Here is a 144,179-nt window from a genome sequence, read left to right as displayed (position 1 = left end):
GCTCCTCTTGGCTTTCTTAGCTGGTGGAAGCGCACAATCCTCTCTCAAGTCCATCGTAGAATGTACTAATACATTTGCGCTAAATCCCTCCTTTATCCGGACGCTGTTGGTATTCTTCTTCATGTCGCAACCGTCTTCCGGTTTTTCCGGTCTGACTTCCTGTGATAACGGTCTAATCTACACTGCTGCCACCTGTCGTCACGGAGGAGAATTGCACCCATTTTGTAAAAAATAAAATAATAATAATAAGCACAAAATACGTACCAATCCGTACGCCGTAAACGGCCCGTGCAGAGCTCGAAAAAACAGGAGAATCCCGGTCAAACCGTACACATTGACAGCTATGCACCGCAGTAAACACAGCCGTTCTGTGTTATCGACCTGGGCAGCGTCGCCGCTCCATCCCGCCGCTACGGTCCCCCTTGTTGATGCAGTCCTTGCCGTCCTGGCTCAGGGCAGGTTCGACGAACATCCTCTGTCAAAGATGACGTCGTAGTCAAGAGTGTTTAAAACATGTTATAATCAAAGCACGTTCAACAGTGTAGCATTAAGCTAACGGCCGCCCTCGGCCCGGACGTGTCTATTCGAAACCCAAACAACTCGTACTTCCGCATTCGAGTTTTGCGCTCTGATTGGCCACTGACCTACGCTATTACGCCCCCCTTATCTACGCCGCGGAGCTAGTCTCTGTTTCACCTAACACTATTGCTCCGTGATCATAGTTTCCTAGCCTAGCCTAGGTAGGCCACAACTAGCACGCAAGCTAACGTTTCCTAGCCCAATGATCACAACAGGCTAGCGCCGCAGCTAACAGCTGACTGGCTAACAGTAGGCCACCACTAGCACGTAAGCTAAGCAGCTATCACCTGAACTTGTACACAATGATATAACAATCACTCAGACAGGCCGCCGTTCTGAAACCCTCCTCACTTTTTAAGAGAAAAGAGAAACAAGATGTTAACACAGTTTTACAACAGTGATTTTACCAACACCCGACGGAGCCAGCACAATACCCAACTGGCCTGTAGCTGACTTGAACACAGATCTTCCGCTAACGAACATCCATGCCCATATTTCCTCGTGAGGGAATACTCTCATTTGTATATGAAAGAAGGGGCCTCACGGTGACAGAGAAACATCCACTCGTCCAGAAAACACAGGGATCACCAGTGTTATTGGTCGTGGCCCACTAGTTAACTATAATGGGCTTCAGACCAAGGTCTTCCATCGCCTAAGAGGCTGAACAAAGGACCCTAGTCTGGTGCCGGTTTTCATAAACATTGTCAACTAGCCCCCATAGCACTAACAGACAAGTGGAGCTCGCCAGCAAAAACATTACTCACCAAACCTGGAACCCACCGCTTCTCACAACAGCGGCGCGTCCTACAGTCCAGCTGTGCCTTTACCGCAACCAGCACACAGCAAGGACTGCAGTTGGAAGGCATGTAGCGGAGCGAACTCCCAATACGAAAACCGGTGGAGGATTTTTAGAATGATCATCATCTTCCAGACACTCCAGTACGAAGACAATATCGCCGTATTTTCTCGAATATAGTGAGAGAGAAAATAAAGATATGATGTCAACGTAACTCTTGTTTTCCAACTCTTCTCCTACTATCACATCACGTCAAGTGGGGATCTACCGAGGCACTTCCTTGTGGTGAAAGCGAGAAAGGAGGAGAGCAGGTGACCACACACCTGCTTATGTAGGTGAGCTGATAGGGGTGTGGTCAGACAAATATTGGGATTAAAGGTACATTGTGGTCTTTATTCAGTGCGCATGCACGTGTGCGAGGACAGTGCATGAGTGATGCCGAGCGGATCCACTAATGATACAGAACCACATAAGCTAAAACAAAAGGAATTTCCAACATCAAATTAACTTAACCATGGCGACAACGAAAGACCATGTGCACTCAACTGTTGTGTTTTAGATCACAATTTTGTCATAATTTTACATAAGATGGCTGGTCCCTACAGATTCACTAGAGGTCTGAGTTTCTTGGGCTGCTGAGCTCTCGAGACACAGAACACGTTTGTAAGTTTTATGTCTGAATATCATGTCCTCCTCACAACAGAACTATAGGATTCCGGTTAAACATGAGAAAAAGGCCCCTTTAACACAAATAATATAGTTTCTAGTCTATAGCTAAATCATATCATAGACTCATAAATCATAAACTCACTCTCATCCTCAAAAGACAGATAGACACGTTGCAAAGCAGTGAATTCACCTCTTGGTATAGAGGTCTGTGCTGTCTCCTGCGGCGTGGGAGACCCGGGTTCGAAATTCCCCCAGGGCATCGAAGTTTAAGGTGACCCGGATGCCTTGGGTGGAGTGGAGTACATTTTAAGGAGGGTGAGTGTAAAGCCCAACGCACACGGCGGGCGATTTTTGCCAGGCGACCGATTTGCAAATAGCAAATAACATGACTTCTACTGGTGTATCATTTGTACACCATTAATTTATCAATACGTTCATTGATCAATAACCTACGTATTATTACAATGTTACTTATGTTAATTATTATTAACAGGAACAATTTAAATAAATAACGTTAGTTGGAGAACTTAAGGTTTAGTGGCCGCTTGTCATTAACTAATAAATTGACAATGCGCCACGATGCACCTACTAGATGTGTTTATACTTGGGTAACAAAAGAAGTTGTGGATGTTGACAGAGTTTAATGTCCAGGCTGCAGCTGATGTAGTTTGTAAGGTTTATGTCCAAAGAAAATTATGGTTGAGAACAGAACAGTTAGCGTCTTCCGTAAAAAAACATTCTCTCTCAGCAGGTGCATAACAATACTTGTCCAATCGGTGGTAGTGAACGTATTGTAGCGATCAGTCATGCAGTAATGTTAGCAATAATGAGGAGAGGTTGTATTCGTATATGGTGGTTTAATTCCAGCTCAATATGGGTTTTACAGGTTAATACTTCCCTCGTAATGCACAACACAGCTACCTGCTAATACGCTTGCTTCACGACAACCTAACGTCTGGTCCGTCCTCCCATATCTCCCGGGGGGAAACAACACCCCCAGCTAAATAGAGCCACACATATAGCGTATTATACCTGAACGGTCGGGTCTGGTATGGGGTGCTAAGCAATTGTCGTTGAGCGACAGACGATCGCATCGCCAGGCGACGTCGCTCGCCCGCCGCCTGCGGTCGGCTTAACGGATGGCACCGGATGGCGGTGCTATGGGTTAAACTCACTCTTATCCTCAAAAGACAGATAGACACGTTGCAAAGCAGTGAATTCACCTCTTGGTATAGCGGCCTGTGCACTGCTGTTGCCCGCAGCGTGGGAGACCGGGGTTCGAAACTCCCTCAGCCTCAGGGCATCGAAGTTTAAGGTGACGATGTCACAACCGTTACAGGGTGACCAGATTTTGATTTCCAAAAAAGAGGACATGCTGCCCCCAGCCTCGAGATACTTAATGATACTCAAAGTTTACTCAAAGATGCATTATTGTTTTAATATATTTAAAGTATTTAAATATTTAATGCCTCCTCTGTATGGATATAAAATTATTATTTAGATTATTTTACTGTATATAACACAATAATATCTCTCTATAACCAAAGACACACCAAACCAAAGTTACTCAACAATCAACATGCTGTATTGTGCCTATTATCTCTGACAAATCTCAATGGCACAAGAATAACTTAAAAATCAACCTGTAACAAAATAATAGCTCTCTTTTCAAGTCTTACTGGACAAAAATAAATAACAAAATATATGAAATAATAGAAAAATCTGAAAATAGAAAATCCAGCTTTAACAAATAATCTCTTTGTATATTGTCAACATCTGTATCATCTTCTCAATGTCTGGGAACAATGCAAAGAAAGCATCCTTCTGTATTCAATGTCAACTAAATCACAGTACTCCTTCAGGCTCTTATTGCGCACAGTGTAAATGTGGAAGTACTGGTAGATTTTGAACATGATATTCTCAAGGTCAACATCTATTGTGTCTGACCCATGATGAACACAATTATTCAATATGTGTGCTGGGCAACACACACCGATCAGAGTGTTGTTCTGCAGCAACCTCTTCAAATTTGCAAACACATTCCCCCTTCATCACGTCGGATTCCTCCAAAGTGTGTGTTGCAATTGTCGCGACTTGCCAGTAAATGCAATGCATTTATCAGACAAATGGTTTTTTGCCAATGTTTCAATGAGATATTGTGCAATGGTTTCTGCTGTCTCATTTGGTGTGTCTTTAACCTTGATTAATTTTGTTTTCATGCCACCCCTCTTCCAGTCAAAGTACTGGATTTACGATTGGGAATATTTTCACTGCTCCGTGGTAGAAACACCACAGTACTGGATTTGAGTGCTTCATGTGCGACATCAATCGAGTGGGACGCTATTGACAATGGCTTTGGTTTTAGTGCACGCACTACTGAACTTTTTGGCAGTGTCAGAGACTGAGACTGGAAATGCCTTTTTTAGCAAGGCACTTGTGGAATCCATAGATCAGTAGCTGTTGTGATGTTTCACAGTATGAAATGCAAACGCAACGCACCCTCCGCTGCATTTACAGCATCCTCTGTTTTCCCGGGTTTAACAAAGAAGTCTGTCAACTTTGCAGACAAACTCTCACCTTGCACAGCTTTTCTATGTTTGTCTGTGTCCATGTGTGCTGGACAGTGGACACACACGTATGTGCAAGCTTTGCACACGGACACGGTGCACTCCACCTCCCATTTGTTCCGACCGGGTCGGTACATTTGGAATTTCTTCTGCAGTTCATCTGTAAAAGCACATTTGCGCTTTGGCATTGTGAATGTGAGCTGCGCTCCGCTATGTCCCCTTCGCGTCTATTCTTTTACCAACGGATTTCCAGTTCCGCGTTCTGCGATCTGATTGGCCACTGACGTTTCTGGTGCGATCTGATTGGCCACTGACGTTTCTGGTTATGTGACATGTGCGCCCAATCGCATGACGCGCCCATTTCCGCCTCGAACAGCAGCAAACTACCTAATGTCTAGTTTATCACTGGTTAAGCTTAGGCGACTCTTTCGAAGTTGGTTAAGGTTAGAGTTTGGAATCAGGGCTGGTGTTCTATCGCCCTGCTCTAAGACAAACTCTATAACCAACTTCGAAAGAGTGCCTAAGCTTAACCGGTGGCAGAACTTGCCGTCACACGATTGGCGCGACCAGAAACGTCAGAGGCCAATCAGAGCGCAGAACGTGAACACGGAACTGGAAATCCGTTGGTAAAAGTATTCAGGCGTCCCCTTCCTGTTTGTGTGAGCGTAGTCGTAGAGCCGCCCACAAAGCTTCTCAGGGATTACGTCACACACGCAACAGAGTACCGTAGTATTCTGTGCAATGCGCCAGTCAATTTAAGTACATGCAAATGGCCCGTGAAACCCGGACATTTTCATGAATTTATAACGGCCCGGACGTGTCTATTCGAAGCCCAAACAACTCGTACTTCCGCATTCGAGTTTTGCGCTCTGATTGGCCACTGACCTACGCTATTACGCCCCCCTTATCTACGCCGCGGAGCTAGTCTCTGTTTCACCTAACACTATTGCTCCGTGATCATAGCCATTCATCTCTAAAGCTAACCACTATTTGTAATAGCCATTCATCTCTAAAGCTAACCACTATTTGTAAAAATGCCCGATTTAAAATGGTTCTCTCCTCTTTGTATACCTTTGTCCTCACAAGTATTCTGCCAGGGACACGACAATAGTAGTAGTTATAAGGTGTTTGAGCTTGTAACGTTAACGTTAGTTAGCTCATAGCTATCGTGGTAGCCCGTTTCGTGACTGATGCACAGAGTGGGGCTGCGTCTATTCTAATCCCAACCGGTTCATGTTTATCAACATCGAATCCCAACCGGTTCATGCGTTGACTAGGGATGCTCGATATTGGCTTTTTTACCGATACCGATATTCCGATATTGTCCAACTCTTAATTTCGATACCGATACCGATATCAACCGATACCGATATATGCAGGGTTTCCCCCCAAAAAAACTGAATAATTTCAGGTAATTAATAATTTCACTGGATGCATTCAAAAGGCTTTCTAAATGTAAGCATTATCTGTGCAAAATATGATAATTAAAAAAGTAAAAATTAACATTACATATCTCTTGTTGTTGAATTAAACCAACATGCATACTTTTGACAATAAATAAAATAAGAATTGGTTCTTACTTGCTTGCCTGGGTAAATAAAGGTTAAATAAATGTAAAAAAAAAAAAGAAAAAAAAAAAGGGGGTTTTTTTTACCGATACCGATATTTTCCGATATCACATTTTACTGCCGATATCGGCCGATAATATCGGTCGGCCGATAATATCGGACATCCCTATTATCAACATGCCGTGACGTGTAGCTTGCTAGCCGGCATGAATGGCCGATTTAAAATGGTTTAAAACGACAATGAGAATGCTGGCTACCAAGCTAAGATAAGCTGGCTACCAAGCTAACGGGCTACCACGATAGCTATGAGCTAACTAACGTTAACGTTACAAGCTCAAACACCTTATAACTACTACTATTGTCGTGTCCATAAGTTCCCTGGCAGAATACTTGTGAGGACAAAGGTATACAAAGAGGAGAGAACCATTTTAAATCGGGCATTGTTAGGAGTTTCGAGAATGCTGGCTACCAAGCTAAGCTACGTTAGCTAACTTAGCTACTAACGTTATATACACAATATGTACAACGACACAATGATTTACATTATTACAAATATGGTAACGTGGTTGTGGCTTTTACAAATAGTGGTTAGCTTTAGAGATGAATGGCTATGACAAATAGTGGTTAGCTTTAGAGATGAATGGCTATGATCACGGAGCAATAGTGTTAGGTGAAACAGAGACTAGCTCTGCGGCGTAGATAAGGGGGGCGTAATAGCGTAGGTCAGTGGCCAATCAGAGCGCAAAACTCAAACGCGGAAGTACGAGTTGTTTGGGCTTCGAATAGACGCGACCCGGACAGGGCGTGAAAAGAGGACATGTCCGGGCAAAAGAGGACGTTTGGTCACCCTACCGTTACACATACAGTATATCAACATTGGATCCAAATACATTTAAGATTTTATTACTCCGAGTTGAAGAAACACACTCCTCAGTGTCAGTTTTAGTATTTAATTGACAAGGATGACGACACCCTGAAACAGACAATACAGCGAAATAAGCTGACAAGGTTTTACATACATGCATGTTGTCACTAACATAACGCATATATATAAAGATATATAAATATATATATTGTTGACAGAGTCACCTGGGGAGCAAAATAACTGGTCATGACAACGAGGTCCTCTTTAAGCCTTAAGGTCCCCCTATAGGGGACTTTATCATTCTTTATCATAAATCGATCAATAGAGACCGTATTAGATCCCCAATTATCATATCATGGGGTATCATTGGAAAGCCACACTCATTGGCTACAACCCTGTGCAAAGATTTTCGAGATCGCCAAATGATTGACGGAGCTATAGCCCCGGGAGTCGGGGGTGGTAATGTGTACTTTTGCATACTTTGGGGCACGCCTCACATATCGGCATGTAACTCGAGAACCGCTGAACGGATTCTGTCACCTGAAAGGGCAATCGACAGGCAACAAATAGGGCTTTAATTCTATCTATATATTGTATTAAAAGAAATGCACACCCGAGCCACTAGAGGTCAGCAAAGAATCGTCCACATGTGGGCCCTTGGATGTTAAGAGGTCAATGTTTTTTTTTTCTTTTTATCTTTTTCCCCCTCCTTTTTCCTCCGATTTTCTCCCTTCCCAATGTTAGTCGTTATGCCAATTCCCAATCCCCTTCCTGGTCGCTGCGCACTTACCCCCCACAGTTGGTCTGGGAGAGTGGAGGCTATCACGTGCTTCCTCCGACACACGTCTAGCCAATCAACCGCTTCTTTTCACCTGGCAGCGCTGTAACATGCGTTACTTTATGAAGAAGATGTCAATGTGTTGATAAGTGAAGTGTGGGCCCAATATGTTAGGATGTGCAAATGTCAGCATATTTGGGTCACTTGACCTTTAAGATTCCAGGTATGGGTGTGGTTAGGGGCGGTCCTAACCATCAGGGGGCCATCTTGGATTGGAATCATGGCCTCATGGAGTTTTGTTTGCTACTGCTATTGTGAGAGGAAGGAGGGATTTTGCCAGGCCTCCAAAAAACATTCTTCAGTAACCAAGGACAGGTCAGCTGCAGTGGTGCTTCCCAGTGGATTACTATTTTTGCCTTTCCTTTTTCTAAGATGTGGATCAACCCAGGACTTATCACCTTTTGGACACTCAAAGGTTTGAGTGTTGCTGGACAATACTAGCTCTACCATGCAGGCTACATGGTCGGGTAGACATGGTAACATTATAACATGGTTGCATTAGACATGGTAACATTATAACATGGTTGCATTAGACATGGTAACATTAACATGGTTGCATTAGACATGGTAACATTATAACATGGTTGCACTAGACATGGTAACATTAACATGGTTACATTAGACATGGTAACATAATAACATGGTTGCATTAGACATGGTAACATTATAACATGGTTGCATTAGACATGGTAACATTAACATGGTTGCATTAGACATGGTAACATTATAACATGGTTGCACTAGACATGGTAACATTAACATGGTTACATTAGACATGGTAACATAATAACATGGTTGCATTAGACATGGTAACATTAACATGGTTACATTAGACATGGTAACATTATAACATGGTTGCATTAGACATGGTAACATTAACATGGTTACATTAGACATGGTAACATTATAACATGGTTGCATTAGACATGGTAACATTAACATGGTTACATTAGACATGGTAACATTATAACATGGTTGCATTAGACATGGTAACATTAACATGGTTACATTAGACATGGTAACATACGGTACATTAGACATGGTAAACATTTATGTTGGGGCTAATGGACTGTAAAGCTGACGGGACCGTTCTTATTGGTTTGAGATGATTTTTGTTGTACCATACGTTGCTATGGGGTGCCCCATTTATTTTGATCTTCTTTTTGGTTAATACAACACTTTGAATTTAACACTGTTCCAGTACTCTCATTATTTATAGCTGAACAGGTTGTTTATTATTATCAAGCTTGTTACAGAAATGGCAACCACGAAGGGACCTTAAAAAAAAACAGTAACAGTGTAAAATATTCTCTATGTTGTTGTTAGGAGCTTTTGTTTTGTTTTGTTAGTTTGGGGTTGCTATACCATGGCTACACCTATGCATTCTCCTACTCCAGGGAGTATTGTCGACGAAGAGGTTGCCTCAGACCGAGAAGAGGTTGCCTCAGACCAGGGAGAGGGAGAACTTGCTGAAGCTCTCATGGACTTCACGGCTGGCCCTTTTGTGACAAGGAGAGAGCCTGTACAGGAGCTAGCTGAGTCTCTTAATGACTTATATGTGAATGATGACTGCTCTGGGGGTAGTGAGGGACAGCAACCTGAGGTCACTGTTATCCATTCTGGCGCATTATCTACCTCTGGGATGGGGGAAGCCGAAGTAGCTACTGACATTACACAGTTTCAGTCACGTTTGAGTGCTGTGGAAAGAGAGATCCAGGCTTTCCATATAAATACAACTAGACAAGATGACATGCTCAGGTATTACATTGACCGTAAATGTCAACGACTACAACAGACTTTTCAGAGCGATATTAATAACCTCCAACAGTCAATGGTGGAGTGTTTGAAAAGACGAGACAAACAGCTTAATACCCAACCACAAAACCCCATCAGGAGGACTAGCACTCCTGTACGGGATGATACACCGTCTGTTCACTTTTCTGTTTTCAACCCTAGGAGCGAGCCTGCTGAGTTCAGAGGGAGCTCGAGGAGAGAAATGGGAGCACCTGTTCACAGCTACAAACTGCCGGTGAAAGTCGAGTTTCCTTGCTTTGGTGGTCCAGAGGACGACACTGATCCGCTGTCATTTTAATTACTGAATAGAGAGCCTATTAGGATGCTAGATCCTAATGTGAACCAGGTTAACTGTGTCCTGGCTGTAGCATTGTAGAACCAGGTTAACTGTGTCCTGGCTGTAGTAGAACCAGGTTAACTGTGTCCTGGCTGTTGTAGAACCAGGTTAACTGTGTCCTGGCTGTAGTAGAACCAGGTTAACTGTGTCCTGGCTGTTAGTAGAAACACTATGCTTATGGCAGATCAATCAGCATGGATTGTCTGTAAACTTTAATACATGGCAGTTTGGTTTGTTAGAACAGACTGTAATCGTATGCTTATGGCAGATCAATCAGCATGGATTGTCTGTAAACTTTAATACATGGCAGTTTGGTTTGTTAGAACAGACTGTAATCTTCACTTGCTTATGGCAGATCAATCAGCATGGATTGTCTGTAATCTTTCACTTGCTTATGGCAGATCAATCAGCATGGATTGTCTGTAAACTTTATGCATTGTTGTCAATTGCCATATCTTGCTATGCTCGCTCATGCCTGTATTTTTTATGTCCGTTCTATTTTATAATTTTTATTTTATTTTATTTTATTTTTATTTTACTATTTTTAAACTGAATCATTTTAAACTATTTTTACTATTTGTGTTACTGAAAACTGTAAGCGGAGAGCCTATTGGGATGCTAGATCCTAATGTGAAACACTGTGATTCTACCTGTCTATCTTTTTATGCTCGCTTATGCCTGTATTTTTTACTGTTGTGAAGCACTTTGAACTGCAACCTCTGTATGAAAAGTGCTATACAAATAAAGTTATTATTATACATAGAGAAGTGTGAGGAGTTCCTGGCCCTTCATCAGCTGACCCATGAAGGTATTTTGGCAACCCTAAATACTATGCTAAAGGACACCGCCAAAGATTGGTGGCGGGTGGAAAGGTCAAGGGTCAAGACATGGGCACAGTTTAAGTCATCATTTCTAAGGTCATTCCTCTCAGAAGACTATGAGGCGGAAGGAGAGAAAAGGCTTCGGGATCGGATTCAAGGCCAAAAGGAGAGTATTAGAGACTTTGCATTCCAATATAGGGCGTTGTGTATGCGTTGGAGGCCAGGTTACAGTGAAAAGGAGATAGTCAATCTCATTTTGCGCAACTGCAATCCCAAGTTAGCTAGTAGTGTTAGAGGAACCGCCCACACAGTTGATGAGCTGGTGAGAATCGGGACTCTCATTGAAGCTGACTGGGCTAGTCAGTCTTCCTATTGGGATAAAGTCAATGCTAATGCAAGTAGAGACAGAGAGTGGGGAAAGAAACCCAAACCCAGTAAGGATTCCCCCCAGCCAAAGGAGAGCTACAGGGGACTAGGACCAGGGCATGTGAGCACACTCATGCATGACTCCCCTAGTGGCTCCAGCATTCAAGGACTCCAGAGTAAGATTGTAGTTCCAATATTGGTTCGTGGAGTGAGGTGCAATGCATTGCTGGACACAGGGGCTACATACACCCTGCTGCAAGAGTCTCTCTGGACACACATAAAGAAACCTCAGGAATCCTTGACATCAAGTCCAGAGCAATCATTCCTCCTGGCAGACGGAAAAGTTCATCCTGCTTGGGGGCGGGCTAAACTTTGTTTTGAGTTGCATGAGGACTTATGGCTGATGGATGCCTACGTTATGAGCAAAGAACACTTGGCCTTCCCAGTTGTGTTAGGCCTTGACTTCCTGTTTAAGACGGGAATCCAACTTGACTTTAAGTCGGGGACATATGGGATTAGGCATGGAGGGAAACTCCAGTTCCATCGCTTTCTTCAAGAGGAGGTAGGATGGGAGGGTCACTGGGATGAAAAGAGGAAGCCCTTGGTGGGGCTGTACTTAGCAGCAACCCCTGTAGCCCAGCAAGAAGTCAATCTCCAAGTACTTGTCAGCAAGGCTGACGTGGATCAGTCCACCAAGGAAGCCCTACATCACCTTCTACTCCAGTGGCCAAAGGTCTGTTCAGAGCAGCTTGGGCAAACAGAGGTGGTGACACACACCATCCAAACGACAGATGAGCAGCCAGTTCGAAAAAAGGCATATCGGGTCTCACCGAAGAAAAAGGCTGTGGTGGATAGGGAAGTGAAGTCCATGCTGGAAAAAGGCATTATCCAACCTTCCAAGTCTCCTTGGGCTGCGCCTATGGTAATCGTTAAGAAAAAGGATGGAGGCGATCGCCCCTGTGTGGACTATAGGGGTCTCAACTCCAAGACCCCTCTTGATGCCTACCCTATGCCAAACATTCATGAACTCTTGGAATCCCTGAATGGTGCAAAGGTGTTCAGCACCTTAGACCTCAAAAGTGGCTACTGGCAGGTGAGGATGGATCCAGCCAGTAGGCAGAAAACTGCCTTTGTGACCCGGACTCTTTGAATTTAGAGTCATGCCTTTTGGCTTGAAGAATGCTGCTGCTACGTTTCAGCGCTTAATGTAAAGTGGTGCTAGCCGATCTTAAGGGAGTCACGTGCTTTGTTTACATAGATGACATTGTAGTCTATTCAAAATCTAAAGCACAGCACCTTCAGGATCTGGCTGATGTTTTTCTCCGCCTGCAGAAGGCAAACCTCATCTTGAACCTCAAGAAGTGCAACTTAATGCAACACCGCTTGCAGTTCCTTGGACACATTGTGACTACCGAGGGAATTGTCACCGACAACCAAAAGGTTGAGGCAGTCCAGGCCTTTCCTACTCCCAGGACACTACCGGACGTCGCACGTTTTCTGGGAATGGTGGGCTGGTACCATAGGTTCATTCCTAGGTTTGCAGAACGGTCTGCAGCCCTTAATGCCCTGAAAAAGAAAGATGTAAAATGGCAATGGACACCAGAGTGCCAAGGCGCATTCGAGGACCTCAAGGCAGCACTCCAGTCAGCTCCTATCTTGCAACAGCCAGACTACAGCCTGCCATTCACACTGCAGACCGATGCTAGTGGGATTGGCTTGGGAGCCGTACTGACCCAGCAGAGAGACGGACAGGACCATGTTCTTGCTTTTGCCTCAAGATTGTTGAAGCCAGCTGAAATCAACTATTCTGTCGCAGAGCGAGAATGTCTTGCTGTTGTATGGGCCGTGGAGAAGTGGCCGGCCTTGATCGAGGGTCAACGGTTTGAAGTAATTACCGACCACGCTGCCCTTGTTTGGGCTTTCAACAACCCCAAACCCACATCAAGGCTCATCAGGTGGACCATTCGGCTTCAGGATTTTGATTTCCAGGTGGTATACCGGAAGGGAAAATTGAACGTGGTACCTGATGCTTTGTCACAGGCATTCACAACCCCAGACTCCATCGCTGCGGCCTGTGTGACCAAGCAGAACAAAAGTGATTATTCGGGATGCGATCTACCAACGGATTGGGCAGAGATTGCTGACGCCCAAGCTGCTGACGCAGAGTCCCAAGCATTGATGGAGGAGATAGGAAAAGGAAATCCTAAAGCAAGTCGGATAGTCTATGTTCTTGAAAATGGAATCCTGTTCAGACAAATACCTGGTCAAACTCTAGGCCACAAGTTACAGCTTTTCGTGCCTAGATCACTAAGGGAGTCCTTTCTGAAGTATTATCATGACAACCCGCTTAGTGGTCACATGGGAAGGCTGAAGACACTGTTGCGACTGCTGGAGGTAGCCTACTGGCCTCAAGTCAGGAATGATGTGTGGGCCTATACAAAGAACTGTCTCATATGCCAGCAGTACAAACCTGGGTGTCAGAAACCGGCGGGTTTCCTTCAGTCCACCACGGTCAGCGAACCAGGGGAGATGTTGGGGATTGACTTGATGGGTCCTTTCCCCAGAAGTAAGAAGGGGAATCAGTATCTTCTGGTTATAGTAGACTACTGTTCTAAGTGGGTGGAACACTTCCCTTTACGAGACTCCAAAACACCAAAGATAATACATATCCTCAGACAGGAGATCTTCCTTCGTTGGGGAACCCCAAAGTACCTCTTATCTGACAGGGGTCCACAGTTCACCAGCCATCTCTTAAAAGAACTCTGTCGCCAGTGGGGTGTAGTAAAAAAACTGACCACAAGCTACCACCCCCAAACTAACTTGACCGAGAGAGTCAACAGAAACCTGAAGACCATGGTGGCCTCTTACGTCAAAGATCAGCATCAGGATTGGGATCTGTGGTTGGGCGAGTTCCGCTTTGCCATCAACACCGCCTACCATGAGAGTACTAGGTTCACTCCCGCAGAGATTGCGCTGGGAAGAAAATTGAAAGGACCTCTGGAGCGACTTCTATATCAGCCTCCCAAGCCGGACCAAAAGGCCTACTCCATGTTAGAAAGGCAACAGCAAATCCTGCAACAAGTTCAGCAAAATGTGTCTCAGGCCCAGGAGCATCAAGCTCGAAGCTACAATAGAAGGAGGTCTCCTGTCACATACCAAGTAGGAGAGAAGGTATGGGTTAAACTGCACCCACAGTCTGATGCCAAGGTCATGTTTATGGCAAAACTTGCTCCAAAGTGGAGAGGGCCAACCACAGTTCTCAGACATTTAGGGTCAGTGAACTACAGAGTAGCCATGGATAGCAGTCCCACCACCCATGAAACCTTGCATGTTGAGAACATGAAGATGTTTTATGGCGGTGGTACTACGCTTGGTGGGGGGGATGTGTAACATGCGTTACTTTATGAAGAAGATGTCAATGTGTTGATAAGTGAAGTGTGGGCCCAATATGTTAGGATGTGCAAATGTCAGCATATTTGGGTCACTTGACCTTTAAGATTCCAGGTATGGGTGTGGTTAGGGGCGGTCCTAACCATCAGGGGGCCATCTTGGATTGGAATCATGGCCTCATGGAGTTTTGTTTGCTACTGCTATTGTGAGAGGAAGGAGGGATTTTGCCAGGCCTCCAAAAAACATTCTTCAGTAACCAAGGACAGGTCAGCTGCAGTGGTGCTTCCCAGTGGATTACTATTTTTGCCTTTCCTTTTTCTAAGATGTGGATCAACCCAGGACTTATCACCTTTTGGACACTCAAAGGTTTGAGTGTTGCTGGACAATACTAGCTCTACCATGCAGGCTGCATGGTCGGGTAGACATGGTAACATTATAACATGGTTGCATTAGACATGGTAACATTATAACATGGTTGCAATAGACATGGTAACATTAACATGGTTGCATTAGAAATGGTAACATTATAACATGGTTGCACTAGACATGGTAACATTAACATGGTTACATTAGACATGGTAACATAATAACATGGTTGCATTAGACATGGTAACATTATAACATGGTTGCATTAGACATGGTAACATTAACATGGTTGCATTAGACATGGTAACATTATAACATGGTTGCACTAGACATGGTAACATTAACATGGTTACATTAGACATGGTAACATAATAACATGGTTGCATTAGACATGGTAACATTAACATGGTTACATTAGACATGGTAACATTATAACATGGTTGCATTAGACATGGTAACATTAACATGGTTACATTAGACATGGTAACATTATAACATGGTTGCATTAGACATGGTAACATTAACATGGTTACATTAGACATGGTAACATTATAACATGGTTGCATTAGACATGGTAACATTAACATGGTTACATTAGACATGGTAACATACGGTACATTAGACATGGTAAACATTTATGTTGGGGCTAATGGACTGTAAAGCTGACGGGACCGTTCTTATTGGTTTGAGATGATTTTTGTTGTACCATACGTAGGGGAACTATGTGAGAATGCTGTTCATCGACTACAGCTCAGCATTCAATACCATAGTCCCCTCCAAACTCATAGCCAAGCTCAGGGACCTGGGCTTGAACTATGACCTGTGCCAGTGGGTCCTGGACTTCCTGACGGGCAGACCCCAGGTGGTAAGAGCCGGCAACTGCACCTCCTCATCCATCACGCTCAACATAGGGGCCCCCCAGGGCTGTGTTCTGAGCCCCCTCCTCTACTCCCTGTACACACATGACTGCGTAGCACAGCGGAACAACAACACCATCATCAAATTTGCTGATGACACAGTAGTGGTGGGCCTGATCTCTGCCAACGACGAAAGGGCCTACCTGGAAGAGGTAGAGAACCTGTCACAGTGGTGTCAGGAGAACTGCCTCTCCCTGAACGTCAGCAAAACAAAAGAGATGATTGTGGACTTCAGGAGGTCGGGGGTCAAGGACTACAGCCCCCTCAGCATCGACGGGGCACCAGTTGAGAGAGTGAACAGTTTCAAGTACCTCGGAGCCCACATATCCGAGGACTTGACATGGACCACACACATTGACAGTGTTGTGAAGAAGGCACGACAACGCCTCTACTTCCTCAGGCGCCTAAGGAAGTTCCAAGTCAGTCAGAAGATCCTTAGGAACTTCTACTCATGTACAATAGAGAGCATCCTGACCGGCAACATCACCTCCTGGTTTGGGAATAGCACTGCAAAAGACCGTAGCAGACTACAAAGAGTGACACGTTCAGCCGAACGCACAATTAGAGGGGGGCTTCCCACCCTCCAGAACATTTACAACAAGCGGTGCAAGGGGAAGGCTAAGAGAATTATTAAGGACTCGAGCCACCCGAACAACTGCCTCTTTGAACTGCTGCCGTCAGGCAAGCGATACCGGAGTCTTATGGCGAGCACAGAAAGACTCAGAAGGAGCTTCTATCCCCAGGCCATCAGGCTGCTAAACGAACAATAATCGCTAAACGAACAATAATCACTATGCAACAACCATCAAATGCACACAGCACACACACCCACACGCACACACTCACTCAAACAAACAACACACTGCAGCACCCACTCTCCACACTTTAGATCACACAAACACACTTACACTTTATATTTATTGATAAAGGATTTGCACTACAACTCGTACACCTACTGTGAATTGTACCTAAACTGCACCTCGTCCATTTATGCCTTGCACTATATAGTATTGTATATTAGTACACTGCACAGTATTGTATATTGTATGGTAACTACGTCTACGAACATTGTACATATGTCTAAACTGAACACTGTGACCTCTTTTTTTACTTCTAATTTTTACTATTTTTACTATGTTTTTATTTCATACTTATCTTGTCATGCACAGTCTCTGGAGCGCAACAGTAAGAAGCATTTTGTACAAAAGTATTCTGTACTTCTGTATGACAACTATTAAAGAAACTTGAAACTTGAAAACTTGCTATGGGGTGCCCCATTTATTTTGATCTTCTTTTTGGTTAATACAACACTTTGAATTTAACACTGTTCCAGTACTCTCATTCTTTATAGCTGAACAGGTTGTTTATTATTATCAAGCTTGTTACAGCGCGGACTCTCACTGAGAGGGTGTAACGTGTGGAAGGATCACACTACCCCCCTTAGATCCTATCCGCGCTGAGCAGGCGCCCCGACCGAACTGTAGGAGTCGCTGTTTACAACGACCCGGACCCACCCCTCCAGCTTTCCCACCCTCTAATACTGCCAATTGTATTAGTGTGAACGGCCAGCCAAGCTGCTGACAACGCCGGGAGCTGGATTCGAACAGGCGAATCCAGCGTCTCCGGCGTTGGTGATGAACGCAATCTCCGCTACGCCACCTGACCGCCCAAGAGGTCAATGTTTAAAAAAAAAAATAATTGTAGCCAAGAGTAAAGACCATAACCCTATCAAAAACAGTAGTCAAAGTGTATATTTTCATTTTTACCGATGTTTTATATGTTTTATCGGAAATACAAATTTATCGGAAAATGCTAATTATCGTAGAAACCGCAAGAAATGACTAAATCCAGATTCAACCCTGCCATTGGAAAGAGGAGCATTTTCCCTATCCATAGATGTATGATTTGGCCATAATAAGTTCAAGGTCAAGTTCAAGGTCAAATATGAATTTATAATTAAAGTCGATTATCATTAATTACTGTATCTACAAATCCTTCTGTTTAATCATCTTCGCGCGGTTCATTTGCTTCGATTTTTTGTACACATGATCTCAATAAGGTGGTGAATGAACTCAGTGAGCATTTTCTAAAAAATGTATAAATTTTTGATCATCATCAAAATCATAAATCATAATTAATCATAATTAATTTATTCATTACAATTTACTCAGCCTAGTAACAGACACAATATTTCTGACACTGGAAATACATACCCCCAGGTCCCTAGATGTTCCTAGATACCAAGAACATGCAATTTGACCTTGCAGAAGTGGAGCAATCTTTCATTTAAGGTCGCTTTCACATATAGTTTTGGTGGACTCGGTGCGGTTCTGGGGGTGAAGTTGCAACATTGTTGCATTCTTCATTTGGTTCGCCTGCGTTCACACAGATATCTGTCATGCGGACCGAGACCTTCTGAACAATGTCACGCGGTCGAAAAGGGCGCTTGTCTATTGGACAGTGGAAATGTGTGTGTGGCTGCGATCCCGTGTGTGCGCGCTCGCGCGTGTGTGTGTCTGTGTGTGGAGGACTGCGAGCCCTCCAGATCAGCGGAGCCGAGTTTTGACATGGCATTGATCCATTGTTCTATTGAAGCACATTACCACCATCCTCTCGCTAAACAACTTGTAGACCACAGTGTTTTTATGAGTGCCCACAAGTAGCTGTTTTATTAATAATATAATAAGCCGCGCGCCTCGGTAATAATAATAAACCGCGTTTTTTCTTCCTTCTTCCCAAGATGCACAGATAGATAGATAGATAGATAGATAGATAGATAGATAGATAGATAGATAGATAGATAGATAGATAGATAGATAGATAGATAGATAGATAGATAGATAGATAGATAGATAGATAGATAGATAGATAGATAGATAGAGAGATTAGATGCAGTGTGCTTGTTTTGCAGTGAGTGCTGCGAGCAGTGGTAATAATAATCACTTCCTATATTTGGTTCGCATTTGGTTCGATGAAGCCGAACCGAGACCTACGTTTTCAGGCGGACTAGAGTTCGCCTGCTTGGTCCGCGGACCGAGTTCGACACGCATTCACACACCGGACTATCGAATTCTGGTCCGAAAGTCCGGACCAAACAGCCCCTGTGTGAAAGCGACCTTAGGCATGTACCTTTAGGCGAAAACGGTCTAAAGATTAACAGGTTAACTGGCGTGGTTTATTTCATATGTACATTTCCACCATGAGACCTGCTCTCCGTGAGAGCTAGAGTGAGAGAGACAGAGGGGGGACATTCCCTTATACCTGCTACCTGACGTCAGCTGCTATAGCTGCGTCTCCTTATGCCTATAGCGCCCTCTTGTGGAACAGTTAAAGTGCAGTTATATTCAATCATATTATTACTTACATTTAACATATATATAAGGATATATAAAGTAAATACACACTAACTAACAATAATGTAAACAATCTCACATGAATGAGTTGAACGAACGTTAAAACTAAAATGGCCGCTCGGCAATGCTGAATAGGAGCACGGCATATCCAGTCAGATAATAGTGAGACGCTGCCCTCTAGTGGCCGGCGATACACTCTTCATGAGTGCATTCATAAAGTAGGCAGGGCTAGTGAATCAGGAGATGAAGCCAAGAATCCAAACAAGAAAAAAACAAATCAATGAGCAGTTATCAAATCAAATCAAATCAAATTTATTTATAGGGCCCAACAACACACGTTAATGTCCCCATGGGCCGTACAGGTCTTCTTTAAACAAGTCAAGAAGAAAACATAACAATAAGTCAAGAACAGAACAAGAACACCATAAGGTCCAAACATTTTTAGATGAATGCAAATAAATGAAAGAATGCAAGCACTCCCAGACATACCCCACGCGAAGGTAAGGAAAAACTCACTAAAACCTAACAATAGGGAAAAAAGCTCCACAGGCAGTGTGGAGGAGAGAAACCTTAGAAGGGCCATTCAAGGGGGGATCTCCCTTCTTAGATGTTGGTGATAGTAGTGTTGCAGACGGACAGTTATCAGGGAATAGTTAAGTACATGTAGTTCAATTAGAAGTTTAACTTTTTGCAGTCGTTGGGTGGTGGTTTACCACCAGTAGTTTGTTCAGTATTTGACTACTTTGGGTCATGTAGTTAAAGCAGTTATTTGTAAACTAAAGCCACGTTTGCACCGCAGAACTAGGGACTTGTTCAGGAACTAGGCACTTGTTCAGGAACTCAGTGCACTGCACTGCTGGGACCATGGTCTAAACAGAAATTCTGGGAGATCATTGTATTCCCCAAAAGACTCTGCTCTGAGGGTAGGACTTTTACAAAGTCGAGTAACATTGGGGGGGGGGGGCATTTCAACCAACACTTCCAAAAATCTGCAGTACAAAACATTTGTCTTTTTTAATTGAGCTAAGCATTAAACCCTCCCCCCAAATGTCATCTGCTTTCAACCAGGAAATGGAAACATGTAATGCTAAACTGATAAAGTATATCTAGTGATCTATGCACAGAAGCGATTGGTATTTTCAACACATTTTTGTTACAATTAGATTGTATGAACTAAGCAGGTGAATTGTTTGCAGCTCAAGTATTGCACCGTTAAAGATTGTTATTAGTCGGCGATTCGGACTTGCCTCGTTTGGAAATAGTCATGTCATCTGGTAGCCCCTTTCGTGACTGTGATGCACGCCAACAAGGTTTGGCTGAGTGAATCCACAGTCCCTTGCTCCCCCATAGGAAACCACCCTATTTTAACTCTGAAGAACTGGTCCGACGCGAAACGTTTGTTATACAAGTATCGCAGAGAAATTTCAAAGGTACTCACAGTTGCACGAGGGTCTTGGACAGAGAAACGCAATGGTTTGAAAACTCTGCGTTGCTAATAAACATTTTAAATAATTTAAATAACACCTCCACTTTAATAACAAAATGCCACACTGTACAACTGTACACAGGGGTGTAGCTCCAGATTCTGGGCCCCATGAAAGAATGTATTTGTAGGCCCCCAGTGAATGCGAGCGCGCGTAATTTTTTTTTGCCATTTTTGTATTGATGAAAACGCATAATGTGGTTTTTACCTATACATTCGGATCAGCAGTTCAGCACCTGCACTGTTGGTGGGTGAGCCTAGTAAAGGATATCGCATTGCGTTCATCTTCAATGAATGGACCAATGCAATAGTCTACCAAAGCCCCCCCTCTCTCTATATATATCTCACACACACACACACACACACACACACACACACACACACACACACACACACACACACACACACACACACACACACACACACACACACACACACACACACACACACACACACACACACACACACACTTCAGAAACAAACATAGTATCAATGAGAGCATCAATAATACACCTGAGTGAGGGGAGCTCCAGTAGCTCACCGCGTACCTCGAGCGCTATTTCGGCGCCGGGGACAACCGTGCTCGTCACGGATCTGGGGTTTAGCGAGTTCGAATCCCGGACTGCAGCCGTGCCTTTCCCAGAGTGTCTTCCCCCCCATCTGTACCCATTCAGTCTGTTTCTGTCGGTCATTCTTGACCAGAGTAAATGCGATAAACGCAAAAAAGAGCCAGCGGAATGGCCAAAGTTTAAAAAAAAAAAAAAATAATACACCTGAGTGATGTCTAGTAAAAAAAAAAAAAAAAAAAAAAAGTGCTGGGCCCTTGGAATCATTCTAAGCTACCCCCCCCCCCCCAGCTACGCCCCTGACTGTACAAGCAAAACTGTACATTGGAATATTGACAAAACCATACTAGGTAATTTACTGTACATTGGGGGTTGGGTTAGGACATTTACAGGGGCCAGTTTCGAATTGCAGTCTCCTGTAGGTGTTCTTTGAGAGTTGTTTTGAAAGTGGGTGATTCACATTCCTTTACAGCTTTGGGTAGGGCGTTCCACATTGATGTGGCATAATTGCGAAACGTGTTTAGTCCCTTGTTTGAGCCAAATCTGGGTTTAACATGATTTGTGGAGCTCCCTCTGGTGTTGTGATCGTGGTATTCACTGACCTTTGGGAAGTATTTTGACATGTACATGGGTACCTTGGTCGTGTAGACCAGGCCCATTGCAAGTTGCTGTACTCTGTCGTCTACTCTAAGCCATCCTAGGTTGTCAAAGTGGGCAGGGGTGAGGTGGGTTCTAGGAGTAAGGTCAAGCAGTAGTCTGACCAGTTTGTTTTGAGATGTTTGTAATTTTGTTTTTAGCGCCTTTGAGGTGCTTTGGTACCATGAGGTCGTAGTACCAAGCATAGTCGTAGTACCCTTGAATGAGTGCTCCTGCCAGAGTCTTCAGGGTATTCTTGTTTACCAGAGAGGAGATCCGGTACAAGAATCGAGTTCGTTGGTTGACTTTTTTTATTACATTGGATGCCATTTTGTCACAGGAAAGATTAGCCTCTAGGATGGAACCCAGGTAGGTAATTTCATCTTTCCTTGTGACAATATTGTCACCCACTGTAACTGAGAAGCTGTCGGTCTTGCTGAGTTTGTTATTTGAACCGAAGAGAATGGACTCTGTTTTGCCCATGTGTAATGATAGTTTGTTATCAGCGAGCCATATGCAGATTCTGCCTAGTTCCGAGCTGAGGGTTTTTTCAACCTGTAACTTGTTCTTGTCAGAGACCAGCAGGGCTGAGTCGTCCGCAAACATGAAACACACACATGCACTGTACATGTGAACAGTAACACACATATCCATGTGAAACGGTTGTACATACATATGTGAAACACACACATGGGCTATATAGTATACATCACATGTGTGTGTGTTTCACATGCTTTTGTGTGAGTGTTTACATGTATATCCCTTGTGGCTCCCTAGGATTTTGACAAAAATGGGCCTTGGATCAAAGCCATATAATTTTAACTGTTTACTATTTAAAAAAAAATTCCCCATGATTAACATTAATAGCCTAATCTCAAGATATCTGTAACAAATTACAAATATTTCCGAATTTTAACCACTTAAATTCGTGTTCGTTTGATACCACGTCCGTTTTTAATGAAAAAAAACGGAGAAACAGTCATATTCATCATATTTCTATACAATTTTGATACCACATTACAGCGTGTGTAAACTCGACAAAATCCCTGTGAATAAGAATCTGCCATTATAAAAAAGAAAGGTTGACTAATTCGGTCAGAGATAGCAAAGACGCTAAATGTTAGTAAGCGCTGATTATTACTATTATATTCTGCTGGCGAGCATTACACAATCTCCCGGTATAATTCTGAACACAGATCGCTGTCGGCGAAGCACCAGAGTACTTCCGCGAATGGAGCCCTAGTGACAGTTCCGCATCGAAGCGGGGGGCCGGCCTGGGGGTCTCGTATGTCAGCCTGTGACACGCGATAGGGGAGAGGACGCGGAAGAGAGGTGGAAATGTGGTTGTTTTGTGTTGAGCGCTGTCTCGCACCGCCCCCCCCCCCCCCCCCCCCACCGGAGCAGTATGGTGCTCTTCAGCCACATTCCCCAGCATAATCACCGCAGCCTGCCTGTTTAGTGGCCGGCAAAGTGAGCTGTAGAGCAATTGCGCCACCGTGTGTTCTACATCATGAACAGCATCATAAATAATTAGATTGACCACTGACAGTGTGTAGAGAGATTGCATTTGATAATTATATCTAGAATTGAACAAATGAGTGCAGATTAAAAAATGCCTTTTAACATGGGAGTGGAGCTGATGAAAACGGACACCAGGCACAACGTTGTTACCCTATACTAATAACTTTTGTTTTAGAGCGTTTCAAATCATAATCTTTTGACATAATGAAAATATATGTAAAATGAAGATACGGACCCAATTTCATGAAATAATAATAAACACAGACACCGCTGTGCTCACACACACACACACAAAAAAGTCAAGAAAGTAGAAAACGGTACCAGGGAGTGACAAGGGATATATGCAAGACAATAGTCAGAGACACCAGCAGCTAAGCCTCTTAACCAGTGTTGCGTTCCTCACATCAACACTGGTTGCACGCACGCTAATGACGCCACGTGCACCCATGCGGGCTCCCGTGCGCGCATGCACATAAATGTTACCTCGCACACATGTATAATAATAAACTTTATTTGTATAGCACCTTTCATACAGAAACTGCAGCTCAAAGTGCTTCACAACAGAAAAAAGACAGGTATAAAATGAGCACATAAAGTGCAGACATATAAAATCACAGTTTTTTACATTAGGATCTAACATCCCAACAGGCCACCTAGTTTATGGTTTGATTCAGTTTTAAATAGACAATATTAAAAAGAAAAAGAGTAAGATAAAATAGACAGAGTAAAATAGTGCAATAGTGCAGTGCAATACAATTGTTGAATAGAATAAAAAATATATATATATATTTACAGTGCAATAAAATATGTAGCCTTCAATATATAAAGACATTATATTGTCAACAGATATGGTGGAGAAAACAAACAATGTTTTAAATGTAATTGTAGTTACATTGTTAATTTAGTTTGTATTTAATTTTCTAGTTTAAGTTAATTCAATTAAAGAAATAGTTTTACACACACAAACTTAGAATAATCAGACAACTTATGTTTACGTGAACTTATTTTGAGAAGGGAAAAACAATTACACAACATCACTTACATTTTTTCAAGTTTCTTTAATAGTTGTCATAGTAAAATACAGAATACTTTTCCATGAAATGCTTTTTTCTGTATGAGCTCCTGAGAGTGTGCTAGATAAAAAGTATAAAATAAAAAAAGTCAAGAGTACATAAACAAAAAGTGTTCAGTCAATCAATATACATATACAATACAGAGTACAAAATAATTGTAACAGCGAGGTACAATGCAGCAATGGGATCAGGTACAATTTAGGGTAAGGTGCAATGAGGTATGAATTGCATCAAGCATACCCCCACCAATTGGTACAAGGGCCTGTATTTTGGTTTTGCTGTCTTCGTTCTCTTGTTCTCAGCTGAGTGATGGGCTCTCAGCCAAGTTGTCACGTATGTTGTTGGATCCCAGAACCTTCGAGGTGGCCCGTTTATTTGAATGAACATCAAAGATGCTACCAGTGAAACCATTAACCGTGAGCGGGTTGGGGTGATAATTTGATTCATGGCACTGAATCCCCTTTCACATTCTGCAGTGCTACATGGAATGACCTTTGTACAATTCAATAAAGGCCTAAGCTCATCAGGTATCATTTCTCCATTGCTCTCAATGAAGTCGCTGAATCCATCAATAGTACTACTAATGGAAAGCTTGAATCGTTTGCACAGATGCCTTATTTCCACCTCTCCAAATCCTAGTGGCATTTCTTTTGGCCAGCTTTTACATTCAAGGACTTGGAGTTGTGCAAGCAATTGAACATACTGTGCTTCATACTCTTTCTGTGCAACTAATGTTGACTCCTTAAAAGATGCAGTGGTGAACAACCGATTGGTTAGATTATCACTCAGACTTCTGAGAAACTGTTTCCGGTTGATGGAAACCATTTTTGGTCTGTCTGTCAGATTAACTGTGCCAAATGTACCTTCTTTTACTGCAGTTTCAGCTTCAAGGACTTTGTTGCCTTGTTTTTCTCCCATTGCATCAATGAATTTAATGCAATGCCTCATACGTTTGTCTGCAGAGGTTAGTGTCATGTTGCGGTTTTGCAGAGCTTCTGAAAGAATGCTTAACTCACTTAGGGTGTCATACAGCAGTGCTAAATCTAGCAAAAACTGATATGAAGTCATTTTCCTGAATAGACCTTCATATGTTTTCCTATCAGAGCTCTGTCGTCTCTCTTCTGTCATTGCCATGCTGAAGTGAGCACAAAGTGAGTCAAAACCATCCCACACAGCAGACACTGTGCGGAAAGAACTGGATACCCATCTTGTGTCGAGCACACGGCCAACTTTTCTCACTTGTTTTTCCAGGCTGGCTGCACACACTTTCAGTTGCTCTTGGTTTTGTGCTGATCTACTGTACACGGTATACAATTTATCCATAAACATCTGGAAATGGTTCATAGCTGTGATATCATTAACCGTGTCACCTACAGCAAGTTCCAGCCAGTGATTTAAGCAATGCCAGGTCAATATGTTAGGATACAGTTCAGACAGTTTTGTAGCTATACCAGCTTTGCGTCCAGGGCTTGACATTAACACCGGCCACTGGCCAAATGCTGGTAGAATTCGGCTGTGGCCGGTAACTCCGTCATTCTACCGGCCACAGTGGCCGGTGACTTTTTTTCTATGAAAAAAAAACATTGTAGTCTACAAAAGGCATCGGCAATAATTAAGTCAATCCAAGTGATACTACATAATACTACAACTCCCACAACAATTCGGAAAAGTGCATTACCGGCCAGATCCTGGTAGTGTTGCTGTCTCGAGAATGGAGTACTCCTTGTTTTCAGACCGGATGTACATTTTTTTCATTCAGGCCTACTTTGTCTGTTAGCGTGAAGCTATGCCTTCATCAGATCGCATGGAATACCTTTTGCGACGCAGAATTCAGTATGCAGTAAAGGAATATAGCATCAGCCAATGGACATATCGATCTATCAGATGGCGATCAATAACTGGGAAATCCTTTTTGGGATGCAACCGGCCACAGGTAAGAATGATTTCACGTAGATTTCATGCTGATCAGGCCTTGTTAGCATAGCCAACCAGCCGATGAATGAATGAATGAATGAAAACTTTATTTAACAGATTGCAGAATGGGTACAATACAGTACGGCTCAAATGGCTCAATACACACAATTGTTAAGGGGATGCAGACCAGAGAAAGACGTTCGTCTTGTTTACATCAGGGTCCCCCATTTTCAATTCATAGTGACATTTATGACATACACAACATACATGACATCATGACACATCAGTGTATGATGCTACAATAACGAATGCTGTTATTGGTAATCAATAATCAGAAACGACGCCCCCCCCCCTTTCATGCATTCATGGTGGAACATGATACCGATCATATGCATTTTGATTTTAAACATATTCATCACGCTATAAAATGGGAACGTATTGATAAAAAAATTATTTAGTGTGGTGATTTTTGGCTGGTGAAAATGATGAGTGGCTAGTGACTTTGGAAAACCACTAGCCACAGTGGCTAGTGAGCCAAAAAGTTAATGTCAAGCCCTCTTTGCGTCCCAACATGACACTGGCTCCATCATTTGCAAATGCAACCAAGTGCTTCTTCAAATATGCATCATCAAAGCCATGTTCACTGAGGCATTTCAACAGATGTTGCATAATTGTTTCTGCTTTTTGGTTGTGAAGTTCAATCAGATCTAAAAATAAGAAATCTAGGTCCAGGTTCTTGTCATTTTCAGCTTTGAGGTACACAATCAGTGTAGTTGTATCTGCACGGGTAGTTGACTCATCAATCAGATTAGAAATTTTACCTTCTATGGATTGGATTTGTTTGCAGAATTTTTTGCGCATTTCTGCACGTATATGCTTGGTGATGTTTGCTGCACTATCTCTTCCATGCAAGCTGAGGCCAGTGTCAGACCCAGTTTCATCTAGTAAATCCACCATCTTAAAATGATCTGAAAACGGCCTGTCCTCCTCTGCTAAAAAGTACACAGACTTGAAAACATTACGTGTAGCCTTGAGATCTGATAGTTTCATAGTGTCAGTGGATTTCTTAATTTTCAGTTTTTTTGCCTCATTGACAATGTGTTCTGCTTGGCAATGCGCAGCTGAGGTGTGGTGCAAACACACCTTTTTCCTAAGAGACAGCAGCATAGCAGCTCTTACTGTTCCATTGTATGTGATCTCGTAGGTAGTCCATTCTGGTATCGTATACCGTGGCCTTTGAAGACAGAGATATTCGTAATGGCTGTGCACACTTTGCCGCCCAACTTCCCATCTTTACAAGCAAGCCACGGGTAGTTGACCTGTCTATCTTTCCACATCTTGTCTGACCATAGGTGAGGAAACGGTGAAAATGTAGTGGAATCAGGTGCAACAATTCCATCTCCTTGCTGAAAAAACAAACAAAGAGAGAAGAACACATCAAAACACACTCCCAGCATATGAAAGACTGAATGAATGAATGAAATGAATGAATGAAAACTTTATTTAACAGATTGCAGAATGGGTACAATACAGTATGGCTCAATACACACAATTGTTAAGGGGATGCAGACCAGAGAAAGACGTTTGTCTTGTTTACATCAGCAACTGAAATTCTAATTATCGGCCCCAAAACTAAAAAAGAAACGTTAATAAAGAACCTGGGAGGACTAACCCCTTGGATCAAATCTGAGGTGACTAGTCTCGGGGTTATCATAGATTCAGAACTGAACTTCAATTCTCATATTAGCAAAGTGACGAAAACATCGTTTTTCCATCTCAGAAATATAGCAAAAGTACGACCATTTATTAATCAGAACGATGCTGAGAAGCTAATTCATGCATTCCTATCTAGCCTGTTAGACTACTGTAATGCACTTTTCACAGGTCTCCCTAAGAAAACCACAGAGAGGCTTCAGCTAATCCAAAACTCTGCAGCCCGACTGCTAACTAGAACCAAAAGGAGAGAGCACATTAGTCCAGTCTTAGCTGCTTTACACTGGCTTCCTGTAACATTTAGAATTGACTTTAAGGTCCTTCTCCTTACATACAGCACCTCATGGTACCAAAGCACCTCAAAGGCACTAAAAAACAAATTACAAACATCTCAAAACAAGCTAGTCAGACTACTACTTGACCTGACTCCTAGAACCCACCTCACCCCTGCCCACTTTGACAACCTAGGATGGCTTAGAGTAGACGACAGAGTACAGCAACTTGCAATGGGCCTGGTCTACAAGATACACTACGCGACCAAGGTACCCATGTACATGTCAAAATACTTCCCAAAGGTCAGTGAATACCACGATCACAACACCAGAGGGAGCTCCACAAATCATGTAAAACCCAGATTCGGCTCAAACAAGGGACTAAACACGTTTCGCAATTATGCCACATCAATGTGGAACGCCCTGCCTAAAGCTGTAAAGGAATGTGAATCACTACCCACCTTCAAAAACACTCTCAAAAAACACCTACGTGAGACTGCAATTCGAAACTGGCCCCTACAAATGTCCTAACCTAGTTGTACAGTAAATGACCAAGTAAGGCTTTGTCAACATTCCAATGTACAGTGTAAAATGTGTGTGTGTCCCCTACCCAACCCCCCCCCCCCCCCCCCCCCCACCTCCAATGTACAGCCCTCACCCAACCCACCCAACCCCACCCCACCAACCTCCTCCAATGTACAGTTTCTACGCCAAATGTATATACACTCCTTTTCTGGACACTTTTGTATCACAAACAGTACTGTATTTGCAAATCTGATATGTCATAAATGTATAGATGTAGCAGTACTGTCTATCTGTATGTCATGTATGTCATATATGTTATGATGAATTGAAAATGGGGGACCCTGGTGGAAACAAGACGAAAGTCTTTCTCTGGTCTGCATCCCCTTAACAATTGTATGTATTGAGATGTACTGTACTGTACCCATTCTGCAATCTGTTAATAAACTTTTCAATCAATCAATCAACATACAAAGCTCTAAATGGACAGGGACGTAGCTACATCGCCAACACTCTAATGCAGCGGTTCCCAAACTTTTTTGGCCGTGCACCCGCTGTCACCTCCCGACCTAGCTCGCGCACCCCCCAATGGGTTTCTGTTAGAAAAAATTGTTGCTGGTCTCCGTGCACAGATTTAATTTTTTATTTTATCTCTTCCCACGGCGACTATGGATAGGGAATTTCTTTATTTAATTCAAATGTTCACGACAATACTCTGCCAGCATGTTTAATATCCATAATACTAAAGGTTTGACTAAGATTTGTATGACATTTTATTGTAAATTTTTTAATTTTTATTTTTTTACCACCATTAGCCTTTTCATGTCACGCACCACCTGGAGGGCGCTCGCGCACCACAAGGGGTGCGCGCACCACAGTTTGGGAACCACTGCTCTAATGAATTACACGCCAGCAAGAACACTGCGATCATCAGCTGCTGGACTACTGGAGGCTCCCAGAAACAGTCAAAAGAGGATCGGTAATGCAGCCTTTATCAACTATGCCCCAAAACTGTGGAACAAACTACCCCAAAACATCAGGGAAGCCAACTCGCTAGACATCTTCAAAAGACAGCTTAAAACCTATCTCTTTGCTCAGGCATTTCAATTAAACATCAGGGATATCCTGACACAAATTGTACTTACCTGCACTATTCTTACCCTGCCTACTTTTATACACTGCCTATCAAATTCATGTGTCGGTTCTATGCTAATTTTATTGTGGTATAATTTGCCTGTGTTAAATTATACTGTTCTTAAATAATTGGGGGTTAACTTCCATTTTCGAACTCAAGATAAGGTTTAAGATACAATTCCCAGGTGGCGGAACTCACAAGAAACATATGGTTCATTTGAATACAGTACTAAGTCACAACTGAGGCCCTGTCCACACGAGCGTTTGGATTTAATATAACCGAAGTTTGAAAAAAATAAACTCCGTCCACACAGGTGAACACAGGTGAACAACCGTGTATAACTGCGTACCCACGGCACCAGCAACCGTTACATGTAGTACAATGCCAAAACAGTAGGCAGCGATGTTGTTCAGACATGAAGGCCATTTCAACCAATCAGAAAAGGCTGAACGCTCACTAAACTTCCTGTTTAGAAACACAGCTGGACCCTATTGATCATTTTGCCAACGGAACATATATTTTCAGCAAAGAAAGAAACTGCAATAAACAAACGGATACATTCACTGTGTGTTCTGCCTCTCATTTTGTTGATGAAACAAAACCATCAGCAACACAATTTACCACCAAGAGCGGATAGTTTAGTCTCACAAAAGACTGCCGGTGTTGTTAGCTACATGCTAATGTGAATGGCTATATCCATGTATAGTATATAGCTTAAATGCTAACGTAATGTGGTAACGTTACCGATATGAAATGGATGCAAACGTTATTTAACACATTGCAGAATGGGTACAATACAATACGGCTCAATACAAACAATTGTTAAGGGGATGCAGTCTGGACTGGGTTCCTTATAACAATAACTTGACAACACATGAGTTTAGTTTAGCTGCAGCTACATGTTTTCTCTGAGCGTCAACAGACATCAGTCGATCACAACACTCTTCAACACAGACGATACGTTTTGAACAAAAGTTTGTTACAATCATTTTCATATAACGCTACTTGGGACAGCTCTGCTGTAAACACTGGTGTAGCTGGCTCTGCTCTAATCTCTCTACCCCGCGGTCTGCCGTGAACATGGGAAATAATTGCGACAGCTCTGCTGTAAACACTGGGAATAACCTCGGTTGCTATGCCCACACGCAACTGCAAAACCGCAAAACTTCACCCTGGGCACCGGTTTCAAAGACCGCGGTTGCAGTGTAGCAAATCCCCGGTTGTGTGTGGCCGAACAGTGCAACTGCGCACATACAATCATGGTTATATTAAAACCAGCGCTCGTGTGGATGGGGCCTGAGATCGCTAGACAGACCACAGGAGATTGTGACAATAGTAGCTACTGTGTTGAAAACAGCTTCAAAGGAAAATACACAATTAAAATCATTGATCAGGTTAGAGTGTGAAGGTTCAGGGCCTCCTGGGACACAGGGAATGATTTGGCCTCAGGAAGTGTTAAAGTCCAGGTCACATGGTTAGGTGGCCACACAGCTGTGTAAACACACGGAGAAAATGCTCAGAATTTGGACATTCGAAATTTAGCTTTTCATATTCTATTTGAACAAAACTAAAGTACAATTATTACTGAAATGAGGTGTTTTACCTGGGAAACAGTTTGAGAGTAAACATGGAGTAGTTATAGCCAAATGTACAGGAGTTTACTAAGGTACAAGAAAACTGGTGCAAACTACTTAAAGTTTGAGTATTCATGATAACTGATTGAATTAATATAATTTAAGGTGATTAGTTAGAAAAGCATGGTTTAAGACTTTACTGAATTTAGGTAAACGAGTTTAATAAGTCAAATAATATGAAATACCATATATATATATACTGAACTGATAATAACTCTGGTGAGTGTGAACTTTGTGATTTACTCTGGGTTACTGTTAATGTTTTATATTGAAATGTGTGTTCTTGAAAGAGGAAGCTGGAAATTCATATAAAATGTGTATTAAAAGTAATGGTAACAATGTTTTAGTCTTAAAATGAGTTGTAAAGAAATACTGTCTGTAAGCTTGGCAGTTAGGTAATCCACGCCTACTTTTTCAAAGTCAAACCGAAACTGTGGTGGATTGGAGGAGAAACCTGGTATGATGTCATCACCATAGCCTTTGGCCTGCTATAAATACAGCGCACCTAGACACTAGGGGAGAGTTGAAAGAGATGATGATGAAAAGAAGAAAAAGACGTTTGGACTGCCCCAATGATGAAGGATAAGCTATATCTACGTTGCCAAGGACGAGATACGATCAGAGAACATTCTTGTTAAGTTTGGAGATCCAATGCAAACCTTGAATTATTGTAACTATCCTGTGTTTTTGAGCAACAGCAAGAGTTTTTTATGAAGCAGCCATCATCTTGCTTCTGTTAATAAACTTGCCACAAATCAGGAGCGCATGTTTGGACATCCATTTTTAGTGTTGGGTTGATACCAACGCAGGTACATAGAACATTGTAATACCCTCTTGTATGTTCGTTCTATTTTATAATTTTTATACAATTTTTTAACTGAATCATTTTAAACTATTTTTATTATTTGTATTACTGAATGAAACTGTAAACAGAGAGCCTATTGGGATGCTAGATCCTAATGTGAAACACTGTGATTTACCATACCTTGCTACCTGTCTATCTTTTTTTTATGCTCGCTTATGCCTGTATTTTTTACTGTTGTGAACTTTGAACTGCAACCTCTGTATGAAAAGTGCTATACAAATACAGTTATTATTATCAGGGTCCCCCATTTTCAGTTCATAGTGACATTTATGACATACACAACATACATGACATCATGACATAGGGACATACAGGTATATAGTACTGTTACATTTGTGACATATATGATATGCAAATATACAGTACTGTTACCCATAGATCCTGACAGAGAGTATATACATATGATGGGGAGGAGACTGTACATTAGGAGGGGGTGGGCGGGTGGGAGAGAAATATACATACGGTGGGGAGAGAATATATACATACGGTGGGGAGGAGACTGTACATTAGGTGGGGGTGGGTGGGTGGGAGAGAAATATACATACGGTGGGGAGAGAATATATACATACGGTGGGGAGGAGACTGTCTATTAGGAGGGGGTGGGGGGGGGGGTTTGGACATTTACGGTGGCCAGTTTCGAATTGCAGCCTCCCGTAGGTGCTCTTTAAGAGCGGTTTTGAATGTGGGTAGGGATTCACATTCCTTTACAGCTTTGGGTAGGGCATTCCACATTGATGTGGCATAATTGCGAAACGTGTTTAGTCCCTTGTTTGAGCCGAATCTGGGGTTTAACATGATTTGTTGAGCTTCCTCTGGTGTTGTGGTCATGGTATTCACTGACCTTTGGGAAGTATTTTGACATGTACATGGGTACCTTAGTCATATAGTGTATCTTGTAGACCAGGCCCATTGCAAGTTGCTGTACTCTGTCGTCTACTCTAAGCCATCCTAGGTAGTCAAAGTGGGCAGGGGTGAGGTGGGTTCTAGGAGTAAGGTCAAGTAGTAGTCTGACCAGTTTGTTTTGTGAGACAATGAGACTAATTGCCTCTAGGGATAGAATGCAACCCATTTCATGGCAATCACATTCACAGGTGTGAACGGTGCTCTGCCTGAATCAGACCATCGTTCACACCAAACCTGAGGGGAGGGGGCAGGGAGGCAGGGAGCTGTGTCTACCACACTACACAGTAAAATACTTATTCTGAAGACATTATTGTTACTTACAGCATTGAGTGGTGGCGATAGTGGAAGCCGATCCACTGGCAGTGTTTCTGTACCCACAGTAGGCAGAGTAGTGTTGACAGAATCTGGCTATGGGGCGACAATAATGTGGTCAAGAGGCATGGTTTCTATCTTTAGCCTTTGGCGTGGTTTATTATTATTCACATGGTAAGCAGCAGTACTAGAGTTCTCCTCTCTCTGAGAGGCAGGTGGAAAAGAGGTAGAGGGGGAGAAGACATCTCTTTATATACTCGCCACCTGGTGGTATCATGAGTGGCTCCGCCTAGAGCGCCCTCTAGTGGAAACAGTTATATATGCAGTTAGACAGTTACTTGCAATCCTACATAAAACCTCTAACTTTAACACTCCCACTTAGGGTTGTTTAGCACACTGTATAACTTCTCCAAAAACAATTTACAAAGAAAATAATACAATCCAGAACATCAAAAAGAATATGGCAGTCAATATTTACACATCAAACATGACCTCTGCAAATCTCTTCAATTTCAATTTGGAAACAGGTTTTCTCTTAGTGTCTGCTACCATGTCGTCCGTTGGACAATACATCAGTGTCATTCTTTCTTCTCTGATGACAGATCTGATGAAATGATATCCTATATCGACATGTTTACATCTATGTCGGCACACTGGGTTCCTAGCAATCACAATGGTTCCCTGGTTGTCCTCATAAACAACAGTCTTCATATATACATAGGTGTCCATCACTTCGAGCAGTTGTTCTAGATAAACACATTTCTGCATTGTCATAGCTAGAAACATACACTCGGCTTCACAAGTTCAATCAGTCAAAACGTTTCAGGATCTTTTCCACATAATTAAATCATTCAGAACACGGTAAATCATCCACCTCTGTACTTAAACATGGGATCCATTTCTGTATTTAAACATGGTAAATCATCCACCTCTGTATTTAAACATGGAATCCACTCAGGTATTTAAACCTGGATTCTACTCCTTCCGTATTTAAACCTGGAGTATCCTCCTCCTGCATTTAAGCAGTGTAGCCACCCTCCTTCCGTATTTAAACATGGAGTACCCTCCTTCAGCATTTAAGCAATCAGCTACGAACCATATTTTGTACTTGTCGTGGCCTTCAATACCCTCCTTGATTGAATACACCCATTTCCCTCCCACTGTCTGTCTGCCCTCTGGTAACTTGGTTAGAGTAAAGGTGTGGTTATCCTCTAGGGACCTCATCTCCTCATCCCTTGCTCTCTCCCATTTACTTGATTCAGGGGACACTATGGCCTCTTTAAAGGTTGGGGGTACCCCACTGACTACCCTGTAGCAGTAATCAATGGTGGTAAGTGTACTGTCATCCTCGTCACTTCCTCTCTGGGCATAGTCTGTCAGATACTTTGGGGGTTTGTGTTCCCTTGAGGGATACCTCCCACTGCTTGGGGCACGTGACGTCACCCTCGGGTGCTCCTCGTCATCGCCCTCTGGGGGTGGCTGACTGTCTGTCTGTACGACCGTGCTAAGTACACTGGGCTGAGGTGTCTCTGTTTCTTCAGACCTTACTCTGGAGTCCAGCTCTGGCTCCTCTGACTGTGTCTCGCTCTCACATGTTGTCTTTGTGACAAACTTGACTAGCCTGTGTTTCTGCACTCTCCCTTTACCGGGATGATAAACTAGGAAAGCGGGGCTTCCCTTGCCGTGCCCTACAAAGAGTCCTTTTTCACATCTGGACTCGAGCTTTCCCCTGTCCTGCAGGTAAGCATGACACACTGATCCAAATTGGTGCATTCTAGCTAGATTACACTTCTTTCCTGTCAGTGCTGTATACGGGGTGGTGCCCGTGTGCTTATTAAAGCACCCGTTTCTGGTGTAAGCGGCTTCTTGCACCGCATAATGCCACAGGCTCTTTGGTAAGTTACTATCTGCTAGCTTACACCTAGCCATTTCGAAAAGGGTGTGCCATTCCCTCTCTGCCACCCCGCTCTGGTGTGTGGGATATGGACGTGACGTCTCGTGTCTTATCTTATACCTTCTCAACAGTGATTGGAACTCTCTGTTTGTGAACTCGGTTTCGTGGTCGGACCTCAAACATCTTACTGTACCATAAGGGGCTACATCTGTCAGGAATTTCTCTGTGGCCTGGAGTGTGTCACTCTTTGCTTTGATAAAGTAAACAAACACTGCCCCTGTACACACGTCTGTAAAAGACTGTACATATCTAAAACCTCCTATGGACTCGTTGCTTACTGGGCCTGCTAGGTCCATGTCAACTAGTGCAAGTGGTACCCTTACTCTGTCTGTGGGATTTCTCTATCTCGGTTGGGTAAACTTCCCCGTTTTGCACATTGCACAATTTGTCATGTCTACGCTTCTCCCCTTCAATGTGCATGCCCTCTGACACTACTTGCAGTTTAAGTAAATCCTCGTAATTACAATGACCCATAATCTCGTGCCATGTCTGAATATCGTGACTGGCCGTCCCGCTACACACATCATTATTATCATTACACTGGTTGTTGTCATTACACTCCGTATTCAGATAATATATTCTCTGGTACATCTTTATGTCAAACCGGGTACCGTCAGGTTCTACAAGAACACTTTTACCTTTATCGAAGAATACCTTGGCACCGCTTGCAGTAGCAGCTATTACAGAGAATAGTCCTTGTGGGAACGATGGTACGTAGAGAGCGTTCTTTAATGTCACCGTATGCCGGCGCCCCTTACTGTCCATGAGGCATACCTGTGCGTCTCCCCTCTCTTGCGCCAATCCGTAGGTGCGTCTCCCGTCCGCCAGCTTCATGCTGTGCCTCTCCGGGTGGAAAGTGTCGTCAAAGTTCTTGAACCGACTCCTGTCGTTGATGATATGGGACGACGCACCTGTGTCCACAATCAGCCCCCTTCTCTGGGCCCGCTGCAGCTGGGCCGGTCCGGCGGTGCCCGCCGTCCGCGCCCCGAAAGCGTAGTCTTCTTGTCCCGTTATTCTCCGGGCGTTGTCTCGATCCGTCTCACGTCGATCGTCGCCGCCATCGATTCTCCGGGCGCCGTCTCGATTCGTATCACGTCGACCGTCGCCGCCATTGTGTCCGCTGTTGTCATCCTGTCGACAGCCGCCTTCTTGTCCGTAGCTGCCATTTTGTCCGTGGCCTCCGTCTCGTCCGTGGCCGCCGTCTCATCCGTAGCCGCCATTTTGTCTGTAGTCGCCATTTTGTCCGTGGCCTCCATCTCGTCCATGACCGTCGTCTCGTCCATAGCCGCCATCTTGTCCATGTGCGTATTGTGTGCTCTGGTTGTGTTTCTTCATGCACGCTCTGTCTGTGTGCCCCGTGGATTTGCAGAAGCTACACCAGACAGTCTTTGTGCAGTCGCTTCTCCGATGGCCTTTATCTCCGCATCGCCAACACGCCAGTTCCGTCGTGGTCCTGGTTCTCTCCCTTGGCGTCGCTCTGGCCTTTAGCACCCTCTCCCCCTCCTCCGCGGCGGCTGGGTGGGTGTCTTCCGAGGCCTCGAAGTTCCTTAACTTAGCCTTGAACTGTCCCAACGTCATGTCCGTTGAACCGCGTGTTACCAGGAGTGTGAACGGTATGTACAGCTCCGGTAGTCCTCTCATTATCATCGCCATCATTTTAGCCCATTGCTTGGTGCTTCTTCGGCACTCCTCAGTGGCGTCGTGATCTGCTCCGCTCTGTTGACGTATTCGGTCACAGTCTCGGTGGTCCCCTTCCTCAGGCCCGTTAGTGCTATGTAGAGGGCCACGACTCTGGGTCTTCCTCGCCCGATGAAATGCTCTCTCAATACCGCCAGGCTTTCTCGGCCTCGGTCTTTAGTGTCGCGGAATATCAGCCCCAGGCTGGTGTCGTCGAGCATCGGCGCTAACTCACAGTACGCGCTTGCGTTACGCTGGTCGTCCAGGGCTTGCTCTTCTGCCGTCAGTTCTGCCAGGATCGTCTCCTTCAGCCCCGCCCCGTGCATGCAGCACAGCATGCGCTCTTCCCAGAGCTCATAGTTCTCTGCTTTTCCATTGAATGTCGGCCATTTGTCCCTTCTCTTATTTTCCATCCTCTTCGTTAGTGGTATGCTTAGCTTTTGCTCTTGTTGGCCTAGCGTCTAGCCACGTGGTGCTCCCGGTGCTAACCTAGCCTATACTTCAGCTAAGCTTGCTACAGTACCCTTATTATTTCGCCCTGGCGTTATCTGGGCCCATAACCTGTTAACAGAATTCGGCTATAGGGTGACAATAATGTGGTCAAGAGGCATGGTTTCTATCTTGAGCCTGAACTGGCGTGGTTTCTTTTATTCACATGGAAAGAGCAGTAACACAGGTCTTCTATCACTGAGAGACATGGGGGAGAGAAAGAAGTGGGAGGAGACATCTACTTTTATACTCGCCACATGGTGGTGTACCTGGGTGGCTCCGCCTAGAGCGCCCTCTAGTGGGAACAGATATATATGCAGCTAGACAGTTACTGGTGGAGACAGTTATATATGCAGGTAAACAGTTACTAGTGTAAACAGCCATATATAAAGTTAGACCGTTTTTTACTAACAATCCTACACAGAACCTCTGACTTCAACACTTGCCTTCCTGCTCCTGGCGTCCACTGCTGGTTTAGCAAAACTAAGTTTGCTTTGAACCAGTGTCGTCTTCCTCTTCTTGAACGGTGGCGGCTGCGGCATCCTTGCTCAGTTGTGATGATGAATGAAGACAGGTAGATACTGTTAACTTATACATTGTATGTGCGGACGTAGTTGAAGACAGTAGTAGACACCGGCCTAATGAGCGGCTATTGTTATGATAATGCGAGGTAGCGCCGGCAGGCAGGTAAACACGACACCGAGAGTCGAGTGCAGCGCGTTCTTGAGTGCACGCACATCCGTGCATGTGCGTGCACGCGCTTCTGCTCAAATCTTTGGGTGCACGGAGTGCAACCCTGTCCCATGAAGAACGCATCCCTGCGCTTAACACGCAATGGCCCATATACGGCCCACCGGAGCGACACGCCACTTTGGCGACCTTTAGCGGTTTGGGTGTGCATATTTATATAGTATAATATATAGAATGAAAGCCCTATTTATTGCCTGTCTATTGCCGTTTTACGCGACAAAATCCATTCAGCGGTTCTCGAGTTACATGCCGATATGTGAGGCGTGTGCCAAATAGCAGACTTTAAACTTCTTTCGAATACCACTCCTGACTCCCAAGGCTCTAACTCCGTCAATCATTTGGCGATCTCGAAAATGATTGGACAGAGTTGTAACCAATGAGTGTGGCTTTCCAATGATATCCCAGGTGGGGATGAGCGAATCAGGGATCTAGGTGAAAAATAACGAGCGAAAACAGGAAGTAAAAATTTTTCAGAATGCATTGGAGTCTATGAGAAAATAGAAACCTGCAGAGCTTATTTTTTTCTCACATTTGACCAAAATCGCTCCTAATCACTCATTTCTGAACAGAATCGTATGAAATTTGGACATGTACTACACAAGACTTCAGGCTATGGGCCCGGGGTGTTTTTCAGCCATACCAATTTTGGGAAATATATTTTTCAACTTAAGTTCAGACCTATGTTACTCTATTTCATTAGCACTAAACGTTTCTTTATTGTATCAGCAACTTAGTTATCTTTCAAAAGAGACCAGGCGCATGCATGTGCTATAAGTATAAAGTATAGTATTTTGGTTTGCAATAAAAGTATACAGTCCTCAAGTTCAAGTTAAAAAATTGCCACTTTTGGGGGCGCCAGTTAAGAGGTTGAATAAAAAAATAAATTCCAATCCTCTGATTGGCAGGTGGTGGTGTTAGTTTTGCGATGCGACCTCAGGAACACCACTTGGCAGGCCAAAAACATCTAATTGGTTGTTAAAATTGGGCAGAATTGTATATATTAAATTCAGCTTAAAGCTGCTGGTGCCTCTGGGAGTCTGTGGAAAACCGTTGCGTGTGCATGGGCTTGAAAAGTGATGCAGAGCATGCTCAATTCCTGTTGGCATTAAACTCACTCTCTAATAGTGTTGTCACGATACTGGAATTTCGACTTCGATACGATACCTTGAAAAGTATCGATACTTCGATATTATTTCGATATAAAAAAAAAATATATATATATTTTTTATTTTTTTTTTTTTAATACATTTTGCTTCTCTCTGGTACTATAAGAGAAGATAAATATAACACTTTTAAAACCCTTTGTTTATCTTTAGATCACACATTTAAAAATAACTGTTCATCTCACTTCAATCATTTTTATTGCAAATGCAGAACATGGTATTTTCTCAAGCAGACAGATGTAAACACTGTAATCTGTGTTGCATGTACCTGACAAACTGAACTGTTTGTATTACAGTTAGTAACAGTTTCGATTTTTATTTAAAGATAACGAGAGAGAGAGAGAGAGAGAGAGAGAGAGAGAGAGAGAGAGAGAGAGAGAGAGAGAGAGAGAGAGAGAGAGAGAGAGAGAGAGAGAGAGAGACTGGCTATGCTCGGAGCATTTTAGTAACGTTACATTTTCAACAAGATTGCTGCTATTTAAACACTTGATGGAAACGGGGTAACGTTAACCTTATGTCGACTGTAGTATTGTATGACCTCGACATAACGTTTAAACGTTAACGTTACTCCGTTTCCATGCAGTATTTATAAATGGGCAGCTAAGCTAACGGAGCTAACTGCTAGCAGTAGCTAACGTTAGCTGAAAGCTGTAACGTTACAACGAATCAGCTGTTGATATTATGCGCCATCAGTAGACAACGTATCATGTATTAAACTAGAGTTAATGGTTTAATGCTTCAGTCACAGTGACGTTGAAAGAGCAGCTGTCACGAACCTCTCATTTCTTTATGGAGATCCGCGTTGGCACTGCTCTAACACCGCTTGCAAATAGCATTGGGGCATCATTAGCTTGTCCTTCGTTGTTTACTTCAAACCTGAAGTACCTCCAAACAGCACTTCTGCTGTTTTCTTTATCCACAAGTTGCGGAGGCTCTGCATTTACCATCTTCTTCAGCTAAAATGTTTTGTTTACTAACTGAAGACTGCTCTGTGAGGGGGAGGGCTGGAGGAGGCGGAGGGGCAAGAGTGCTCTGAACAGCGCGTCAACAACTTGCGGTAGAACACTCGCCAGCTGGTACCGATACTGCAGAAAGTATCGGTACTTCGGGAAATGAGTATCGAAGCCGTTTTAAATATTCAGTATCGATATGTATCGATACTTCGATATTTTTGACAACACTACTCTCTAATTTCTCCAAAGTTGCCTACTGCAGCTTTAATACACAAATCAAAGTGCCCTTCGTTTTTCATAATCTTTTACTGTTACTGAAACTTTTTTCTTTGGCTTCCTGTGAATCGGAAAATTCCAGATGTTTGTATCAAGGCAAGAATGACTTGATTTGATTTTATTAGGGATCCCCATTAGCTGGTGCGATAGCAACCAGCTAGTCTTCCTGGGGTCCACACACAAAAAAAACATACAAAAACAATCACTATTGCAAAAAACTAAATTATTAAAAGTCAGTACACACAATGCATAATGAACCTACTGTAACAATTAATATAGCTAAAATTACATTAGTGTAAAACAAAAACAAAAAATTACTTTACAGTGTTAAAAACAATTTAAAAACGATTTAAGATTCTTTTTAAAAGTGAATCTACTGTAAATGCAGCAGAGGTTCCGAGGCAGGCCATTCCAAAGAGTTAATGCTCTAAAAATAAAAGATCTCCCCAAAGCGCTGGTTCTAGGACCTGGCAATTCAAGCTGTCCACTACTGGGACCTCTAGTGTAATGCTCGTGCACAGTATTACTAAAAACAATCTGATTATGTATAAAAACAGGAGTTTTACTGCTCATGACCAACTTGAACAGCACAAGTATATTAAAAGACAATCTATTTTCAACGTTAAGCCAAGAGAGGCGGGCATGCATACGGCTCACATTAGACCTTAGTGAGCAGCCCAGTACCAACCGTGCTGCCCTGTTCTGGACCACCTGGAGCTTCCTGAGGTCACCACTGGCAGCAGATGACCACATCGCAGAGCAATAGTCAAGATGACATAAAACTAAACTTTGCACTATCTGACATAAAAGGGGACGGGCAACAAAAGAAGCACATTTCCTGGAAATACCAATTGCTCTTCCCATTTTTAAAACAATATAATTAATATGCTGAGACCAAGACAGAGTGCAATCCAGCATCACTCCAAGGAGTTTAGTACTTTCAACTTGTTGAACTGCTGAATTACACAAGTTTAAATGAAGCTTTGGATTTGTAGATAACCTGTGCCTTGTTCCCAGCACAATACATTTAGTCTTGGAGATATTAAGGACAAGTCTATTACATACTACCCAGTCATGCACAACTTTAAGTTCTCTACTCAAAACTTCATTAAGTACATTGCATGATGGTGCAGCGTAATACAATGTTGAATCATCTGCATAAAGAACTGTTGTAGCACATTTGGTAGCCCAAGATAGGTCATTAGTAAATACAGAGAAGAGCAAAGGTCCTAGGCAACTTCCTTGCGGCACGCCACACTCTAGACCTCTGCTACTGGACAGGCTGCCATTTAGATACACCTTCTGTGATCTAGAGGACAAATAACTTAGTATCCACTTTAAAGCAGAAGAGTTAAAACCATAACATTTAAGTTTATCAACCAGTAGAGAATGGTCCAGCACATCAAATGCAGCACTAAAATCTAACAGCACAGCTCCCACCAACATAGAGTTATCTATAGCTTTAAGCCAGTCATCAGTCATCTGTATCAAGGCAGTAGAAGTAGAGTGACCAGCTCTATAGGCATGTTGAGAATCTGTTGCAAGCTTGTTTGAAACAAAATACTCTTGAATTTGTGAATGCACCAGCTTTTCCATGATTTTGCTCAAGACAGGTAAAATACTTATAGGTCTAGAATTTCCCTCATTAAAAGCAGCTTTGGTATCCTTGGAACCCATATGTCAAAAAATGTCCTACCCTTGTGCGCTGCTTATTTATTTATCTTATTTTGGTGTTAACAAAAACTCTGGGTCCGAATGGACCCGGTGTGTAACTCAGTACCAACCACCCCAAAAAATAAGGATTATTATTCTGTTTTGTTTTGTACTTCATTACTAACTTATCTATATGGCCCCCATATGGCCCCAAGACACAATATACATATTTTTTCAATCGAAAATACGTAGGATTATATTCACTCACGCTGTTCCCCATATTGAAGAAAATGGGTAAATATGTATGCAATCTGACTATAACAGGCTAATATATGAAGACACTTTATTGAGTAAACTGCTTTGTGGGTTTTAGAACTGTATTATGGAAATAAATCAAGGAACAAAACAACTCCACCTCCATATCACTCTCTTCCTTCTCTCCCTCTCCACCTCCCTATCACTATTTTCCTCCTCTCCCTCTCCACCTCCATATCATTCTTCCTCCTCTCCCTATCACTATGTTCCTCTCCACCTCCCTATCACTATGTTCCTCTCCACCTCCCTATCACTATGTTCCTCCTCTCCCTCTCCCTATCACTGTTCCTCTCCCTCTCCACCTCCCTATCACTATGTTCCTCTCCACCTCCCTATCACTCTGTTCCTCCTCTCCACCTCCCTATCACTGTTCCTCTTCTCCCTCTCCCTATCACACTGTTCCTCCTCTCCCTCTCCACCTCCCTATCACTGTTGCTCCTCTCCCTATCACTGTTCCTCCTCTCCCTCTCACATTGTTCCTCCTCTCCCTATCACTCTGTTCCTCCTCTCCCTCTCCACCTCCCTATCACTCTGTTCCTCCTCTCCCTCTATCACTCTGTTCCTCCTCTCCACCTCCCTATCACTCTTCCTTTCCCTCTCCACCTCCCTATCACTATCTTCTTCCTCTCCAACTCCCTATCGCTCTGTTCCTCTCCCTCTCCACCTCCCTATAACTATCTTCCTCTCCACCTCCCTATCACTCTTCCTCCTCTCCCTTGTCACCTCCCTATCACTCTGTTCCTCCTCTACCTCTCCGTTCCTCCTCTCCCTCTATCACTCTCTTCCTCCTCTCCACCTCCCTATCACTCTGTTCCTCCTCTCCCTCTCCACCTCCATATCACTCTGTTCCTCCTCTCCCTCTATCACTCTTCCTCCTCTCCACCTCCACATCACTCTGTTCCTCCTCTACCTCTCCACCTCTCTGTTCCTCCTCTCCCTATCGCTCTGTTCCTCCTCTCCCCCTCCACCTTCCTATCGCTCTGTTCCTCCTCTCTCTCTCCACCTTCCTATCACTCTGTCCCTCCTCTCCCTCTCCACCTTCCTATCGCTCTGTTCCTCCTCTCCATCTCCACCTCCCTATCACTCTGTCCCTCCTCTCCCTCTCCACCTCCCTATCACTCTGTTCCTCTCCCTCTCCACCTCCCTATCACTCTGTTCCTCTCCCTATCACTCTGTTCCTCCTCTCCCTCTCCACCTCCCTATCGCTCTCTTCCTCCTCCCTATCGCTCTGTTCCTCCTCTCCCTCTCCACCTCCCTATCACCCTGTTCCTCCTCTCCCTCTCCACCTCCCTATCGCTCTGTTCCTCTGTTCCTTGAGGAAGAAATGCATACTATGTCATTGTTATTTCAGTACATAGATGGTTGCAGGTATGGTTGTGATTTGAAGACAAGTTAAAAATAGCTAAACAAATTAAATAAAAAATAAAGAATCCATACAGGTATGTAGGCTATCTAGTTCATTGTTGGACTAGGCCTCAGTTTTTGGTAAACACGAGCCCTCTGCTAGACTAATGCAAATTATATATTAGAAGTTTCCAATTCCTATGTTTGTGCAGTCCAGTATTAGCTAACCTACACTGGCTTCCGGTAACATTTAGAATTTATTTCAAGGTCCTCCTCCTTATATACAAAGCACTAAATGGAACAGGACCAAGCTACATTGCAAATTTTCTAGACAACTATGTGCCTCCTAGAACATTGCGATCATCTACTACTGATCATCTACTACTGGACCTCTGACAAGTCCAAGATCTCAGTCACATCTAGAGACCTCAAAACCTACTCTAGAGGCCTTTAACCTAGAACTGGAGAGCCTGGACTGGTCAGAAGAGCTCAGTGGTACACTAGTTGAAGAAACATGGCTTGGTTTCAAAACCAAATTCTCAACAGTACTAAACGACATGGGCCCCCTAAGAACCACCAGGGTAAAAGATTGCGCTGAGCCAAATGCACTCCGAAATATTGACCGCTATAAAAACCAGAGACAAAAAATGCTCTGAGTTTCGTAAAAGTCAGTCAAAGCTTACCAAAAGCTCGAGCAGTGAATTCCAAGCCCACGTCACTGAACTCAAACTGCAAAGAAACAGACTAAGAAATTACGTAAACTCCATGGTCAATGACAAGACTGAGGAAAACTAAAATAAACCCTGTGAACTTTGGAAATTACTCAATAATCAACTAGGATGCAGTAAAAAACTTAAAACCAGATTTTCAAACATAAACATAAAGACAGATAACACGCTCATCACAGACAAGCTGGATGTGGCCAATTACTTAAACATTTTCTTCACAAACATAGCCACAACACTGGTAAATAAACTACCCTCCCACTCAGGGCATTTTGGGGTAGAACACATCCTAGCCCACTACAATAACCTAGGGGTCCGCAAAGACGATTTCAAACTAGAAACGGTAACAACAGCTGAGATACACAAAAAACTGAGCGCCCTCCAACCTAACAAGGCCACTGGCCATGACAATATCCCCTCCAAATTCCTCAGAGACTCAGCAGCCGCCATCACCCCAGTCATCACACACATAAACTACTCCATAAAACAGGGACACGTACCCAAAGACACAAAAAGGGCAGCAAATTGGACCCAGGCAACTACCGCCCTGTTTCTATTCTTACCTCCATCTCGAAATTCATGGAAAAAATAGTATACGAACAGGTCGAAAAGTACCTCGCGAAAATAAAAATCTAATCTACTGTACGAATTCCAATCTGGTTTCAGAACATCCCACTCCACTGACACATGCCTTCTCTATCAAACAAGAGGTGGACGCGGGCAAATACTGCGGCATGGTCATGCTGGACCTACAAAAGGCCTTCGACACTGTCAATCACTCCATTCTGATTGACAAGCTAAAAGCAGTTGGTTTTGATAGTCTTATCAGTGAGCTGGATGCAATCCTACCTGGAGGGGAGAGAACAGATGGTGGAGGTAAACGGTACTCTATCCCCCCCCAGTGAGCTGTGGTGTTCCAGAAGGAAGCATACTAGGACCGTTACTGTTCCTAATTTATGCAAATGACATGTCGTCAACTTGTTCCTGTTCGTGGACAACTCAGCCCTGCTGGTCTCTGACAAGAACAAGTTACAGGTTGAAAAAACCCTCAGATCGGAACTCGGCAGAATCTGCACATGGCTCGCTGATAACAAACTATCATTACACCTGGGTAAAACAGTCCATTCTCTTCGGTTCAAAAAACGAACTCAGCAAGACTGACGGCTTCTCAGTTACAGTGGGTGACAATATTGTCACAAGGAAAGATGAAATTACCTACCTAGGTTCAATACTAGAGGCAAATCTTTCCTGTGACAAAATGGCATCCAATGTAATAAAAAAAGTCAACCAACAAACTAGATTCTTGTACCGGATATCCTCTCTGGTAAACAACAATACCCTGAAGACTCCGGCAGGAACACTCATTCAAGGGTACTACGACTATGCTTGCACCTCATGGTACCAAAGCACCTCAAAGGCGCTAAAAACTAAATTACAAACTGGTCAGACTACTGCTTGACCTTACTACTAGAACCCACCTCACCCCTGCCCACGTTGACAACCTAGGATGGCTTAGAGTAGACGACAGAGTACAGCAACTTGCAATAGGCCTGGTCTACAAGATACACTACACCACTAAGGTACCCATGTACATGTCAAAATACTTCCCAAAAGTCAGTGAATACGACCACAACACCAGAGGGAGCTCCACAAATCATGTTATTGATTGATTGAAAAACTTGTTAAACCCAGATTCGGCTCAAACAAGGGACTAAACACGTTTCGCAATTATGCCACAACAATGTGGAACGCCCTACCCACAGCTGTAAAGGAATGTGAATCACTACCCACCTTCAAAACGTCTCTAAAAGAGCACCTACGAGAGACTGCAATTCGAAACTGGCCCTGTAAATGTCCAAACCCAACCCCCTCCAATGTAGTTTCCCCGCCTTTTATTGCACTGTATTATTTTTCTCTGTCTATTGCTTTTTATTACAGGTTCAAAACTGTCAGGCTTTAAAACTGTGTAGGACCCAGGCCTAGAACTGCACCCTGAGAGAGGGAACTGCGCCCTGAGAGGGAGGTTTGCCCTGGGTGGGAGGTTCAAAGGGTCACAGACTCAGTGGGTATAAAACAGAAGGGAAGACTGTCAAGTTTTAAACTGTGGATACCAAACAGAGAAGGAAAAGACGACTTTGAACTGTTGAACAGTAATCCAGAACTATTATATTGCACTGTAAAATATATATATATTTTTAATCTATTCTACAATTTTATTGCACTGCACTATTTTATCTTACTTTTTATTGTTGTCTATTTAAAACTGAATCAAACCATAAACTGTTGGGATGTTAGATCCTAATGTGAAAAACTGTGATTTTATGCCTGTCTTTTTTCTGTTGTGAAGCACTTTGAGCTGCAGTTTCTGTATGAAAGGTGCTATACAAATAAAGTTTATTATTATTATTATCAAAATAATAGTTGAAATGAAAAATAACTGTTCACTCTCTTGAGATGAGTAGCTACACAACTCTAACCCCTGGACTTGAGTACAGTAGCTACACAACTCTATCCCCTGGATTTAAGATGAGTACAGTAGCTACACAACTCTAACCCCTGGACTTCCATGGAGGCGTCACTGACACAAGGGCTTTCTTTGACATAAACATTATTATTACCTTCCAAGTTGCTCTTCGTTCCTGCTGGAAAAACCCAATGCTGAGAAATTCACAGTATAATAAGTTACTAAACTCCAACCCACACACGACCAAAACACAAAAAGTAATACCAATGGGGGCTCATTTGCCTAGAGGTCGCTGTTTGGCGGCATTACAGATTCTACCTAGAAAGTGGGGTCGAATATTCACTTAGTGGCAGATTGGCTTCTATGAACTTACTTTACATTTAGCCAACGCTGATTATCCCAAGTGATTTACCAAATTGTGTCAGCAGGAGGGGTACTCCTCTAGCAGCTAAGGGTGAGTGGTACAGTATTGTTCATCTAGCAGTGCAGAACTATACAGACATAGTAGTGTCATAGTAGGTAGTAGTTTAGGCATAGTAGCAGAGTAAATAGTAGCATGGTACATAACATTGATTTAAAAAGTATGTTTTAGTCGACGGTGGAACTTGGGGCGAGTTTCAACTGGACTGACTGTGGTGGGAATGGGATTCATTTCAATGACAGCCCAGGAGCCCAAATAGGAGTTGGTCTCAAGCTTCCAGAAGATGCAGAGCGTAGGGGCCTTGAGGGTGTGTAGTTAAGAGACCATTGACCAGAGGTAGGGGGGAGGCGTTCCTACAAAAGGTAGCCGCATTTCTGGTCATGTGACATGTGCGCCCAATAGCGTGACGAGCTGTGTCTTTGCCCATTTCCACGTCAAACAGCCTGCAAACTACCTGGCGTTGCCTAACTTCGAAGATTTCCTAAGCTTAACCAGTGTAGAAACTGACGTCGGCCAATCAGAGAGCGTCTGCCAGAAATGCGGCTACCTTTGGTAATCACGCAGGAGGGAGCCGTTCCCCTTATTGCACGGAATGCCAGGTCAAGAACCTTGAAGCGGATTCATGCGGCAATAGGAAGCCAGTGCAGCTCACTGAGAAGTGGGATGACTTTGGTAGGTTGGAGATCACGCGGGCCGCTGTGTTCTGAGTTGAAGTGCCGTGGTGGCACAAGCCAGTAATCCAGCTAGTAGTACACTGCAATAGTGGAGGCGAAACATGACTGTGATTGCATGAGTTGGGTGGCTTCTTTTCTAGGGTTGCAGCCATGATAACCAGTCAATATAAAACAAAACACAATACAATCAGACAAAATATCTCGTTAAACAATGACTTCTCCCTTAATATAAGGCAAAGTAAAGTGCAGAAGCAAGTTGCAACAGACTATAGCTTATGTTGAGTGTTCATTTGATGGAGTTCAGCAGACCAATGGCTACTGGAAAAAAGGATGCCTTAAGTCTCTTAGTCCTTCCCTCAGGCTCCTGAAACGTTGGCCTGATGGCAATAACTCAAAACTCTCTGCAGGGGGAGATAAGAACAATCCGACATGGCATTGGCCTTCCTGAGAACCTGTTGATAGACATCAGTAAGCTGAGACTGACTTACTCCAATCATGTCATGTCAGTTCTGCACCGTGTCTGTGCATGTCCGTTTGTGTAGTTCTCTTTCTTCCAACATGGCTGCTTGTAACCGTTGCTAACCACTTTAGGCCTGTGCACAATTCTGATCACAAGATGCACTGGTGACCCAAAGTCTTGGGAGGTTTTCAAAAAAGTTTAGGGAGCCTTGGTCAAGAACCATACTTTCAATGATTTATTTAAATGTCTATCAGCGAGGCATTAGAAAAGGCTGCATATAAATGCTTTTCAAATGAAGCAATCAAAAAGCATTTTCTTCCTCCATTTGAAACTAAAACATCAGAGGTCAGAGGTCACCACTTTGACACAAGAAAACAAAACAGGACTCAGGAGGATTAGACATCCAGAGAACATTTTTATTAAGTCTTGTTTTTTTTAAACAAAAAGTTGTATTTATTTTTTATTATACAGTAATGAGACAGCTGAGTTTCCTGTGTTATTCTGAGAGCAACAAGGGAGGAACTGACAACAGTTGCACCTGACAAAGAGAGAATGTTGATGGAACGGGCCAGGGTTATATAAGGACAGACCTCTGACTACATGAAGGGAACTCTGCCTGTCAGAACATTTCGTTTATTTTGTTCTAAAAGCACCCTTCTTTTTCTTGTTACCAGGCAAAACAAGCTGAAACTTCCATCTATTCAGAACTTGTTTTCTAATCTCCAGCGACTAGTCAGTGTCAGAAGTCACATCATGCAACCCTGCGGAGGAAGAGCTTGTAAAGTTGTAGGTACATAGAAAATACTATGATTTTATAAATATGTGTATGGCATTCAGAAAAAGAAAAAAATATATAAATACAGAGAAACAGTTTCCATTTCTCTTCTTCCCTTGTTTTCTGTTCTTTATTTATTCTGTTATTTTTTTCAAAACAGGAAGTGCAACAGTCTGAAGGGAGGGGCTCTCAGAACACATAGGAGATGATGACCATGGTGCGACGTGCGTGGTGTTCCCCGCTTTTGGATTCGTAGATTGGGGGTATACGCGTGTCAAGAGGGTTATATATATTTATTTGCGTGTGTGTGTGTGTATACGTGTGCACAGAAACATGTAAATTAGACTAGAAAACGCCTAACCTGTCTAAACTGTGTCTCCAGACAGACAGATATAAGAGAGAATGAGAGGAGGAAGACACCAGGGATGAGGGGGCAGGAGGAGACAATGGGAGGAGAAGAGAATCCAGCTCCCAGTCTGCAGTCCTGCATCACTGCAGATGGGGGCGTTAGTGAAGGAGAGAGAAGGAAAAGAAGCAGAGGGGGGGCGGGGTCAAAAGAAAGAGGAGAAAAGGACGAAGGAAGGTGAGAAAAATGTCCAGCTCTCCATCTCAAGAGTCCAGCGTTGTCGAAAGTGCGGGTGAGAGATGGAGGGCAAGAAAGACAGAGGAGACAAGAGTGCCACATTCCTCGTGTAGGCGGGAGTGAGGGAAGGAAACGACGTGGGGTAGTACTTTAGGGAACGGCCCCCATCTCAGAGCCCGGCATCGTTGTAGGTGGGTGTGGCCACCTTCAGGATGCTTTGTGCGTTCTCCTCCACCAGGGGTCTCCACTTCACCTCTCCCGTCAGCAGGAGGTCCTCCGCGTCCAGCGCATCGATGAACTGCATCTGGAAGAATGTGGTTTATTAAAGCGAGTGTTATTTTATTGTAGGTCATAGCGTTTTCTTTGTCCTCTATAGTCCCACATACTGAACCGCTTCTGAAATGTAAACGGCGGTCAATACGGTTGTTACTATTGAATGTAAACATATTACTCATCGGGAAACCGCGTGTGGAAGAACAGGATTATTATAGTGGTTTATAATTACTATAAATAATATTAATGGCTCCTCCCCTTCCAGCGCAACAATGACCACCACTAGGCTCGTTATAAACTAGTAGAATTTATTACAAGAAGCACAGTCCTCCTCCGGTGCAGTACATCAACGACTCCACTTTCATTCAACCTTTTTACATCCGATTCTAAAGATGTTTTACGCTTTATCCAGGGAAGGTGGACTGAGCAGGTCGTCCTGTAGGAGCCCTTTTCATCAACGCCCTGCTTCTCTCACGCACGCACACACACAAGCTGCCTGGCACATCCACAGTCCTGAACTGCCAGCCACAGAGCAGCTTCACTGGAGTAGTTGGAAGTAAAAAATTATGCCTTGCTCAAGGGCACCTCAGTAGAGTGAGGGGAGAGTGATTGTTTTATTTGACCTCATGGTTACTGTTATAACTAATATCCTACAAAAACCAGTACGCAACACATGTGCAACCAGTGTAGTGTAGCGGCTGTGTCATTTGTTTGGGTTTCTTTTGACGTCAGAGTTTAATGGCTCTGGGAGGGGCGCACACACACACACGCACACACCTCTGGCTGTAGCTGAAGAAACACTTCCACAGCTGATTGAGCAGGACAATACTTCTATGAACATTGACAGACCTAACCATGCATATGTGTGTGTGTGTGTGTGTGTGTGTGTGTGTGTGTGTGTGTGTGTGTGTGTGTGTGTGTGTTTATTGCTACCCTATCAAGGCCCTGACACAGTGTGGCTTTTTCCAAAGTCAGAGAGAGGGCAGTTAGGAAAAATGTAAGTGGTTTTGGTGAAGAGCAGACAGAAAAGTAGAGAAAAAGAGAAAAGAGACAAAACAAAAACCTAGAAATGGAGGAAAACAGAGTGTAACGTCTGGAGAGAGACAGACAAGAGGAGAATATCACAGATAACATCATAAAGAGAAACAATATCAGTGAAATATAGAGAAAGGAGAATATCACAGATATCATAAAGAGAAACAATATCAGTGAAATAGAGAGAAAGAGGAGAATATCACAGATAACATCATGAAGAGAAACAATATCAGTGAAATAGAGAGAAAGAGGAGAATATCACAGATATCATAAAGAGAAACAATATCAGTGAAATATAGAGAGAAATAGTTTCTGGTTTCGACAGCTGACTAGTCTTTTCTTGGGGATCAGAAAGCAACACGATCACCACCACTTACTATTAAAACTTAAAAGTGGTACAAAAAGTTGTTTTATTTCTATATGGGCTAACAATTGGATACTGTATCACATAAAATGGACCACTGATAATAGATGCCTTGCACTGAATGTTTATGTAGTTCTCCTTCTTCCAGCATGGCTGCCTGTAACATAGCAACTATTGTTATGTACATGGCAATGCAAGAGACAACAGTTACTATGTGTAAAACAACGGTTGCTATGTGCTGATTTGTGAGAAATATAACAAAAACATAATCATTTGGAGTCTTATTTCTGGATCTTGTAAACAACTCACTGCCACCGCACAGAAATGAGGCATTTTAAAAGTGGTTACAGGCATACTGGAAGGAGAACTACACAAACATTCAGTGTAAGGCCTCTATTGCCTTCACTATTGTCTTCAGTGTTTTGCCCCCCAATCCTACAATCTTGGAAATAAGTCACTGCCAAAATGACGCAGTTATGTTTACTTAGTGACCTATCTCCCCTGAATCCAATTCCACCCAACACAAACTTCATACACATCGATCTAACTATCGCCAAGAAAACAAACCTCAGGAACTGGAAAACCAGACACGGAATCAACATCACATAATGGATTAACAGCATCATAGACCACATGTCAGTAGAAAAAGGCACCAAAACGTCCAGACCCACGTCACACCTACGTTCAGGCGCAAGCTACTCCCTAACAAGCACCTACATGAAAAAACTACCCGACCAGAACGTCCATGAGCCACGATCTGCCACAAACAGCCCACAGCAGCAGTCTGCAGCGCATACAGCTTCCCAAAATAAAACCGAGATCATTACATATTTGAATTAATCAACAATCTAATACATTCAACATGAATAGTACATAACCCCATCTTATCAAACATGAATAATGTGCACTAACAAACCAAAGCACATTTACAACTCACTAGCAAACTCCACAACATCTGGACTCCCATCCCACATGTCAGCTAGAATCATCTTTAATAACCTTGTAACGCAACACATACTATCAAAACACATAACCACATCCCATCTTCTCCTCAATCATCAACCCACATCTCCAGAACAAATATGTCTAAACAACATTCATGTTATTGTTTACGTTTACCCGTGTCTTGTTTATTGTCTGTTACACCTGTCCATCTGTTGTTGTTGTTGTCCATATGCGTCTGTAGAACTACAGTATTATCTAGGATCCTTTCTTTCCCTCAATCATATTTCTTCCTCTTCTTTCCCCCTTTCTTCTGTTAATTTAATGCATCTTCATATACTGTATATTATTTTCTTTCTCTTCCTTCCCATCAGCTATTATTTTCTTACCACAGGAATATTCATGTTCTCATTTATTAAATTATGTTCCTCTTTTGTTTTCTTTGTGTATCAATACCATTTTTGTTCATATTCGGCATCACCTGCAGACAAAGCATTTCCAAGAGGTGGCGGCTGGGTAGCGCAGCGGACTAAGCGCCTGCCTACCACCGCAGAGACACTGGTATCGAATCCAGCGGTCAGCGGTACCTCCGGCTTGGTCGGTCGTCCATACTAACCAATTGGCAGTGTTAGCGGGTGGAAAGCCGGCGGGGTGTGTATCCTGGTCGTTGTAAACAGCGACTCCTACAGGTCGGTCAGGGCGCCTGCTCAGCGAGGGAGGGAACTGAGGGAAGTAGTGTGAGCCTCCCACACGTTACGCTCCCCCAGTGAGAGTCCTCGCTGTCAGGTAAAAAAAAGCGGCTGGCTGACTCCGCATGTATCGGAGGGGACATGTGATAGTATCTATCAACCCTCCCTAGACCGGCAAGTGGGGGGCAAATGCGCGCAACGACCAGGAAGGGGAGGGGGGAATTGGCATAACGACTAAATTGGGATGGGAGAAAAATACAGAAAAAAGGAGAAAGGTAGATAAAAAGCATTTCCAAGAGAACAACAATATATATTGTTACTGTATATACAGTATATTCAGGCCAGCCCCCACTCAGACAAATGAAATGTAGGGATGTTTTCGGCTAAAGAAATTCTTAGTTGACCTATATTGTCATGGAATTTGCCAGCTAATTCATTAGTTGACTTAAAATCGACAAATCTTTGGGAGGCAGGATGGTAGAGAGGCAGGATGGTAGAGAGACAGGATGGTAGAGGCAGGATGGTAGAGAGGCAGGATGGTAGAGAGGTAGAGAGGCAGGATGGTAGAGAGGTAGGATGGTAGAGAGGCAGGATGGTAGAGAGGTAGAGAGGCAGGATGGTAGAGAGGCAGGATGGTAGAGAGGCAGGATGGTAGAGAGGCAGGATGGTAGAGAGGTAGAGAGGCAGGATGGTAGAGAGGCAGGATGGTAGAGAGGTAGAGAGCCAGGATGGTAGAGAGGCAGGATGGTAGAGAGGCAGGATGGTAGAGAGGCAGGATGGTAGAGAGGCAGGATGGCCTAGCGGTAGAGAGGCAGGATGGTAGAGAGGCAGGATGGTAGAGAGGCAGAATGGCCTAGCAGTAGAGAGGCAGGATGGTAGAGAGGCAGGATGGCCTAGCGGTAGAGAGGCAGGATGGTAGAGAGGCAGGATGGCCTAGCGGTAGAGAGGCAGGATGGTAGAGAGGCAGGATGGCCTAGCAGTAGAGAGGCAGGATGGTAGAGGCAGGATGGTATAGCGGTAGAGAGGCAGGATGGCCTAGCGGTAGAGAGGCAGGATGGTAGAGAGGCAGGATGGTAGAGAGGCAGAATGGCCTAGCAGTAGAGAGGCAGGATGGCCTAGCGGTAGAGAGGCAGGATGGTAGAGAGGCAGGATGGCCTAGCAGTAGAGAGGCAGGATGGTAGAGAGGCAGGATGGCCTAGCAGTAGAGAGGCAGGATGGCCTAGCAGTAGAGAGGCAGGATGGTAGAGAGGCAGGATGGCCTAGCAGTAGAGAGGCCGGCCAGTAACCAAAAGGTCACTGATTCAATCGCCAGCACAGACCGAAGTGTGTATTCCAGCTGTGAGCTGGTAACTGAAGGGTGGCCGTTATTACAACTACGGTGTCCACCATTTAAGCAAGAACCTGAACCCCCAAAACTGCTCCAGGGGTGCTGCAGGCAACCCTGCACTCTGAACTTAGATTAAATGCATGTGTGGGGGCCTGTATGTATGTGGAACTAGGAGAGATATGCCAAAAGACATATTTCAATTGCCTTGTGTACATTGACCATAAAATAATCGTCTTCTTTTAACATCGTGTTTCCCACACACAAGCAGAGGAACCGCTTTGAATGTAATGCAGTGACCAGAGATGTGCTCATAAGCTTTCAGAAATAATCTCACATTATTGTGAAAAAAAAAAAAGAGCATAAAAACTCACGATACAGATGCAATATAGCCACATACCTGTTTGCGTACATATTCCACCATGAGTTCTAGCTGTTTGGGGTCTTCACTCTGACGATTAAACATGTTTCTCCACAGGGCTGCTGCCAGCACGCAGTCATCAGACAGGATTCCCTACACCCACAAACACAGACACACAGGTTTACCATCTATGTCATCAGCAACACATACAGGATACCAACTACAGTGGGCAGTCAGTGTGCATCAGACCTTGACATCAGGGAATGTTTCCTTTGAAAGCAATGAAAGCTGCTGCATCTGATGGCTAAAGATATTAAGTTGATATTCATAAAAAAGGTTACATTTGCAAGCTACTATACTAGTGTCTAGGGCTGGCTAATGTTTGGAAACCTTCGATACTGGTGCCAATACTGGGATTTGATACAAACACCAAAGCGAAGATTTTTTCCAAAAACCTTACAGCGCCATTCGATACCATATTTCGATACCACAGCATTTTTTGATAGTCGACAGTATTGAAGCAATTATATTGATGCCATAAAAGTATTGAATTCCGATACCCAGTCCTACTAGTGTCTGGCTGTAGTTTGTTTGATTGATTTATTAATTGAAAACTTTATTAACAGATTGCAGAATGGGTACAATACAGTACAGCTCAATACAAACAAGGAATTTTGACATTTACAGGAGCCAGTTTCTAATTGCAGGTGCTCTTTGAGAGCGGTTTTGAAGGAGGGTAGGGATTCACATTCCTTTACGGCTGTGGGTAGGGCATTCCACATCATTGTGGCATAATTGCGAAATGTGTTTAGTCCCTTGTTTGAGCCGAATCTGGGTTGAATGTGATTTGTGGAACTCCCTCTGGTGTTGTGGTCGTGGACTTCACTGACCTTTAGGAAGTATTTTGACAGGTACATGGGTATCTTTGTAGTGTAGTGTATCTTGTAGACCAGGCCCATTGCAAGTTGTTGTACTCTTTGTCATCTACTCTAAGCCACCCTAGATTGTCAAAATGGGCAGGGTAAGGTGTGTTTTAGGAGTAAGGCCAGTTTGTTTTGTGATGTTTGTAGCCTTGTTTTTAGGGCCTTTGAGGTGCTTTGGTACCATGAGGTGCAAGCATAGTCGTAGTAACCTTGAATGAGTGCTCCTGCCAGAGTCTTCAGGGTATTCTTGTTTACCAGAGAGGAGATCCGGTACAAAAACCTTGTTCGTTGGTTGACTTTTTTGATTACATTGGTTGCCATTTTGTCACAGGAAAGATTTGCCTCTAGGATGGAACCCAGGTAGGTAATTTCATCTTTATTTGTGACAATATTGTCACCCACTGTAACAGAGAAGCCGTTGGCCTTGCCGAGTTTGTTATTTGATCCAAAGAGAATGGATACGGTTTTACCCAGGTGTAATGATAGTTTGTTATCAGCGAGCCAGGTGCAGATTCTACCGAGTTCAGAGCTGAGGGCTTTTTCAACCTGCAACCTGTCCCTGTCAGAGACCAGCAGGGCAGAGTCGTCCGCGAAAAGGAACAAGTTGCAGTCACAAGCTGATAACATGTCATTTGCATAAATTAGGAACAGTAAAGGTCCTAATATGCTTCCTTGTGGAACACCAGAGCTCACTGGGAGGGGGGGGGGGGGGGGGCTGGCAGTGTACCGTTCACCTCCACCATCTGTTCTCTCCCCTCCAGGTAGGATTGCATCCAGCTCACTGAAGGACTATCAAAACCAATTGCTTTTAGCTTATCAATCAGAATGGAGTGATTGACTGTGTCAAAAGCCAGCATGACCATGCCGCAGTATTTGACCGCGTACACCTCGTTTGATGTGGTCGTTCAAATAGAGAAGGCATGTGTCAGTGGAGTGGGACGTTCTGAAACCAGATTGGAATTCGTAGATTCGATTTTTTTCCGCAAAGTACTTTTCGACCTGTTCGTATACAATTTGTTCCATCACTTTCGAGATGGCGGTAAGAATAGAAACAGGGCGGTAGTTGCCTGGGTCTAATTTGCTGCCTTTTTTGTGCAGGGGGGGGTCACTCTCGCAATTTTGAAATCTTTGGGGACGTGTCCCTGTTTTATCGAGAGGTTTATTATGTGGGTGATGATTGGGGTGATGGTGGCTACTTTCAGTTTCTTACAGTAGCCTAGTTGGTTGTTGAGTAATTTCCAAAGCTCACAGGGTTTGTTTTTGTTATCCTCAGTTTTATCATTGACAAAGTTTTTTTGTGCAGATTTGATCATCTTTTTGATCAGATATTTGTACTGTAGTTCAATGGGCTACCGACATCGCTTGTATCTTTTTGTGGTCTGTTCACTGCTTCTTTATGAAATGCATACAGACATTCTTCCCCCATGTTCTCATCTCCTTCTCAAAGTCCAAACAAGGCGATTTGTCGACGTGGTAGAACAGCAAATTGCTGTGACGCAGATGGCAACGTGATGTAACGCAGGCAGTTGACCTGTAGGGCTGATGATAGAGAGAGTTCCAGCGTCGACTGCACTCTTCAGGGAGCGGATAGCGTCGCTGGATGACGGCTAACAAACTCACACCAGGAAAGTGTTTTGAAAAGTGGAAATGTCACACCGAAGTTAAATAATGCTTTAAATGTCAGCCCTGAGCGGATGTTTGGAAAGTTAGTGAGTGTCTCTTACCTCATCGTATCCAAATATAGCAGCATAGAAGGTCTCCGTCATCGCTCGCATACTCTCCTTCCTATGGATGGCATCAATCTATACACATACAGACAGAGACAGAGATAGATGGACGGAGAGACAGAGAGACAGAGAGACAGAGAATCAATCTGTGGCTGGCCCAGCACTGATCACACAGGGGTTACAGACAGTGGCTCAGAAGGTAGAGCAGTCATCTGGTAATCAGAAGGTTCATGGTTCGATTCCAGCTCCTCCCAGGAACATGTCAAAGTGTCCTTGAGTAAGACACTTAACCCCTAACTGCTCCCAATGAGCAGGTTGGCACCTTGCATGGCTGCCTCTGCCATCGGTGTGTGCGTGTGTGAGTGAATGGGTGATTATCAGTCATCATCGTCTTAACCTTATTCAATGTAGCCTATAGATCTGATTATCTGTCACCATAACCTCCCGCTCCATGTATGTCACAGTTACTGTAATGATTATAGTAATCGGATTACAATAATATGGTGACTAGAATCTTACACTGTAAAAATAAATAAATAAATAAAAATCCAATCACAATTGCAATGTTTTTTTCCTTCTACAATTCAAACTCAAGAGTATGTGAATATACATCGATGTGGTAAAACAAATATTCTGGATTGGGTCTTTAATTATTATATTCCATGGATTTGAAGACAACAAGTAACTCAAAAGTAAATAAAAGTAATCCGATTAGCCAACATTACAGAGTTTGACGATAGCAAGTTACTGATTACAATTCAAAGCAGGTGGTGGATAATCTGTAACAGATTTAATTTAGAAAGCAACTCTCCCAAGCATGACCACAGAAGCCAGGTGTCAGAAGGGCTGGTTTCAACTGGCAGCAGCAGAGAAAATGACCAATGTTTTTACTACCTCTTAGCACAATTAGCATGGAACCCGAGAACAACTCCAATCACCGGCTGTGTGTATGTGTGTGTGTCGGGGGGTGTGTGTGTGTGTGAGAAAGAGAGGGGTAAGAAAAAGTGCTGACTAGAGTTGAGCTTGATTACTGACATTTTGAGTAGGCTCAAGGCCTGGTTCTCCCATTTGACAGTGTCTCACACACACACACACACGTCAAAATGTGCACTAGATAACCCTCTACAAACATGTCTCCTCAACACAATGATGGTTTTATAACCATCATATCTTCTGTCTGAGAGGGTGAACAAAAAGGTATTATAATAAGACAGGGAGACCCTGTAACCCTGTAAAGAGCATGGCACTGTTGATCAAATCCTTGTAACTCCAAAAAGAAAATCTACTTTCTTGTTTGCTTGTCAGATCAGTTGTGAGCATACACCACCCTTTCCTCCAGCTAGACTATCAAACCTAATGTGTGACATGACATCACTTGGATGTAAAATATGGGCCTGCTCAATAGGCAATGAATGGGATACCGATCTAAATCACAGAGTTGGGCTAATTGGGCTGAACAAGAGAAAACCCTCCCAACAGTGAAACTGCCCATATGAGCTCCTCTGGTCAGGTACAACCAGTGTCACAACATTTGTAAAAGGCTACATCGTGCTGGTTTCTAAATGTGAAACAGTGCCCGACATAACCTTGCGTTGTCCTACTATTGCTAGTAGCCCTGGATTTTTGAAGTAATTTGGCCTTGTGGTGGCGCTATTCTCAGAAAACAAAATTTACTCGATGGCTTGTGCAATCATGATATTTGAAATGCGTTTTTGTCCCTTTGCGATATCCTACTGATGATATCGATATGTGTTATTTAGATACTTGATAAGCCAAACCGTATGACCCCCAGCTGCAATGAAATTTCTGAAAAAAAAAAAAAAATGGTAAACAGGAAGTGATGCGTGTTAGCTCTTTGTCCGCTTTGCACCGAACTTGACAAATATGTTTGTCATATGACAAGTGTGATGTGAAGTAGTATCACCATTGTGGATAAAACATGGATTTACAGCCTGGGTCTGTCGAGACTCACGTTTGCATCCTCTGCCCTGCAACACGTTGAGTGTGAAAGTAACAGCAAAGCCTTGGCGGCTGTCTTTACTCTACGGAGTGCGTTCCTCTAGGTGTGTGTGAAGCAGCCACCATGCCACAAAACCCAGGGTTCTTTCTTTGATATCTAGCTTCAGGAGAGTGGTGCATATGAAGGAAGAACAAATGTACATGTACTGCAATGCACTGCTAGCTGGCCTCCCGGCCACTGCCACCAAGCCTCTTCAACTCATTCAAAACGCAGCGGCCCGCCTGATCTCAAACCTGCCGAAGTCGGCCCATGTCACCCCACTTCTTAGGGACCTGCACTGGCTCCCCATTGCTGCACGTATCCGCTTCAAGGCCCTCGACCTAGCATACCGTGCGGCAAAGGAAACCGTTCCCGCCTACCTCCGGTCAATGGTCTCTAACTACACACCCTCAAGACCCCTACGCTCTGCATCTTCTGGTCGCCTCAGACCTACTCCTATCCAAGCTCCGGGAGGGTCATCAAAGAGAAGCCGCCTATTCTCAGTCCTTGCCCCACAATGGTGGAATGAACTACCCACCCCAGTTAGGACAGCCGAATCCCGTCCAATCTTTCGCCGTCGACTAAAGACGCACTTCTTCAACCATTATCTGAAATAATAATAAAAAATAAAAATAAATCTAACCCTAACTAACCTTACTGTCATGCACTTGTCCTAATAAACTAACCTACACTGTAACACGCAACACTCTGATGAATATTGTTACTCAGCTGATAGAGTTGTACCCTTCCTGATGACCTGTCGTACAGAACTTGTAAGTCGCTTTCGATAAAAGAGTCGGCTAAATTACTAAATGTAAATGTACTGTATGTATGTAATGCGTGTGTGGTGCATGCACGCACATCTGCTTGGCCTCGTAGAGCTTGTTATGCAACATTACGGTAATTATCAGGTCACTCGGCAGGAATAAGCCATAAGATCAGGTCAGAGCATTTCCACTGTATACCTACACTCCCTGTAGAGCCTCCTGCGCCCCGTGCCTATGATAACATGCATCGCTCCTATGGCCTAATTATAGCTGCCTAAACAGTGTTGATGAAGACCCCATTCCACGATAAGATCATGGAGCAACATTTCCACCACACATGCTGTACCGATAACCTCATTATTTGTGCCTATTTTTAGTACTTCAGAATTTTGTTCTGTAATGCCGGGATCAGACGACACGAGTTCAGCCAGAAGTTGACGCGGCCGACACGTTCTTCCAGATTATGAACGGTGGGAACATCTTCACCCCTTGTGGTGTAATCAAAGAACAGCGACGTGGCGTCTCGGACGAAGAGTCCAGCATGTTAGATCCCCCCCCCCACCTTTTCCCATCGAGTGTGACAATTCCTGCAACGTGTTCTTTGACTGTTTCTCAAAATGGGAAGTCCAAATCCAACATCTCCTCCCCGATCCCTGGCTAACTTCAGGCCATGATGGCATGCAGTGATCTGTTGGGGACAAACGTGTAGTGCGCCCCCTGTCTCCCAGCCAGAACACAGCAAGATGTTATGATGCTATGATAACCTAATCTGACATGGTGACCAGTGTGGAAAAGACACACATGTCCGATCTCAGCATCAGGTAGTTGTGTCCTTAAGCATCTCCAATGCCACCATTTCCATGCAGATCGCACCATAATGGTGACATCATTTCCTACACAAGCAGATGGAAGCAGGCAATACAGCTGGTTTGGTTACCAAAGCTAAGCTAATTTACTAACACCAGATCCCATCTTCATCTGTATTCCATCAGTCACATCATTTTATCCTTGATTAAGTGGCCTTGTTTTCAGAAAGATATATATTCATATTGGTAGTAGCTGAACATGTCACACATATGATTGTTAAATATGAACCCAAATGCCATTTAATGTTGGGGTTGATCTTAAGCCCTTATTCCATGGGCCACATAGTTATAATTAAACAGTTTATCCTCATAGTCAGAATACATTGGCTTTGTACATAAATATACAGTGGGGGAAATAAGTATTGAACACATCAACATTTTGTACAGTAAATGTATTTCCAATGAGCGTATTCAAGTGACATTTGCACCAGACTTTGGTATTAACTCAAAGAATCCAGACAAGAAATCTAAACATGAAAGTCCATATGTAAATACAGTGGAATGAAACAGGAAAAAAGTATTGGACATACTAAGAAAAACCAGTACACCACGGCAAGGAAAGGCAAGGAACTAGCTGAAAACCCAAACTAATTAGGAGGCAACTCTACCTCCTATCTGTGCTAATACTGTAAACTGGGTTAGAATATATTGATGGGCTATAAAATGTTTTTTTTTGTGACCAAGGTGCCACACAAGAAACATCTAATGATGGGTAAAAGCAAAGAGCTCTCAAGACAGATTGTTGCAAATCATGAAAATGGAATTGGCTGAAGATGTATTTCACAACTTCTGAATCTTCCAGTAAGCACCATTGGGAGCATTATCCGTAAGTGGAAGCAACATCACTCCATCATCAACCGGCCACGCACAGGTGCTCCTCGCAACATTTCTGATCAGGGAGTCAGAAGGATAGCCAAAGAGCCATGGACCACTAGGAAAGAGCTCCAGAAAAACTTGGGAGGTAGAAGGTACAACTGTGAAAGAAAGGACTAGGGATGTCCGATATTATCGGCCGATATTGGCATTAAAATATGATAACGGAAAATATCGGTATCGGTTTTAAAATAAATAATTTTAATTCTTTTTACATTTCTATAACCTTTATTTACCCAGGCAAGCAAGTAAGAACAAATTCTGATTTTATGTATTGTCAAAAGTATGCATAATGTTGTGTTAATTCCACAACAAGAGATATGTAATGTTAATTACCTGAAATTATTCTGTTTTTTGGGGGGGGGGGGGAACCCTGCATATATCGGTATCGGTTGATATTGGTTGATATCGGTATCGGAAATTAAGAGTTGGACAATATCGGTATAGGTAAAAAAGCCAATATCGAGCATCCCTAGAAAGGACAATAGGCAATGCACTCCACCACCATGGCACGCTCAGCCCGCAAGACTCCATTACTGAAAAAAAGACATGTTGAAGCTTGTTTAAAATTTGCCAAACAACATTTGGACAAGCCAGTGAACTACTGGTAGCATGTACTCTGGTCAGATGAGACCAACATTTTTCTTTTTGGCTGTCACACAACACACCATTTTTGGAGGAGAAATGGCAGTGCACATCACCCGAAAAATACTATACCAACAGTGAAGTTTGGAGGTGGAAGTGGGGCTGCTTCTCCTCTTGTGGTACTGGCAGACTTCATATCATTGAAGGAACAATGAATGGAGCCATGTACAGAGAGATTCTTGAGATGGACCTGCTGCCATCCACCAGGATGCTGAGGATGATGAGACGTGGGTGGACCTTCCAGCAGGACAACGATCCAAAGCATACAGCAAAGGAAACTGGCAGTTGGTTTCAGAGAAAGAAAATCCACTTGTTGGAATGGCCCAGTCAATCACCTGACTTAAACCCAATTGAACATTTGTGGAAGCATCTGAAGATCCACAAGAGGGGCCCCCCACAATCTTCGAGATTTAAAGACAATCCGTGTAGACAGGAATGGGTCAAAATCACACCTGAATACTGTGGGAGATTAGTTACATCATACAGAAAGCGTCTTGAAGCCGTCATTACAAACAAAGGCTTCTCCACTAAGTATTGAATTAATTTCAGTTAGTGTGTTCAATACTTTTTTCCTATGTCATCCCACTTTATTATACATAACTTTAATTTACATATGGACTTTAATGTTCGATTCTTTGTCTGGATTTCCTGAGTTAATACCAAAGTCTGGTGAAGAATTCACTTGAATGGCCAGATTGGAAATACATTTACGGGACAAAATGCTGATGCGTTTCCCCCATTGTACATCCATGTTGGCAGTAGCTTAACATGTGATCTGGGTCACAATGATTTTAGATTTCTAGCCTAAATGTAGTTATTAATAATAATAATAATAATAATAATAATAAATCCCTTCCCTAGGGTGTGCTAGGCATTATTTAGGCAAACAAAATCCTGAAAAATCTCCTCCTCCTTTGAGTTTCTGACTGTTCGCCAAGGTTAACCTGTGTCCATACACTATGAGGTCTTTAGTTCTGCTCCTTTGGTCCTAAACGACAGAAAGAGGGCAGGGATGAGGAATGACTGTGGAGTTTGTGAGGTCACTCTCGCCGAGCTGTATGAGTATGCATGCGTGTATGCGTGTGTGTTGGGAGAGAAGGAGGGGGGGTACTGCAGGTGTTTTCACAGCTGTGTGTGTGGACTGCTCTTTGTCAGCGCTGCAGGCATGCGTGCGTACACACACACACAAAGACACACATATGCAATTACGTTGTTATGATCAGGAGGGCATTCTATTGACTCATTCATTCCTTAACCCCTGACCATTATCTTAACCCATCCCTTAACCTGACACCAACTCTAACCCTAACCTTATAATGTCTTCAAATTAAATGACGACAAAACATCCTGACACAATTATCCTCATCTTTCTATCGCTGTGAGGACATCTGATCTTTGCAAGGATATATGTACAAGACACACACAATGTTTTCTCACTCACACCATAGACTTACTTTAAAAAAAAAATTTTAAAAAAGTAATGCAGGCATTTCACTTGAGGGTTATTTTCTACTATAGGAAACGGTGCTTACTTCACAATATTGAGCTGGGCAAATGCCTCTAGGTGGCGGTGGGGCCAGGCTTCCATCTGCACCAGCATACACTAAGCTCCAGTAGGGCTAGTCCATGTGGCTGACAATTTGATCACGGAACACTCAATAACCATGAACTGATCCATATTAGCTATAGCTTTAAACATTTCATGAACGGATACATATTAACCCCTTAACTCATTCACGGCCAACCAAGACTATATATATACTATACAGTCTCACGGACCTCGGCGTATCATTGGGACTCATTCTGAGACGCAGAGAGTGCGATGCCGGCCGAATCCTGCTAGGTGGCCATATCGCCCACCCTTTGAAACCTTATTTCACACTGCGTGTTACATTATATATAGTCCAGGCGTAGCATTTGGACTCAGGCAAGTGAATCGCTTCATCCGAGCACTTTGGAATGCGTTCAGCACACTTCATGCATATGTTGTGCCATTTCATGTCAGGGACCCGATGGACATCAATATTGGAAATCGCAATCAGACAATTGGAATATTCATTTTGGGATACCTTCTAGTAAAGGTAAGGACTATATGACATCAATCCTACTTTGATCCAACAATGATTTCACATCGATCACAACGATCATATGTAATGTACTCCAAAACATATGCCGTTGCTGACAATCAGAGCATCAAAAAACGAAACATAATACCTATTATATACCTTTGATTTGGAAATAGTAACGTGTCCAGGCGAGCAACGCGAACGCCTTTAGCAAAATTCACATATCGCTCCAACAAATCCTTAGTGGGGGACAGCCCTAATTCCCAGTGTCAGAAATATTGTGTCTGTTATTTGACTTGAGTAAACTGTAGGGCTGGGCGATTAATCGATTAATTCAAATTCATGATTTAGGACGATTTAAAAAAATGAACGATTTTTTTATTTTTTCCCCAAGAGTTACCCTTTTATTTTACAAAAAGTGATGTTTGGTGAAAGTTAGATTTGCACTTTATTAATCCCAATAGGGAAATTCATTCTTGTTTGATGATCAAGAGGCACCTTTTATTTGTTTTAAGTGAAGTTTGGTGAAAAATCAAGTTATTGCACTATTAATCCCAATAGGGACATTCATCTGTGTTTGATCAAGAGTAACCCTTTATATATATATATATATATATATATTATTATTATTATATATTTTGTGAAGTGAAGATTGGTGAGATTAGGTTTGCACTCCAACCCAAATAAAAACAAAGCTTATTTGAATGATTTCCTTGGCATTTCAAAAAGAAAAAAAAATTGATTAAAATCGTAAATCGGATGTGGTGTGAAAAAATCTGAGATCAAATTTTTAGGCCATATCGCCCAGTTCTAGTAAACTGTAATGAACCAAAGGAGAATATAATTTTCTCTTTTCTTTTTCAACGTTGACGGTGAATAACACCATGCTAAAATTGACCAGACATGACAAGTTGCCACTGAGCTCATTCAGCACCTTCTTGAGATCACGTGTACAAAAATCTAAGCAAATGAATAAAGGGCAGATGATTTACAGGAGGTTTTGTAGATACAGTATTGAATTCCGCCTTCCGGACACATGCAATTTGAAATATGATTATAGACTATCTGGCCTATAAATGACCTTATTATGGCCAAGTCACCCATCTATGGATTGGGCCAAATCTCCTCTTTCCAATGGCCGAGTTCAATCTGGATTTAGTACCACCAGGCGCCCCTGACAGGGCAGCAAAAACCGTGAATGAAATCTACTGTAAGTACAGTTACTTTTTTTATAATGTAAATTGCTCTACCGTTTTTCATCAGATTGCAATTCAATGACGTTCACAGAAAGGTAGAGAAACTAACTGTTCTATTTTATGGCAATAACGTTCAGGTTTGTTCCACCCGTGCGATATGATTCCAAAAATAAGGGAAAAAAGCTTCACACTAGAAGTCAGATGAATGACAGGGGCTGGCGTGAGCTGGGAAGTGTATTTAATTTTTTTTTAAAGCGCATCGAAAGCCCTGCGTCTCTTCTCTCAAAATACTACACTCAAGTTAGGTTGTGCCAAGTCCTCGCTTCAATAAATGCCTTTTTCCGACTTGATTCGCTGAGATTTCTATAAACTCATATTTCACCAATACCGCTTAAAATCATTGGTAAACAAACGTAGTGCTGGAATTGGAAATATAAAATTTGACTGCTGTTTTGACAGGGTTAGGGGCTTTACTCTTGGCTACATTTTAAGAAGAAACGCAACATTAATTAACACCTTCTATATTGATGGATTTATGGCGTGACATCAATCTCGTACCGGTAGCATACTGCTCGGGCATAAGAGGTTAAGCCTGAGCGGTCCGGTACCGTTATGAGATTGATATCATGCCATAAATAGATGTTTTATGTTTCTTTAGTTTGGGTTAAGTATAGTAAATACAATAAACTTGATACACACACTCCACTCACTTACCCCCATGATCTTGCTCCTCTGCTCTACATCCTCCCACATGGAGTGAACAATGTAACGACACATGTACTTCCCTTCTCTGCCCTCCTGTCGCATCCGAACCAAACACATCCTACAGAGAGACGGAGGGATGGAGAGAGACAGACAGAAAGATAAGCATGCAAGTGGAGTGGTGTTAATTTTTTTTTTAGGAATTATCCATGGTCTAGCTGCACAACTGCGGCTCGCACAAAGGTGGTAATCACAGACATTATCCTCCCACATTAACATGGTTGAAATTACATTACATCGCCTGCATTCTGCACAAGGGAAATTACTACTTTCACATGGGCTAATTCCTACAATAGCTTATCAGCGCACCCATGCTCCAAGTTGCGAAAAACGCCATTAACTACAGTGTCAGTTTTCACAATGGAGCAAATTTGGAGTAATCTTTTCTCACGTGAGTCAGAGCGTGGAATTTCCTTTTCGCTCAACTCCACTCACATGCTCCAATACATACAGTACGCATATGTATGTATGACCTACCATACATGAAGCTGTGCCACCAGGAACCAAGAGTTGAGTGTGTCGGGGAGGGTACATTCTGAAAACCAAGAGCAAGCTTGTAGATTAAATAGTCAAATGTCTATAAAACCTAAAAAACTTTGTGTGCACAATTCATACAACCGCATGATATGACGGCGCTAGGGCTGAGCCCAAACGTTCGAACCTTCATTCGTTACGTTGGCATTCGAATTCTAAATCAACATTCTAATTTTTTATTAAAAAAAAGTTTATTTTTGTATGCGTCTATTCATTCTGTTTAAACCAATGGGGTTTTTCTTCACAGTTGCAGATAAAGATTAGGCTACACTAATATTATAGTATTAAACATTGATGAGTTATATTCAATAAAGAAAGTTGATTTAATTTAAAAAAAAATAACTAATTTAATCAGATTAATCACCATTTAAATTGAGGATTTAGTTTGAGGATATTATATAAAAAATATATATATAATTTTTTTTTAGAAATGACTTTATTTTTAATAAATATTTTTTTTTAATTAAAAACGAAGGTTCGAACGTCCGTTCAAAAAACCCTGATGAAGTTCACATCCCAAGAACAGGCTTCGGGGACAGCCTTATATGATGCCCTGTTTGAGCTTGCGGATTGCTAATGGTCTGTATACTGTAGCAACACCAGCAGGTGGCCTAGAGGTAGATGTTGACTAGTGACCCAAATACCCAATGTTTGCAGGTTTGATCGCAGGCACTAATAAGAGGTTTTATTCCAGCCATGAGCAGCAAGTGCGTAAAGTGCCCTTTTGAGCAAGGCACCGGACGTGGTGGGAAACCATGTGCTCTGACTACCACTAGTGTGCATCTTAAATGGGATTAAGACAAACTCCAATAACCACAAGGTCATTACAGTAACGTGGTGTGATTGACTGCTGATGGGTCATGTTCAGCTGAGGCCAACCTTTCCAGCAAACGACCAACGGCAGCCATGGTCAATATTGACCAACTTGTCTCAGGTAATAGAAGATGAATGGTCAAATTTGTTCTCAAGTGACCTGCCTGGTTAAATAAAGGTTAAATAAAATAAATAAAATAGTCTTCTGGCAAGTGGTTGCTGGAATTGCTTGGGGTGTGAAGGCTCATGTTAACCTGCTGAGCACAGGCCAGTTTCCAAAGCGTATGTCTCCTCTCAATGACCTGCATTCATGCCTCTCTTTAACATCGCTAAATTATTGTAAAGAAGCAAAGGGTTAATTTGGGTAGTAATGTTTCAGAAAAATCACCCCATTACACATTACTCAGCCATGACTATATTAAATACACATTACTCACCCACAACTATATTAAATACACATTACTCAGCCATGACTATATTAAATACACATTACACACCCACAACTATATTAAACACACATTACTCACCCACAACTATATTAAACACACATTACTCACTCACGACTATATTAAATACAAATTATTCACCCACGACTATATTAAATACACATCATTACTCACCCACGACTATATTAAATACACATTACTCACTCACGACTATTAAATACACATTACTCACCCACGACTATATTAAATACACATTACTCACCCACGACTATTAAATACACATTACTCACTCACGACTATTAAATACGTACACATTACTCACCCACGACTACATTACTCACTCACGACTATTAAATACACATTACTGACTCACGACTATATTAAATTCAAAGCACACCAGGAGGGATGCAAAATAAACCTCAAAATTGGCGAAAAAGTTCAAACAAAGGATAGTAAAAACAAGTAATTCTGTATGTATGTATGTGTGTGTGTGTGTGTGCCAGGCAGTAAAGTGTTATATAAATGTGTCAAGCAGGTGGTGAAGGTGTCCCAGTGTGCCCATCAGTTCTGTTTGGACTGCTCACAGTACCAAGGCTGCAGCATGTGTGTGTGCATGTTCGTGTGCATGGGTGTGTCTCTGGTAGATGAACACCAGTAACAACGCTGCAGTGTGTGTGTGTGTGTGTGTGTGTCTCTCTGTTGGATGAGCACCAGTACCCACACTGCGGTGTGTGCGTGTGTATTTGCGTGCGTATCTGTTGGACAGCAGTGTGTATGTACTGCTATGCTTGCAAGCAACAGTTTATAGTACCAGTCTATCCCTGAAAGAGGGAAAGCCATGCCTAATGCCATATGGAGTGTTTGGGTCAGATTCAGAACATTACAACTGTGGCTGACAACACGCCTCACAGTGTACGATGTGCTTTTGTAATAGTGCAGCTATATTGGTCTCTCACTTTTATACCTCGTGAAAATGCAATCAATGTGTGACGACGATTGAACACTTCGTCACCCTAAACTGACTTTGCAGCTTGTCGGATCGTCAAAAGTAAATTTACCTTGTTTAACACTATGTTGCAGAGACTTGGAAAGGCTTTTTATTAAATAGCCAATGGCTTTTTAGTGGCTCTCTTTCAGCTCAAGGACATAACTGAATATTTGATTCAAGAGCTTCAAGGTTTGGAAATTCATAATTTTTAAGACTAAAACACAGAATAATGATTTATTCCATTATAGCAATCACAAATGAGAAAGAATACTGTATGGAGTTATACACGTGACATGTTTAGCATCAGACAGACAGAACTAGGACAACTGTTCAATACTTACTTTCAAAGAACTCGTCATAGTTGACTCGCTCTACACAGCAGGTGTACATACGCAGCGCAGCAATCTTGATTTTCTGTCAAGAAAACAAAAAAACTGTTTTCATATTGTTTGCAATCAATTAACCACAGCCTTTTGGACCATATTTTTGGTTCCCCCTTTCTGGCAACAGATAACAGTGGTTCACATCGACCAATACAAAAATGGTAATTGTCCTGGGGATTAGGTCTAACAAAATTCAATGTGATTTTAATGTTTTTATTTTACTTGAATTAAAAGTGGCACACAGTCCTTTCATTGGTTGAGTGAGTTTCATGAGCCCACGGTTCATGAAACCCATTTGAACACCAAATATATTATTTCAAAGCTGCAATCTGAAGCCAAGGCTCTTGACTTTAAGGAGACATGAGGTTTAGTGAAAAACAAGAGGTTTTCTCGTCTTAACTGCCTCCATCCCACCATCTACCCAATGCTGCTGTGCATGTTTCCCAAGAGCTCAGCTCACACATCATAAAAGCCCCAAGGGCGCTGGTTATGGCAATGTTTGGCCGAGGCAGGACTTTGGCCACCGAGAACAGGAGGTGGCATAAGTGGAGAGGAATGTGGATTCTGATTCTGAAACACACACACACACACACACACAGCTGACTGGCAAAGCATCAGGCTATGAGTTGCTTTGCCAGGCAAGGCTTGGCGTAGGCAGAGTGATCCCTGTGACTTGGTTTCCTCTTGTTGCCCAGAAGGTGTTGTTGCCTTCACACAAGATTTACAAGCTACTAGGTTGAGTCAGGGTTTTGCAGAACAGCCACAGGGGCCGGCATAGTGACATGGGGTGACATGGGACCAGCGTTCAACAGCAGTGGTTCTCAAAGTGGGGACCCCCAGGTAGGGCTGTGCGATATCGTTCATGATATGAGTAATTTTATATTGCAATAACAGTATACATATCACAATATAGTATGTTTTCTGTAAATCCATGACTACTTTTAGATAATCCTGTGAACTAAATGCAAATGCAAGGCACTTTCTCTTTTCTCCTTTTATTTCGGAGTGACGTTGAACAGTGCTTTCAACACTTCCATGTAGCATCTCTTGGCTCTGCCTGTTCTGCCTCTCTGGCTCCTCTGTAACGTTAGGTGGTAGAAGAAGTCTGTTGTGCTCGAGTTTGATGTGGGAACCGGTCTGTGGCATACTTTGCAAATTTTTCTGGTCAGTGTCAGATTTCTTTTATCCCCCCTTTTTGGTACAAGTTCCTCATCTTGTCTTGGTTGGGCTCGAGTCCTGTTCTGTATCAGAGTGTCGTGGGGAGTTTCCTTCCGTGTCTCGCTCCTCCATGTTAGTTTGTTATTCAAGCCAGTGTGTAGAAAACATAAAGCAGGGTCTGACTGAATGAGGTAAAAGTCCTCAATAACAATACATATATATATAGTATGTATTATGTAAATGTACTACTTTGATGAACTAAATACAAATTAAAGGCATGCACCACACACAGAAAATCTCTCACCTCAGCATCTCTTCCTATTGCAGCTTTCACTTGTACAAAACCAATCATTTCCACGGATTTGATTTCAGAGTAGGTATGATGAATTAGCAATAATAATTTGCAAAAAACTTGATGAAGTCAAATGGATATAACAGAATAATACCACGACTTGAGTAGAGTGAAAACGGATGACAAGATTTTTAAAGCCAAAGTAAATAAAAATATATGGTACAACTGAAGGCTAAATATTGGGTCCTCATCCAATGGTACACGAAAGCAGATTGATGCATTTTTATTCAATAAAACCAGATGCAGGTGCAGATAATGTTCTGGGATCTTGCAAGACATTTGTATTGCTGCATGCAGTGACATGAGGTGCACTGGTCAGCTGTTCTGTTCCATGTCACACTCCTCCATGTTTGTTTGTTATTCCAGCACATGTGCATGGGGTCGGGAATTAATTAAAATACTGACAACAAGGCAATTCAGTGGCTTTTTTGCCAAGAGCGATAGAGGAAAATATTTACAGATGTTCCCCTTGTCCTGATATATCTCGTCATATCGAACAGCCCTAGAGTCACAAGACAACTTGATTGTTTTGGTTTTGGCACCTTCTGTTCCTGTTACCACTGGGGCCTGCCTCTCCTGTGTTCCTGCCACCACTGGCCTGCCTCTCCTTGTGTTCCTGCCACCACTGGGGCCTGCCTCTCCTGTGTTCCTGCCACCACTGGCCTGCCTCTCCTTGTGTTCCTGCCACCACTGGGGCCTGCCTCCCCTTGTGTTCCTGCCACCATTGGCCTGCCTCTCCTTGTGTTCCTGCCACCATTGGCCTGCCTCTCCTTGTGTTCTTGCCACCACTGGCCTGCCTGCCGATGTGTTCCTGCCACCACTGGCCTGCCTCCCCTTGTGTTCCTGCCACCATTGGCCTGCCTCTCCTTGTGTTCCTGCCACCACTGGGGCCTGCCTCCCCTTGTGTTCCTGCCACCACTGGCCTGCCTCCCCTTGTGTTCCTGCCACCATTGGCCTGCCTCTCCTTGTGTTCCTGCCACCATTGGCCTGCCTCTCCTTGTGTTCTTGCCACCACTGGCCTGCCTGCCGATGTGTTCCTGCCACCACTGGCCTGCCTCCCCTTGTGTTCCTGCCACCACTGGCCTGCCTCCCCTTGTGTTCCTGCCACCACTGGGGCCTGCCTCCCCTTGTGTTCCTGCCACCACTGGCCTGCCTCCCCTTGTGTTCCTGCCACCACTGGCCTGCCTCCCCTTGTGTTCCTGCCACCACTGGCCTGCCTCCCCTTGTGTTCCTGCCACCACTGGGGCCTGCCTCCCCTTGTGTTCCTGCCACCACTGGGGCCTGCCTCCCCTTGTGTTCCTGCCACCACTGGGGCCTGCCTCCCCTTGTGTTCCTGCCACCACTGGCCTGCCTCCCCTAAGTAAGCATGTTGCTCTCTTTCATTGTGACACAATTAAGTTCTCAAATTCTCATTAACGACATCGTTGGGCAGACACACTGGATTTTAACTTCTCTTCATCTTAACCGTGTCGAGATGTAAAGAGGTGGATAGAACCACACTGACTTTCCAACAGGTTCATAGGTTGTTTGTGAAGGTTGCAAGTCTGGGCAGGCAAGGTAAACACAACAGAGAGGACTGTGTGCTCTAAATAAAAAGTGTTAAGTGTTTTACTGAATCCATTTGGAAGATCTTTGTGCCACCTTTACCGTGCCTACACATTTATTACATGAGGGTCAACTGGCTTGGCACAGGCACAATACCAGCTACCAACCAAATGCTGCCAGTGCTGGCTGTGGCTGGTAAGTCTATCAATTCTATTCTGATTTAGACAGCTGGTGAATTATGAACAAGAGCAGTGACATTCTAAATCCATTAGCAACAGTGGCTGGGGGACATAAAGTGTGTTTCAAGCCTGTTGCACAAGAACCTGTGCACTGATTAGAGGCTGTATATGCAACGCCCTCGCTACTTAATTTTACCATGGTATTAGGGCTGCACGATTTTGGGAAATAATCTAATTGCGATTTTTCTGACAGATATTGCGATTGCGATTACATTTGCGATTATAATTTATCTTTTTAAGCAGCCCCACAGAGGTTTATTGTAAAATGCGCCTTGCATCTGGCCTATGCGGTGAGTCTGTTCGGGACACAGAGTCTGAAAATGTTTCTTTTTACCTGGGAATCGATACCGGTACCCAATGGTACTTTCTTTTTTTATCTACTTTTTCTCCCATTTTCTATTTGTCTCCCATCCCAATTTCGTATCGTCCAATTCTACCCTCCCCTGTCTCGAACACTGTTAGGCCATGCCTCCCACAAGCCGGCTGCAATGTGGACGAAGCCTTAAATCACGTGTCCCCTCCGGTACTGGAGGAAGCAGCAGTCGCATCTTTTCACCTGCACAGCGCGATCTCTCAGCGTCAGGGGTCTGCGTGGGAGGGACACGCCGCCCCCGTCGCTTCCTGATTCTGCTGCGCAGGCGCACCAACCGACCTGTAGGAGTGGCTGTCCACAACGTCCGATCCCCACCCATCAGCTTTCCACCCCCTAATACTGCCAATTGTATTAGTATGAACGACCAGCCAAGCTGATAGCAATGCGGAGAGCTGGGCTCGAACCCAGCGTCTCCTGCATTGGTGGTGAGCGCCTTGCCCACTGCACCACCTAGCCGCCCCGGTACCTTTTTTCCTGTACTTTACTCTCCCTCTCTGAAGTCTAAACTTCACAACACACAATCTAAAACCCCTTACCTCCCTCTCCCAAACTGTTCAACAATTTATTTTATGTTGCTCCCCCCCACCCTTTCCTTACTCAGCTCAGATGTTTTCTCTGTCTTGAGCAGGGTTAGCTAGGAACAGCTTTCTCAAGCTTCGCACCTTGGGCATGGAATGGGCTACAGGACCATTATCCACTTAGACACCCCGGTCTCTCTTGGTGAATTTAAATCTGTATTACATAACTTCCTACAAGAAGAATGTTGCTGCTTTCTGTAGTCGCGTCCTGACTGCAAAATGACTGTAATATTACCCTGTATTATACACTTTTACTATTAGACTATTCTGCTTTGTGTTTACATGTGATGTATATTGTATACATGCACATTTATTATGTTCTTGTGTGATGTATCGCACATTTTATTGCTGTGTGATGTATTGCAAATGTTATTGCTGTCATCTTGGCCAGGTCTCCCTTGCAAAGGAGATCTTGTATCTCAATGGGACTTCCTGGTTAAATAATAAAAAAAATAAAAATAAAAAATAAAAATTTAATTGCAGGCCTGGCGATTTTTAATTGCATCCTTTCAAATCGCGATTTTGATTAAAAATCGATTAATCGTTCAGCCCTACATGGTATCCTGGTTAGTAAAGGCAATATCCTGGACAGAAACAACTTGCTACTGGAGGTAATGTGTGTGTGTGTGTGTTGGGGGGACATTGCTGGCTGACAGCCCAAGACTGCTAGGGCAATGGAGCTCTAATGTCCCCCTTTGACCGCCACACACACTGGCGTCGCATTACCGTCTCTAGATCCTCTCTCTCACATGCATACATACATACTATGATGACGCTTGTTCTACATACTTTTTCACTTGCACCTATTCTCTAAGGCTTGTGGATTGCCGTCACTGTCAAAATGCTAGAGTCTGTTCTACATGCTACCCACTGCAAAAATCCATAAACATGCATCTGTCCTCCATCTCAGGAGCCAATGTAGCATATTATAGCACACAGCTTTTGACTTGGCATGGACTTCCTGATTTATTACTAACGTGAATTTTTCCAGACATCTCTTGGTAGAGCCTGGGGTGGGGCCTGTAGGGGTCTGGCCTAGGGGTCTGCACGTGCCCAGCCCATGACGTTCAGGCCCTGCCTGACAATAAGCCTGACTGTAATGCAACATTTGAAGCCTGAGTCAAAACCCCAAATGTTATATTGCAAGTTTATCTGTTATATTCCACTGATTGATATAAGATATCAGAAATTGTGCTGAAAGACACAGCAGCAGCATGGGCTAAACTGGCTTATTTGATTTTTGCTTTACAATACACAAAAAGATTTAACTTATTGAAGGCCATCTAGAATATTCCTCGACTCACACGAAACAAATAGCCTACTCAGTCACTAAACAAAAACAGAAATCAGAAATCACAGAAGAAAAAGAAAAGATTTCGAGCAGAGTGACGTTTACGTGGGCAAGCCTTATTAAAGCACAACAGAACAGGTCAGTGGCGGCCTCACACCAGCAAATAACCTATAATAATAAATCAGAAAATCAAATAATTTAAGATTTGCCTTCTCCAATAACAAATAACTTTGCCATAACTTAGGCTAATAATGATTCATCTTCGCCCATTCAGTGCAACAGTTAGGCCTAATTGGCCAACTTTGCCTGTCTCTAACTATTTACAGTAATTTAATTCCAGTAGAATTGAAATGAGTCATGGAGGAGAAGAATAGAGTCCACCATAGATGGCTTCAGTGCGGTCCCTCCTTTCCTCACAAACTTTTCCCACCGAAGACCGAAATGCACGCAAAAACAATAACCAATCACAGACCAATATGCAGACATAAGAATAGGTATAAAAGTAGTGCAACATAGAACGTTCGTTCATTGTCTGAATTAAATAAAAAAAAAAAAAAGAAAATCTAACCCTAACTAACCATACTGTCATGCACTTGTCCTAATAAACTAACCTACACTGTAGCACTCAACACTTTGGCGAACATTGTTACTCAGCTGATAGAGTTGTGCCCTTCCTGATGGCTTGTCGTACAGAACTTGTAAGTCGCTTTGGATAAAAGCGTCAGCTAAATGACTAAATGTAATGTAAATGTAAACGTGCAGACATAAAAATAGGCATAAAATAAGTCCAATAAGTACAGTGTTGCTCGAAGGCATGTGAACCCCCCCGGAACAGCCAGTCCCCCAAACACCCCACACATCAATCCCCACCACATCCGTGGGCCGCCACATCTCCCCCGGTCCCGGCGACCTTGCCACCACGAGGAAACCAGCGAACCCCAACCCCAAACCCCACGGAGGAATGACAATATCACACGCCCCAGGACCTGCAGCCACGCCAAAGGAGCCACGCAGCAAGGCAGCGACTCCAAACACTCAAGCAGACCGAAGGACCCTGGCCAGTCCCCACCACTGAATTCTCCCAACCCACCGACATCCCAGGGACCCCCCGCATGAAGAACCCACCACAGCACCCCAAAGCGTCCCAAAGGTCCCAGTGCCATCCCAGACCACTCACAACAAGGGAATATGGGGGAATATGTGTGTGTTTTGTAAGACAGACGATATGCCATTCGGAAGAATCGATAAATCGGGACCAAATTATCGATAATTATTACATGGCGTTTTCACATTCGCCGAAATGCTTGCTTGTGATTGGTCAACAGCCCCCCGACTGCGGTCATTATTTTTCAATAATGACCGCAGATTTTTCAATAATGACCGCAGAGCGCAGCTGTTCGCAATCAAGCCCACTGACACACTGTTTCAGTGCAATTAGACACTGCCGTGCCGGCGATGACAGGGGGCGGAGCGACGAGCGGAGCCAGAACACAGCGGAGCCAGAACACAGAGGCTGCCCGCGATAATAATAATCACTTTATTTGGGCTGACAGAGCCACAGAACAACTGCGATTTGTCAAATGAATTAGGTATATTGTTAGTAAGTTAGCCATGTAATAAGCGGGATAATGTATAGCGCTGCACTGACAGCGGAGCCAGAGGCTGCCCGCGATAATAATAATCACTTTATTTGGGCTGACAGAGCCACAGAACAACTGCGATTTGTCAAATGAATTAGGTATATTGTTAGTAAGTTAGCCATGTAATAAGCGGGATAATGTATAGCCTACTCGGTCATTGTCGCAAAATAATTGACCTTCACTACGTTTAAAACACCTCGGCGCGGCGCCTCGGTATTTTAAACTCTGTGTCGGTCAATTATTTTGCGACAATGACCTCGTAGCCATACATTATCCCTTACATATCGATATTTGTATTAAAAAATATATATAATAATAATTAAACAACAAATTGATGTTTATTTTGCAGCAATTGTTTGTTGTTTGCCGCCATCTCTAGTGTTACAGATTTCCCCATTCAACACTACCACAGTGATCCTTTTCATTTTATAGTCGGTGGTCTCTGGATGTGATGGAGGAGTGCACTGCATATTGAATGCACAGTGCAGAGTTGCAATTCAACTGAATGGACATGAAATGGGGATGTTTTAACTACTTAAAAAATTTTTTACACTTATCGATACACAGTTATCGATAAATCGATAAGTGGTCTCAGCCTTAGTGTTTTGTGTGCGGCACCTTGCACAGTCACACAGACGCTTCAGCAAGGAGCATAGACTGTAGGACCAGGTCGCTCGGCTAAAAGAGAGAGAGCAGGGAGCAGCCCGGCTGAGCCCGGATTATGTATTTAAAAACAAAGCCATACCCGACCCGAACCCGTCGGGCAGGGATGCAGACCTCTAGTGAGGCCAGCAGTAGCAACCCCTGCCCTATACACACTGAAATCAAACATCCAGACAAAAACTGCCTTTAAGTATTGTGATTCAATATTTAATTTGCTTGAGATAAATTATAACCTACTTCCAGAGACAAAGTACATCATGAGTCAGATTTACTTTCCTTGATGTTTCCTAGTATCTTGCAATTGAAATGGAAGCCTTTGCAGAGGCCTAGGCTAGTTGTTAGGGAATGGTAGAGGACTGGCTAGTACTTGATGGGTAGTGTTAGCAGCCTTGATTAGCTTGTTACGTTTAATTTGCGAACAAAACAGCCAATTATCTAGATTTAACCCCCCTTGTATATTTTTATGGTTATTGTCGATATTGGCCTTATTACCATTATTGGTATCGCCGTGTATGTTTCCAAAATTGTTAGCGGTTGACCATTTTTACTCTAGCACAAAGATAGCATCATCTTGCAGGAAAGCAGAACATCTTAAGAGATTTTTATTTTTTATCAACTTTTTTCTCCCATTTTCTATTTTTCTCCCATCCCAATTTCGTATCGCCCAATTCTACCCTCCCCTGTTTCGAACGCTGTTAGGCCATGCCTCCCACAAGCCGGCTGCAATGTGGACGAAGCCTTACATCACATGTCCCCTCCGGTACTCGAGGAAGCAGCCATCGCATCTTTTCACCTGCACAGCGCAATCTCTCAGCGGCGGGGGTCTGCGTGGGAGGGACATGCCGCCCCCGTCGCTTCCCGATTCCGCAGGCACACCAACCGACCTGTAGGAGTCGCTGTCCACAACGTCCGATCCCCACCCATCAGCTTTCCCATACTAGCACTGCCAATTGTGCTAGTATGAACGACCAGCCAAGCTGATAGCAATGCGGAGAGCTGGGCTCGAACCCAGCGTCTCCTGCATTGGTGGCGAGTGCCTTGCCCACTACACCACCTAGCCGCATCTTAAGAGATCTTAAGGAATCCATAGATATCATGTCATGCTAGCTCACCGGGTACATATGCGTGATTTTTTTCCATAGCCTACCCTGACCCTAAGCATAACCCACTTCGAAAGAGGGCCAAAGCATAACCACTTCGAAGCAGAGAATATATATGTACAAGGCGGAAGAGACCCTTCGGAGCTAAACCAATCAGAGGGTCTTCGCTGTACGCGGGCTAGACAATCAGAGAGTGTCTTCGCAAACGAAGGCTACGGGGGGGAAAAAAAAATCACATGGTACATATCGCTCCAAAGTCAAGCAAACCTTTTTGATGGGCAGGGAAATGGGCCATGTTCAAAAGGGTCCCTTGACCTTTGACCTCCCATCATCTGAATGAACCCCATAAGTCTCCTCTATACAGCCATGGCCGATTTATGGTAGTCCTAGAGATTTAGGCCCAAACCATGGAGTTGTTTTGCATGCAGCACAATTGTTTATTTTCATCTTTTATTTATCAGTTATATATACATTACATACACACAAGTATATAATAAAGTTCAACTGTAAAATATCCTTCCTCCAGTACATATCTTCGTCACAAACTTTTTGATAACCAAATTTGAGGGATCCTTGCTAAAAAAGATTTGTATATCGGCCAATATATATCTATTAATTTAATATATATTTTTTAATATATATATTTTTTTTAACTCCTGTATCGACCAGGTTCTAATTATGAGTACTGTGGAAGCCCTGGATGAAGCCAGTCATATATCAGACTCCATCACCGATATGGCTCACCATTATTTCTGGTCTCGGTAGTGGTGTCCATCTGTCCATACAGTTGCTCGAAACTTAAGGCTCCTAGTACTTTCTCTATGGTTGCCGTGAGTGTTCGATTTGTGACCAGTGCTTTAGTTTTTCCACAGTATTCCCTTTTGTGGCACAATGCTAAGTTAACCAGTGGGTGATGTCACACCCCACATACACGCACGCCAGACGTAAACTGTCGGAACTGTGAAATCAGAAAAGGTTGTAGACAGAATGCCACCATTTTCAGCAAACTTTTCCAAGAAATACATAGGCAAGTTTTGGACTTTTGAGAGTGTCCGTCCATACAAAGCACTAATCAAAAGTCAAATTTTTGGGGCTACAGGAAACCAAATTAAGAAGCTAACTAGTTTAGCATACGTTTGTGTAACATTGGCTTGTTAGCTTGGCTGCTAACGTCTGACTCCCCAAAACAGCAGTGACAAAGCTTGTATGATGTTGGTTTTGAATGTGGTTTGGTCTCTCAACAAGTAACTGATTATCTTTACTCGACTCATTGTCATCTCCTGGTGGTGGCTATACAGTAGCTACAGTACCTTGCTGATCGGCTAAGCCGTGCTGCCAGCTGGCTGCCTGGTAACGTTAGCAAGCAAACAAATGGGTCCGTCACTCACTTTCTTTTCCTCCCTGGTGTGACACACTAAATATGGACTCGTCTTTCCTTGTTCCATCTAACCCTGCCTCACAACAAGCATTCCCCCTCCTCTCACTCACTAATTTGTTGTATACGAGGGGTCCTGTTAATCAATACGGTATCCCAAGATGTTTGATGTGGATCACATGGTATATGTTCAAAAACACCTATATATATATATGATGAACACTACATTGAGTCCTCCCTCCCACTCCGCCTGCCTCGATTTCTCTCCTCTCCCTCCCTCAGTCACTCACCCATTTGTTGTATTTTAGGGGTCCCGTGAAGCCCATGGCCTCGATGAGCTTGGTGAAGGCCCCGACTTCCTCCTCCGAGTGCTGGCGCGTCTCTTTAACATTACAGAGCTGGAAAGAGTGAAGAGATGGAGGAGAGAAAAACACAGAGCAGGGAAGGAGGATCACAGTGAGGAAACGTGGAAGGGAGGAAAAGAGAAATAGAGGTGAAGGTGAGGAAGAGGATGCGAGAGGGAGTACAGCGGGGGAGTGAGTAAGCTCGTAAGCCTGTGTTTATATCATATATCACAACAGCACGCACACTGCACACACGCATATGATTTAGATATAGAAAACAGTGTTGTTTACCTCAACATGACTTTAATTGTCTTTGATTTGGCAATAAAATCAATACCACCATAATGTAATAACATAATACAGAAAAACAGCTAAAAAAAGAAGTGAAAATGTGTGTACTGTGCATATAATCACAAGAGGAGATGATCACATATTACATGTGCAGTATGCTTGTTGCCATGGGAATGAATTGCAACTGTTTTTCCTGCCTAATGGCACTTTCAAGTCAATCAACTCAGGAGGTAGTTTTTCTTGGAATTTTAAGACAACAAAATGTTTTCTTTTACAGAACAAAAATAAACTAGAGAGAAGGAATTATTGTGTTATTTTGGGTTCTATTTTGGACTGATTGAATTGAGTCAATTGACAATGACCAGTTTCTAACCAGAATAATTACTTCAGTAAAACTCTACTTCTTACTTTACTTCCCTCTGATGAAAACATGCAGCCTCTTGTAATTAGTTTGGAAATTGCAGTAGTTCTTGGACGCTGGAACTAAGTGTTGAGCCTTCCTGAGGTGTCGTGGGCCTAACTTGACGAAACACCAGTGAAGGGAGGTTGATAGCCCTGGTGATATGCTGGCTCTCGCTGCTATCCATCTACACATTGGGTTGTGGTGGCCATTGGGGGCCATGTGGTAGGGCATGCAGCATAATTGGCATCGTCAATACCTGGAGCTCACATTTTAACCATATCCTCCTGCACACACACCCCTTACCGGGTTTGTATCTCTTGTATCACCCCCCCCCGCCAACACACATGTATAAATATACATATGACCTTTTTATTTGACAACCATGTAGCATAAATGTTTGGCAAGGGGATTGGGTTTATTCATTGAGCACTTATCCTCATCATTAGGGCACAAGTATCTTGTGTTATATTATAAATTCAACATAGTTAAAAAGAGGTTCTGACACAGATCAGTCCATAAAGAACCCAGGGCATTTATCGTAAAGATAGATATTCCTTTACTGATCCCCTTGGGGAAATTCGGGATCGAGCTGATGTTCCTGGCGAGGTCTCTTCCATCAGGACTACTTAACCATCCCTCTCCCTAATCGGCTGATATCATTCATTGTCTACTGGGCCTTTCAGCCATTGTGTATGTGTATCATGTTGTGTGCCTGGTGCCAGTGTACAGTGTGCAGTCATTGAGCCTGCCTAGCCCAACATTGATGGTGGAAGTGGCACTTTCTGCTACATTGTGAAGTGCTTCAAATTAGATTTGTCTGTTGCTTCCCAACAGAGGGTGGGGTTTGAGTTAGAGTCTAACTGTTAGACCAATACCTTAATTGACCTAACAAACACCTGACAATGATGAAACATCTGCAGTCTTTGCCTGTGCTGGACAAGAGCAGCTGGTCTGTGAAGAAATAGATTGAGCTATTCTCAGCTGTTGGCTTGTACAGCATATAAAACATTAGGTCGGAACATGTTCCTAGTATTGGGTTAGACAATTTTCCACAATCAATGTCTTAGGACTCAAATTATCAACAGGTATGTTTAACTCCTCACCATCTACATGATCTTGCCTTCATGATAACACACCACTGCATCTTATATGATTCTGCAGGGGGTAGTGGGTCGTGTGCTCCATGGCCCGACGATTCTGAATGTTCGGGGGGATGGACATGGTGGTGGTTGGATGGGGGGGGGGGGGGGGGCGTTGTGGGTGGTCTGGGATGGCACTGGGACCTTTGGGACGCTTTGGGGTGCTGTGGTGGGTTCTTCATGCGGGGGGTCCCTGGGATGTCGGTGGGTTGGGAGAGTTCAGTGGTGGGGGCTGGCCGAGGTCCTTCGGTCTGCTTGAGTGTTTGGAGTCGTTGCCTTGCTGCGTGGCTCCTTTGGCGTGGCTGCAGGTCCTGGGGCGTGTGATATTGTCATTCCTCCGTGGGGTTTGGGGGTGGGGTTCGCTGGTTTCCTCGTGGTGGCAAGGTCGCAGGGACCGGGGGAGATGTGGCGGCCCACGGAGGGGGCATTCCCGTCACCGTGCATGACGGTGTGAGTGGCATGCGGACTGTTTGTTTTCCTTCGATCATGACATGCTTTATCGGGGTGGGTGTCTTGGATGGAGATGTGGTGGGGATTGATGTGTGGGGTGTTTGGGGGACTGGCTGTTCCGGGGGGGTTCACATGCCTTTGAGCAACACTGTACTTATTAGACTTATTTTATGCCTATTTTTATGTCTGCACGTTCTATGTTGCACTACTTTTATACCTATTCTTATGTCTGCATTGTTTTTGAGTCATTCCACCAATCCAGTCCGATTTGGACTTTGGGATTTTCTTTTTTTACCAAGAGGCAGTGTTGGGCAAGTTACTTTAAAAAAGTAACTAGTTACAGTTATTAGTTACTTCTTCCAAAAAGTAACTAAATTACTTACTCAGTTACAAATTATAAAAGTAACTAGTTACTTCAGAAAGTAACTATTGCGTTACTTTCAAGATTTTTTTTTACATAAACAACATACACAAATCTAAACTATTTTAATGTTGCTGTGGGACAAAGTGAGACTAGCCTCCAATCAAATGCCATGTAGGCTATGTAGATATTATAATTACTATGTTTATATAGTGGATCATACAAATACAAACAGAATAGATGTTTTGGAACTTTTGATATGTATTGCCCCTCAACAGGCCACAACTGGGCAACATTAAATTATGCTTGTTAAGCACTATACCAAAAATAAATAACAAATATATACTGATTGATTGAACATTTTAATTAACAGATTTCAGAATGGGTACAATACAGTACGGCTCAATACACACAATTGTTAAGGGGATGCAGACCAGAGAAAGAGTTTTGTCTTGTTTACATCAGGGTCCCCCATTTTCAATTCATGACATTTATGACGAAAGTCTTTCTCTGGTCAGCATCCCCTTAACAATTGTATGTATTGAGCTGTACTGTACCCATTCTGCAATCTGTTAATAAACGTTTCAATCAATCAATCAATGACATACACAACATACAGATATAAGAATCTAATCGAATCATCTAAACTAATCTAATCATTACATTTAAGACATGCATGACATACAGATATATCTCTGAGCACCTGAAGCCTATTAAACCAGGAAGTGCAGCACTGTTGATAAGGCTGTCAGCACTGCAGTAGGGCCACTCAGTGCCCTGCGCTGCAAAGAGTGAACACAAAACGCTCATGGACCCGCGGTCTCATGTTGACTGAGTCGCTTGTGTTGTTCGTTGGATTCGTTTTTGAGCTCAAAACGTACACTACACGGACCGCGCTCTCATGCTGACTGATCACTGATCAGTGATCGCTTGTCTTGTCGCGCTGTGTGTCAGACTCTGGATGCTTTAGACACCCGCCCACCTCCACCTCTGATTGGCTTACCATGACATTGTATTCAACCTCAGCCAATCGTCAGCATGTATGCTTGGCTCGCGCACTGTCCACTAAACAAGGAAGAACATTATTATTGCCTCTCGGCGCAGAGATATGTCTGATGAAAGAAACAGGTTCATTCATAGTAACGCGCCGCATTTTTTTGTAGTAACGGTAACAACGTTATTAAGATTGGAAGAGTAATTACTCGTTACTGAAAAAACGAACGCCGTTAGTAACGAAGTTACTTATAGTGCCGTTATTCCCATCACTGCCAAGAGGTATTACTTTTCTGAACACCCCTCAAGATGAATGACATATTTAACTTCCAGAAAAATATATTTTCCCATCTCAGGCATGAAATCTCTATTATTTTTGGTCATTATTGTATGATATGGACACCATTATTCTTCAACCCCGTTATGGACACTCTGGAAGCTCTCTGAATAAGATTAAAACATGGATTTGTGCTAAAGTCAACAATTCTATAATAATTAGATGTCCTTCACACCATTTCTATAATTGCTCGTCTAAAGATTTCGTAAAAATCCTACACTTTTGCTATTCTGAACCCTGAAATTTGCCTTTTTTTGCCAGCGGCCACAAGCTTTTTCATCAGAAATGTGATTTGACCTCAGATTTTGAACTAAAATCGATATTCTTATGTTTGCTCTAAACGTTTCAGACAATTATTCAAAAGTTGAATTTGTTTTTCATAAACTTAAAGAAATAATTAATAAACATGTAGCTGTAACAGGGTTGAGTCTAGGGTAACGTGTGAGCACACACACACAGCAACATGCACATTACAATTAATATGTATGTGGCATAAGCATGTTGAAAAAGCTCAATAATTAATTGAACTATTATTGTATAACTTCAAAATCAGTGTTAAAATCACAACCCCGTTACAATCTCACAACCCTGTTACATTCAAACGTTACATTCAAACGTAACGGGGTTGAGTGTAACGGGTTGTGATTTTTTGCACAAAATGGTTGCTACTCCACATGTGGTGAATACCAGGAGAGCACATGGCATGCATGATATTAAGAAAACATCTAAATGTTTTTAATAACAAAGATCATATTCACAAGTAATAGTTTGCTATATTTTTTTCAAGTAACGGTGTTGAGTAATTATGCTTGACTATCATAATATTACATGATAAATTACTGAAAACATAGTACAATGAGGTAGCTACTTGCCTGTTTCTGGTGTTGTGTTTTCCAAAAGACTTCAAAGTTCAAAGTTGTCACTTCCTGTTTCACATGCTTCTATGGCTTGAACCATTATTTTTGTGGGGGGGAGAATGCTCAGTGTAACGGGGTTGAGGGTTACTGAGGGACAGACTGAATAATGTTATTTTAATGAATAATTATTAATTTATTTTGAAATAAATCATTACCAGCATTAACAGCACAGATGGATGTGTATGTTCATGGAACAAAGTATGGACTTTACACATTTTCTTGGTCATATCCCAAATACATTTTCATGAAATGCCACGAGGGACATGTCAAAATACATGGTGTCAACTGAAATAACAACATAATGCATAATAAAAAAAATTACATTCATGCAATGTTTTTACACTTTATTAAAGAGGACATTGCAACTGAAATAAATAGCATTTCAAAGCACATTTTGGTAACTGATTAGATAAAGACACTTAAAAACATCAGAGGGACTCAAATCGGACCGGATTGGTGGAATGACTTTTATTCTGTCAAATGTATACAAATTTATGCCTATGTTCATTTTATGCTATTTGCTGTGGGGCACTTTGGGCTGCGGTCCATGTGTGAAAGGTGCTATATAGATAGTTATTATTTATTATATTGTAAAACTATTTATGCATTGAAATGTCTGTAAGTCTCGACGACATTGAAAATGAGGGTGACCTCAATTTTCATTTGAGAATAAATAAAGGTTTGAATGAATGAAAGTAGATTTAATAGTGAAAATCAACAAGGGTCACATGACGACAGTAATAATATATGTGTGATATGTTTCAATGAGCCTGGGTCCCACAATGAGAAAGAAAATATATAATTTGAGTCACAGACATTGCAATGAAGGACAGAATAACCAGCATTACAAATTATCCTACAGTCAGAAACCTTTGCTTTTGTCATGAAAAGAGCAGGTGTTGCTAATCTTTTGGATACTCAGTGTAGGTTATAGTGTCAATGTCCTGATATCCATGCCTCTATGCTACCATGACTAAAATGTCCCCTTGAGGTGGGAGTGGGTAAAAATCTGGGTTGAAGAGTTTACCTTTTTGAAGAGTTTTTCAAATATATATGGCGTTTTGCCACAAACCATTTGTATTGGGTTTGGCTTTGTATTGGGAGTGATAGCAGACATCTCTATGGCAGATGTCTCCAAAAGTAGGCCAATCCCACCAAAACTATGTTGATGGATAGATAGCACTCGGGGTAAGGTGGAAAATATGTTTAGTTTTTTTGGGTGAACTGCCCCTGAATATACCTGAGTGAGAGACATAGTTATGAATCCTGTCATTTCATGACAAGTAAACAACTTGTGGAGACGCCTCTTCGCTGGAGACCACTTGGCAAAAAACGTTCCGATTGTTCCGATCTTCTGCTTTGATCGCCTGGATATATTCAGTAGCCTGGCCAGCTGCCAGAATGCCTGCTAACTTTACAGTGTTTCAATGCTTTTCTTTGCTAAAAACCACAGCTGTCTGTCGTTTCTTTGGCTGCACTGTGAAGTGAACCACAATGTTGGCTTAAAGTAGCCGTACATCAAGCTAGCGAATGTTATCCTTCTAGTTGGCTGGCTGAGCCTAGCTGTAGCCAGTGACCTATGGCTGTAGTGGATGCTACGTTGTATCACAACGGAACGTTGGAAAGATAAGAATGTTTGTTTCCAAGCAACACAACGATGGCGGCCACCTCCAGCGATGACAGTTGTCAAACGTTGTCAATTGTGTTTGTAGGGACGACTGAGTCTCTGCGGTGGTAAGCGAGTGACCTCTACGGTAGCCAGCCGCCTCGGTCCTTAAATTTTTTTTCAATCAAAAACACCAGTCTTGTTCTTTTTCTTCACAAACATCTATTAGAATATGTTAGTATAAATACAGTGCATACAGTATGAATTATTTATTTTCATGCACGCTCATGCTTGTCCATACCTGTGTAGTGCCGTGTGTGTAAGTGTCCTTACCTGTGTAGTGCTGTGCACCGTCCGACATGGTGTCAGGGTGGGGGAGGCGGCTCTGGCCAACTGGCAGACAACTAAAGCTCTGGCCAGACAGGCCTCTTGATCTAACACCTACACATGTGGGTGGGGGGGGGGGGGGGGGGCAGATAGAGGGATGAGGAAGCTCTTGTTAACACAAATTATTCAATGAGGGAAAGTAGCACTTAACATCTCCACAATCACCCATGTAAAAAATTATAACAAATCAACCATTAGTTTAATTATAGTTTTTAGCCAAACATTTCCTGAGGGTTTAATGCTCTGGACCTGCTTAACTGATCTAAACTACATAGGCTATTTATTTTAATGTGATGATGGCCTCTAATAGTCTACATCCCATAGCTAAGCCGTGGAGTCTCACTCTAGAAAGTTTTAATTTGAGCTACTTCCAAATCGAGGTGATTTCAGATTCTGAATACTGTCAACTAGGACTGACTGGGCAATATGGAAATAATTAACCATTATTCAGAAGGACTTACAAAAAAAACACCATCTCCTCAGTAGGGTTGCGTACCGTTCACATCTTCAAATACAAAATAAATAAAAGGTATTGTATTTTACAACTTAAAAAGTATAAAACTATTATACTAACTACTCTACCAGCAATGAACTACTCTGCTGATCAATGAAGTACTCTAGCAGTTCTTTTTGAGAAAAAATCATCATGTCTACTCTCTCCGGTTAAGAGCCGAGTCCACTCCACACTCAGTCATTACTAGGGCTGCAACGATTAGTCGACATAATCGACGACGTCGATTATAAAAAAAATCGTTGACGAGAAATTGTTGCGTCGATTAGTCATTAAAAAAAAAAAAAAAAAACTTTATTTAATTTTTTTTTTTTTTTTTTTTTTTGTGCACTACCTATCTTTGTGAGAGTGGCTTCTCAGGGTTCCAGACAACATCATAACATGATGATCCCATAGCAAATTTTGGACATTGAAAACATTGTACCCCTGCAGGAGATGATGATCAGACTAGACACACAATACATTACACACGCACTCCTCTCACTCACACACAGCGATCAGAGTAAGACACACACATACACACTCCTCTCACTCACACACAGCGATCAGAGTAAGACACACACACATACACACTCCTCTCACTCACACACAGCGATCAGAGTAAGACACACACACATTCACACTCCTCTTTCTCACACACAGCGATCAGAGTAAGACACACACACATTCACACTCCTCTCTCTCACACAGCGATCAGAGTAAGACACACACACAAATTACACAGTACACACACTCCTCTCACTCACACAGCGATCAGAGTAAGACACACACACATACACACACACACGGACTCCTCTCACACACAGCAAACAAAAGTTATTTAAAGTACACTTCCACTTTAATTTGTATTATTTAATTTATTTATCTTGTTATGAGTGATTGCTGTATTGTTCTTCAAATACATTTTCATTTAAAGTGGCTTAAAGATCCAAATTCAAATGTTTCATGAGTCATTATTTTAATTTGCTATGGGATCATCATGTTATGATGTTGTTGTTTGGTCCTGACAAGAGTCTCAAAGTCTGGGGTGATGGTAGACAAGCAACTCTGAGGTCATGCTCAATGTCCAATCTGTTCCTCTGCTCTGTCTTCAGCTGGACCAGAGCTGAGAAGCCACTTTCACAAAGATAGGTAATTATAAAAAAAAAAAAAAAAAAAAATTTATTGTTGTTGTTTACATTGGTTTTCGATTAGTCGACTAATCGAAAAAATAATCGGCAGATTAGTCGACTACCAAATTAGTCATTAGTTGCAGCCCTAGTCATTACCAAATGTTTTAACCAATAGAAAAACATCAACAATGCACCATGCATCTGAATTCAACACTGATTTGTAGGGATGCCCCCCGGACCCCGGTTTTAAACGGGAACCGGTACTATATTAGAAAATACCGGAGTATTTATAAGCTCTGACGTCCTCGGTACTGCTATCGATACTCTAGAGAAATTATTATTATTATTATTATTATTTAAAAGTTGCGAACGATCCTCTCTCTGTCTCTGCACGAGAAGCGAGCCGCAGCCAGCGAGTCAATTATTACACACACTCCTCGCGAGTCGCTCGCTAGTGCTACACATAGACATACGGGTACTACATACGGGTACTCCTTAATGAAAGTGCCCCGACGCCCCGTGCTATAGCGCGCTGCACACAGACAGCAGCTCTGCATGCACTGAGTCGTGATCATGGCGGAGAGAGCGAAGCGCTCGAAAGTATGGATATACTTTACAAGGGTCAATGCCGACAATGCACGTTGCCACAAGTGCAACAACACATTTGCCAGTAAGGGTGGCAATACGAGCAAATCAATTTATCAAAACATCTGTTGGCAAAACATGATATTAGTGTGCAGAAATGCGCGTATTCGACTGCCTTGCGCGCAGTGTTCCATCTGCATCCACTGCAGCCGTAAGCCAAGATACGGAGTTGCCTAGGCTAATAACGAATTATTACAAATAGGCTAATAAACAAAACAATTGTTTAGCTACAAATACTACAATCTAAACTTTTTATAGATCGTCAAGCTGAGGCGTCAGCCACTATGTCCCAGCCCAGTGAGCCCAGGGCCACCACACATCCTCCCTCTACCTCCCTCCACCACCCAAAGTCCTTTCTCCCTAGCAGCTAGAGGAAGGATGACAGAGGATAGGGTGAACGAGTGTCACAGTTCTGTTAGCCTTTTGCATTTGTTGTTTATTATAAAAAGTCTATAATTCAGAGTCAGACACATTTAAAACATTGTTGCTGCTGTTGCTGAAGAAATTATATTAATTTATTATATTTATTTATAAAGTTATATAAAAGAACATTGCTGTTGCTGTAGAAATTATATTTATTTATAATACTTATTTATAAAGTTGTATTTATAAATAATAAAGCAATGTTGATTCTGTTCTAAATTAATTGTCTTTTTTTCTTGCAAAAAAATAACCAAAAAGAACCGATAAGAGTATCGATAAAGTACCGAACCGTTAAGCAGTATCGATAAGAGTAGTAGTATCGATAAAATCCTAACGATACCCATCCCTACTGATTTGTCTGTATGTGTATCAATCAATATAGTTGTCAAGGCTGTTATTATTTTAACCAATAGAAAAACATATGCAACAATGCAGGTACTGTAGCCTGTCTCTCTCAGTGCCCTACCTACAGTATGAGGCTTGGGCATACGCTTGCTGCCCTTTGACAAAACTAATAATATGCTATGCCAGCTGGCTGACATGGAATTATAGTTATATGGCTGGCATGCCAAAGAGAAAGTGGGTAGATCTCCAGGATCACCTTCCTTCCCAAAGTTACACTGCAAGAGTACATGTTTGGTAGCAGTGCACGATGGAAATGGAACGACGGACAAACACAACACTCCAGGAGGTGCTACAATCAGATCCATGTCTGTTGGCTAAAACTCCATGGACTGAATGAATGAATGAAAACTTTATTTAACAGATTGCAGAATGGGTACAATACAGTACAGCTCAATACATAGTTACAATTGTTAAGGGGATGCAGACCAGAGAAAGACGTTTGTCTTGTTTACATCAGGTCCCCCATTTTCAATTCATAGTGACATTTATGACATACACAACATACATGACATTTATGGCATAGGGACATACATGACATACAGATGATACAGGTGTATAGTACCGTTACATTTGTGACATATATGATATGCAAATATACAGTACTGTTACCCATAGATCCTGACAGAGAGTATATGATGGGGAGGAGACTGTACATTAGGAGGGGGTGGGTGGGAGATAAATATACATAAGGTGGGGAGAGAATATATACATACGGTGGGGAGGAGACTGTACATTAGGAGGGGGTGGGTGGGTGGGAGAGAGAGAGAGAGAGAAATATACATACGGTGGGGAGAGAATATATACATACGGTGGAGGTGGGGGGGTTTGGACATTTACGGTGGCCAGTTTCGAATTGCAGCCTCCCGTAGGTGCTCTTTTAGAGCGGTTTTGAATGTGGGTAGGGAATCGGATTCACATTCCTTTACAGCTTTGGGTATGGCGTTCCACATTGATGTGGCATAATTGCTAAACGTGTTTAGTCCCTTGTTTGAGCCGAATCTGGGTTTAACATGATTTGTTGAGCTTCCTCTGGTGTTGTGGTCGTGTTATTCACTAGCCCCTTTCGTGACTGCGGTTTGCAAGCCTGGGGCTTTTGTGACCGCAGTCACTTGTTTATGTGACGCGACCACTTTAGAAAATACCAACCAAGCGTGAATGTGTGGATGACGTTGTGTCAAAAACATATCAGATATGAATTTCAAAGATACCCAGCGTACAATATGGGTTTAACACAGCTTTACGGTGGGGTCTGGAAGCTCGGAGTTGCTAATAAACAGTTTAAAACATTGTTAGGAAAAAAAAGTGGTACTCACAACGAACTCTGGCAAGATGGCGTCTTCTTCTTCTGCAACTTTTTTTGGGATAGGGAGCGCAGTGATTGCTGGACGCACCAGGCATGTGACAAAAAAAGTTGCAGAAGAAGAAGACGCCATCTTGCCAGAGTTCGTTGCGAGTACCACTTTTTTTTCCTAACAATGTTTTAAACTGTTTATTAGCAACTCCGAGCTTCCAGACCCCACCGTAAAGCTGTTAAACCCATATTGTACGCTGGGTATCTTTGAAATTCATATCTGATATGTTTTTGACACAATGTCATCCACACATTCACGCTTGGTTGGTATTTTCTAAAGTGGTCGCGTCACATAAACAAGTGACTGCGGTCACAAAAGCCCCAGGCTTGCAAACCGCAGTCACGAAAGGGGCTAGGTATTCACTGACCTTTGAAGTATTTTGACATGTACATGGGTACCTTAGTCGTATAGTGTATCTTGTAGACCAGGCCCCCTTCAGTATGTTACATCAAAGACGCTCAGACTGACTCTCACATATTTCTGTCAATGAGTCTGATTAGGGACAGACTACTATTACATTTCGTTCTGAAGAAGTGTGTGTTTTCGCAGGTTACTATACTGTAGTTTTGGCTGGCCCATCACATAGTAGGCATACTATTTTTTTTACCACCTTGGCCTGGATGGATTTGTGCTAATGTTATTATCTTGAATCTCCCGCTATAAAAAGGCAAAAGAAGACACAAATGAAAGGAGCGAATTTTGCTAGTGAGTTTCCAAAGGGTATGTAACACTCCAGGCTACTGATTATCTTAGCTGCAGACGCAGCGGCCGTACAATCACCTGCTCTCTGAATTCCAAACGATTTTCAATGGGGCTCGAGAAGAACCCCCTGAGACAATGTACCAGGTCACCGAACAATATTAGGGCGTTATTTCCGCCGAAGGAAAACACAGTGGTTTGGTTCTGACTGGTAGTGGCAGTTACTGTGGGTGGGTTCAAGTTAACATACTACGGAACCACTACTAGCGGACTCAGTCATTACATTGGCCAGTTAATCTTATTATCTGGCATGGTTTGAGATCATGATGATCAATCCACGGGGTGGACCGAGTCCGCAAACACAACGTTACTTTCCCCAGCCATGTCCGTTCAGTTAGTTTGCTTTCATTTGACAGGTAACGTTTAGTCAAGTACTCCTCTAGTAGTTGTTTATTGTGTTGCAAAGTGGTGGCTAGCTTAAAGCTATTAGCCAGCTAAGTTAACGTTAGCTAACAGGCATTCATGATGACAGCTTGGCCATTTCGTTACCTTTCCGAAGGGTCTGGACGCTGTCGCGTTGATAATGGTTCTGACGGCGGACTGCAGTGGTCGCCGATACATGACTCCGCCACAAGTCACAATGATTTAATATTGCAACTAAGGAGCGGGGTGCCAGTTGGCTAATTGTTTCCCCAATTAAACCTTCACGTTTTGTAGCTGAAAACGTCCCTCCTCCCCAGCAATGTCAAAGGAATCTGTCCCACCACGAATACGGTCCGTGCAGAAAACGATCCGCACGCGAAGGGTCCGCATGCAACATCACAGTTCAAGTTCAAGTTAGTTTTTATTATCAGTGGAGGCTGCTGACCAAATTTTTAGGTGAAGCACAAATTATTATATTATATTATATATTAAATTATATTTTTTAAACATCCCCAACGCTGCAACACCCCCATTCCTCCCAGGTGTCAGGCTCCTCATTCGCTTCCATTCATTTTGGGACCATGTTTAAATAATATCATACTTCTGAAGTAAACAAACTATACTGCTGTGACGATTTCAATAAAACAGACCATTCTGAGTCAATGGTATGCAAAACTGTACATTGGAATATCTTAACATGTATTTACCACCTTCCTCTGCACGAGGCCACAGGTGGGTTTTATCTAACACAATGACAATGAATGAATGAATGAATGAATGAATGAATGAATGAATGAATGAATGAATGAATGAATGAAAACTTTATTTAACAGATTGCAGAATGGGTACAATACAGTACGGCTCAATACACACAATTGTTAAGGTGATGCAGACCAGAGAAAGACTTTCGTCTTGTTTACATCAGGGTCCCCCATTTTCAATTCATCATAACATGACATACAGATAGACAGTACTATTGCTACATCTATATATGACATACAGAGATATAGACAGTACTGCTACATCCAGACATTTATGACATACCAGATCTACAAATATACATTACTGTTTAATAGTACAACGCCTGTCATATATAGACCTATAGCGTTGGAAACTCTGATTAAGGAGTGGAGAGGGAGAGGAGAGGAGAGGAGAGGAGAGGAGAGGAGAGGAGAGGAGAGGAGAGGAGAGGAGAGGAGAGGAGAGGAGAGGAGAGGAGAGGAGAGGAGAGGAGGAGGAGGGGAGAGGAGAGGAGGAGAGGAGAGGAGGAGGGGGAGAGGAGAGGAGGAGGGGAGGAGAGAGAGGGAGGAGAGAGAGGAAGAGGAGGAGGGAGGGGGCCACGGCGGACCAAAATAAATCGCTCGTTACCCACAGAAAGGCAGAACGCACGCAGTAAAATACAGCCAATTAAATCATAATCAACACAGACCCGCCCTACACAGCTAGCTACTAAATATAAAAAAAAAGAATTTCACTCACCATTGACGACGTTACTTCTTAGGAGGAAATAGTGTCCCTGTCGCTCCTTGTAAATGAAATCCATCCTTCGCTCTTTTCTGATGAAACGTTCAATGACCTCCTCTGCAGTTGCAAATCCAGCAATGCAACAAACAGCAGTCTTTTGTGATCTAATCTATCCTTCATTTGTGTGAGGATGCTGTCGAAATCCACTAAACATTGTTCTGTTGATGCGTGACACACGTTCCATTTTCGGGACTCCGACTCCGACAGGTGGTCACTCAGACAGTCACCCAAGCGATTCACCCAAATAAAGTTTTCATTCATTCATTAATTTGCTGTCTCGTTATAACACAAACAGCCACCATGAACCATGACCAGCTTAATTACGTTAGTTAGCATCCAAGCTAGCGTGATAACGTTAGTAGTTATTAGCATCCAAGCTAGAAACTGCTAGGCTGCCTGCTTACAGTACCTGCAATAATGTTGTCATCCTCCTGGACAGATAGACTTGTTAAATCATAATATCCACAGGTGTGTTGTGCTGGTCCTCAGTAAATGTCCCGCCGGCGAAAAATAAGTTGCTATTAAGAGGTTAACAGTGGGTCTCATTCCCGAACGAATTTACGATTTTTTTTGTCTTAGCCAGATTTCGGCCCATTTAAGACATATTAGGACTGGGAGCGGGAGTCCCCAAATTTTCCTGAGATCAGATTTGATCGTGGCTGAGAGCAGATTTAAGAGTGCTGAGGAGCACTCTTAAATCTGCTCTCAGCCACGATCAAATCTCATGATTGATTGACTAATTTAAAATTGTATTAACTTGACAGACTGTGTTCTCATAGTGATTCCTTCACGTCAACGCTACAGGCCTCCTTGGAATTAATTACTTAATCATAATTAAAATAAATATGACAATATTTGTACGATAAGAAATTACGTTATTTGATGTCGTAAACATTTATAATAGCACTACACACACTGCAAATGACTCGGAATAAATAAATACATCAGCCACATAATTCTGTTATAATTTTATTGTTGTTCTTATTTATAGTTTGGGACATTTGCTTATTGTATACATTATAAGAGCCAGTGGATAAACATTCCACTGCTCATCTTACCGGTACGATGTTGCGTGTGACAAATAAACCTGACCTTGCAGGTGCACTTGAACAGCAATCATGTACATTGAACCCTGGCATCCAATTAACAGTGATTAATTGCGCTATGCTTAAAATGGTCAACTCTGCACCCAAGGCTTACACACACAATTATGGGTAACGTCCAGCATAATCACGCTCGATACGAACGCGCAATGAGGAGGGAACGCCAGTACAGGGACCACGCTCATCTCTTCGCCGAGAGTGACGCGTACCTGCTGCGACGCTTCAGGCTGCCAAGACCTGTGCTACTGGAGCTGTCCGAGATGCTGGAGCCACCACTGAGGAGGCGGACCAGACGCTCCAACCCTGTGCCACCGCACGTGCAGGTACTGTCCACCCTGGGCTTCCTAGCAACTGGAACATTCCAGAGGGAGCTAGGAGACAGGGTGGGCATATCCCAGACCTCCATCAGCCGCTGCATCCCACGGGTCTTGGCTGGCATTGTGGAGTTGACCACACAGTATATCAGATTCCCCTTTTCCGCCCAAGAGCAGATCCCAGTGAAGACGGCATTCCATGCCATCGCTGGGCTGCCAAACATCATCGGCGCTATTGACTGCACCCACGCATCCTGGCACCCTCCCCAGACCCGTTCCCATACCTTAATCGGAAGCAGTACCATTCTATCAATGTACAGGTATGTTTCTAATTTTTGTTTTCTGTTAACTCTCTTGTTACCACTTCATCCAATTGGACAGCACCTTGCTTCCTTTTCTTATCTTACTTGTTTTTTCTTTTTTCCTGTGTTACTATATATTCATATCTACCCTTTCTTTTGCTTCTCTCTTCAAATAGAATTTATAATTATTATTTATTATTACCAGCTGTTGAACGTCGTCGCCCGTTTCCCAGGAGGTGCGCACGACCAGGCATGCGTTGTTCATGGCACGGGGTACCACTCAGTGGTACCTCACTGAGTATTAAAGATTTGAGCAGAAGCGCGTGCACGCACATGCACGCGCTCGCGAGAACGCGCTGCGCTCGGCTCGGATCGTTGTGTTTACCTGCGGCGCTACCTCGCATTATCATAACAATAGCCGCTATAGGCTGGTGTCTTCAACCAGTCTGGGACTCTTTGTTCAACCCCCCACCCACCACCACTCACCCCCGGACAACAACACACTCTGCAAACAGCAGCAACCCGGGACATTCCATATCTACATCACAAACTTCGGGACTGAGTAGATAATTAATTAATCTTCTCTTTATTTTTATTATTTATATTAAAACTGAATCAAACCATAAACAAGGTTGCCTGTTGGGATGTTAGATCCTAATGTGAAAAACTGATTTTATATGTCTGCACTTTATGTGCTCATTTTATGCCTGTCTTAATTCTGTTGTGAAGCACTTTGAGCTGCAGTTTCTGTATGAAAGGCTATACAAACAAAGTGTATTATTGTGCGCGAGGGAACATATGCGCATGCGCGCGGGGCCGCGCGTGCGTGCGCGCGCGCGCGTGCGCGCGGCGTCATTATCCTGCGTGGCGGCTCAGCCCATAATAACAACGCAACGCTGCGCACGACTCGTACATCCTCCAGAACAGCGAAGTGGGTATGCTCCTCGAACAAGGAGACGCAGGAGACGCATGGCTAATTGGTAAGTATCTGTGCGTATAGAATTGTTCTTGCAACAGTATAGGCTTCTATTCCTCTAATGACTTGTTTTATTAGGAGACCGTGGATATGCACTGGCCCCATGGCTGATGACCCCAGTCGCCAACCCTCACGCCGCGCAGGAGGCGGCATATAACGAGCGTCATGCGCGCACCCGGTCCACCGTGGAGCGCACAATTGGGTCAATAAAGAGACGTTGGATGTGTTTGGACGCAGCAGGTGGCAAGCTGCTGTACAAGCCGGATAAGGTGTGTATGAAGGCAACAGCTGATAAATTGTTTTGGCCGTGCCGTGTTAAAACATGTATGGGTGCCCACCTCAGCCCAATACAATCATATGTTGCATGTCATTTATTGTGGCTTATTTATTCTTTCCAGGTGTGTACGATTATCATGGCCTGCTGCGTCCTGCACAACATCGCGGAGAAGCGTGGTGTCCCGCTACCCCTCCAGCCACCTCAACAACCACCTGACCTCACATGCGTGCAATTAATTCCTATTTATATAGGTGAATTAAATCTGGACCTGAATTCGACTTGCTTGCTTTTGTCATTATTCGATGCAGTTTACAATGTATACCAATAACTAAACACATCACTCAGTAATACTCAAAGGGTGTCAGGGATGTTTATTCGGAGGGCAATTGTTGGTCTGTCGCTGCCGCAACCCGCTCCATGGTGGTAGCGACCCACTCGCCGATGATGGCGAGGCGCTCCAGGCTGGAAGCGGCCCGCTCCAGGCTGGCAGCGGTCCGGTCCTGGCTGGCAGCGGTCTGCTCCAGGCTGGCAACGGTCCGGTCCTGGCTGGCAACGGTCTGCTCCAGGCTGGCAACGGTCCGGTCCTGGCTGGCAGCGACCCGCTCCAGGCTGGCAGCGGTCCGGTCCTGGCTGGCAGCGACCCGCTCCAGGCGGCGTGGCACACAGTACATCTTGCGTATTTGTTCCCAACTACAATTAATGTTAAATCAACTCTAAATAGAGTATAGTGTTAACACTCGCTTCATTTGACACTGCAAGATTTACTGTGCATGGAGGCAATCAATATATTCCCTGTTCTAATTTATTGGGATGCACCTGTTGTGGGAGGGACGCCTACCGTCTGTGTCGGTATCGGAGTCTTCGGGGATGGGAGACATGCTGGCTGCTGAGAAGAGGAGACGATGCCCAGCCCGCGCGTCGTCTCATGCCTGTTGGCACCGTCTACACCCGCGATCGTCGTGGTGCCTATAATGGCCTGGACACGCAGGTCCAGTTCGGACAGGCCCGGGCCTGCTGGTCCTCCTCCAGTTGCCAGCATGTCTCTCGTGTGCTTGGCGATCCGGTGCTTTGAGAACGACTTTATGTCGACCCATTTCTTGTTCACCTCGGTGGCTGTGCGCCCCTCGCCGGATACGGCGTTCACCTCTCCGATGATTTGGGCCCATGCCTGATTGATTGATTGAAAGGTTTATTAACAGATTGCAGAATGGGTACAGTACAGTACAGCTCAATACATACAATACATACCTCCCGTTTGTGGGTGCCCCTGTAACCGGAGCTGACACTACTGAAAAGCACCCCCTTATAGGTCTCCACTCCCGATAACAGTACCTGAATTAATGAATGGAAACTTTATTAACAGATTGCAGAATTTACAATACAGTACAGCTCAATACACACAATTGTTAAGGGGATGCAGGCCAGAGGAATACGTTTGTCTTGTTTACAAGGGTTCCCCACCTCCATTTCAGCATTCGTGAAATTCTTTCGCCGTTGCTTAGAGGCAGGTGCGCTTCCTACCGTGTCAGAGCCTCGCTTTGGCATTTCAGCGAGAATTTGCACACTGCCCATATTGACTGCCTTATAAGGAGTGTCAGGGGCGTGGTTTGTATGCAAATGACCTAGACGGGAACGCGCGTTTCGAGTTAAGACAGAATGGCATTCGCCAAGCAGGTACCAAATCTTGTCACAGCTGCAACCGTTTCAGCCACTTAAGACATATTACCAGCACGTTTAGGACTCAGAGTGAACTTGTCATTGATTATGTCTCAGTGGTTCCAAGATAAGTCTTCCAGAATAACTCTTTGAAAAATGTTCGGGAATGAGACCCAGTGTTTTAAAGTCTCTACATGTGAACTCTGCTCCGTTGTTGGATCTCATACACTTTACTTTCCCGTATGGGGCTATATCTGCTAGGAACATTTCCGTAGCCTGCACTGCATCACTCTTTGCTTTTAGAACGTATGTGAACATTGGGTCTCATTCACCAACGGACTTAAGACAAAAAAAATTGCTCTTAGCCACTTAAGACATTTTCGGGCCGATTTTGGGATTCACCAACCGTCCCTTGTCTTGGATTCGGCCCTGACTAAGAGCAGGATTTAGGAGCGCTGAAGAGCAGTCTTAACTTGACAGACTGGTGTGCTCCGTGTTCTTAAGGGCTTTATTTGGGAGGAATCATAGTGATTCCTTCATGTCAACTATACAGGCCTCCTTGGAATTAATTATTCATAATTTAAATAAATATGACAATAATAAATAATATGGATTCATCTGATCACAGGGCAGCTGGATTAATCATATCTGAACCAGCTATTTTGGACAAATGTATAATTACTTAATTACTCAGATATTCAAACACAATTATTGTGAAATGATTGAAAATAATAATTATTTAATGCCTTCTGTGGCATTTGTATTTCTGTATGTATTAAATATCTGTTTTATTGATTAATTATACATTTGAAAGAATGCAGGTTATAGCCAACATGCAATATATCCCATTGATTGGTACAATGGGACAGACATTTGTCATTTTATATAGCTATAACCTGCATTCTTTCAAATATATCATTAATCAATAAAACAGATATTGAAATACACTATTACACCAACACTGCAAATGACAGTGGATAAATAAATAAGAACTAAAGCTAATTGTGTGGATATATCTATAGTGGAATAGACTAATATTAATATTCCATGATAAGTCTTGTTGCGCCACACGCACACTGTATAGCCTACGTGTCTAATGAATGAACAGTAGGCTTATATTATTCTAATTACTTGTTTCATTAGAATTTAGTGGATACTATATGCTCTGCCCTATACATACTGTTACGTTCAATCCTACAATATGGCTCGTTTAGGCCTTGAACGTAAAGTGGTGGACACAGGACAAGACAGGAAAAAAACAATATTTATTTGGAAAGCTAATTTAATGAACAGAAAAGATGGGGAGCTGGGTGCTCCAGACTCCCAAAGCTCAGGACATAAATAAAGAAAAGCACATGGTCAAAAGTAGCAAAAATGGACAAACAGCAAAAAGGCCAAAATGGTGAAAAGGCAGTGTGAGCACAAAAATTAGGTCTTCAGGTTAGGCCTCTGGAGAACCAGTGATCAGCGACAGCTGCGAGAGAGAGAACGAACTGCTGCAGCCTCCACTCTGCTCTGCTCTTGTAGGGCGTGGTGCCTCATCACCACACCTGTGTTAATTAGAGAACGGCCATTTTAATTACAAGCAAAAACAAAGGAAGAGTGTGTCAATCAAACCACCCATTAGTGACAACACACTACTACCACAATGTGAATATGCACCACAGACAGTAAGTATTCCTCCACCAGTAGCGGCCGCTGGGTACTTCGCCACTAGGGGCGCTATACCAAATATTTTGTACAGTACAGTACAGTACCACGCAACACTCATGGCAAGACGTGAGCGATTCGACACGCTCACTGCAATGAATCGGCTCTTATGAACGAGTCGCTCAGCTGTTACTACAACAACACACAACCAGTCAAATAAAGTATAGTCTAGACTCTAATTCACAACTTGAAACACAATATATAAATAGAAAAGTTAGAAACAAAACTCGCCCGTCTACAAACACAGGCAGATCTCTCCCTCTCTCCTTCTCTCTCTCACACACAGCGCGACGTGGAATCGATTCGTTACACAATCAGACCTATTATATACCAAGAATAACTTCAGTATGAGTACAGGGCTGTACACATATTTTGCATATTGTTAAACGAGCCAAGGCTAGCTATTAAACTATCGATATGAATCGAAAATCTGGGACCCTGATGTAAACAAGACAAACGTTAGCTCCCAGAACGATAGCCAGTTAGCCCGCACCAGCCTAGTACTAACGTTAGCTGCCAGAACGATAGCCAGTTAGCCCGCACCAGCCTAGTACTAGTACTAACGTTAGCTCCCAGAACGATAGCCAGTTAGCCCGCACCAGCCTAGTACTAGTACTAACGTTAGCTGCCAGAACGATAGCCAGTTAGCCCGCACCAGCCTAGTACTAGTACTAACGTTAGCTGCCAGAACGATAGCCAGTTAGCCCGCACCAGCCTAGTACTAGTACTAACGTTAGCTCCCAGAACGATAGCCAGTTAGCCCGCACCAGCCTAGTACTAGTACTAACGTTAGAGAGAGAGAGAGAGAGAGAGAGACTCACTGTTTAGTTGAAACGTCCAGGTCCAGGGCAGGAGAGCTTGATATCCGCCATATAGCTTGTTAGCCAAGTGTTAGCTCAGCTGAGCTCGTCGACGTTAGCACAACACTCAACAAGTACATTCCTTTGTCCATTTCCGCTCGAACAGACTGCAAACTACCTGGCGTTCTATCGCCATGCTCTAAGACAAACTCTAACCTTAACCAACTTTGAAAGAGTGCCTAAGCTTAACAGTCTAAAGAAAGAACTTGCAGTCACGGCACGGCACGCTCTAAGACAAACAACAGTCCTAGTACCAGGAACCAAGCGAGAAGCTAGAATTGGAACATTAGAAATTGGATTCGGCCAATCAGAGATCGTCTCTGTGAAATTCTGCCATGGAAAAAAATACTGGCGTCGGCCAATCAGAGAGCGTCTCCGCGAAATGCGGCTATGGAAATTCTCACGGAAGTTCACGCTGCTTTCTAGACCGCTTCAAATCGTGCTCGGATTCCAACATAATAGTCATATTTCAACGCACAACGCCGTATGCACTGATTGGCTGTGACGGAGACAGCGATCAAACTGTGACGCGCACTCAGAGCGCTATCGCGTATAGCCCGGGCCGAGAAATACAAAAAAAAAAAAAAAAAAAAAACGTGATGTCACTTCCTGCTCTGGAAAACGATGTTTTTTTAATTTAGATAATAACGTTATATTGTGCATTGGAAATACAAACATACTTAAAATGAGTAAATATTATTAATTTTAAACATGTTTATATTATTTATAGGGCTATAAAACACAAAAACGAAAAAGTTTTATTGTCTTCTTCTCTGATTTAACAGCAGCTGGCCAGCAGGTGGGTCGGCGCCCTAGCGCCCCTAGTGGTAGAGCCGCCACTGCCCTCCACCATGTGAAAGTAATACGTAACACGTACAGTACACATATTAACACATTGGCGACCGCTGGGATGCGTCTAATATAGTGGTTGAGGACCAGCTTTTGTAAACAGACCGGTGTCTTTTTGTACAGCTCAATCTATACTTTATAGTATTGCTATCTGTCCATTCTCATTGTCAATTGAGTTCATAAACCGTCCCTTCAAAATAGCTTAAAGAAAAAAAAATTCATCAATAGGTTGTAATTTTATAGCGCCGTGAATATAAGCATTATAGCGGATTTTGTCTCGTATATTTTCTGGAAGGCTAGTTATAGGGCTAATAGCTGCTAACGTTATATTCAACGGCATTTCCATTTTACATATGCTAAAGAAATAACTCAAACTGCATATCATCGGGACTGTCCCAAAGCATGTATGTATCAAAGGGGGGGGCGGGGGACGTTGATTATTATTATTGATTACCAATAACAGTGGTCGTGTAACTAGCCACATACGCTGCTCGGCTGGTTGCGTATCATAGCAAGCTCTGATCCGGCTGTAATTTATGTGAAAAAGATCTTACCATGAGCCGGTGAGATACCCCCGAGCATTTCCCCGTTATCGATCGGCATCTGGTAGATCGAGATGTCCATTGGCTGATGATAAATCCCCTTATTCCATGGTGAAATCTGCAATTCGAAACGTAATCCATGGTACATGATGCTGGTTCAGGATCCGGGTACTAAAATACTCCATTGAAAGGGAAAAAAAGTGGTCCATTCGCCCACAGGGCATACTGCAGTGGAGCGATGGCGCCCCTAAGAGGATCTGGCCGGTATTGCACGTTCTCGATTTCACAGACTAGGGAATATATGCAGTGCCAATCCGCAACCTTGACCCGGTTATTAAAATGGAATAAAAGCAATAACAACTTGCCACGGCTTTATACGTGATTCTGTCCACAACGCATGGATTCGAAACCCGTATTTATATGTGGTTGGGCGGCAAAGTGTTAAGGCCGCCAGAGTCGGGCGTACCATGAGCGGACTGTGCTACTATAGGGCAGCGCAGTATCTGTGATCTCCTAATAAAACAAGTCATTAGAATAATATAAGCCTACTGCATTCATTCATTACGCACGCACATAGACTATACAGTGCGTGCGTGTGTGTGTGTGTGCGCTTGCACGCTGCGGCAGGTCGCCACAAGCTGTATATATGATGACAATACATTAATCTAATCTCATTTTGATCTGTCGCAAAGCGCTTCCGGTACCTATATCGGCCACCATTTCCACACGGCTGCATCATCAGTTGCATTATAATGAGCCGGACAGGTGTGTCTAACTCTTGATGTCATACTTTTTGCGATTTCATTTGCACACGGGTCTGTTGGCTGTCTTTATCACTTTCACTGCCACGCCGTGTTTTCCTTTTTACCCCCTTGCATGCCACCATCCACTCCAATGTTAACGTTAATATCGCCTAATCTATGTTTTAAATTATGTGTCTAATCTGCCCGTTGCTTATCAAAGAATCATTTTCCAGTCAACATTGTCAAGGCAGATTGTTTTTTTATCGCTTCATTTCCGTTTGATAGCATATTGAAAATCACCCGTTTTCGCGGAAAAAACAACCCATGCCTACGATAATCACCTTTTACTGGAATATTCCAGAACGTTGTCATTTGTCTGCCTATTTATGAATCGTTTTCAAATAAACGCTAGATGATCGATAGTATATGTGTGCGCACGCACGCTCGTGCCGCGCGCTGATAATCGCTGCTCTTATTTCCTCATGGCTTTTACAGTCAAAACAGCCATATCACATATCACATAAACGCTTATATCCGTGAAAACAAGTCTGATTATCCTAACACTGATAACATAGATTCCTTACCTGAGGTCAGATGGTATCCAAATGGTTTATTCCAATTTCCGATCGCCATTTGAAAAAAACGATAATTGTATTGATCCATCGTGTGTACAGTATAACCCATATTCACCGTGGCTCAGAGGCTCCAGAATGAACTCTGGTAGACCCCGGCTGCATCAGTGAGAAGTAAAATGTGGAGTCAGAAATCCGTTCTCCCATTCACTTTCATTGAGTCCATTCCAAAAGGGTGATTTACCATCTGGGAGACGATAGGGGGCGCTTTTTTCACATCTGAGCGCCGGCGGCATGGGCGGAGTTTATGGGGGTGCAGGGGGTGCATTGCACCCCCTGGTGGCCGGGGGTGAAATTGCTTAAAAAAAAAAAAAAAAATCAAGATTATTTTTATTTTAATAAAATTATAATAATTGTGAGAAACAAATCTGAATTCTATTATGTTTTGTTTTACAATACATTCATTTTATAGTAGTAATCATGTCACATTATAAGGCGAACCTTCTGTAGTGTGGCAGTGAAAGGGTTAACGCGCGGCCAAGCACCAAGCAGCAGCAGCAGAATGCCCCGCGCGATAGATTGTAACGCTTGTACAAAGCCACTTATTCTGAGATGATAATTAATGTATCTGGATAACCAATGCACGGATTTTGTCGAGGCAGGTAGCGTTATTTCGGGAAAATTGATATCTATAGTCTGGTATATTTTTCGGCCACGAAAAATGGAGGCTGTAATAATTATTATTGCTCGAGAGTCTCTATGAATAATAATAATTAGAGCCTCCATTTTTCAAGTCAGTTAAAAATGATCCCCCGTAGTGTGTGAGTGTGTGTGTGTGCTGCTGTACTACCTAAATAAAATAAAAAATTAGGGGTTAGGGCATTGTAAAAACGCTAAAATAATAAAATAAATAATGACTCGCACTCCCTGGCGTCAAGTTCAAACTCCGCCTATGGCCGGCGGTCCCTGGATCTCCAACAGTAGGCTCGTGTGATGCAATATGATTTCAGATCGCTAATAAAAAAATAAAAGAAAAGAAACCCGAGAATACTCATGACGTGGCATTCAACGGTCGGGGGGTAAACCCGAGAAAAGCCGTGAGTGGCACTCAAAGTGTTATAAGGAGCTGCTGGAGGCGTGTCTGTATGCAAATGACTAAACGGGAATGTGCGTTCATGTTTGTCAATGAGTGACATTCCTCATGGTTGGCATCCCAGCTGGGATAGTTTTGGCGACTTAAGACAGGTTCTCCACACGTTGGTGAATCCGGGTGTACTTGTCGGCGATTTTGTCTTAGGCGGTTCCAAGATGGTTGCCCTAAGAGAAATCTTTTGGCAATGTTGGTGAATGAGACCCATTGCGCTTGAATTGTCATCTGTGAATGACTACACATATTTGTAGCCATCTATGGATTTTGTAGCTACCGGACCGGCTAGGTCTGTGTGTACCAATTGTAAGGGAGCCTTTGCTCTTTTATCAGGGTTTCTATTCCTTGTCTGTGTAAATTTTCCCTGAACACATACCTCACACTCTTGAACGGGTCTATCTGTCTTGCCCTTTATCTCCATACCTTCAACGATTTTTTTTAACTTAATTACATCTTCATAGTTACAATGGCCTAGTATCTCATGCCACCCCTGTATGTCGTGACAAGTTTTACATTTGTCAATGTTCTCACCATCAGTATGCAAGTCAGTATGAATGTCAAAAGTGGTACCATCTCGGTGTATTAAAGCATATATTTTCCTGCTGGAATACGACCGTGGCCCCACTGGTGGTCGCTGCCTTCACTGAGAATATGTCCTGGGGGTATGACGGTACAAACCATGCCTTCCTCAGCGTTGCTGTACACTGTCGTCCTTCACTGTCGACCAGGCATACTTCTGCGTCTCCTCTGCGTCGAGCGACGCCGTTGCATAGGGTACCGTCTGCCAACTCTACACAGTGGGTCTCTGGCTTGAACGCGTCATCAAAGTTTTTGAACATGTAGCTCCTGCGTCTACCATCAGGCCCTTCCTCTGGAGGCCTCGTGCTGGCTGCCGTTGGATCCCGGTCTCTCCGTCTCTGATACTGAAGGCGTAGTCTGCGTCGTCGCCGCCTTTCTCTTCCGAGATTTTTCTTGCGCCATCTTGTCCTTCTTTTCACCTACAAGTGGCGTCTTTGTGTGTGTCACTTTTGCAATGACTGCACCATGTCTTGCGCCAACATGCTCTAGCTCGGTGGCCTTTGGTGCCGCACTTAAAACATACCATATCTGCATCTTAGTTTTTCTTGTCATATGTCCTTGACTTGTCGGGACCCCGTCCGGGTCTTCATCACGTTATCACTTGAATACGTCGTACTTAATTTCTCTGTATCTTCAAAACTTCTCAATTTAGTTTTGAACTCCGCAAACGTTATATTTGCTTCAATGTGGGCCACGTGTATTGCGAATGGCCGAAACACATTGGGTAGTCCTTTTAAGACCATTGCTATCAGCAGTCCGTCGCTTAACGTTTCACCTGCGTTACGTAACGCTGTGATGGTGGTTTCTGCTCTTATGATATAGTCTGTAACAGTTTTGCTGCCCGTCTTCGGGAGCAACGTTAGCATGGTGTACAAATTGATTATAGAATAGAATATAAATCCTTTAATAATCCCGAGGGAAATTCGGCCCTACAGATCACTCACATTGAACAACAATAAACATTTAGGTAGTCAATAGGACTAAAATAGGAATAAGAATATAATTGTTGACAGAATTGGCTATGGGGCGACAATAATATAGACATGAGGCATGGTTTCTACCTTTAGCCCTTAATCAGCGTGGTTTATTATGTACAATGATTCATAGCACAGCAGCACATTGAGATCTCCTCTCCGTGAGAGGCAGATGTGAGATGAAGTAGAGGAGGAGGAGACAACTCTTTTTATACTCGCCACCTGGTGGCATCATGAATGGCTCCGCCTATAGCGCCCTCCAGTGGACACAGATATACATACAGTCAGTGGAAGCAGTTGAGTACAGTTAGACAGTTAATTGCAACCCTACATATAACCTCTAACTTTAACACTCCCACTTAGGGTTGTTTTAACACACTGTATGACTTCTTCAAAACAATTTACAAAGAAAATAACACAGTTTAGAACATCAAAAAGAATATGGCAGTCAATATTTACACACCAAACATGACCTCTGCAAATCTTTTCAGTTTCAGTTTGGAAGCAGGCTTCGTCATAGCGTCTGCTACCATGTCGTCTGTTGGACAATAAACCAGTGTCATCCTTTCTTCTCTGATGACAGATCTGATGAAATGGTACTTTATATCCACATGCTTACACCTCTGTCGGCACACAGGGTTTCCCGCAATGGCAATGGTTCCCTGGTTGTCATCATAAACAACAGTCTTCTTATATACATAGGTATCCATCCCTTCGAGCAGTTGTTCTAGATAAATACACTCCTGTATTGTCATGGCCAGAGCCATGTATTCGGCTTCACAAGTTGACAGTGCCACTGTGGGCTGCTTCTTTGTTTTCCATGAAACCAGTGAGCTGTTTGTGTTCAAACTAACACAATATCCTGTGGTACTCCTTCTATCTGTGATGTCAGCAGCCCAGTCTGCATCACTGTAGGCTTTAAGCCCTAAGCCCTCGCTGCTCTTTCTGAAGCACAGCTGTTTACCTGCTGTACCTTTGAGATAACGAAAAACATGTTTTACCGTAATCCAGTGCTCCTCTGTGGGATCAGCAAAATGCTGTGACAACTTACTCACTACAAAACATAGGTCAGGGCGAGTACATTGTCAAATAGATGAGGCTACCCACAGCTTCCCTGTACATTTTTACATCTGTCAGTTTCTGAGCATCCTCCTGGTAATCCAGTTTTTGATCACATGGTGTTTCCCTTGTTCTACATTCCTGCATGTCAAAACGTTTCAGAATCTTTTCCACATATCTCTTCTGGGATACACAATTGGCAGACTGTTCAAAGTCCATGCCTAGGAAATGCTTTAACCTGCCAAGGTCTTTCATTTTGAATCTGGTGGAGAGCATACCTTTCACCTGATCTAGGTTTCTAGTGTTGTCTGCTGCGATGATCAAATCATCCACCCAAATGATGATTATCACTTTTCCTGACTATTTTGACTCCCTTGAGTAAACACAGGGGTCTACTGGATTCTGTAGGAAGTGATCCTCAATGAGACATGTGTGAAGCATCTCGTTCCGATTTCGCCCAGACTGTTTGAGGCCGTAAATGGATTTTTCTAGCTTGCACACTAGCTTCTCTCCTTTCTCTTTGTAACCTTCCGGTTGTTCCATATATATCTCCCTATCTATGGGTGCCTGCAGATAGGCTGTCTTCACATCCATCTGATGTAAAATCAGGTTGTCCTCAGCTGCTTTCTGAACCACTACCCTTACACTGGTCAGATTGGCCGTGGGGGAGAATGTTTCCCCATAGTCTATCCCCTCCCTCTGACTGAAACCCTTAGCTACAAATCTCGCTTTGTACTTTTCGTGGCCTTTGATCCCTTCCTTGATTGAGTACACCCATTTCCCTCCCACTGTCTGTCTGCCCTCTGGCAACTTGGTGAGGGTAAAAGTGTGGTTGTCCTCTAAGGACCTCATCTCCTCATCCATCGCTCTCTCCCACTTACTCAACTCTGGGGACACTATGGCTTCCTTAAAGGACTGAGGCACGCCACACACTACTCTGTAGCAGTAATCAATACTGGCGAGTGTACTGTCATCCTTGTCACTTCCTCTCCGGGCATAATCTTTCAGATATTTTGGGGGTTTGTGTTCCCGTGATGGATACCTCCCACTGCTTGGGGCAGGTGACGTCACCCTCAGATGCTCCTCGTCGTCATCCTCTGGGGGTGGCTGGCTGTCTGCCTGCACGTCTGTGCTCAGTACACTAGGCTGTGGTGTCACTGTTCCTCCATACCTTACCCCGGAGTCCAGCCATGGCTCCTCTATCTGTGTCTCGATTTTGCACGTTGTCTTTGTGACAAATTTCACTAGTCTGTGCTTTTGCACCTTCCCTTTACCGGGATAGTAGACTAGGAGTGCGGGGCTCCCTTTGTCGTGTCCTACAAAGAGTCTTTTTTCACATCTGGACTCAATCTTGCCTCTGTCCTGCTGGTAAGCATAGCACACTGATCCGAATTTGTGCATTCCGGCTAGATTACACCTTTTCCCTGTCATTGCCGTATATGGGGTGGTGCCCGTGTGTTTATTAAAACACCTGTTTCTGGTGTAAGCGGCTTCTTGTACCGCATAATGCCACAGGCTCTTCAGTATGTTACTATCGTCTAGCTTACACCTGGCCATTTCGAAAAGAGTGCGCCATTCCCTCTCTGCTACCCCGTTCTGATGTGGGGAGTAGGGACATGACGTCTCGTGTCTGATCTTGTTCCTTCTCAACAGTGATTGGAACTCTCTGTTTGTAAACTCGGTCCCGTTGTCTGACCTCAAACATTTGATGTCCCCATAAGGGGCTATATCGGCAAGGAACTTCTCCGTGGCCTGGAGTGCGTCACTCTTTGCTTTAAGGAAATAAACAAACACTACGCCTGTACCCACATCTGTAAAGGACTGTACATAGTTGAAGCCACCTATGGACTCGTTCCTTACTGGACCGGCTAGGTCGGTGTTAACTAGCTCCAGTGGTCTCTTTACCTTCTCCGTGGGGCCCCTGTTCCTCGTTTGAGTAAACTTCCCCTTTATGCAAACTTCACATTCTTTGTCAGGTCTATGCTTTTCACCTTTAATGTGCATACCGTCTGTCACTGCTTGCAGCTTCAGTAAATCCTCGTGATTACAATGACCCATGATTTCATGCCATGTCTGGATGTCATGACTAACAGTCACATTACATTTATCATTGTTATTACACTCCGTTTGTAGGTAATACATTCTCTTATACACGTCAATGTTAAACTGTGTACCGTCTTGTTCTACAAGAACATCTTTACCTTCACTGAAGAACACCTCGGCGCCGTTAGCAGTAGCAGACTTTACTGAGAATAGTTTTTGTGGGAATGAGGGTATATAGAGAGCATCCTTCAACGTCACTGTACACCGGCACCCCTCACTGTCTATGAGGCACACCTGTGCATCTCCTCTCCCTTGCGCCAACCCGTAGGTGCGCTTCCCGTCTGCCAGCTCCATGCTGTGTCCCTCCGGCTCGAAGGATTTGTCAAAGTTCTTGAAACTGTTCCTGTCGTTGATGATGTGGGACGACGCACCTGTGTCCACAATTAGTCCCTTCCTCGGGAACTGCGGGTGCTGTGTTGGCCGGGTGACGTACGTAGTCTGCGCCCCGAAAAAGAAAGTCCTCTCGTCCTGCCGCTCTCCGGGCGTCATCTCGACTCGCCTCACGTCCACCGTTGCCGCCATCTTGTCTGTAGTCGGCATCTCGTCCACAGCCGCCATCTTGACCATAGCCGCGATCTCGTCCATCGCCGCCATCTTGTCCGTAGCCGCGATCTCGTCCATCGCCGCCATCTTGTCCATAGGCGTCGCCTCGTCTATGGCCGCCATCTTGCGTATCGAGCGCTCTGGCCTCGTTTCTTTCGGCACTCTTTGTCTGTGTGCCCCGAGGATCTGCAGAAACTACACCAGACAGTCTTGGTGCAGTTATCCCTCCGATGCCCATTCTCTCCGCATCTCCAACACGTCAGCTCCGTCGTGGGCCTGGCCTTCTCCCTCGGCGTCGCTCGGGCCTTCAGCGCTATCCCCCCCGCCTCCGTGGCGGCTGGGTGGATATCTTCTTAGGCCTCAAAGTTCCGCAGCTTGGCTTTGAACTGTCCCAACGTCATGTTCGTTGAACCGTGGGTAACCAGTAGCGTGAACGGCTTGTACGATTCCGGTAGTCCTCTCATCACCATCGCCATCATTAGCCCCTCACTCGGTGCCTCTCCTGCACTCTTAAGCGCCGTGATGATCTGCTCAGCTCGGATGATGTATTCTGTCACCTTCTCTGTGTGCCCCTTCTTCAGAGGCGTTAACGTTATGTAGCGGGACACTACTCTGGGATCTTCCTCGTCCTCGTTATTTCCCTCAACACTTCCAGGCTTTCTCGGCCTTTGTCCTTCGTGTCGCGGAATATTAGCCCCAAGCTTGTATCGTCGAGCAGCGGTGCCAACTCACAGTATGCATCCGCATTAAGCTTGTCGTCTTGGGCTTGTGCCTCCGCCGTCAGGTCTCCCGTGGGGGCCGCCAAGATCACCGCCTTGAGTCCCACGCCGTGCATGCAGCATAGCATGCGCTCTTCCCAGAGCTCATATTCCTCCGCCTTTCCATTTAATGAGGGCCATTTGCTCCTTCCCTTGGTCGCCATCCTCCTTTTTGATGGTAGGCGTAGCTTTAGCTCCGTTGGCCTAGCGTCTAGCCACGCGGTGCTCCCCGTGCTAACCTGGCCTACACTTCAGCTAAGCTAGCTACACTTATTATTTCGCCCCTGCGAGATCTGGGCCCATAACCTGTTGACAGAATTGGCTATGGGGCGACAATAATATAGACATTAGGCATGGTTTCTACTAGGGATGTCCGATATTATCGGCCTACCGATATTATCGGCCGATATCGGCATTAAAATGTGATATCGGAAAATATCGGTATCGGTTTTCAAAAAAAGAAAAAAAAAATCTTATTTTTTAACATTTCTATAACCTTTATTTATCGGCCTACCGATATTATCGGCCGATATCGGCATTAAAATGTGATATCGGTTGATATCGGTATCGGAAATTAAGAGTTGGACAATATCGGTATCGGTAAAAAAGCCAATATCGAGCATCCCTAGTTTCTACCTTTAGCCCTTAATCAGCGTGGTTTATTATGTACAATGATTCATAGCACAGCAGCACATTGAGATCTCCTCTTCGTGAGAGGCAGATGTAAGATGAAGTAGAGGAGGAGGAGACAACTCTTTTTATACTCGCCACCTGGTGGCATCATGAATGGCTCCGCCTATAGCGCCGTCCAGTGGACACAGATATACATACAGTCAGTGGAAGCAGTTGAGTACAGTTAGACAGTTAATTGCAACCCTACATATAACCGCTAACTTTAACAATAATAATATTAAAAATAAGAATAAAATAGCTTAACGAATAAAATACGGTCCGGGATATACATTCTGGTATGTATATACATTAAAAATTATTAAATATAAGATAACATATTCCTTTATTGATCCCCTTGGGGAAATTCAGGCATCATAGCAGCATGGGGGAAAGGGGGGGGGGGGTACAGGTAGTAAAAACAAAAGCAGTGTAAACAAATAGGTCAATATAATTGACTATCTAACTAACTGAAATATACATTATTCACAGTATCACAGTATCCACATAAGGTGCAGTATGCATAAGGTGGTGTTATTGTCCTCCTTGGGTTCCTATTAGTTCTAGGTCGATGTCTGGCAGCAGTCCCTGCCCACTGTTGTGGAGCCTGATGGCCGCCGGTATGAAGGACTGTCCGAGGCGGTTAGTTGAGTGTCGGGGGGGTATGAGTCTGTGGCTGAACATGCTTCTCATCTTGACTAGCTCGTCGTAGAGGGTGGGAGGGGTTCTCCAGGATGGCAGCCAGCTTCCTTCTCATCCCCCTCTCTGCATCACCTCTAGTCTAGGTAGCTCGACTCCCACCACGGAGCTAGCCTTCCTCACCAGCTTGTTGAGCTTGTTGGTGTCCCTTGAGTTGATGTAGCCTCCCCAGCATGCCACAGCATAGAAGAGGACGCTGGCCACTACAGACTGGTAAAATGACTGCAGCAGTCTATTGCACACGTTGAAGGGCCTGAGTCTCCTCAGGAAGAACAGCCTGCTCTGTCCCTTCCTGTAAAGGGCCTCTGTGTTATCCGACCAGTCCAGTTTATTGTTCAGGTGTACCCCAAGGAACTTATATGAGTCCACCACCTCCACCTCCTTCCCTCGGATGGTGATGGGAATCGGGGGGGGCCTCTTTCTTGCCCCTCCGGAAGTCCACCACCAGCTCCTTGGTCTTACTGGTGTTGAGTTTTTGATTTGATTTGCTTGATTTGGTTGCTGTCGCTCCACCCCACAAAGCTCTCCACCAGGGCTCTGTACTCCTCCTCATCATCGTCGGTGATGTAGCTTACGATGGAGGAGTCGTCTGAGAACTTCTGCAGGTGGCACCCGCTTGAGTTGCGGCAGAAGTCTGAGGTATAGAGGGTGAAGAGGAAGGGTGACAGCACAGTTCCTTGGGGGGCGCCGGTGTTGCTCACCAGTACATATACAACTATCCAGCCAAACATATACAGTAAATGTAGAGTAATAAGTGTGAAAATGTAAAGTCATTTAGGTATTGAGATTTGTAAACCATGGTCGGATAGAATTAGTCATAGATTCTCACCAAACATTTTAAACACAGGATTTGTAACTGTTGGCTACAAAGAGATCTCGCCATTCAAGGTTGAATTGTCATGCACCTCCAAGCCACCAGGCTTCCCTTCCCCTGTCTTTCTTGTTTTTTCCCCTCTCTCTGTCTCAATCAAGCAGGAGTGGATCCATGTGTGGGGAGTCAGGCCATCAGCTGTTTCCTATCCAATCAACCCTGCCATGGAGGACTGGTCCCAACTCTTACACTGCCAGATCGTAGACTTAAATCCCGTTAGTCCCTGTTAGACTCTTGTTGAGGAACTTGTGCTGCTGTTGATTAACTTTAATTTAAATACATATGGAAGAGCAAAATTGTATATAAGAAAATAAAAACTATTACTAGAGTTTATTCAGCTTTTTAAGATCAATAAGTCATGGTCATTGGTCAAGTAAATGTGTCTCCATAAATAATTCCTCCTGGTACTACATCCCCAATCTAGAAAACATAACCCCGCCATCCCCCCCCCCCCACCCCAGACTTGCATAATCTGGAATAATGTTTTTATAAAGAAACAAAACCTGTAACAACGTTGTAATGCCTGAGCTCATACTCCCAGCTCATATAACAGCTGGAGTATGTCTGTTGGGGGCAGATCCTAGGACAACATTACTTAACATTTTAAATTGTATTTATCTTTCATGTACTATGTGTAAAATATAGACTACACCAGTGGTTCTCAAAGTGGGGTCCAGGGACCCTCGGGGGTCCTCGAGGGGGTTCCAAGGGGTCCCCAGCAGAATTTGCAGTAGTTTAATTTCACAAATATTTTCTTCACTTTTAAGTTGGTACAGTGAGAGAATGTATGACAATGACTATTCTGCTCTCTCCTCTATTATGGAATTCTTGATGAAATCATATGTAACAACAAATATCCTCACAGATGGGGGTCCTTGGGACAAGATCTTATCTAATGGGGGTCCTTGGTCAATTATGAATCAATCACCTTCACATGAAAAAGCTTGAGAACCATTGAACTAACCAACCTGGACTATGTAGGACGTGGACAAAGTCTGCGTAGGTTAGCAAGTCTTTTTCACCGTTCATGTTGATCGATACATTTTGTGGTGAGCGTCTGACCACAAGGGTGCCTCCCCTGCCTCTGTTAGCTCTGTGTTGGTGAGGCTGCCCCTTCTACAGGACAAGGCCTGTAACAGTGCTTGGATATTAACTATGGACATCCATGGCTGTCTGTGCATTGCGATCAACTAGTTACGTGCGCCGACCTGGTGAAAAATTATGGTAACAACAAGGCTAACTTGAGTCAGGAGTTAAAACCTCTTAAGTTTAGGGGGCCCGTCAGGGGGCCGTCACACGTCGCAGCATGCCCTCGTCTGTCATCTTCAGGCTGTGTTATTGCGATCAACCAACACATTGTTTGAAAGCTAAAATGGCCGCTGTTTGATTGACACCCTACTCAACCTATTACGTGCTTCCAATCTCGAGTTATAAGATCAAACAGCCAATGAGCGTCAGTTTTGGAAAAGTGACCACGTCCAGTTTCGCCTCTCGGTGAACGGACCAGTCACCTCTGACAGTGAATATTATTGACAGTTTTTGTAGCCAATGAAATTCTGGAGCTGATGGTATTTTAGATGAGGGATGTTTACTATGATAAAGGGAGAGTAGAACAAGAAGAAAGGAGAATTGGAACGGACGGCCATTTTGGATACAAACATTAGAAAAACAAATTTTCCGTGGTATTGTTATCAACTTTGGACCTGTACTAGATAAGACTTCAGGCTATGGACCCATTGTGTTTTCCAGCTCATACTTATCAGCTGGAACTCTTTTGCAGGCATCTGTTTGCAAACAAATTCAGACGTAAGTAAACATTTTTTATTATTTATTTCAATGTGTTCAAACCTTTATAACTCTATTACATTAGCACTTGTGATTCTTGTTGTGGAAGAACATTCAGAATGTTTCCTTTCAAAAGAGACCAGAGTCAAATAGCTCTGGTCAAAGACAGCGCGTCACATAGTAACGAGGAGAGGGGGCTGGCCTGTTGTTAGGGGGAAGAAGGTATGATGTGAGTTTCTTCTGGGTAAGGTTAGATCTAGACACGAAGCTGACGCGAGCAGACGTGGATCAGAGACTTTCATCCTTCCCCACCCTCGCTGGGTGGGGGAAGGGAATATTACACATCATTATTAGCTTTGGCTAACAGGAAAATGGTGGTTGGCTATGACAAGGCCCAGAACCATCGGACTAATGAGAGAATGAGAGGAGAGACGTGGAGACGAATGAATTAGGACTTTTCAAGGACAATACAGAAGGGGTTACATCTGATTACGAGGCTTTGTTTATGGAATAAACAACGTTTTTCCAAGAAAGGTATCATGTTGCCAGTGTCAAATTCGTATGATTACGGATTGCATATAAGGGGGATGACATCGATGTACAGCCAGTATGAGAGAGAGATAAACACAACGCAGAAACTACACGAACACAGAGGAAGAGGTGATACTGGCTGATTATGGTCGAAATCTAACAATGTGCTATAAGTGGTTCAAGAATAGTGACCAATTTACTTTGGGTGTGCAATCAACAGGTGTTTTATGCTAAATGTGCCAAATGTCAAGGCAGAGTGTATTTAACCCAATATGTGGAGTTTGTGGACACAGGTGGAGCCATTCTGTTTTGCTTAGGTTCAGTTTGAGGTGGTTGGTCGTCATCCAGGCGGAGATGTTGGATATCTGAGGGAGGGAAGGAGAGGAAGAGTTGAGTATCATCGGCATAACAATGATACGAGAAGGCATGAGACGTGATAATGTTACCCAGTGATTTAGTGTAGAGGGAGAAGAGAAGGGGTCCTAGGGCCGAGCGCTGGGGGACACCCGTCCGCAGGGGGCGGGTGGCCGACAGGGTCCCTCTCCATGACACTTGGTAGGAGCGGTCATTGAGGTATGATGTCAGCCATATCAACACAGAGCCAGCAGCTCCCATTCCTGTGAGGGCCACGAGGAGGATCTGATGGTTGACTGTGTCGAAGGCTGCAGGGGACAGGGGTCAGCAACCTTTACTATCAAAAGAGCAATTTCCCCCCCCCCCCTCCCACAAAATAAAATTCCTCTGGAGCCGCAAAACCAATTTACCTTTAAAATGAAGATAACACAGTGTATAACATTTTTTATATAGTTATCCCCAACCATACCCCACATTTAGCATAAAACGCCTGACAATTGCATACCCAAAGTAATTTGCGATTTATTATACTTTATACTTATAGCACACAGTTTGTTGCATTAATGGAATTATAAAGCAACAAAAATAAATGTTTTAACTTTTTATTGCTGTCTTTACCTGTTATAACAAAGGAAAACCTCAACCTGATGAATTGAAAATGGGGGACCCTGATGTAAACAAGACGAAAGTCTTTCTCTGGTCTGCATCCCCTTAACAATTGTGTGTATTGAGCTGTACTGTATTGTACCCATTCTGCAATCTGTTAATAAAGTTTTCAATCAATCAATCAATCAATCAATCAATCAATCAACCTCGTATGAAGAGGAGAAAAAAGACTGGCTGTGTAGACCTATTTTTAAATAAAAGACAGAAGAGGAGACAAAAGACTGGTGTCTGTAGACCGACTTTGAAATAAAACCCTGAACTATTCAGGTATAATATTTGAGTCCTCCCCTTATTTGTGGAACATTTATAAAATAAAAAGTAGTCCACTTTGAAAAAAGACTACCATGTGTAGACCTACTTTGAAATAAAACACAAGAGGATAAAAAACACTGGCATGTGTAGACCTACTTTGAAATAAAACCCTGAACTATGCAGCTCTATTTGAGTCCTTCCCTTATTTGTGGAAAATCTATAAAATAAAAAGTAAATTTTTTGTTGTTTGCAAATTTCTCACCACATATCAGGCATACAGGTAAGCCTGCATCGTTAGTTGTGAAAGCAAATTAATCGGTCCACGCTGAATTAAACCCTCTATTTTCCTCAGACTTTCCTTTTTTTGGATTTATCCATGGTTAGCTTACTGGGGGGTCAGAAACTCAAGATTAGCCACTTGCAGACGGCAGGGAGAGGCGCAGGGTGTGATGTACTGTTTGAGTTGATGAAATATCTTTTCATTTCAGTGTCACAGTATGACATCGATCTCCAAAATAAGAGATACAAAAAAAAGAAACGTTTTTATTATTATTATTTTTGGCCAGGGAGCCGCAGCTGATTGGTTAAAGAGCCGCATGCCGACCCCTGATCTAGGAGAATCAGGACAGAGGAGAGGCCTTTCACTTTTGCTAAGTGAAGTGCCTCTGGGACCGCAATAAGGGCCGTTTCTGTGGAGTGGCCAGTCCGGAAGCCTGACTGATTAGGGTCTAGGTGGTTATTCTGTAAGAGATAAGCAGTAAGTTGGTTGGATACAGCACGTTCAAGTGTTTTAGAAAGGAAGGAGAGAAGAGAGACAGGACGATAGTTGCCTATGACGGTGGGGTTCAGGGTTGGTTTTTTATGAGCGGTGTGACTCTGGCTTGTTTTAGGGAGGTGGGGACCACCCCCGAGTTGAGGGAGGAGTTGATGGTTGCAGTTAGGAATGGGAGGATGTCTGGTGCTATAGTATGGTCTGGAGGAGTGGGGAGGGTAGCTGATCCAGCTGGCATGTAGTCGGACGGTTCGACGTTACCAGTGTCAGGGTCTCGGCTTCTGTAATGGGAGAGAAAGATGACAGAGTGTAGGATGAGGTTCTCAATTCAGTATTTGGAATGGGTGGGGGTTGGGAGAAGGAGCTGCGGATGTTCTCCACTTTTTACTCGAAGAAGATTGCAAAGTCTTCGGCAGAGAAAGATGAGGGAGGAGGGGGTGGGGGGGAGTGAGGAGGGAGGACATGGTAGCATGCAGTTTGCGAAGGTTCTTGGCAGAGGCCTCGATCCTATGGTGAAAGAAATAAGCTTTGGCATTAGTAATGGTTTTGGAGAATGTTAACACGAGGTTGTGATATGTGACGATGTCAGCAGTGAGGCGTGACTTACTATACTTCCTCTCAGCCACTCTCAGGACCTGTCTTTGTTCTCTCACTGCATCCGTCAGCCATGGACTGGGTGGGGAATGGCGGGCAGGTTTCTCAACGAGGGGACAGAGCTTGTCGAAGGAGGTTGCGAGGGCTGAGAGGAGGGTGGAGGTTGCCATCTCTGTGGGGAGAGCAGAGAAGGTGTCACTCAAAGGTAGAGCGGATAGTATGTCAGAGGAGAGGGTGGAGGGGGATAGGGAGGGCAGGTCTGAGTGAGACGGTTTGATTTGGGGTGAAGGCCTTTCGGTTAAGCATGAGAGTTAGTGAGAAGGATATGAAGGAAAGGTCAGATACATGCAGGGGAGTTACCGTGGTGTTAATGATGCTGGAGTTACGGGAAAATATGAGATCCAAGGAGTTGCCTGCTTTGTGGGTGGGAGGCATGGCAGTGGGAGTCAGGTCAAAGAATTGTAGGAGGGAGACCACTGTGTCCGACTGAGATGAGTCAGGCAGGTTGAAGTCGCCCAATAGAAGGAGGGGGGTACCATCTTCCGGTAAGGAGCTTAGAAGCATGTCCAGCTCATCTGGGATGTGATCGAGTGGAGCTGGAGGGCGATAGAGTGTAACAATGGTGAGATTGAAAGGATTAGAGACAGATACAGCATGATTTTCGAGAGAGGAGAGTGACAGTTCTGTGTGTGTGTGTGTGTGCACGCGTCTCATATCTGGTCTGACATCAGAGGAGTTTGATAGTATTTAGGATTGCCAGATAATGTTAAGATAAGATAAGATATATATTCCTTTATTGATCCCCTTGGGGAAATTCAGGCATCATAGCAGCATGGGGGATGGGGGGAGGTACAGGTAGTAAAAACAACACAAGCAGTGTAAACAAATAAGTCAATATAATTTACTATCTAACTAACTGAAAGATACAGTATTCACAGTGTTCACATAAGGTGCAATATTCACATAAGGTGCGGTATGCATAAGGTGGTGTTATTGTCCTCCTTGGGTTCCTATTAGTTCTAGTTGGATGTCTGGCAGCAGTCCATGCCCACTGTTGTGGAGCCTGATGGCCGCTGGTATGAAGGACTGTCCGAGGCGGTTAGTTGAGTGTCGGGGGGGGTATGAATCTGTGGCTGAACATGCTTCTCATCTTGACTACCTCATCGTAGAGGGGGTGGGAGGGATTATCCAGGATAGCAGCCAGCTTCCTTCTCATCCCCCTCTCTGCCATCACCTCTAGTCTGACCTCTGACTATCTAGTTGATATTTAAACATAAAAAATATTATAATACAAAATAAATATACATGATCATGCAACATCATGTTGTATGTTGCATGACAAATTGTTGTAGGAACGGTTTGGGAGAGGGAGGTAAGTGGTTTTAGATTGTGTATTGTGAAGTTTAGACTGGGTTAGGTACCGGTATCGATTCCCAGGTAAAAATAAAATTTTCAGGCTCGCTGTCCCGAACAGACCCACTGCGTATGCCAGATGCCAGCCGCATTTGACAATAAACCTCTGTGGGGCTGCTTAAAAAAAAAGAATAATTGGGGCGCCCTCGTGGCGCATACCATAGTGCCTCGCGCACCTACGCGGCCGACCCGGGTTCGATCCGAGCTCCCGTCGTTATTTGTCGCATGTCCTCCCCACCTCTCCCCCCGTTCGCCCTCTCCTCTGTCGGTCCTGCGTGACCAATAAAGCTGTAAAAATGCAAAAAATAAAATAATAATAATAATTATAATTGCTAATTTTATCGCAATCGCAATATCTGTCAGAAAAATCGCAATTAGATTATTTCCCAAAATCGTGCAGCCCTAATTGAAACGTGTCCAATGCCCCCGATGCATGTGTTGTGCCGGATTATGTAGGGGACACGATGGACACCAATACTGGAAATCGCGATCAGACAATTGGAATATTCTTTTTGGGATACCTCCTAGTAAAGGTAAGGACTATATGACATCAACCTACTTTGATCCAACCATGATATCACATCGATCGCAACGATCAGTAAGATAAATACGTATGCCGTTGGTGACGATTAAAACTTAAAAAAACGACCCCCCCCCCCCTTTCATACCTATTATATACCTTTGAATTGGAAATAATAGTGTGTCCAGGCGAACAACGCCAACGCTTTTAGCTAAATTCACGTATTGCTCCATAGGGCCGTTTTCAGGAATTAGCCAGGATCACTCTGAAACTATACAATATTCACCACGGTATAACACACAAACGTATACATGAAACAATTTATTCTTTTTAACATGTTGAACGATGGATAGTTGATGTCAAATGAGCCATAGTATTGTATCCATAGCTATAATATAGATATAGCCCTGCAAACACTGCCACGCATCCCTATCTCTTAGAGCGGTGGCGCAGTAGGAACAAAGATGGGCTAGATCCATGGCGCTGAAAGAGTTAACTTTGACTTGACTTGACTTGAACAATGTGAGAGAAACTGTTATTTTCAAATTCACTGTATTTAGACCGCATGTGGATTCTGCTATAGACCGTTTTCTATGGAAATAAATTGCTATCTAGGGAACAGCTTGGGCCCAAGTTTATTTCCTGTCAGCTATTGTATTGGCAAACACCGAAACAGGAAATTAACTTGGGCCCGTTTTGAACATTTATGATGTCAAGTGTGAAAAGGTCTATAGATAATGCATCCCAACAGAAAATACGCTAGTTCAACATTTTAGTGGATTTTGCAGGTAATTGGCTAGGACGAGTGGGCAAATAACAATAGCCAGACACCCCTGTCTGGTGCAGTTTCATGGTGAGGTCCTAATTGAGAAAGGGGCAGTGCGCCCAGGGGAGGACCCACAGCTTAAATATCCTGTTCAGCTCATCTCGCTCTTTATACTACAGAGATATGCAAAATGTTATGAGATTAGTAGTGGTAGTATAGGAGTTTTTGGAGTACAGTATACCCACATCTTTATCTGGACATTTAGAATACACCCACTAATCATCCTGATTGAAATACATATAAGGTGGAGTCACAGTTGTGGTGTTATGTTAATGTATGTGCGCTATACGAGAGTGTACAGGCCACTGTACTTGGGGGCAGGGAGGGTACAAGAGGAACCTAGAATGGACACCTGTGTAACGTAGCAACTCATAATCTAATAAAGATACTAACAACCAAAGCAGAGGACTCACATATTTGTTACCGTGTGAAGTAACACGACATGGTGTCAGAAGTCCTGCAAGAGTTGTGTATGAGTTCGGTCGGACGTTAAGTGCCATTTGAGACTCGTTGATTTGATTTTATTACGGATCCCCATTAGCTGGTGCCATGGCAACCAGCTAATCTTCCTGGGGTCCACACAAAAAACATACAAAACAATTATTGCAAAACAGAATTATTAAAAGCCAGTACTCAACATACAATACACAATGAAACTAACAATTAAGATGGCTAAAATTACATGCAAGCAAAGAAACAGAAAACAAAAAAAATAAAACAACACAAAATACAAAATACAGTGTTGAATACAATTTAAGATTGTTTTTAAAATTGAGTATTTTTTAGAATTGCTTTTAGAATGCTCATCAATGTTACTAATTATTAAAAGCCAGTACTCAACATACAATACACAATAAAACTAACAATTAAGATGGCTAAAATTACATGCAAGCAAAGAAACAGAAAACGAAAAAACAAAACAAATTACAAAATACAGTGTTAAATACAATTTAAGATTGTTTTTAAAATTGAATATTTTTAAGAATTGCTTTTAGAATGCTCATCAATGTTACTAAAACATCAATTTCACCATACCTTTAAAAAGAAAAGAAAACACAAAGTAATCAGAAGAAGTTTTGGATAACATGGCTGCAGCTACACTCATGCATGACATATATTAATCTCCTTCCGGATTATGGCTCCTTTGAGTTTCTTTTTGAAACTGTCCTTGTTTTCCGTCCGTATAATATGTAATGGGATCCTATTCCAGTGTGTTATGGTTCTATACATTGCAGTTTTCTTTAGAGCGTTGGTTCTAGGCAGAGGTAGGGTGAAGCGACTACTTGAAGCATGTCTGGTATTATGGTCATGTCTATCATTGGTGGATAAAAGCATAGAATACAATTGAGTGGGTTTACCCAAGGTACAAATGTTCTTTAAAAACCTAATCAAACTGCATGCTAGTCTCTCCTCCACCCTCATCCACGACAGTCTAGCATGCATTCCCTCCACACTATTCCTTATAGACCAGTGAAGAGTGAGTCGGGCAGCTCTATTTTGAGTGAGCTGGAGTTTACTAAGCTCTTGCTTTGACGCGCTAGACCAAATTGCTGGGCAGTATAGTCAAGATGGGACAAGACTAAAGATTGTACTACCATTTTAATTGTTGTATTCGTTAGGAGGTAGGCATTTCTTCTTATTATGGAGATGTTTCTACTCATCCTGGTAACCATATTGTTAATCTGGGTAGACCAAAGTAGTGCCTCGTCAATAGTTACACCCAACAATTTGGCCTCCTTCACTTGTTCAATACCAGCGTCTTGTAATGAGAGACTCAGTCTATGTTCCGACCTTAAGGCATATTTAGAGCCGAGTATAAGACATTTTGTTTTTGCTACATTTAGTTTTAGTCTGTTTTCAGTTATCCAATTCGAAATCATAAATAATTCACTCTGAAGTATCTTATTCACTTGCTCTCAGCGGATGCATATATAGTTGTATCATCAGCATAAATCGCTGTACCTGCACTTTCCAATACATAAGGCATATCATTTACAAATATAGAGTAAAGGAGGGGTCCAAGACAACTTCCTTGGGGAATACCACACTGGAGTGTTACCATATTTGACATGGAACCATTAAATATAACACATTGTTGTCTATTATACAAGTAGCTTCTCATCCATTCCATGGCAGTGTCTTCAAACCCATATGTGTGTAATTTCAATAATAATAGGTCATGATCTATGATGTCGAAAGCCGCACTGAAATCCAAGAGCACTGTACCCACTACTAACTTCCTATCAATCAGCTGTAGCCAGCTATCTGTAAGAGATGTTAAAGCAGTTCCTGTAGAGTATCCTGCTTTGTATGCATGCTGGAAATCAGAATTAATGTTGTTTTCATTGAAATACTTTTGAATCTGCTTGAACACAATTCCTTCCAATAACTTACCTATTACTGGTAAAATACTAATGGGCCTACTGTTTGAACCTGTAAATGGCTCTTTACAGTTCTTTGGTAGTGGAGTTACTTTGGCTATTTTCCAAGGCTGAGGAAAGACCCTCTCTTCAAAACATAAATTAAATATATGTGATAGTGGCTTAGCCACAAATTTTGCAGACATTTGTAGCAGTTTGCCATTCAGATTATCAACACCGCAAGGTTTATCTGGTTTAAGTGCTATGAGGAGCTTTTCAATATCATTTGGACTTGTGCTCCTGAATTTAAATCGGCATTTCTTGTCATACATTATATGTTTTTTAATTACAGAGTCTGACAGCTTACCACTCATTGGCAACATTTGATTTCTAATTGTGTTTACCTTGGAAACAAAGTAGTTGTTGAAATGGGTTGCAATGTCAAATGGTTTAGTGATGAATATACCATCTGACTCAATAAATGATGGCGTTTTGCCCATTTTATTTCTACCCATAGCTTCATTCAATGTTTTCCATAGTCTCTTACTGTCCCCTTTACACTCCTCCAATCTGGTTTGATAATAATGTTTTTTCTTCTGCCTATTCATTTTGGTTATTTTGTTTCTCAATGAGCGGTAAACTTTCCAATCTTCTGGATTCTCTAATGCAATAGCTACTTTTTTCAGTCTGTCTCTTTCTTTCATGCCATTTTTCAACTCAGGATCCAGCCAGGGTGTTTTGATTGCTCTGACGGAGAGCTTCTTTACAGGAGCATGTTTGTCACAGACATCTGTAAATAATTCCATAAACTTCTCTAATGCAGCCTCTGTATGCCTTGTCTCTAGCACATTATTCCAGAGTAAATTTTTTACATCATTAATAAAATCATCCTCAGAAAATGTCTTATATATTCTTTTATAAATTATTTTTGGTCCTACCTTAGGAACCTTCATCTTTAAGGTTAACGCAATAATGTTGTGGTCACTGAAGCCCACAGGCTCAGATACAACTTTTTAAAATTTTTCTCTGGCATTCGTAAAACAATGGTCTATACAGGTCGATGAGACTGATCCTGCACTATTATTAATTCTTGTTGGTACATCAATAATTTGAAACAAATTACATACAGCGGCCGCATCATTCAGTTTCTTCTTCAGTGTACAACTTCTGGAAAACCAATCAATATTCATATCTCCTAATATACAGATTTCATTATCTCTGTCGGTTACATTCTGCAGCATTGTACATATATTGTCTAAGTATACAATGCTAGAGCTTGGTGGCCTATAGCAACAGCATATAAGCAATGGTTTCAAATAAGGCATGTGAACTTGTAGCCATAAGGCCTCCACCCCTGTAATACTTAAGTCCTTTCTGACTTTGACCGGGATATGATTTTGAACATAGAGAGCAATGCCCCCTTCCATATTTGTCTCTATCTAATCAAAAAATATTATATCCTTGTATATTCAGTGGTGTATCCTCTATTATTTCATCTAGGTGTGTCTCTGAAATAGCCATTATGTGTAAGCTGTTATCTAGCATTATAGAGCTCAGCTCATGCACCTTATTCTTCAAGCTACAAATATTCAAATGAGCAAGTCTTAGACCTTTTTTAGGTATTTTAAGTGACATTGTCATGATTTAGTTTAATTAAATGAACAAGATCAAATAAGAAATAAAAAAAAAATAAGATAAAAACAAAATAAGATAAAAACTGGAAAACCGTGTTCCTCAGACTACACACATTAAAATGAGCAAGTAAAGCCTTGGGCGACAGTTTATCACTTCTACTTATTAGAGCTGTTTTGCTGTTCTCTCCTGGGTTGTTAATGCAGGAAGCCATGGTAGGCCTACCAGTCATAAAATAAAAAGATCAGTTCATCTACCTTGACATTAAAATAACCAGGGTGTGATGTTGGAGTCTCTGAAAAGTTGGTGTTCAATGTACAGTCTGTCAACTACCAGAGCGACCCATCTGCCTTGGCTTCGATGTTCTTTCAGGATAGGGATAAGTACTTTACGCCTGTCATTAATCTCATGAGGGAATTGGTCATTCATGCCAAAGGTGGTATTTCTCAGCTCTTTGCCCCTCCCCTTGACAAGTTCCTTTTGCTTATAGTGTTCGAAACGAGCCACAATTGCACGGGGTCTGTCCTTTGAGGGTCTTCCCATTCTGTGCACCCGAGAGAATGTGATACCCCGAACAGTGTCCGTAGGCAAACTAAGCTGGTCTGACATGAACTCCCTAATGACAGTTTCACAGTCCTTTCCCTCCTTCTCTGGTAACCCAGTAAACACAATATTGTCTCTCATTGAGCGGCACTGTACATCAAGAAGAGATTCTTTCATCTTTTTGTTTTCTGTTTCAATTATGTTAACTCTGGTTTCCATGAGTTCCATCTTACCCTTCATCTCCGCATTATCCTTAACCAACTCGACAATTTGTTCCTGACTGAACTCTAAGCTTTCTCTAAGGCTTATTATCTGCTCCATCATCAAGTCTAACATTCCCAGTTTGTCCAGTTTCTTGTTGATGGACTCTAATGTTATCAAATGAGTGTCCCCCTCACTGGTTGCCTGTGCACCATATGTGGAGTTCTCCTCAGTACTCTCAGCATCAGAGCGTGCCCTTTTACATGGAGAAGGCTTGACAGAGTCTGTGATCTTCTGTGATTTAGCACCTTGAAGCTGCCTCTGTTTGTTAGTCTTTACCGGTGATTTGACCATGTTGTTGTAGTGTAAGTCAATGAAGTTTTCAATCTTACTTAACTGTTTAGCCTGTTCCAGTGTGCCTGGGGTTCCCCTGGTAGTGCCAGGTAAGCTGCTGAGGCTTTTGGCTGTTTAGGTGGTTGGAGGCTAGCTGCTGTGCTGTAGCCCGAGATAGTCCTGGTGTTTGCAGGCTGGAAGGCTGCTTGAGAATGGAGATGTCCAGTGGAGCCTAGGGCTAGCAGCTAGTAGCTCCAGTAGCCTGGGCCTGGTGTTGGTAGGTTGCTCCAGAAGCCTGGGTGTAGCCTGTCGGAGTCCAGTGGAGCCTAGGGCTAGCAGCTAGTAGCTCCAGTAGCCTGTGCCTGGTGTTGGTAGGTTGCTCCAGAAGCCTGGGTGTAGCCTGTCGGAGTCCAGTGGAGCCTAGAGCTAGTACTCCAGTAGCCTGGGCCTGGTGTTGGTAGGTTGCTCCAGAAGCCTGGGTGTATCCTGTCGGAGCCAGCTGGCTGAAGATCAATTAGTGCCTGGCTGCCACGCATGCAGCATTGTAGTATCCACAACTTGCGATTAAAGAAATTAAGACTACTACTTACTTACTTAAAATGGATATTTAAAAGTATTAAAAACCAACAAAAAGTACTAAAAACCAACAAAAAAGACCAAACATTAACAAACAATTAGCACAGACAATTGGGATGCTGCCATCTTGGAAAGGGGTGTATCCAAAAAAACAAAGATGACGAAGAAAAGCAGAAGGAAGAAAAAAAAGATGGACATGGCTAATAACGCTGTAGCCCCGGGAGCGGCAGCGGTTTCAAGTGCTACGTTTAGCATCCAGCCTCCCGAGTCCTTCTTTTTTCAAAGCCGCAAGAGTGGGCCAAGTGGATACGCAGGTTTGAAAGATTCCGTCTGGCAAGTAACCTAAATGCTAGCTCTGAAGATAATCAAGTCAACACGCTAATATATTGTATGGGCGATGAGGCGGACGATATTTTACGTGGATTAAATCTGTTGATCTACGCCGTACGTACCAAGGAGTGCGGGATGGATTGCAGGGTTTCTTCGTGGTCAAGAAAAGCGTGATATATGAATGAGCCAAATTTAATATGCGCAAACAGGGAGAATGTGAAACAGTCGACTCCTTTGTGACGGCATTGTATGCGCTGGCGGAGTATTGTACATACAGGTACGGAGTGTTACATGATGAACTTATACGTGACAGGCTTGTCGTCGGTCTGATGGATAAGCGGCTGTCAGAACGCATGCAGCTGGACCCGGACTTGACCCTAGAGAGGGCAATGAACATGGCGAGGCAGAGTGAGGAGGTGAAAAGACAGCAATCCTCTCTACGAGTGAACGCCAGGACAGAGGCAAATGACATTAAATCGGTGGACAGGGTGTTTAAGAGCAGTAGCAAGAATTATGCCAAGAACAGCTACCCAGCCAAATCACACAGTGCCCAGTACTCGAGGGGGAGAAGTGTCCAGTGTCATAAATGTGGCAGTTCTCAGTTCCACCCACAGTGCGATTGCCCTGCTAATGAGGTGAAATGCCATTCATGTGGGAAGATGGGGCATTATAAACGTGTGTGTAAATCTTCCAAAAATGTACATGAGGTTGAAGAAGACTATTCCTGCTCCTGTGATGGGGAGGAGGAGCACATGTTCTTGGGCAGCATCACAACTGATGGTGAGCCATGGATGGTCGACATAGACATCAATGGCAGACGTGTGCCATTCAAAATGGACACTGGCGCTGATGTTACTGTGATGCCTCACACTGTATTCAGAGAGATCTACAGACACAAGGATCCACCTACTCTACAGAAAGCAACAAAACCACTGATGAGACCTGGGAGGAGTCCACTAGATGTTGTGGGCGTCGCCAAGCTATTGCTGAGGAGAGGAGAGAGAGAGGTGTTGGAGGACGTGTACGTCGCTCGACACCTGCACTCAGCGTTGCTGGGGAGACCTGCTATCAGCAAGATGGAGCTTGTGGCACGTCTAGACAGTATCACGATGGAGACGCTCAAGACAACCTACCCGAATATATGCAGTGGTCTCGGTGAGATGAAACAGCCGTATGCAATCAGGCTGAAACCGGGGGCTCAACCATTCTCGCTGAAGACGCCCAGAAGGATTCCATTGCCCCTGATGGACAAAGTCAAGCAAGAACTGTCCCGCATGGAAAGCCTCGGAGTGATCAGCCGGATCGAGGAGCCAACCGACTGGTGCGCCGGCATGGTAGTAGTCCCTAAGAAGAAGACAGGTGACGTACGCATATGTGTCGATCTCACAAACCTCAATGAGTCAGTGTGCCGGGAGAAATACACACTGCCAACAGTCGAGGAAACACTGGGAATGCTGGCCGGAGCCAGGATATTCAGCAAGTTAGACGCAAACATGGGATTTTGGCAAATACCCCTGACTGAGGATTCGTCAAAGTACACAACCTTCATCACGCCGTTTGGTCGTTATCACTTCAATCGCCTACCTTTCGGCATCGCCTCCGCCCCAGAACACTTCCAAAACAGAATGGTGACTGAGGTCACAGAGGGGCTGGAGGGTGTCGTCTGCCACATGGATGATGTGCTGGTGTGGGGCCGATCACAAGAGGAGCATGACGCTCGTCTGCATGTCGTGCTGGGGAGGATCGAGAAAGCGGGAATCACCCTGAACACCGATAAGTGTGACCTGTCAAAAGAGGAGGTGACCTTTCTAGGCCATGTGATCTCCAGCAGTGGCATTAACCCCGACCCGAGTAAGACGGATGCCGTGAGGAGGATGGAGGAGCCGACAAATGTTAGTGAGCTGAGAAGCTTTCTCGGCATTGTAAACCAGCTGGGGAAGTTTATCCCGCAGCTGGCGGAGAGAGACAAGCCCCTGCGAGACCTTCTGTCAAAGAAGAACTGCTGGCTGTGGGGCATCGAGCAGGCCAGAGCCTTTCAAGATTTAAAGGATGCACTAATATCCCCACCAGTGTTGGCCATGTACGATAACCACAGGGAGTGCAAGGTCTCAGCGGATGCGTCGTCGTACGGCTTGGGGAGTGTGCTTATTCAAGAATGGGATGGAGTGTGGAGACCATTAGCCTATGTGTCGCGGTCTCTCACACAGACTGAGCAGAGATACGCGCAGGTTGAGAAGGAGGCCCTGGGCTTGACCTGGGCTTGCGAGAGGTTTAGAAATGTCCTCATCGGCAGACACTTCCAGCTGGAGACGGACCACAAGCCTCTCCTGAGCCTCCTGGGGTCTCAGGCGTTGGATGATCTCCCTCCACGGATTCTGCGCTTCCGAATGCGCCTGATGCACTATTCCTATTCCATTGCACATGTGCCAGGGAAGAGCCTGTGGACTGCTGATACGCTCTCACATGCTCCTGTGAAGAGGAGAGAGACACCAGAGGAGAAGGAGTTATTTGAGAATACAAATATTTATGTGGACATGATAATGGAGAACCTGCCAGCGAGCACTGCCTACCTGGACGAGCTGAGAGAGCAGTTGGAGGGGGACAGTGTGTGCGCACAGGTGAAGCAGCAGTGTGCAGAGGGATGGCCAGCACACAACAATGAACCGGCTCTCAGGCTGTACTGGGCAGAATAGGCGTCACTCACAGTAGAGGATGGACTGTTGCTGAGGGGAAGCAGGCTTGTAATCCCCTCAACAATGAGAAATGATGTGCTTGCCAGGCTGCATGAAGGCCACCAGGGGGTGGTAAAGTGCAGGGAGCACGCACGGCAGTCTGTATGGTGGCCCGGGCTCAGCCAGCAGCTGAATGAGCTAGTCCTCAACTGCCGAACATGCAGCAAAGAGAGAGAGAACCAAAGGGAGCCCCTGATGCCATCTCAATACCCGGGGCGACCGTGGCAGAAGTTGGGAGCAGACCTGTTCATGCTGGAGAGCAAGACTTACCTGCTGGTTGTGGATTATGCATCAAGGTACGTGGAGATCGCTCTGCTGACTCCCACAAAATCAACAGACGTCATCCACCACCTGAAGTCAATTTTCGCACGGCACGGTATCCCGGAGGAACTGGTGACGGATAATGGGCCGCAATTCTCCGGAATGGCCTTTGCAGCGTTTGCAACATCCTAGGGGTTTCGCCATGTCACAAGCAGCCCGAGATATCCCCAGAGTAATGGGGAGGCAGAACGTGCTGTCAAGACGATAAAGGGCCTCCTGAAAAAGGCAGCCGATCCATACCGTACTCTGCTGGCATACAGAGCCACCCCGTTGCATAACGGATACAGTCCAGCTCAGCTTCTTATGGGGAGGAGGCTCCGCACAACGGTGCCAACGCTTCCTGCTCTACTGGTCCCTACTCTTCCCGACAGTAAGGCGGTTGTTCTGAAGGAAGAGGAGAAGAGAATGAGAGATGCACAAAGCTACAACCGCCGTCATCGTGCACGAAGTCTCGACAGGCTCACTCCAGGAAAGGAAGTGTGGGTCACAGATCAAAGTGCAACTGGAGTTGTGGTCAGCAGTCACCCCACTCCACGTTCGTACCTCATATAGTAGATGGACCCCATGGAACATTAAGGCGAAACCGTCGCCATCTCATCCCCATGGAGCCCTCACCGGAGCAGAGTGCAGCAGAACCTACGGAGCAGGTTGTCCTGGAACCACCAGCTACTCCCAGAACCAGGTCTGGGAGATGTGTGGTGAAACCAACTAAGTTGGACTTGTAAGAGACAGTAGAGAGAGAGTAAAGAAAAGTGACATTCCTGCAATAGAATGAAAGAGGTTTATGGTTAAGCTAAGACATGTGTTTCATATATATATATATATTCGTTTAGAGATAATGTTCGAAAGAAAGCAATTGCTAGGTTTAATATAGCCTATGGTTTATAAGGCGTTAAAGAAAATGTTTAGATCAGTTCAGATCGGAACAGACCTTTTAGATATAGAGGCAGAATAATCCTCTAAGGTCTGGGGAATCAATGGCAGTCTACCCATTGATTCTAGAAAGGGAGATGTGGTGTTATGTTAATGTGTGTGCGCTATACGAGAGTGTACAGGCCACCGTACTCTGGGGCAGGGAGGGTACGAGAGGAACCTAGAATGGACACCCGTGTAATTTAGCGACGCATAAGCTAATAAAGATACTAACAACCAAAGCAGAGGACTCACATATTTGTTACCATGTGAAGTAACACGACAACAGTATAGCCATCCCCCTCAGCCATCACTTATAACAGACCACCTCCTCAACTACCACTACAGACTGGATGACTTACCTAGCTTTGTAAAGCCATTATGCGTATGTAGTATAATTCTCCCTCATATGGAATAACATGTAGTCATCCAGCCTCCCACCTCTGTACCATGGATGTGATTTAGCAGATCTTAAAGGGGGAATGCCACCCATTTTAAGAATTCACATTATGTTCTTTCTGTGCTCCATAACAGTTGAGTCAGTATCCATGCACACACTCTCTCTACTAAAGCTAGCAATCTGCAAGATCTTGGGTTGCTCCCTAGTGAATGAATAGGGCTCTGAGGCCATGACATGTTTGTGTGAGCTCCAAATTATGTTTCATTTGGGTTTAGACCTTCGAATATATACAGTACCTCATTTGGGTGTAAGAGCTCACGCAAACATTCTTTGGCTTGATTCATTGTCTATGGAGCAGCCCCAGATTCTACAGCCCAGTTACATCACAGATTAGAGCAGGGGTGGGCAATTATTTTCCCCAGGGGGCCGAATGAGTAACTGAAAATATGTTGGGGGGCCGGGCCAAAATTCCAAACTCAATTATGCATAATATACATTTTATTTCTATATAAAAAGCAGTAAATGGCATTGTTTTGACCCCTGGTAAGAGTGTATGTTATTATTTGGCAATTAAAAGGTGAGGTTAGCTTTCAAAAATATAATTTATTCAAAATGATAAACAAAATGTGAAACATTAATAACAAAGGGCATTTTGAGTTTCATATACTATTGAAACAAGGATTTTCTTAGCTTTCTAAAGACATCACATCATCTTATAGCAAAAATAAACAAGACATGTCACTGAACTGTGTAAAGAAAAGTGTCCCAGTTTTGTAGCCTTTTTTACTTTACATGCCTATATTAAACATTTAATGTTTTCAGAACTGTGCAAAAAAAAGAAAAAAAAATATCAAGTGTCCCATTTCACTTGTTATGTTTCCACATTTTAGTGTTCTTCAGTTCTTTTTTTTTTCATTCAGTGTGATAAATCCAGTCTCTGTTGAGCTTTAACAAGTCCATCAAAGTCAGGTTGCATGTCTGAGGTGGAGATGCGAAGCACAGATGCCAGATGTTCATCAGTGAGAGAGGATCTGTACCTGGACTTGGTAAACGTCATGACTGAGAATGTCTGTTCACATATGTAGGTGGATCCAAAGAGAACCAACATCTTCTGAGCATGTCTCCTAAGCGTATATTGTGCGTGTGAACGTTGACATGAAAAGAAAAAAGTAAAAAAAAAATATATATATATATATATATAAAAAAAAAAAAAAAATTATCGTGTAATCTTTTGCGGGCCGGTCAGAATCATCCAGCCCGCGGGCCGTACAATGCCCAGGTCTGGATTAGAGGGTTCTCTGTAATGTTTGGGGTTTCCTCTCCTCAGGGAGCAAACCTCTAGCGTTACCTGGTGGGTAATTGACCTGTCTACCTGTCCTAATTACACTCATTCATACCTGGTGTGACTCGTTAAATGTCTCTTTATATTTTCTTCCGTGTCACACAAACACTGTCAGTCGATCACTGAAACTGTCCATGAGTATACCTACCTGTTTAGTCTTATCGTTCCTTGCCTCGGAGGATACGTTTGTTTGCGATGTTTTGAATTGCTGTGCCACTTGATTGCCGATTGAATTTCGTTGTTAAAGGATTATTCTTATCCTATGTATATGCAGCACCGTCGTTTGACGGAGTTACTATTTAGTGTGTTTTTGAGACCTTGCTTTCTCCCCTTTGTTTTTCCCCATTATTGTGAGCAGGGCCGCCTGGGAGAAATGCGAGGCCCTGTGCGAGATTTAAATGCGAGCCCCCCCCCCCCCCTAAATTTTTTTTTTTTCACACAGTCAACATATTCTTAAATAATAGCGCTGCCCGAGGCTAGGCATGATACAGTCAACATATAGCAAGAGAGAGAGCGAGAGAGAGCTCCCGTTCTACAGTCAATATACAGTGTTATCGCTGCACAGACCCGGCAATGCCCCTGACCCTCCACCAGAGCAAGGCCAGAGAGAGAGAGAGACACACATTGGAAAGAAACAACCCAAAACCAGAGCAAATTGAAATGCTATTTGGCCCTAAACAGAGAGTACACAGTGGCAGAATACCTGAGCAATGTGACTGACCCAATACTAAGAAGATCCTTGACTAGGTACAGACTCAGCTAGCACAGCCTAGCCATTGAGAAAGGCCGCCATAGGCAGACCTGGCTCCCAAGCGAAGACAGACCCACTGCACAGAAAATGAGGTGGAAACCGAGCTCCACTTCTTTTTTTTTAAACTTTGGCCATTCCGCTGGCTCTTTTTGCGTTTATCGCATTTTCTCTGGTCAAGAATGACAGACAGAAACGGGTTGAATGGGGGTACAGATGGGGGGAAGACACTCTGAGAAAGTTACGGCTTTGTCCGGGAATCGAACTTGCTACCCCAGATCCGTGACGAGCACGGTTGTCCCCGGCGCCGAAATAGCGCTCGAGGTACGCAGTGAGCTACTGGAGCTCCCCCCGAGCTCCACTTCTTAACAACCTGCCCAATATACCAAGACATACTTCCCACAAATTGCAAACACCCAAAGAGACTTTGAAAACATCGACAATAACTCAAAACTCCCATACCTACTGGGAGAAATACAAGAATGTGAAATAAAGCCCATTTGAATTGAAGAGAGAGAGATAGATAGAGCATGTCTGTGTGTGTTAGAAAGAGAGAGATAGAGAGAGAGAGCATGTCTGTTTGTGTGTGTGTGTTAGAGAGAGAGCATGTATATGTGTGTTAGAAAGAGAGAGAAATATATAGAGAGAGAGCATGTCATTTTGTGTGTTAGAGAGAGATATAGAGCATGTCTGTGTGTGTTAGAAAGAGAGAGAGAGAGCATGTGTGTTTGTGTGTTAGAGAGAGAGAGCATGTCTGTGTGTGTGTGTGTTAGAGAGAGAGCATGTATGAGAGAGATAAGCAAAGATGAGCCCCTAAAGGATATTCAACTTTTAATGGAAGAACAAAACAGAAGGAAAAGATAACTTCACAAAGGCAACATGAATATATATATATAGATCCAAAAGGACAAAGATCAACACTTACATCCAAAGAGAAGAGGGTCTATACCAGAGAAAGCAAAGTAGCAAGGAGCCAATGGCCGACATCAGCTAAATAGGCTAAGTGCAAATAGAGTAGCCAGGTACTGACACCAGGCCACACACCGTTAGCTACTACAACAGCTAGCCGGCCCGTTTGGCTCAATATAACGTTAGCTAGCCGGCCCACTTTGGCTCAATATAACATTAGCTACAACAGCTAGCCGGCCCGTTTGGCTCCAGAGAGAGAGAGAGAGAGAGAGAGATATCCACGGCGGGAATAGAATAGAGTGCATTAAAAACTCACCAAACGTCCAAGAGGATGGAGACAACCGCGTGGAGTTGACGAAGTTCATCTGCCGAATGACCGTCCTCTTCATCTTGGCATAACAATGCTGCACGCGCTCTCTCTAGGTTAGCTAACGCTAGTTAGCCTTTAGCTAAGCTAGCTACTAGCCGACATCATCATGGCTATCCCGACTGAACCACACGTTAGCACTTGATATTATAACGTAGCTAAAGCTAACTAGCTGTCCCTGCCTTTAGCTAAGCCGACATGGCTAGCCTGACTGAACTGTCTAACATGCAACAACTTTCATCTTCAGTCCATCTGCCGAATGACCGTCCTCTTCCTCTTGGCTGGCATAACTAAGCATAACCTCCAAAGCTGCACGCGCGAAATAGTCAAACGCAGCTGACGCACGCCGGCGTACACATGATGTAACCCCTCCCTTCGTTGAAACCAATAGTATGTCTGCTGCAGAGCCCCAGAGCTCCAATAGTGAGTATGTCTGCTGCAGAGCCGCAGAGCCAGGAACAAGTCAGACACATTCTACAAACGTGTCTAATGTGAAATATATAAGCATATAAGCAAAACTAGATTTTAGGTCTGTGATGAAAAAGGGCCTCGCGGGAAGGCGGGCCTCGCAAAAAATAAAAAATACAAATAAAAAAAAATAATAAAAAAAATAATAAATAATTTTTTTTTTTTTTTTTTTTATATATTTTTTTTTTGTGCGAGGCCCCCCTTCCCGCGAGGCCCTGTGCGACCGCACTGCTCGCACACCCCATGAGGCGGCCCTGATTGTGAGGACTACCTTTGTATTGTGAAATAGATTTAGCGTGTTCTGGAGACGGATATTTCTCCCCTTTTGTTTATCACCATTGTGTGCATGTTCATTCAGCTACTCTAAATAAAGACGTAGTGTTATGTTCGTGCCATGTACTGCCGTGAGATGCATCGTGTCGCTCCCCTGCTTCCCCATGGATGACACGTAGTGCTTTATTCGAAAATCAACGTGTTTCTCGACGTCTCTGTTCTGCACTGCACCTGGGTCCAACACACCTACCAAACCATAACAGATCGACTGACAATTATGGGCCCAGCAGGGAGGGGGATGAGTGGAAGACTGCCTTCAACACACCCAATGGCCACTATGAGTATTTGCTCATGCCCTTTGGCCTGGCCAATGCACCCGCAGTCTTCCAGGTGCTGGTGAACGACATGCTGCAGGACTTGATAGGGGTGTCAGTCTACCTGGATGACATCCTTATCTTTTCATGACACAGCACCAGCAGAATGTTTGTCAGGTTCTCCAGCGCCTTCTCCAACACCAGCTTTTTGTCAAGGCTGAGAAATGTGTTTCATGCAGACACAGTGTCATTTTTGGGGGTTATTTTAACGGGGGGGATCTACGCATGGATCCGGCCAAGGTGAGTGCAGTCTTAAACTGGCCCAGACCGTCCTCGCTTAAACAGCTACAGCGTTTCCTAGGGTTTGCACATTTTTACAAGCGGTTTAACCGTAATTTTAGCGCTTTAACTGCCCCTTTAACAGCCCACATTAGCTTCGCTGTCAGCATTTGCATGGTCTCCACAGGCAGAGAACGCCTTCCGCGACCTCAAACACCGCTTCACCTCCGCCCCTGTCTTAGTCCACCCTGATTCGTAGGTTCCATTTCTAGTTGGATGCCTCCGATGTCGCAGTTGGCGGGGTGCTCTCTCAGAGATGCTTAAAGGACGGGAAAGTGCATCTCTGCGCTTTTTTTTCCGCGCTGGCTGTCCCCGGCCGAATGCAACTACGGTGTGGGAAATCGTGGGTTGTTGGCTATCAAATTGGCACTGGAGGAGTGGAGGCAGTGGTTCGAGGGGGCCGCACAGCCCTTTATAGTATGGACCGACTACAAGAACCTGGCTTACATTCAGGGGGATAAGCGACTTAATGCATGCCAAGCCAGGTGGGCTTTATACTTCACACGCGTCCACTTCTCCATCTCCTTTCGGCCGGGGTCCAAAAACATCAAGCCGGACGCTCTCTCTCTCCTCTCTCTTTGACCCAACGGACCGAGAGGAGAAACCCCACCCGATCATCCCAGATGCCGTGTGGTGGGGGATAGATAGAGTAGTGAGGTCAGTGCTTGGGCGGGAGCCTGATCCTGGGGGAGGCCCCCCGGGGAGGCTGTATGTTCCCATGTTCCTGTATGTTATGGCTGCTGCAATGGGTGCATGCGTCATCCCTCACCGGGGCCTTGGTCTCACATCTTCCTAGACTTCATCTCAGGTCTCCCGCCCTCCGATGGTCTCACTACCATCTTGGTGGTGGTGGACAGCTTTTTCAAAAGTGGCCCATTTCATCACCCTCCCCAAGCTCCCCTCGGCCCGGGAGACGGCTGACCTAATGGTGCAGCAAATTTTTTGGGTGCACAGGCTTTTTTCAGAGCAGAGGTTCCCTCCAGGCTCACATCGGTCGCTGTCATCAGACCTGGAGGCAGGTTCAAGCGGCGCTTCAGAAGGCTTCGGTCAAGTCCCAGCATCAGGCCAACCGCAAGTGCTGTCCGGCCCCAATCTTCCATCCGGCACAGAAGGTATTGCTCTCGACCCGGGACCTTCGCCTCCGGGTTGAGTCCAGGAAACTGGCCTCCCGGTTTGTGGGTCCATTTAAAATGGTGCGGCGGGTGAACCCGGTGGCATACAGGCTGCTACTCTCGACCTCCATGTGGGTTCACCTGACCTTCCACGTATCACTCCTCACCCATGTCCCCGCTGGCCCCCCTGTCCCTCTGCCCGCATCATTGATGGTTCTGGGGAACAAACCCGGGACACTTGCATTGGAGGCAAATGCCTTGACCTCAAGACTACCAAGACACACTTGTATGATGGCCTCGCCCAAACCCTGACCTTAACCACACTATTACCTTAAACTAACCATAACCTTAACCCTAACTTTAAACATACCCCTAACTTTCTATCTTAACCATAACTGTTAAATGTTAAAATAAAAAAATAAATCATCATCATAGTATTGCTGTGTTTGTATCAGGGTGGGCAAGCGGCTTAGTCTAGTGCTGAGTGCACGTAACCGCAACCACAATCATTCTATCTTTATTTATGTTTTTTGATGAGACTGTGTTGCAGCCAGCCTGATTGGGTACATACTGTAAGCAACCATCCTTATGTACCAGGTCCATTGGGTCTTAGGTTCAATGCAGACAGTGTGGACCTACCATGCTTTCCTGAGGCGTCGGAGCAAAATAAAAGAGTAGTAATTGTCTGACCACCACCTCCATATTGTTTTCTATCTGTTGCGGAGCAGAAAGAATACTAAACCACACAATAGAACAATCTATCCTGTGTAACCATCTATCCTCAGCGCTCATAAGTTATTGTAGTGACAGAGACTCACGTGAAGGCTATCCGTGTCCCTCAGACTGGTAATGGTCTTCAGAATGTGCGTTAGCTCCCCACTGCCTAGAAACAAAGCACTGACTGCCCCCTCCTGTCTCACAAGGCCTGAGAGAGAGAAAAAGAGAGAGAGAGAGAGAGAGAGAGAGAGAGAGAGAGAGAGAGAGAGAGAGAGAGAGAGATTTTGATTGATTGATTTTATTGTGGATTAGAGACATCATCCAAGGGATAAAAACATGATCAAATGCAGAGAGATACATGTAGGTGTGTGGAGATGTCATTATCTGTATCTGTTCAACCAACAACATTATCAGTATTCGGATAGAAGACCGAAAGTGGGCACAGTGGCGCCGCGTGGGTAAAATATCAGAGGATGCCAATTTTTTTTTAATAAAAAAAATACATTTATTCAAAAATGTATTAACTCATTCAGCCAGTCACGATGATAGTCGGGTTAACTCGCCATCGCTTGAGCGCCAATCACGAGTATAGTCAGGTTTTAATCGTTATTTCTTTTATTAGCGATATCCATTTATTTTCATCCATCCAGCCTGATGTTATCGTTGGGAATGGGTCTGAGCTCGCAAAAGGGCAAATACCGCCGCCTACGCCTTCCAGCTGGTATTGCACTCCATTGGGAATGGTGTCGTTTCTTTTCTCGAACGATCCGAGCCATGCGGGCGGGGTTTAAATACTCAGGCGAGGTAGGCCTCAACAACGATGGCATGGAACAGTAACCCGCCCATATGTAACGGTCGGTAATGTGGTACGGACCTCCACGAGCAGTATTTGGAATGGCGATCAGATAATTGGATTATTTCTTTTGCATTACATCAGATACAAGGTAAGAACACTATATATAAATTTGATCGTTGATCTGATATTTATTTCTACCCCAATTGACGCTGTCTCTGTGTGTGTGTGTGTGTGTGTGTGTGTGTGTGTGTGTGGCTGTGTGCCGTTGGGTGCAGGAGGTGGGGGGGGGGGGGGGGGTGCCGCGGTCCAGGGCTCTTTTCATTCTTGTACGAGGAAGGATAATAATGATGATCTAGCGTTGATTTCAGGAAGATTCGATAATCAGGCGAAAAGGGCTATTATCGCGTCTTTTCCTGGACTTACTAAGAATCACCAAAACTATACTCGTATTCAAAACGGTATAAAACAGAAATGTACCGATGAAAAAACACTGCTAGGACTGCCCCTTCAGCTAGCAAGGTCAGTTTCCCCACTGCTAGGACTGCCCCTTCAGCTAGCAAGGTCAGTTTCCCCACTGCTAGGACTGCCCCTTCAGCTAGCAAGGTCAGTTTCCCTGGAGCCGCCCCGTTGGCTAACCAGGCCTCAACAGCTAGTACAGCCCTGTCTGCTAGCTTAGCCCCTGCAGCTAACCAGGCTTCCACAGCTAGTCCAGCCCCGTCTGCTAGCTTAGCCCCTGCAGCTAATCAGGCTCCCACAGCTAGGATTGCCCCGTCAGCTAGCTTGTTCCCTATGGCCCCTGTTTCTCTGGTCTCGGTTCCTTGGACTGGCCCTCCAACCAGTATTAACTATCCTGCTAGGACTGCCCCTTCAGCTTTCAGGATAGGTTATGTCCGTGTTACTCAGACTACTAACACTTTAGCCCCGTCTGTTAGCAGTGCTCCTGCAGCTAGCAGATCTCAGAGAGCTAGCAAGGCTCGGAGGACTAGCCTAGCCCCTGTAGCTAGCCAGGCCTCCACAGCTAACCCTGCCTCTACTGCCAGCCTAGCCCCTGCTAGTGTAGCCCCAGCTACTACGCCCGGTCCCGGCTCCTTGTCTGGTCCCGGCTCCTCATCTGGTCCCGGCTCCTCGTCTGGCCTCGGCTCCTCGTCTGGTCCCGGCTCCTCGTCTGGCCCCGGCTCCTCAACTGGTCCCGGCTTCTCGTCTGGTCCCGGCTCCTTGTCTGGTCCCGGCTCCTCGTCCGGCCCCGGCTCCTCGTCCGGCCCCGGCTCCTCGACTGGTCCCGGCTCCTCGTCTGGTCCCGGCTCCTCGTCTGGTCCAGCCCAAGCCGTGGCCTGCGCCCTGGTGCTCGCCGTGGTCTTCGCCGCGGTCTTCGGCGTGGTCTTCGCCGTGGTCTATGCCATGGTCTTCGTCTGCAGAGACCCCCGTCCGGGGTTCTGCGCCCGGTCCCAAGGTCTGCACCTGGAGTGGTCCCAGTCCAGGGTCCTGCTCCGAGGTCGTCGCCTTCGCACCTCTGCTCCGGCTCGTCTGGTCCGGTCCCGAGTCCTGTGCCTGGAGGGTCCCCCGTCCGGGGTCCTGCTCCGGGCCTGTCACCCTCGCCCCTTTGCTCCAGTTCCCCTCGGCCCCCTCTCCGGGCCTCTGTCCCTGTTTCCAGCCCTCCTCTCTGGTCCTCTCTCCCCGTCTCGAGCCCCCCTCACCAAGCCTCTGTTTCTGCCTCTAGCCCCCCTCATCTGCCCCCCGTCTCCTATGCTCCTCCTGGGTCTCTGTCGCCGCCCCCCTGCCCCAGTGTCCCTCGTCCCGGCCTTGTCCGTCCTGATTTTTTCCCCCGGACTCCCCCAGTGTTCGCCTTCCCTGGATCCCGACCCCCCGTCTTGCCCGTTCCAAGATGTTTTTTTTGCTGTCTGGAAGCCGTCCTTGGAGGGGGGAGTACTGTAAGGGCCCACCTGGCCCAGGACTCTTCCCCCCTGTCTGTACTCCTCAAGAGCCCCCACCTTTTCACCTATTCTCCCATGGACATCCTCCACCCATGAACAATATCCCTCCACCCATGAACAATAGTCATCCACTCATGAACTATGCTACTCACTCTGTACCTCCCCCTGCTGGACATTCATCCGAACTTCCCCTTACCCCCCTCATGCATACCCTCCTGGTGCACTGGTGTATCTTTAATGTCTACATGTCTCTCCCTTCCCCTACTACTTAGTCTCTTGCTCCCCTGTTAAATGTTATGTTCCTTGTTTATTAGTTCCTTGTGTGGTTGTATGGTTGTTATGTTACTCTGTCTAGTGTTCTGTATTTTCTTGTGTGTTTCCTTCCTGGTTGTCTCACCCCATGTGCATCTGGTTTTGCTAATTGCCCTGCTGTCTCTCTAGTGTTAATTGTTCCCCCTATATCTGGTGTGTGTTCCCTACCCTTGTTGGGGGGTTCATTGTTTCGGTTCCTTGGTTGATGCTTGCGTTGTTACTGTTGTGTTTCATGTCCACTGTTCCTGATTCTGTCGTGCTCCAGTTTAATAGTAAGTGTATTCTAGTGTTCCATGTTTTGTTGCTGCTCATCTTTGTTTTCACGTCACAGTATCGTTTTTTGGTTAGTGTTTATTTTGTAGTTAGTTTTTGCAATCCTTTTTCCTGCCAGCCTTGCTGAGTTTTTGTTCTTGCCCTTGGAGAATCCTTTGTTTGTTGCTACTGCCCATTTTTTGAAGTAAAGACCTTTTTGTTACAATTCACCCTTGGCTCCACGTCTCATCTGCCTATCTGCCAGTGATGGGCAAGCTACTTGGAAAATGTAGCAAGCTACACTACAAGTTACTCTCGATTAAATATAGCTCAACTACAATGGAAGCTATCCCCAGAGAAATGTAGCAAGCTACACTACAAGAACATGGCAAAAATAGCTAGCTACATCGGCACTACCTTTTTTTTTTTTTTTTTTACTTTGTGACCAAGTTTCCACCAAACAAATAGGCAGGAAAAAAAATTCTCAGTTTGATTGTTTATTATAAAACTGAAACAAGCCCTCGGTCTGGCTTTTTGTGTCATCCTTTTAACATGAACTTGTATTACACACTTCTTCAATATCTAAATTGTTTTACTTCATTTTACTAGTATTATGCTACCATGTATATACTACTACCAACTATGCTAATATGTCTATACTACTACAGTATGTACTCAGAGTATAACACTCAAGCTTGACACTGACAAACAATACTACTTATCCTTGGCTGCTAGATATGTACCACTCCTACTGACTTGTTGTACACAATTTGTAAGTTGCTTTGAATGAAAGTGTCAGCTAAATGACCAAATGTATTTAAATATGTAACTCACAAAACATTCCATGGCCCCAAAATCATGTGGGGACCCCCCCTGGGGGTCCTGTCCCACAGGTTGAGAACCACTGCTTTTCCCTCTTTTTTTCTTTTCTCCACCCCAATAATATTGTTCATTTTCTGCCTACAGTGAAACATTATGATAGCAGCTATCTTAGTTAAAGCTGTTGACAAAGTGTACTGACTTGTGTGCTGTTTGGGAACAGTTGATTTTCATCAGCTCACCTGAATGTGTCCTCAAGTTAGTGCTGGACGTGTTGAGAGAGCAGCATATGTTTTAGCCGTTTTTTCAGTCAAACTCATAAATGTGTCCCAGATAGGGCCATGGAGAGTCATTGTTGTTATTGACATCATCATCTTCATCAATGCCATCGAACCCCTCTGACATTTTGCGCAGACTGGTTCATGTAATCCGTTAAATTGCATTCATTCAATACGTCTGTGTTTTGATTTTCACTTCCTGCTTTGCGGCTGGAGTCCCGCCCTATCCTGCCTCTGATTGGCCTACCCGTAATGTTTTGGCCTACCATACCCAATCGTGAGTCGTCACTCATATCTAAACAAACCAACCAATCATAGTGGGTTTTTTACGGGGAGTTTTTTTTTCTCCTCGCAGATCTTCTAGTCTAGACTGTTTCTCCCGAAAGTAGCGTGTAACGTTTCTCGTCGCTACGTTACTACTTCGTTCTATAAATAGCTCCGCTACAGAGATCGCTACCCTGGTTAAAAAGTAGCGAGCTACCAGCACGCTACTGAGAATTGTATTTAAGCTATGTAGCGTCGCTACTTGTAGCTAGCTACTGCCCATCACTGCTATCTGCCTATTCTCTCCTCATTCTGTTCTGCAATTGGGTCCTCCGACAACACTATCCCCATATGTCATCTTTCATTCAAGCTAAGATGTGATTCTTTCTGACCAATAAGTATTCAGGAAATGTATAATATGCCTATACTATTTCTTGTCAGGGGTGATTGTGAGCCTTAAGAAGAGCAGTACTAGGCTCCTATTAAACTATACAGAACAGCCACTAGGATAATGTC

General features: G+C 43.8%; 1 protein-coding gene across 1 annotated transcript; it reads right to left on the bottom strand.

The window, feature by feature from the left end:
- Nucleotides 1-49,488: 49,488 nt before the first annotated feature.
- On the bottom strand, nucleotides 49,489-93,859 carry uqcc1 (ubiquinol-cytochrome c reductase complex assembly factor 1). Its single transcript, XM_084316377.1, has 9 exons — nucleotides 93,666-93,859; nucleotides 87,916-88,023; nucleotides 81,032-81,139; nucleotides 70,386-70,458; nucleotides 67,741-67,798; nucleotides 67,216-67,324; nucleotides 58,087-58,164; nucleotides 55,479-55,592; nucleotides 49,489-50,755 (listed from the first exon to the last, which is right to left on the bottom strand). The coding sequence occupies exons 1-9, from the start codon at nucleotides 93,735-93,737 to the stop codon at nucleotides 50,621-50,623; spliced, it is 855 nt and encodes a 284-aa protein (XP_084172503.1). The 5' UTR covers nucleotides 93,738-93,859; the 3' UTR covers nucleotides 49,489-50,620.
- Between the last annotated feature and the right edge of the window lie 50,320 nt (nucleotides 93,860-144,179).

This window comes from Notolepis coatsorum (assembly GCF_963971535.1).
Source record: "Notolepis coatsorum genome assembly, chromosome: 6".
Lineage (NCBI taxonomy): Eukaryota > Metazoa > Chordata > Actinopteri > Aulopiformes > Paralepididae > Notolepis > Notolepis coatsorum.
The sequence above is the reverse complement of the archived record's forward strand: the minus strand, read 5'-3'. Positions and strand labels throughout refer to the sequence as shown.

Coding starts and splice junctions, on each gene's coding strand:
- uqcc1 (XM_084316377.1), bottom strand. CDS start 93,737: ATGTATCGGCGACCACTGCAGTCCGCCGTCAGAACCATTATCAACGCG. Junction 67,325..67,740: donor GTGGCACAGCTTCATGTATG/GTAGGTCATACA, acceptor GTCTCTCTGTAG/GATGTGTTTGGTTCGGATGC. Junction 58,165..67,215: donor AGAGGAGCAAGATCATGGGG/GTAAGTGAGTGG, acceptor GTATGTGTATAG/ATTGATGCCATCCATAGGAA.